This window comes from Mesoplodon mirus, assembly GCF_964341445.2.
Source record: "Mesoplodon mirus genome assembly, chromosome: 14".
In the NCBI taxonomy this organism is placed as follows: domain Eukaryota; kingdom Metazoa; phylum Chordata; class Mammalia; order Artiodactyla; family Ziphiidae; genus Mesoplodon; species Mesoplodon mirus.
Window position 1 is genome coordinate 43,000,185 of NC_138990.1, and position 116,574 is coordinate 43,116,758.

General features: G+C 46.2%; 5 protein-coding genes and 4 pseudogenes across 9 annotated transcripts; 3 read left to right on the forward strand and 6 right to left on the reverse strand.

Moving 5' to 3' along the window:
* Nucleotides 1-1,556: 1,556 nt before the first annotated feature.
* LOC309815228 (serine/threonine-protein phosphatase 1 regulatory subunit 10-like) lies at nucleotides 1,557-6,553 on the reverse strand (annotated as a pseudogene). The gene has a single exon. The product of its transcript is annotated as a serine/threonine-protein phosphatase 1 regulatory subunit 10-like (transcript).
* A 1,158-nt stretch (nucleotides 6,554-7,711) lies between these two features.
* Nucleotides 7,712-15,738, forward strand: LOC309815349 (UBX domain-containing protein 2A-like; the record flags this gene model as incomplete). The annotated part of the gene is made up of 3 exons (XM_082642098.1): nucleotides 7,712-8,212; nucleotides 10,570-10,708; nucleotides 15,628-15,738. Exons 1-3 carry the CDS (start codon nucleotides 8,172-8,174, stop codon nucleotides 15,736-15,738), a joined length of 291 nt encoding a protein of 96 aa, XP_082498224.1. The 5' UTR covers nucleotides 7,712-8,171.
* Nucleotides 15,554-25,093, reverse strand: LOC309815500 (sphingosine-1-phosphate transporter MFSD2B-like; the record flags this gene model as incomplete). The annotated part of the gene is made up of 11 exons (XM_082642378.1): nucleotides 15,554-17,209; nucleotides 18,025-18,195; nucleotides 18,584-18,727; nucleotides 19,088-19,197; nucleotides 19,407-19,487; nucleotides 19,798-19,881; nucleotides 20,311-20,432; nucleotides 20,781-20,871; nucleotides 22,725-22,855; nucleotides 22,945-23,023; nucleotides 25,079-25,093. The coding sequence occupies 11 exons, from the start codon at nucleotides 25,091-25,093 to the stop codon at nucleotides 17,185-17,187; spliced, it is 1,053 nt and encodes a 350-aa protein (XP_082498504.1). The 3' UTR covers nucleotides 15,554-17,184.
* A 3,146-nt stretch (nucleotides 25,094-28,239) lies between these two features.
* On the reverse strand, nucleotides 28,240-31,711 carry LOC309815341 (serine/threonine-protein phosphatase 1 regulatory subunit 10-like; annotated as a pseudogene). Its single transcript has one exon. The product of its transcript is annotated as a serine/threonine-protein phosphatase 1 regulatory subunit 10-like (transcript).
* A 9,011-nt stretch (nucleotides 31,712-40,722) lies between these two features.
* LOC309815501 (sphingosine-1-phosphate transporter MFSD2B-like) lies at nucleotides 40,723-50,259 on the reverse strand (the record flags this gene model as incomplete). Its single annotated transcript, XM_082642379.1, has 11 exons — nucleotides 40,723-42,378; nucleotides 43,191-43,361; nucleotides 43,750-43,893; nucleotides 44,254-44,363; nucleotides 44,573-44,653; nucleotides 44,964-45,047; nucleotides 45,477-45,598; nucleotides 45,947-46,037; nucleotides 47,891-48,021; nucleotides 48,111-48,189; nucleotides 50,245-50,259. 11 exons carry the CDS (start codon nucleotides 50,257-50,259, stop codon nucleotides 42,354-42,356), a joined length of 1,053 nt encoding a protein of 350 aa, XP_082498505.1. The 3' UTR covers nucleotides 40,723-42,353.
* Nucleotides 50,260-52,689: 2,430 nt separating this feature from the next.
* On the reverse strand, nucleotides 52,690-56,714 carry LOC309815590 (serine/threonine-protein phosphatase 1 regulatory subunit 10-like; annotated as a pseudogene). The gene has a single exon. The product of its transcript is annotated as a serine/threonine-protein phosphatase 1 regulatory subunit 10-like (transcript).
* A 1,790-nt stretch (nucleotides 56,715-58,504) lies between these two features.
* On the forward strand, nucleotides 58,505-76,645 carry LOC309815348 (UBX domain-containing protein 2A-like). Its single transcript, XM_082642097.1, has 6 exons — nucleotides 58,505-58,550; nucleotides 60,905-61,043; nucleotides 66,625-66,731; nucleotides 69,877-70,014; nucleotides 71,191-71,349; nucleotides 75,485-76,645. The coding sequence occupies exons 1-6, from the start codon at nucleotides 58,510-58,512 to the stop codon at nucleotides 75,675-75,677; spliced, it is 777 nt and encodes a 258-aa protein (XP_082498223.1). The 5' UTR covers nucleotides 58,505-58,509; the 3' UTR covers nucleotides 75,678-76,645.
* Nucleotides 76,646-81,311: 4,666 nt separating this feature from the next.
* On the forward strand, nucleotides 81,312-96,343 carry LOC309815350 (sphingosine-1-phosphate transporter MFSD2B-like). The gene is made up of 14 exons (XM_082642099.1): nucleotides 81,312-82,479; nucleotides 86,491-86,616; nucleotides 87,784-87,908; nucleotides 88,446-88,569; nucleotides 88,885-88,963; nucleotides 89,053-89,183; nucleotides 91,038-91,128; nucleotides 91,476-91,597; nucleotides 92,027-92,110; nucleotides 92,421-92,501; nucleotides 92,711-92,820; nucleotides 93,181-93,324; nucleotides 93,713-93,883; nucleotides 94,696-96,343. The coding sequence occupies exons 1-14, from the start codon at nucleotides 82,192-82,194 to the stop codon at nucleotides 94,718-94,720; spliced, it is 1,701 nt and encodes a 566-aa protein (XP_082498225.1). The 5' UTR covers nucleotides 81,312-82,191; the 3' UTR covers nucleotides 94,721-96,343.
* Nucleotides 96,344-105,551: 9,208 nt separating this feature from the next.
* On the reverse strand, nucleotides 105,552-111,813 carry LOC309815340 (serine/threonine-protein phosphatase 1 regulatory subunit 10-like; annotated as a pseudogene). The gene has a single exon. The product of its transcript is annotated as a serine/threonine-protein phosphatase 1 regulatory subunit 10-like (transcript).
* Nucleotides 111,814-116,574: the final 4,761 nt, after the last annotated feature.

The window sequence follows — 116,574 nt, forward strand, 5'->3', positions numbered from 1 at the left end:
TTTGCCAGTCTGATCGGTGAGAAATGGTATCATGATATAGTTTCAATTGCATTTATTTCATTATAAGTGAGACTGACATCTTTTCACATATTTTAGGGCCATTTGCTTCTCTCTTTCTGAGACGCCTCTGTTCATGTTTGTTGCCTTTTGATTGTTGGCCTTTTTCTTCTCTGTATCAGTTCTTTATATATTAACCTTTTAGTTGTAATGCCAGTTCCCTTTGTTTATTTGTTTGTTTTTGTTTGTCATCTGTGTTTTTACTTTGTAGAAATTTAAAAAAATTTTTTTTATTCTTACATAGTTAAATGTATCAGTCTTTTCCCTTATTGCTTCTGGATTTGAGTTATAGGAAAGTTGTCTTCTCTTCCAGGTTATAAGGGAACTTTACCATGTTTTCTTTAATAATTAAAACGTTTGCCTTTTTTAAGGTTTTTTTTATTGTGGTAAAATACCTACATATATAACATAAAATTTGCCATCTTAACCAATTTTAAGTGTACAATTCAGCAGCATTAATAATATTCACAGTGGTGTGTAACCATTACCACTGTCCATTTCCAAGACTTCTTCATGGTCCCTAACAGAAACTCTGTGCCCGTTATGCAGTAATTCTGCATTCCTCTCTTCTCCCAGTCCCTTAATGTATCAAAACTTCATTCCTTTCTTTTCTTTTTTTTTTTTTTTTTTGTGGTACGCGGGCCTCTCACTGTTGTGGCTTCTCCCGGACCGGGGCACGACCCCGTGTCCCCTGCATTGGCAGGCGGACTCTCAACCACTGTGCCACCAGGGAAGCCCTCATTCCTTTTTACGGCTAATTAATATTCCGTTGTACGTATATACCACATTTTGTTCAGACATTCATCTGTTGATGGACATCTGGATTATTTCCACCTCTTGGCTATTGTGAGTAATGCCTCAACCACCAAATCCTTTTCTACAGCAGCTGTACTGTTTTACATTTCCACCAGCAATATTCTGGTGTTCTAATTTCTCCACATCCCTGTCAACACTTATTATCTTTGTTTTTTTAAATAATAGGTATTCTGATGTGTATAAAGTGGTATCTCATTGGGACTAGTGATGTTGAGCATCTTTTTCATGTGCTTATTGTCTACTCATATTTCTTCTTTGGAGAAATGTCTGTTCACATCCTTTGCCCAGTTTTGAATTGGTTTGTTTTCCCTGCTGTTTTTGAGTTGTATTTTTCTTGATTCATCATTTGCTTGATAGCTGTAAACCTTTGACTACTTTCCAGAGTTCTAACTTGGTTCTAATGGTTTCTGCTTCTTCTTCAATGTTTCTGTGGGGACAGGAGCTTGGAGCTGCCTATTCTTTCATTTTGCTGACATCACCCTCAGGTTCAATTTTTAAATTTTAGATCTTGGATATATCTGGAATTTATCTTGGTAATGGTGATTCCATATGACTGTTGAATTTATTTAAAAGTCCATCTTTTCCTGATTTTTTAAGATCTAATAGTATGGACTCCTCATGGGTTTTTGTTGTATTCAATGAGCTATAATCCATTAGTATCATTATTTACTTTGATGTTCCATTTCCCAGACTTGTCCAGTGGGAACCCCTTCAGGTGGCTTCAGTGTCCTTTTGATATGTCTTCATCATTCACTGAACACCATCTTACTTTCTGGTGCAAGATATTTCGGGCTCATTTGTTCTTTCTCTGTCCAACCCTGGAATCAGTCTTTTCTCTAAGGAGCCATAATTCCTTTTCTTGGAAAATTTTAGTTAGAAGCCAAGATGTAGGCTTTTGGTATGCTTATTGCTTCTAGTCTGTCATTGCTTCCAGGACCTCTCAAAGGGCAGATGGGGGCTTCCCTGGTGGCGCAGTGGTTGAGAGTCCACGTGCCGATGCAGGGGACACGGGTTCACACCCAGGTCCGGGAAGATCCCACATGCCGTGGAGCGGCTGGGCCCATGAGCCATGGCCGCTGAGCCTGCGCGTCCGGAGCCTGTGCTCCGCAACGGAAGAGGCCACAACAGTGAGAGGCCCATGTACCCCAAAAAAAAAAAAAAAAAGGGCAGATGGCTTGGGCTCTTTTAAACATCGATTTGTTTCCTTATTTCTTATATTATTTTTGTTGTAAGGGCAAAAGAGTATTGCAGAAAGTTTGGGAAAGAGAGAAAATAATCCACAATTTTTTATCCCCCCCCCCGAACAATAACTATTTTCACTCTGGCTTCTCTCCATTTTTTAAAAAATTGATTAATTAATTTATTTTTGGCTGCGTTGGGTCTTTGTTGCTGTGCGTGGGCTTTTTCTAGTTGCAGCGAGTGAGGACTACTCTTAGTTGTGGTGCGTGGGCTTCTCATTGAGGTGGCTCCTCTTGTTTTTTTTAAATACTTCTCTTTCCACTGTTTCTTATTAATGTACAAAATATACAAAACCAAAAGAAAAAAGAAAATACTCATCCTCAAATCCATTGTGGCTCTAACCCAAGACCCTGCACAAAACCCAACCAATCCACTGTTTTCATAGAAAACAACCGATGCTGAGACAGGTGAAGGAGAGGGCTGGGAGAGCGCAGGTCATCTTATCGAATCCACCCAGGAAGGCACCTGGTGGGGATTCAGAGGTGGCTGACAGGTCAAGGGAGCTGGAGGCCTCACACCCACAAGGTTCCAGATGGGGGCCAGGAGCGCGCTAACTCCCAGAGGCAGTGCATGTAGTGTGACTGGCATGCCCAGCACACCGGGCTTCAGTTGAAAAGCTGGTCTCACTGAAGTGTTTTAATTTCCAGAATGAGCTGCAGGCAAGGGTGGACCACCACCAGTGGCCTCACCTATGCCAGCTAAAACTTTTCACCGGATGCCGATGTGAATTTGCCATCATTGAACCTAGCATACCCATGATGCAAACCTGGGTGTTCACGGAAGATTGCAACGTCTTACTTGAGAAAGGACTCAATGTAAAGCCTGTGTCAGGGGAGGAGTGGGGATGATGTATTCCAGAACTCAAATCCAGCCTGATTGAGTCCTGTCAGTGCAGTGGGATACACAATACCCCTTTTACCATCTCCCCACCCCATGAGGAAGCATGAATTTGGCGGGGATGATTTCATAAGTGCAGCTGATCCCGTGTCAGAGTTCTGTGTGCATGTGGAGGACCCACAAGAGGAGAGTAGAGGTGTTCTCCAGGATAACCAGCTTCATTTAGGTTCTCAGGCATAAAGGGTAATACCGGAGAGGCGCTTGGCATAAAGGGCAAATCTCCTCAAAAAGTGAAGCCAACCGGGTCTCCTCTTCAGCAGTCCAGGGTACAGAATGTGTCCAGTCTCTCTCCTCCCCATACTGGAGGAAAATATGTACATCAATGCACACCAGTGATCAGAAAACCTCCAGGAACCCAGGCAGGTGGGCACTGAGGGGGCCGGCTCCTCATCAGCTGGGGAAAGGGGAAAATGGGCCTCACAGAAGCCATAAAAGGGTGGAAGGAGCAAGGCTGCAGTTCACAGGAGTGTGGGCAGGGCGGGCAGGTGGTCCCTAGGGCAGGGGGGGCCCATGGACACCCGGGTGGTAGAAGGCACAGTTGTTCTCATAGCGGCAGTTACCCTCTTCATGAAATGTCGACAAACAGGGCGATTTGACATGTCTCCTCCATGGCTGTGGCCTCCATCATGCCCTCGGTGGCCCCCTCCGCCATGCCCAGCGCCATCATGGCCACGGTGCTCATGAGGGGGTGGCCCTCGGTGGTCGTGGCCTCGGTGACCAGGGCCATCATGAGGCCAGTGGCCATGGGGCCCCCCATGTCCAGGGCCTTCATGGGGCCAATGTCCACCACCAGCACCCATTCCTCCACCAGGGCCTTCATGAGGACGATGGCCACTGCCACCACCCATGCCACCGCCACCAGGGCCTTCGTGGGGGCGATGCCCACCGCCCATGCCACTGCCAGGGCCTTCATGGGGACGATGTCCGCTGCCACTGCTCATGCCGCCACCAGGGCCTTCATGGGGACGATGCCCGCCACCTCCGACCATGCCCCCACCAGGGCCCCCTCGTCCATTTGGAGGTCCTCCTCCAGAGCGACCTCCTCTGGCCCCTCGGAATGGAGGAGGAGGTGGTCCACTCCCGCCTCGGCCACCACGGCCTCTATGGTATGGCACCGGACCTCGTCCCCCACGCATTGGGCCACCCCACATGGGGTCACCTGGGCCATCCCAGAAGGGATCACCCCCCCAGGGAGGGGGTGGGGGACCCAGGAGATGTGGACCCACTGGCCCACCAGGACCCCCAGGGCCCCCATGGGGACCTGGCATAGGTCCGCCAGGCCCAGGGGGGAAGTGCTGCATGCCCTTGGGGCCCCCAGGGCCTCCCGGTGGGAAACCATTGGCTATGGGACCAGGGCCTAAGAGTCCATGAGGCACCGGCATCTCCTTGATCTTGTCTGAATAGTCTGGTTGCTTCAGCAGTTCCTCTGAGGGATGACTGTTAGGGCTACCCATGATGAAGGTGAGGATCTCCTGCACATTGATGCCTCCTCCTCCAGGACCCTGGGGGCTCTTCCCGGCACCCATGCTTCTCATAAGATTGGCCAGAACAGGAGGCAACTTGGAACCGCCCGCCCCATCGGGTGAGCCGCCGGTTCCCCCAGGCTCCAGGGTCTCAACATATGGGGTCTCATCCATGGAACATTCCTCATCTAGGGGGATGAGTTTGGGGAGGATAGGCTCATAGGGCTCAGGATCAGGCTCGTGAGGACTTTCCTTGCTCAGGAAGAGCTCCTGAAGGATCCCCTTCTCCCGCTCAGCCTGGATGTACCGCTCCTGGCTGTTGCTTCCAGGGGTGACAAGAGGCGAGGGCAGCACCAGGGGCCGGGGGCACACCCAGGGCACCTTCTCCTCCATGTTGTCGTGGCTCAGACGCCGGGCCGTCTCAAACTCGCGTCGGTCTGACAGTATCTCTCGCTTAGCTGCCTCGCCAAAGTCCTTGATCTTATTCACATTCACTCGTTCAGTTGCATCCAGTTCAAAATAGAAATGCTCGCCCAGTTTGCCCTCCTCAGGCCAGGTCACAGCTTTCCTCTTCCTGCCTTTCCGGGTCAGCTGGCTAGGATATCCGGGACTCTCCACTGGCTTTGCATCCAGAGCTCCTGGCTCCAAAGAGGCAGTATCCATGAGCTCTGGGACTTCAACAGGGGGAACTGGGGTCCCTGGACGTTCTGTGTCCATAGCCTCAGAAGGAGGTGCTGGCTCTGGGGAAGAAGGTTTGGCTGTGCTCGGTTCTGTGCTCGTTTTCCCTTCAAATGGGCTTGGCTTGGCAGCTGTGGCTGACAGCACCTCCTTCTTCTTCTTAATTTTGATGCCTGGAACAGGGGCTGAATTGAGCGCATACAGAAAGCCCAGGCCCTCCACAGGCTGTGGCGGGATGATCTTCACTTTGATCTCTTTGGTGGCATTGGGTGTTGTGTTGAGTGGCTTGTATTTCTTCTCTGCACGGGGCACAGCAACTCCTGCGGCAGCTGTGGAACTCTGACGCTTGAGGGGGATGGGTTTAAGGTTGTACTTGTCAGAAACCACCACTGCACTGGCATTCTTCTTCACAGGCCCCAAAGACGGGGTCTCCAGCTCTAGTCCGGTAGAGCGGAACTTGGCGTGACTGGGCGCCGTGGTTCGGAGGGACTTGGGCTTCTCCCTCTTCTTCTCCGGGGCCTCCTCGGCCCGAGTCTCAGCCTTCACCTCAGTCAACGGTCGCTCACGAGGGGTGGTTCGACTCTTTCCCTCTTCTTTCCGTTTCTTCTTAGCTTTCTCAGCAGGCCGGGTACTGCTCTGGGAGCGGATCACTGCCATCCAGTCGCTGACAAGGACTGAGGCCAGTTTCCGGAGCTCTTCATTCTCACTTGACTTGCTCAGCTGCTTCACCAGTTTGGCTGTGTTGTTCTGCTTGAGATGGTCAACAGTGAGTGGTAGGTGCTGCAGGGTCAGGAGAATTTGCTGCAGGAGGGGAATGTTGTTGGTTGTCTTTGAATATGTCAGCCAATTGTTAAGAAGCTTGTAACCACCACCATCAATAAACTTGACCAATATTTCTGGTGAACGGGTCTGCAGGAGAATGTTCAAGTAAGTGCATCGGCTCACCATCTTTCGTGCTGCCTTCATCAGACTGAAGATCTTCGAAATCCCATCCACACTCTTGACTTCCCCATCTCGGTTAAGGAAGCTATCCAGGCCCTTGAGAAGCTCTTTGGGGTCTATGGGACCCGAACCCATGATCGAGGTTTTTACCCACCTCGGGCTCACGGGGAGAGGGGGTTAAAATTTTGGAGAAAAAAAATAAAACAACCAACGAGGACCCAAAACTCAATTATTTGGGGGGCCTCATTGGATCAAAAAGTCTCCTTAAAAAAAATAAAGGCCAACTCAGTATTCATTCCCCCCCCCACCCAACTCCATGTAGGGAGGGGGGGGGTCTTAGAAAAAAAGTTCTGAGTGGATTAAAAAAAGGAAACGCTGGATGAGTGAATTTGGGTGGGTTTGGGAAGGGAGGGTGGTTGATTATTCTTGAAGTTATGTGGTGACGGTCCTTCGGCCACAGATTTCAAGTCCCAGGCAGCGTGGGCTGGTGGGGGTGGGCAAGAGAGGTGGGAAGGGCCGGAAGACACAAGTGGTTGCGCTGGTGGCTGCTGTTTTCCCTTCCCCCCTCTCTCGGGATGCTTTCAAGGGCTTAGATGTTGCTGCGGCTTGTTTCTTTTCTCCTCGTGGCCGGCCCGTCTTTCTCCGAGAAAATTCAAACCCTTCGCTCAGCCTCTTCCCCCGGGCACCCTCTTCCGCCTCCTTCCTGGCCTCCGAACGCGTGCGCTTGACCTAGCGGCCTAGCACCTCCCTTTCCTCTGCTTCCACCACTTCCGCCGTCGAGATCATTTCTCACCAACGGTTGGTAGAATCGGACCGGTGCCTGCGCAGTGAGAGAGGATCGCGGTCAAACTCGACTTCAAAACTGCTTCAAGTACAAACTGTAAGAGTGGGATCTAAGAGTCGTAGTGGCTGGTTCAGCAAACACGCAATTGTGTGGCCGAATTCGATTGTGACGGAGTTGAAACTGGCCCCTCCCTACGGCTCCCCTTTCAGGCTTCCGTCCTGACGCAGATGCGCTGCCGCCTTGTGCACTGCGGGGTCGTCCTTGGCCGAGGTGGCTCCTCTTGTTGTGAAGGAGCTCTATTTTATTCCCGTCTTGCCCCTAGGTTCTTCTGACCATTTTTTGGTCTTTTTTTCTTTCTGTTTTATTTTTAGATTCCATATATGTGTGTTAGCATACGGTATTTGTATTTCTCTTTCTGACTGACTTCACTCTGCAGACCTACTAGAGAATGGACTTGAGGATATGGGGAGGGGGAAGGGTAAGCTGGGACAAAGTGAGAGAGTGGCATGGACATATATACACTACCAAATGTAAAATAGATAGCTAGTGGGAAGCAGCCGCATAGCAGAGGGAGATCAGCTCTGTGCTTTGTGACCACCTAGAGAGGTGGGGTAGGGAGGGTGGGAGGGAGGGAGATGCAAGAGGGAAGAGATATGGGGACATATGTATATGTGTAACTGATTCACTTTGTTATAAAGCAGAAACTAACACACCATTGTAAAGCAATTATACTCTAATAAAGATGTTTAAAAAAAGAATATTGACAATAAAAATCATCTACATTGGAAAAAAAGGAATGAGTTTATATTGATTTGATATTTTGTTACTATTGGAGATTGAGTGAAATGTTTACATTCACTTTTGTTTGTTATTAGACCAAAGCATACATTATTTTTCATCATAAATTTTTTTTTTTTTTTTTTTTTTTTGGCCGCGAGCACTTGCAGGATCTTCGTTTCCCAACCAGTGGTTGAACGTGGGCCCTTGGTAGTAAAAGCACAGAGTCCTAACCACTAGACCGCCAGGGAATTCCCCTCATCATGACTTTTATGAAATCTTTCTTTTGTCAGATTATCCAAATCCAAAATTTACTTTTTATTGCTTTACTTTAAGTGAAAGTGACAGCTTTGAGTTAGGTCAATTGTTCTTGAGACCCCTTTAGTGCTACTTTAGGAGTACATAATAACTTAATGGTAAAGAATCTTAATGCATATGTTGGAATGAATTTATTTAAAATACTGTATTAAGAACTTTACCTTATTTTTCTTTTTACTTTTACAGTAAGGCAAAAGAGAATGAAAGAAGTAGATAATCTTGAAAGTATAAAGGAAGAATGGTGAGTTAATTTATGCATTTTCTTTGTTATTAATGCCTTTGTTACTGTCTTTCTCTCTTTTTACGTTTCACTGACTTAGTTAAGTTTTCATGATGATTATCTGTTAAATACCAAATAGTAATGTACTTTAAAGTTTTTTTTTCCATAGCTGCATTCAATGGATTTTAGTCAAGTTTTAAATCTTTTTGTGATTAATTTTTTTAAGTGTTAAATTTCTCTCTGCCCACATATTATTTCTGTTATTTAAGAGGGAAGTTAAAGTAACTATTTATTACTTCATTAGCCTCTTGTGTTATACCATCTTGAAGTCATAGTGGAAATATAATGGCTTTGGAATCAGGTAAACCTAGGTTTGAATCCCATCTCTGTCTTAACACTACTGCTCTGGCATTTGAGCAACTTAGGTAGATTCTTTGAGCTTCAATATCTCATCTAAAAAGGAGGAGGTGTACATAGTTACCTGAAAGGTTTTTGTAAGAATTAGATAACCAATTTAAAGCACCGAGCATCGTATTAGCATATAGCAGGCACCCAATAAATGGTAGATGCAAAGTCTGTCGTTCTTATTAATACAAAATTCTTTATTCTCACTTCTCTGAAGTGGAATATTTATTTTTGTATTATGTTCTGTGTTTTAAATACTTGAAAAGGTAAATATCTTTCATTCATAGTCCATTTAAGGAGACAGGTGTTTACAAGTACTTTGTGAACACTTTCTATACCGAACAAATACTATTTATTATTTTTTCACTAGAGTACTTACTGTTTTATATAAATATCTGATACTAAGTATATAATTGTGAGGTTATGTCAGGAGCCCCTAAGACTGCCTCCAGATGTGATGATTTGCTTAGAGGATTCACAGGATTCAGCCTATAGTCATACTAATGACTAAGCTTTATTGCAATGAAAAGATACTTTGCAAGGGGGTGAAGTCCAGGGGAAACCAGGCATAAGCTTCTAAGAGTCCTTGCCCAGTGCAGCCACCAGGACACACACTTAATTCCTCCAGTAGTAAGTTATATAGCACGTGTGAGATGTTGTCTACCAGGGAAGTTCATTGGAAATGAGCCTAGGGTTTATACTGGGGACTAGGCACATTTTAAAATTCCATACTCATGAGAAAAGTAAAAAGGATAGCAACAGTTAGGCCTGCTACGTTAACTCTTTTCTACACAGAAATAAGTTGAATGGCTTGCTTATTTATTTATTTATTTATTTACTTACTTACTTACTTGCTTGCTTATTTATTTTTGCCACACCTTGTGGCTTGCAGAACTTCCCCAACCAGGGATCCAACCCGTGCCCCCTGCAGTGGAAGCACGGAGTCTTAACCACTGGACCACCACAGAAGCCCCAGTTGAATGACTAATTTGTTTTTTTAATTTTCATTTATTAATTTTTGGCTGTGTTGCGTCTTCATTGCTGCGCGTGGGCTTTCTCTAGTTGCGGTGAGCAGGGGCTACTCATTGTGTGTGCGGTGCGCAGGCTTCTCATTGTGGTGGCTTCTCTTGTTGCGGAGCACGGGCTCTACATGTGTGGGCTTCAGTAGTTGTGGCTCACAGGCTCTAGAGTGCAGGCTCAGTAGTTGTGGCGCCCGGGCTTAGTTGCTCCACAGCATATGGGGTCTTCGCAGACCAGGGCTCGAACCCGTGTCTTCTGCATTGGCAGGCAGATTCTTAACCACTGCTCCACCAGGGAAGCCCTGAATGACTGAGTTTAAAGAGTAAAATTAACTTAGGACTTCTAACAGTTTTGTGGAGACGTAATTCGCATACCATATAACTCATCCATTTAACTATGATTATGACTGTTCCTCACACCTTACCACCTTTAGTTTCAAGAGTGCTTTGTGTTACCAAAAAGTACATAGTAACCCCCTTTAAAGCCATTTTGAGAGCTTTACAAAGAACACGGTTTTTTACTCTGGACCAGTGGTTTTCACCCTGGTGCAGTTTTGCCCATCCCACCCCCAGAGGCCATCTGGCATTGTCTAAAGATGTGTTTTATTATTATAACACTGGGGGGTTGGGGGTTGTCCATGCTACTGGCGTCTAGTGGTTAACGGCCACAGATGCTGCTAAACTTCCCACAGTGTACAGGACAGCCTGCCCAACAAAGAATTAACCTTCCCCAAATATCAATGGACTGAAGTTGAGAAAACCCTGCTCTGGACCACAAGTGTTAACGACTTCCCGAGGCCACATATCTCCTGTGTTAATTCAGAAGAGAGTCTCAACTGCAGGCGTGGAGGTAGCATGTCAGTTCTAGATCCTTTAACGAAAACAATTTGTGTAAATTTTTAAGAGAATTAATGGTTAATAGTGCTTATTTTTCTTTTTTGTGTGTGTGTATAGGGTTCGTGAAACAGGATCTGACCACCAACCTCTTAGTGATAATCAACAAACAAATAGTGAATATTTTGTTGACAGCCTTTTTGAGGAAGCTCAGAAGGTTGGTGCCAAATGTTTGTCTCCCACTGAACAAAAGAAACAGGTAAGTGTCCATAAATTTTTTCTTTCCCAGTGCTTCTCAACATATGGCCCTTTAGAGGTCAAAACTGTTTTCATAATAATAGTAAGATACTATTTACTGTTTTCACTGTGTTGAGTTTGCACCGATACTGCAAAAGCAGTGGTCGGCAAAACTGGCACCTTAGGAGGAATTGAGGTAGTGACACTACTCTGTACCAGTAACTACTGTATTCTTTCCTTGAACTTGCAGGGGGAAAAACACTCGTTTCAATTAAAAATTTCCTTGATGAAGCAGTAAAATTGACACATTTCATTAATTCCCAGCTCTTTAATACACATCTTACAATATTCTATGTGATAAAATATGAAGTGTATGTAAAACATTTCTAGAATATACAGAAGTATCTTAAGGAAAAGTACCATTGCTTGAGATACAAGCTGAACACTCTGCTTTTTCATGGTGTACTGTTTTTACATGAAAGTGATTTACAGACAACTAGTTATTCAGTCTTGGATATTCTGCAGACATTTTCTCAAAATGTATGAAGTAAATCTGACACTTCAAGGGAAACAACTTACAGTATTTATTGCAAATGATAAGATACGATTTTATCAACTTTTTTAAGTGAAAGTAAGAATTTTGATAACCTGCCATCATGCACTTGACAGCTTCCCAAAACTTAAAAGATATTTCTGATAGGATTATTGTCATATTAATAAATATACCTTTAAGTTTAAGATTCCATGTTCAGATTCTCAACTAACTATTTTTTTAATAAATTTATTTTTTATTTATTTATTTTTGGCTGCGTTGGGTCTTCATTTTTGCACGTGAGCTTTCTCTAGTTGCGGCGAGCGGGGGCTTCTCTTCGTTGCAGTGTGCATGCTTCTCACTGCGATGGCTTCTCTTGTTGAGGAGCACAGGCTCTAGGCGCGCAGGCTTCAGTAGTTGTGGCACGTGGGCTCAGTAGCTGTGGCTTGCAGGCTCTAGAGCGTAGGCTCCGTAGTTGTGGCACACGGGCTTAGTTGCTCCACGGCATGTGGGATCTTCCCAGAGCAGGGGTTGAACCTGTGTCGCCTACATTGGCAGGCGGATTCTTAGCCACTGTGCCACCAGGGAGGTCCCTCGACTTTTTTTTTTTTTTTTTTAATTGAAGTACAGTTGATTTAAAATGTTGTGTTAAGAAATTCCCTGGCCGTCCAGTGGTTAGGACTCTGAGCTTTCCCTGCTGAGGGCACAGGTTCAGTCCCTCGCTGGGGAGCTAAGATTCCACAAGCCACGCGGCATGGCCAAAAGAAGAAAAAAGTTGTGTTAGTTTCAGATGTACAGCAAAGTGATTCAGTTTTTTTATATATATATAATATATATAATATATATAATGTATATAAAAATATATGATATATATAATATACATAAAATATATGTGTTATATATATTTTTCAAATTCTTTTTCATTATAGGTTATTACAAGATAGTGAATATAGGTTCCCCGTGCTATGCAGGAGTCCCTTGTTGTTTATCTATTTTATATGTAGTAGTGTTTATCTGTTAATCCCAAACTCCTAATTTATCCCTCACCCCACCTTTCCCCTTCAGTAGCCATAAGTTTGTTTTCTATATCTATGAGTCTGTTTCTGTTTTGTAAATATATTCACTTGTATCATTTTTTTAGATTCTACTTAAGGGTTATCATGTGATATTTTCAACTAACTTTTTTTTTTGCGGTACGCAGGCCTCTCACTGTTGTGGCCTCTCCCGTTGCGGAGCACAGGCTCTGGACGCACAGGCCCAGCAGCCATGGCTCACGGGCCTAGCCGCTCCGCGGCATGTGGGATCTTCCCAGACTGGGGCACGAACCTGTGTCCCCTGCATCAGCAGGCGGACTCTCAACCACTGCACCACCAGGGAAGCCCTCAACTAACTTTTGAGATACTACCACTTACTACATTTTGAGGTAGTATCTTGGAAAAGCTATTAAAATGCTTTTTGCAACTACATATCTGTTTGAGGCTTGATTTTTGTTTTTTTTAATGTACTTCAATCAAAATGCCATATCACAGCAGACTGAAGGCAGCAGCAATTATGAGAATCTCGCTGGCTTTTCGAAGTCAGACATGAAAGAGATCCCTTTACTCTAATTTGCCTTAAAATTTTTTCTAAATATATTTTTTATTTATTTTATTTGGTTGCACTGTGTCTTAGTTGCGGCAGGCGGGCTCCTTAGCTGTGGCATGCAAACTCTTAGTTGCGACACGCATGTGAGGTCTAGTTCCCTGACCAGGGATCGAATCTGGACCCCCTGCATTGAGAGCTCGAAGAGAGTTCTTTAGTTCTTCAGACTGAAGTCTGAAGGGCTTAGGTTGAAAAATAGCAGCCCAGTTCCTCCATGGCCATGATATCTAATTCCCAGAGGTAATCACTACCCAGAGGTAGTCTTAACTATTTCTTCTTGTATAAAGACTGTATTTCTAAGAATATACTAAAAATGATAGTTCTTGATTTTTTAGTTTTTTCAAATTATGTATTGACTTTTTTAAAATAGAAAATGAGAATTTAGCTCTTATTCTTCCTTCCCCTCATCCCCAAACCACCTCCTCTCATTTGACTAACATAATTATATCATAATTTGGGATTAAATCAATTATCATTGTTTATATCTTTATGACTTTGTAAATACTGTCCAGCATCACTGAGTCATGTAGTGTGTGATGACATTTCTTCTCCTGACTGCCTTTAAAATTTTCACTAGAATTAGTAGTTTTTTCCCTTCCAGTTTGCCTTTATTTTCTTTGTGGCTGTCATTAATTTATCCCTGAACTCTGATAGAAGGCCGTATCTATACCTTGGTATAGATTCTTTTTCATTCATTCAATACAGAAACTTGTATTTTACTCTTCTAGGACATTTTCTCATGTTGCTTCTCGATATTTTGCTCCCCTCTGTTTCCTGTCTCTCTAGAATATTTTTACTTAGATAACGGATCTCTGGGACTGAGTCTCATTATTTCTCCTGTTTTCCACCTCTTTGTTGTTTTGTTCTATTTTAATTGTAATATTTCTTCAACCTTATATTCAATCCTTTTGTTTAATTTCCATTTTAAGTTTCTAAGAGCTCTTTTGCTCCCTGAATATTCCCTCCTACTCCCTTTCAAACATCCTCTCTTATATAAGTGTATTAATTATCGTTTTTGCGTTTTTGTTTTTAAGTTTCTTCTGTTTTCCTCAGTGTCTTTTTTTTTTTTGGCCCATGCAGCTTGTGGGATAGTTCCTTGACCAGGGATTGAACCCCGGGCCCTCAGCAGTGAAAGTACCGGTCCTAACCACTGGACTGCTAGGGAATTCCCCTCCTCAGTATCTTTATGTACTCTTTTCCTATTTGTTTTGTTCTCATTCTTTTCTTTTTTTTTAATTAATTTTTATTGGAGTATAGTTGATTTACAATGTTGTATTAGTTTCTGCTGTACAGCGAAGTGAGTCAGTTACACATATACATATATCCACTCTTTTTTAGATTCTTTTCCTGTATAGGTTATTACAGAGTATTGAGTAGAATTCCCTGTGCTATACTGCAGGTCCTTATTAGTTGTCTGTTTTATATATGTGTTAATTCCAATCTCCCAATTTATCCCTCCCTGCCACTTTCCCCCTTGGTAACCATAAGTTTGTTTCCTACATCTGTGACTCTATTTCTTTTGTGTAAGTAAGTTCATTTGTACAATTTTTTTAGTTCTCTTTCTTTTCTGTGAGTACCATGAGAGCAGAGTCTTGGCAGTTTGGTTATAGGTAAAAAAAAAAAGAGGTAATATAATATAGTGGTTAAGAGTATGGATTCCAACCCCAGCTCCACCCTTACTGACCATGTGATATTGGGCAATTTAATTAATCTTTTGTGTTTCTAATTTCCCATCTATAAAAAGGATAATAATACCCACCTTGTGTGGATTTTAGGAGGATTAAATAAATACATGTAGGGAAAGTACTTTAAACAGTGTTTGGTACATGTAAGTGTACACACAAGTGCTCTCCCAGATAAGTACATAGACAGACAGACAGATAGATAGGCAGGCAGGCTAATAATATATGCTATCATTATTGTGATTGTTTTCCCTAACATCTTAGTGGAGTGTCTGTTACATATTAGGCACTCAATAAACATATGCTGAATGAATAAATGCTAGAGACAAGGGAAGGCCTCTAATAGTCTATTTTCTTAAATGGTTTTTTATAAGTCCTTCTGTGTTCAGCCTGAAGCATCCCTGCATCCTACTGTATTTCTGAACCTTTCTGTATTTCTACAGTGACTTCTTTGATTCAATGAGTGAATAAATAATGTTCTTAGGAGATGATCAACAAGATGTTGAGAGATGAAATATTGATAACAGTAACACTGATAGTTTATATTTGAAGGAATAGCCATTAATTACTCATAGTTTTTTTTCCCCCTTTATTCTTCTTAATATTCAAGTCATTTCAGAGTCATTCTCTAAACTGTTGAGAAGTCTGTTCTGGCCAGAAAGCTTTAGTGTCCTCTTAGACAGGGCACAGAATATTTTTGCAAATGACCTCTCTTAAAGAAGCTTATTAATGAATTATTTGAAAATATTATTCATTATGAACCATATTTTATGTATACATTATAATTTTTGATATTTTACATTTGAAGCTTGCTGTTAAGAATGGTATATTTAAAAAATTTGTAGCTGTGTGCGGTGGTGGATGTTAAGTACACTTCTGTAATCATCTTGCAATAGATATATATATCAAACGATTATGTTGTATACCTAAGACTAATACAAGGTTATATGTCAGTTATATCTCTATTTTAAAGAAAAGATTGATACAGAAAATATACACTGATAGAAGAAAGTTTCAAGGGGCTTTTAGTTTATTAGTACACTTCATTTATTAACATGATGCATCTTGTTTCTTACTGCTTTGCAGGCAGATGTAAGTATAAAATTATGGAAAAATGGATTCACAGTCAATGATGATTTCAGAGGTTATTCTGATGGTGCAAGTCAGCAGTTTCTGAACTCCGTCAAAAAAGGGTAAGCAGTCTTTGTAAATAGAGGGATATTTATTTATTTATTTTAAATTAATTTATTTTTGGCTGTGTTGGGTCATCATTGCTGCCCGCGGGCTTTCTCTAGTTGAGGAGAGTGGGGGCTACTCGTTGTTGCGGTGCGTGGGCTTCTCACTGCGGTAGCTTCTCTTGTTGCGGAGCATGGGCTCAAGGCGCGTGGCCTTCAGTAGTTGTGGCACGCGGGCTCAGTAGTTGTGGCTCGAGGCCTCCAGAGCGCAGGCTGAGTAGTCGTGGCGCAAGGGCTTAGTTGCTCCACGGCATGTGGGATCTTCCCGGACCAGGGCTCGAACCCGTGTCCCCTGCATTGGCAGGCGGATTCTTAACCGCCTTAACTGTGGCTGATGGGCCACAGCCAGTTTCAGTGACATCAGGCACCCTCCCCTTCCCTCCTCGGGACAGGGCTTTCCCAGGAGGTGGGATGAGAAGGCTGGCCACAGGCAAATTTTACAGACTCAATAGAAGATAAACCCTTTAATTTGTTTCTGAAAAAATAAATCTCAGTGGATCTTTCTTCCCCAAAGACATGGCCTCTAGAAAACGGTGGTTCCTGTGCTTTTATAAGATAAACTTTCAGGGGACTTCCCTGGCCGCCCAGTGGTTAAGACTCCGCACTTCCACTGCAGGGGGCACGGGTTCCATCCCCGGTCGGGGAACTAAGATCCCGCATGTGGTGAGGCACAGCCAGAAAAACAAAAAGATAAACTTTCAGAAAAATATTTCCACAAAAGTAACTTTTGTTCATAAAAATGCTGGATCTTCGGTGGCTCAATATCAGTCAGTGTCCGCTTCTAGAAACAGTGTCATCCACTTAGCTGTACAAAGGGAAAGAAACACCTCATGCCCTGCTCAGTGTATCCCCACCACTGGCCCCATTCGCTCCCTCTGGGGTCTTCTGGCCTCGCTGCATCTGTCTCTCTCCTAATTGGACAGCCCAGCATGTCCGTCTGTCCCCACTCTGCCCACTCACGTGCTGTCAGCCTCTCTCAGACATCCAGTGGAACATCAGGGGAAACGAGTTCTGTGTGTCTGTCCTGTCAGGTAGCTTTGCCATCCAAGCAGGTTGGTGGGCCTGGTGCTCCCACAGGAAGTCTGCAGACCAGGCTGGTAGGGGCTTCCTTTTTCCAGGAATAGTTGCTACTGGTATGCTTTCCAGGTCACAGGTTGCCTGGAGCTGGGTAGTCAGGGGCACAGGCCTATCTGAGATGTCCTGCAGTCAACAGGCAAGACATGACAGGTGGGGGTCCTGGAGCCCAGGCCACTCCCTTCAGGAGAGTCACCGAAGACGCCATATCCCAGGGGAAAAGACAGGTCGTGTGTAAACTGGGAAGCAGGGGTGCCGAAGGGCTGAGAAGAAAGGGGGACTTGGAGTCCAGAAGACGCTGCTCCTGCCGCTCCAGCTCACACGAGTCTCAAGTTCAAGCGAGGCTGTAGCTGGTCCTCCTGTCGGAAAGGGAAGAAGCCAAAGGGAAGGAGGACGTGGGTGGGGCCCCGTGGAAGTGTCAGTGGCTGCTCCTTGTCTCTCTAGCAGCTCCTCCCCTTCTCAACCCCGTGAATGAAGCTAAAACCCTGTTCTCCCGAGTCCCACCAAGCAGTTCCCCATCCACCTGTTATTCCCCGAGTGTAGCGCATGAGCTCAGTAAGATGGGCTGGAGTCCCAGGCCGTCCACAGCAAGCAGTGAGGGACCCATGACAAAGCCACTTCCTGCCTATCGTGCGTGGTCCTCTGTATCTACATGGACTCGTGTTTGTAAACGCATGAGCGTCGGCAAAAACGTGGACAAGGCTCGTGAACGTCTGCTGGACCAGACGTGTTGATACTGCAGCGCCTGCTTGGCCTCAGGCTCTGGGCTGAGCTCTTGGGACGCAAACATGAAGAAAACAGACCCAGCTTTCAAGGTCCCCCCAGTCCACTGCGAAAGCCAGACAGTGAGCAGATCACCCTCGGGCAGTGGGATGGGGGGGGGGGGTGGTTCGCAGGGGGAAGAACAAGGTCAGAGAGAGCTGCTCGGTGCAGCCTGCGGCGGGGAGAGCGGGAGACGGCTCCCAGGCTGGAGGGTGGTGCCATCCACCGGGCCCGAGGCACAGCAGGAGCAGCGATTGGGGAAGAAGATAAATTCGGTTTGGGGCCCATTTAGACTGACTGCCATGCTTGTGGGACATCAGGTGGAGGTGACCAAATGAGAGCCGTGCACATCTGCATGCCTCCCGGGCGTTGGCAGCCCTCCTGTGTATACCCGTGTGCGAGAGGTGCCTACCTCCCAAGGGAGCGGGAGCTGTTCCGACGTGGCACCTTTGGAGTGGGGCCGACCAGGAAGATGCACAGACCGATGAGGATCATGCAGGTGGGCATGGCACCGATGAGGACTTCGAGGGTCACCACTACCTGTTCCGCCTGCTTGCAGGCTCCTGGCTCATACCCCGCAAAGCTGGGGAAACACCACCCCATGCATCCAGCTCAGAGCCTGGCTTCCTGACGGAGGGGTCCCAAATGCCCAACCACCACGCTATCCTGAAACTTGGATAGTTTCCTGGCCACATCAGCCCAACTATGGGGGACGGAGTGTGAGGGAACAAACAGACCAGGGAGGAGTTCAGAGAAAGCTGAGAATGTGGGAAGCAGAGGCTTCAGAGGGGGTACAGCCACCAAGAAGGGCCCCTCCCAGTCATGTGCACAGAGAAAGCTAGGGTGGAGGTTCCCACACACCCTCCGGACCCACGGGTGACCCCTGGCTGGCTAAGGTGGGGGACTCTGCCCTCTGCTTCCCACGCCGCTAGTCTTTTGCGCCTCTGGTACAGCCCAGCTCTGTGACTCACTCCAGGCTGAGAGTGGAGATGCCCAGGGCGCCTGCACCTGAAAGCTTGGTGAAGAAGACATAGGATGAATAGAAGATGGTCTCCAGCCCTGGGCCGTGCTGGTGCTGCAGCTGGAATTCATCCACCACATCTGGAAGCATGGACCTGGGGGAGGGGGCTGCAGAATTATCCCTTTTATCCTCCCCACAGCCACCAGCCCAGGAGCTCTCTGGGGACAGAGAGTGAGTCAGATTCACCCCTGGGTCCCCGCTGCCCAGGACCGGCCCACAGAGTCAGGCAATATTTCCCCAACACACAGCTGTCCACCATTCCTGCCGCCTGGCGCTCTTTCGGGAGGGCTCCACAGATGGCGCTGGCAGCCTCCATCTCCCGCAAGGCGGGGAGGGCCCCTCCCCAGCGCAGCCTGTGCACAAGGCCTGGGACAGCAGGTTGATGTGAAGGAGGAGGGATACCCAGTAGGAAGGACGTGAGGCTCCCACTCCCATTTCCCTTCACCCAGCCTACCAGGGTAGCAGCAAGGACACGGCAATGCTCACGCCAGATACAAAGGTCACGACGTATGCCACGGGTGCTGTGGGCACAGCAGCCAGCAGGATTGCAAATGGCACCATCCCCTAGGGAGACAGACACACTAGCTGCTCCCTCCACCTGCATCACCCCCCCTCAACGGCTCTTTGATGCACCCACTCACCGCTCTACTGATGACCCCCTGCGCCTGGTCCCCTGCTAGGCACTGAGCACTGCCGGTCCCCAGGAGGCTCAGGCTCCCAGGTCACTGCCCCCCCCCCATATCCCTCCAGGCCTTGCTTCCTGCCTCACTCACAAAGATCCCGAAGGCCGACATCCTCTTCCCAAATCGCTGCAGAACCCACTCCCACATCGGGGTGCTCAGCACTGCCGAGACCTGTGAGCGGACAGAATCATCACAGCCCAGGACACGCCCCCTGCGCCTGTGCCTGTGCCAGGCCCTCAAAGCCCTGACATTTAGGAGGGACGCTCGACGTTGACCTTGCACCCTGGCTGGAAACAGTGGCTGTGAACTTTATGACCCTGGCCCCAATTCCACCCTCGGCTGAAATGCAGGTGACCAAGACCACAGCAGAGTCCAGAACACTGACCACCGGAAGTCCGGCCACGTGTGTCACGGCAAGGGTCACACATCCCCAACTCAGGCCCCCGAGCGCCCTTGCCTCTACCGCCCCAGGTCCCCTCACCAGGATGGTTATCACCAGGCTCTGCACATGGTCATGTAGCCGGGAGGCGTGTGCACAGAACAGGACCAGGTAGCCCTGCTCCACCTGAGGAGGTCGCCAGGAAGTGGGCGTGTATGGGAAATGGCAGAAACGTGGAAGTCAAGGGCAAGGCTAGGGTCTCAAGTCTGGCCTCCCCTTTGGGACCTCAAGCGTCCGGTTCCTACCACCATCACGCAGTCCCCTCCCCAACGAAGGACGCTTATCCCTGACACAGGTATAAATGCCATTCCTAGTCCCCCTCCCCGGCACAGCTGAGAACCACCCGAGACAGCGTCAGCTTCCTGGTGTCTGGGCCCTGACCCTCCCCAGCCCCACAAGCTCTAGGCAGGTTTCTCTCCTCCCAGCACCAGCCTCGCCAGGCGCTTGCCAGCCACTGGTTTCTCTCTGGTGCCGTGGGGACGAGAGACACCTGAACCTACGCAGGGCCAGTATGGCCAGAGCCAAGCCAGTGGGGATCAGCCTGGCCAGAGGTACCTGAACGGCTGCCGAGATGAACAGGAAGGAGATGACCAGCTTCAGGTAGGGCGGGTGCCGGACTGTGAGCCGCAGCCCAGCCAGGAAGCTCAGGCCCTGGCCGGAGGCTCGGGCAGAGGCATCTGCAACACAGGAAGGGGACATCTTGGCTTGGTGGAGTTCAAAACCCAAACCCACGGGCTTCCCTGGTGGCGCAGTGGTTGAGAGTCCGCCTGCCGATGCAGGGGACACGGGTTCGTGCCCCGATCCGGGAGGATCCCACATGCCGCGGAGCGGCTGGGCCCGTGAGCCATGGCCGCTGAGCCTGCGCGTCCGGAGCCTGTGCTCCGCAACGGGAGAGGCCACAGCAGTGAGAGGCCCGCGTACCGGAAAAAAAAAAAAAACAAAAAAACAAAAAACCCAAACCCACGCCCAAGAGGAGCCCGGCCGCAGCTTCCTCTTCCCACACCCTGCCTGCACCCCGCACCTACCCGGTCGCTCCTTCACCCCCAGGCAGAGCAAACTACTGCACACGGGGTACGTCACAGCAACCACAGTGGCTGCAATGGAGTAGAGACGAGTCTGTGGGACAGGACAGGACCTCAGTGGGGGTGATGTCTCCAACCCACGGAGGTGGGGATACCCAGGGGCCGGGCAGGAGTACCTCCCAGTGGGAGCAGAGGGACCCTCAGCCCAAGCCCAAGGATGCGGGGTGCCCCTCCTCCCAACCAGCCCAGCAGGAGAGGGAGATCTAAGGGCCCAGAGTGGTCCTTCTGCTGACCCTCTGCCTCCTGCAGGCATCCATGCCACTGTGGGTCTAAGCCCCCTTCGCCTCTCTCTCTCTCTTTTTTTAAGCAAACGTTCATTGGGGCTGACTTCTGCGTGCTAGACCCTGTGGTTACGGTGATGAATAAGTGATCCTGTGCATCCACAACAAGGGGCTTGGAGTGGGTGGGGAGACAGATCCAGGAGCAGACAGTGTGATGCATGATGACGCAGATAAATGTCAAAACCAGAACGGTGCTACCTAGCATGCAGAGGAAGACACATATGTAATAAAATACATTCAAGGCATGCATGGGAGTAACAGCCACCCAATTCAGGACAGGGGTTGCCTTTGGTGGGTGAGGAAAGAGGGAGATGGGCAGGGCTTCACCAGTGTGGAACCAGCACAGTTGCACAGGGTCCCACATTCAGAAGGCACTGCACTTGGGAGTTAATGCTCTGCTGTCTTGAAATTCGTGATGATTTTATCTATGAATTTGTGTTTCGTAAGTGAAGTCGATGGAACAACAGAGCTGGAACTACCAAGAGGCACCTGAATGCTTCTCGCCTTGGCTCACACGAGGCTCCGCCTCCCGGGAGGGGTTCTCAGCCTCCTGCTCCCTACTTCTTGGCATCCCAGGCCCTGCCCAGCTCCTGCTCTCCAACCCAAGGCCACTGCCACCCTCTGTTCCACCCTCACCCAGACAGTGACCCAGTAGCTTTGGGGAGGGCACTTGTAGAGGCCTCAGTGGGGCCTAGGCATGGAAGAGGGGAGGGTGAATCTGCAGGTCGCAATCCCTCTGATCCCAGGCTCATAGCACCATGATGGGGTTTGAGGGCAGCTGGGCAGAGTCTCTCCCCGACCCTGACTCAGGCAATCCCTAGACTGGGGCCGTGGGCCACGGGAAGGGGAGACTGACTTCCCCGCTCTCTCTGGGGCTCTACAGCTCCACTTTGCACTGTGCTCAGGCACATTCTGTAGCTGGGCTACAGGTGGGTCTGGGGATGGGGGGTACACAAGGACTTCATTGTAATGTTTTCTTACGGGTGGTGAACCATGGGTGTTGGTGGTATTATTCTCATACCATTAATTCCCAAATGTCGGTGGAGGTGAGTGATGTCATTTGCTTAAGGAGAAAGGGCTGGGGGGTGGATAGAAGATGAACTTGATGGATAAATAGAGGCACGTCCCCTAACTGCTGAAAAGGGACCTGCTTTGAGGAGACACGAAGGGGTACTAGCCCTTTCACACCGGGGGTGGGGTTGGCGTTGGCAGTCACCCGTTCAGGGATGGGTAGGACTGGTCATAGGTCAGGTTTTGCCCAGGGCTCTGCCAGGACACCAAACCGTTCTGCTGTCTCTCTCCCCTGTCCCTGCCTGTGGCCCTTCCCCACCGCATCCCTTCTCTGGGGTCCGCCTCCTCCCCTCCAGATGGCCTGCTGATCTGTTGTCTGACTCCATGTTTAGAAGGCACCCAGCAGAAGCAGAGTTAGCAGGGAGGACGGAGGGCCTGGGCTCAGCTACAGGAGCAGGGAAGGAACGAGAGGGCATAGTGTGCAGAGCTGAGCCCCCAAACCACCATGAAGAGACCTGGGGGAGAAACGGCCCTGGAAGAAACAAGTGACCCCGAAGCGGGGGTCCCAGTGGGTCTGGGTAGCCTGGGCACTCACCGCGTTGGGGGAGATGGACACTTGTCCTGGGAGCGCAGTCTGCTTGCACCTGTGGGACCCGTGGGCACCAGACACGATGAGTCCATGGACAGTGGCTCCCATCAGCGTCCCTGCCATCTCCAAGGTCATCCCTGGGACACAGCGTGGAGCAAGGTGACAGCTCGTGGGGCCAGGGGCAGAGCCATCCCACCCCACGCACCCCACGCCTGCCTGCACTCACGGTACACGGTGGCCGAGTCCCGCTCCCTGGGGCTGGGGGTCAAGAGCATGGTCAGTGCCGTGTAGGGCACCTGGAAGAACTGAGGCACCGGGCAGAGCTTAGGATGGCGCCTGCCACCAGACTGCCAACCCAGGCCAGCAGCTTATTGCTTATTGCTTATTGCTTTTTGGCCTTTTCAGTGGACAGAGCCACTATGTATTTTCTTAAGAGAAATGATAACGTTCGTAATGATGTTTCCGATTTAAAATATAGGATGACAGGATTTTTGCTTGGCTTCTTTGATTTTTATATTTCTATCTCTGTACTCTTACTCTGAAAAAAAATCTTGGTTTTCAGGGACAGATCATAATTACTTCTTTGCTTTATCTCCGGGTCTCTCAACTTCAACACTATTAACATTTTGGGCAATACTTTCTTGTGGGGGCTGCCTTGTGCATTGTAGGATTTTCAGCAGCATCCCTAACCTCATCTACTAGATACCAGTAGCACCCTCCACCCCCGTTGTTGTGACAGCCCAAAAATGCCTCCGGCCATTGCCACATATCTTCTTAGGGGCACTGTTGCCTCCTGGTTGAGACCCACTGCTTTATCTTTATACCATACTTTTCATATAAACAATACTAATATATTATTGCTAATAATATGACTACTAGAAACTTCATTTCTCCTCTTTGGGTTCATCCCACTAGGATATATGGTAAAATTACCATGTTTTAAATTTACTTGAAATAATTCCTCTCTGTCAGTTCAGTTAATTCGTTTCAGTTTTACTTTCAGTTTTTAGGGACTGCTTTTTTAAAATTTACCTTTGTTTTATATGTGCATAAAATATTTACATGGGTCCAAAGTTGATCTAAAAATCAAGATACATTCAGAGAAATCCAGCTTCTGCCCTTACTCCCTTCACCCAGTGCACTCTCTCCCACTTTATAAGTAACCTTATTATTTATTTTTTGGTTTACTTTTTCATTTTTCCCTAATGTAAACAAATATACGTATATTCATGTTCACCTCTTTCTTAGATAAACAGTACCATATCATACATATTTTTCTCCATTTTGCTTTTTTCACTTAACAGTACATCCCACTGTGTGGATTTACCATAGTTTATTCAAGAAGTCCCTATTAATGGACAAGTTGAGGTTTTTTACAGGCTTTGCTGTTACAATCAATGCTGTAAATAATACTACAGCGAATAGTCTAGTGTATTCACCTTTTTATATTTTTGGTAAAGTATCACTGGGATGGATTTTTAGATAATGGGATTTCTAGATATACGTGTCAAAGAAAAAACAGAGCTGGACAGTAGTCAAAGCAGAAACTATTGTGATAGGGGAAAAGAGACCTCAGTGTGGAACTGGACTCGATTCTGAATATAACACGGACAGGGGCTTCCCTGGTGGTGCAGTGGTTAAGAATCCGCCTGTCAGTGCAGAGGACACGGGTTCGAGCCCGGGTCCGGGAAGATCCCACATGCCACGGAGCAGCTAAGCCCGTGCGCCACAACTACTGAGCCTGCGTTCTAGAGCCTGCAATCCACAACTACTGAAGCCCACGTGCCACAACTACTGAAGCCTGTGCGCCTAGAGCCTGTGCTCCACAAGAAGAGAAACCACCACAATGAGAAGCCCGCGCACCGCAACGAAGAGTAGCCCCCGCTCGCCGCAACTAGAGAAAGCCCACGCACAGCAATGAAGACCCAATGCAGCCAAAAAATAAATAAATAAATAAAATAATTTTTTTAAAAGATGGACAACTGGGGATTTATAGTCAAAGAGCAAGGTATGGGTCAGTGGATGGAAAATTACTGAGAGATACCTCAAAGGTAAGGTGGGATTCTTGCTAAACTGAACTACAAGATTCTTGCTGAAGGCAGGCCAGGGTGATCAGTATCGTGGCGGGGTTGTGGGGGGAGTGCAGAGTGAGGAATTTGATCAGGTATCAAGGGTGGAGGGATTCTGGGTAAAGCTGCTTAACAGGATTCTTGCTAAAATTGGGCTCTACAGGAACAGAAATGGAAGCCCAAGGTCATGCCTCCTTGAGAAGGTGCCTCAGAGGAGCCTAACTACAGTTTGGTCAAGGAGAGATTCTTTGTCATATGCATAGGTGACTAGATAATGCCACATCCCCTTACCCGGATATGTGCCATTTTGCATTCCCACCAAAAATGGTTGAGGCTGTTTCCCCACACTCTCAGCAACAAAATGTGTTGCAAGACTTGTAAGTTTTTGCCAGTCTGATCGGTGAGAAATGGTATCATGATATAGTTTCAATTGCATTTATTTCATTATAAGTGAGACTGACATCTTTTCACATATTTTAGGGCCATTTGCTTCTCTCTTTCTGAGACGCCTCTGTTCATGTTTGTTGCCTTTTGATTGTTGGCCTTTTTCTTCTCTGTATCAGTTCTTTATATATTAACCTTTTAGTTGTAATGCCAGTTCCCTTTGTTTATTTGTTTGTTTTTGTTTGTCATCTGTGTTTTTACTTTGTAGAAATTAAAAAAAAATTTTTTTATTCTTACATAGTTAAATGTATCAGTCTTTTCCCTTATTGCTTCTGGATTTGAGTTATAGGAAAGTTGTCTTCTCTTCCAGGTTATAAGGGAACTTTACCATGTTCTCTTTAATAATTAAAACGTTTGCCTTTTTTAAGGTTTTTTTTATTGTGGTAAAATACCTACATATATAACATAAAATTTGCCATCTTAACCAATTTTAAGTGTACAATTCAGCAGCATTAATAATATTCACAGTGGTGTGTAACCATTAACCACTGTCCATTTCCAAGACTTCTTCATGGTCCCTAACAGAAACTCTGTGCCCGTTATGCAGTAATTCTACATTCCTCTCTTCTCCCAGTCCCTTAATGTATCAAAACTTCATTCCTTTCTTTCTTTTTTTTTTTTTTTTGTGGTACGCGGGCCTCTCACTGTTGTGGCTTCTCCCGGACCGGGGCACGACCCCGTGTCCCCTGCATTGGCAGGCGGACTCTCAACCACTGTGCCACCAGGGAAGCCCTCATTCCTTTTTACGGCTAATTAATATTCCGTTGTACGTATATACCACATTTTGTTCAGACATTCATCTGTTGATGGACATCTGGATTATTTCCACCTCTTGGCTATTGTGAGTAATGCCTCAACCACCAAATCCTTTTCTACAGCAGCTGTACTGTTTTACATTTCCACCAGCAATATTCTGGTGTTCTAATTTCTCCACATCCCTGTCAACACTTATTATTTTTGTTTTTTTTAAATAATAGCTATTCTGATGTGTATAAAGTGGTATCTCATTGGGACTAGTGATGTTGAGCATCTTTTTCATGTGCTTATTGTCTACTCATATTTCTTCTTTGGAGAAATGTCTGTTCACATCCTTTGCCCAGTTTTGAATTGGTTTGTTTTCCCTGCTGTTTTTGAGTTGTATTTTTCTTGATTCATCATTTGCTTGATAGTTGTAAACCTTTGACTACTTTCCAGAGTTCTAACTTGGTTCTAATAGTTTCTGCTTGTTTTTCAATGTTTCTGTGGGGACAGGAGCTTGGAGCTGCCTATTCTTTCATTTTGCTGACATCACCCTCAGGTTCAATTTTTAAATTTTAGATCTTGGATATATCTGGAATTTATCTTGGTAGTGGTGATTCCATATGACTGTTGAATTTATTTAAAAGTCCATCTTTTCCTGATTTTTTAAGATCTAATAGTATGGACTCCTCATGGGTTTTTGTTGTATTCAATGAGCTATAATCCATTAGTATCATTATTTACTTTGATGTTCCATTTCCCAGACTTGTCCAGTGGGAACCCCTTCAGGTGGCTTCAGTGTCCTTTTGATATGTCTTCATCATTCACTGAACACCATCTTACCTTCTGGTGCAAGATATTTCGGGCTCATTTGTTCTTTCTCTGTCCAACCCTGGAATCAGTCTTTTCTCTAAGGAGCCATGATTCCTTTTCTTGGAAAATTTTAGTTAGAAGCCAAGATGTAGGCTTTTGGTATGCTTATTGCTTCTAGTCTGTCATTGCTTCCAGGACCTCTCAAAGGGCAGATGGGGGCTTCCCTGGTGGCGCAGTGGTTGAGAGTCCACGTGCCGATGCAGGGGACACGGGTTCGCGCCCAGGTCCGGGAAGATCCCACATGCCGTGGAGCGGCTGGGCCCATGAGCCATGGCCGCTGAGCCTGCGCGTCCGGAGCCTGTGCTCCGTAACGGGAGAGGCCACAACAGTGAGAGGCCCACGTACCGCAAAAAAAAAAAAAAAAAAAAGGGCAGATGGCTTGGGCTCTTTTAAACATCGATTTGTTTCCTTATTTCTTGTATTATTTTTGTTGTAAGGGCAAAAGAGTATTGCAGAAAGTTTGGGAAAGAGAGAAAATAATCCACAATTTTTTATCCCCCCCCCCGAACAATAACTATGTTCACTCTTGCTTCTCTCCATTTTTTAAAAAACTGATTAATTTATTTTTGGCTGCGTTGGGTCTTTGTTGCTGTGCGTGGGCTTTTTCTAGTTGCAGCGAGTGAGGACTACTGTTAGTTGTGGTACGTGGGCTTCTCATTGAGGTGGCTCCTCTTGTTTTTTTTAAATACTTCTCTTTCCACTGTTTCTTATTAATGTACAAAATATACAAAACCAAAAGAAAAAAGAAAATACTCATCCTCAAATCCATTGTGGCTCTAACCCAAGACCCTGCACAAAACCCAACCAATCCACTGTTTTCATAGAAAACAACCGATGCTGAGACAGGTGAAGGAGAGGGCTGGGAGAGCGCAGGTCATCTTATCGAATCCACCCAGGAAGGCACCTGGTGGGGATTCAGAGGTGGCTGACAGGTCAAGGGAGCTGGAGGCCTCACACCCACAAGGTTCCAGATGGGGGCCAGGAGCGCGCTAACTCCCAGAGGCAGTGCATGTAGTGTGACTGGCATGCCCAGCACACCGGGCTTCAGTTGAAAAGCTGGTCTCACTGAAGTGTTTTAATTTCCAGAATGAGCTGCAGGCAAGGGTGGACCACCACCAGTGGCCTCACCTATGCCAGCTAAAACTTTTCACCGGATGCCGATGTGAATTTGCCATCATTGAACCTAGCATACCCATGATGCAAACCTGGGTGTTCACGGAAGATTGCAACGTCTTACTTGAGAAAGGACTCAATGTAAAGCCTGTGTCAGGGGAGGAGTGGGGATGATGTATTCCAGAACTCAAATCCAGCCTGATTGAGTCCTGTCAGTGCAGTGGGATACACAATACCCCTTTTACCATCTCCCCACCCCATGAGGAAGCAAGAATTTGGCGGGGATGATTTCATAAGTGCAGCTGATCCCGTGTCAGAGTTCTGTGTGCATGTGGAGGACCCACAAGAGGAGAGTAGAGGTGTTCTCCAGGATAACCAGCTTCATTTAGGTTCTCAGGCATAAAGGGTAATACCGGAGAGGCGCTTGGCATAAAGGGCAAATCTCCTCAAAAAGTGAAGCCAACCGGGTCTCCTCTTCAGCAGTCCAGGGTACAGAATGTGTCCAGTCTCTCTCCTCCCCATACTGGAGGAAAATATGTACATCAATGCACACCAGTGATCAGAAAACCTCCAGGAACCCAGGCAGGTGGGCACTGAGGGGGCCGGCTCCTCATCAGCTGGGGAAAGGGGAAAATGGGCCTCACAGAAGCCATAAAAGGGTGGAAGGAGCAAGGCTGCAGTTCACAGGAGTGTGGGCAGGGCGGGCAGGTGGTCCCTAGGGCAGGGGGGGCCCATGGACACCCGGGTGGTAGAAGGCACAGTTGTTCTCATAGCGGCAGTTACCCTCTTCATGAAATGTCGACAAACAGGGCGATTTGACATGTCTCCTCCATGGCTGTGGCCTCCATCATGCCCTCGGTGGCCCCCTCCGCCATGCCCAGCGCCATCATGGCCACGGTGCTCATGAGGGGGTGGCCCTCGGTGGTCGTGGCCTCGGTGACCAGGGCCATCATGAGGCCAGTGGCCATGGGGCCCCCCATGTCCAGGGCCTTCATGGGGCCAATGTCCACCACCAGCACCCATTCCTCCACCAGGGCCTTCATGAGGACGATGGCCACTGCCACCACCCATGCCACCGCCACCAGGGCCTTCGTGGGGGCGATGCCCACCGCCCATGCCACTGCCAGGGCCTTCATGGGGACGATGTCTGCTGCCACTGCTCATGCCGCCACCAGGGCCTTCATGGGGACGATGCCCGCCACCTCCGACCATGCCCCCACCAGGGCCCCCTCGTCCATTTGGAGGTCCTCCTCCAGAGCGACCTCCTCTGGCCCCTCGGAATGGAGGAGGAGGTGGTCCACTCCCGCCTCGGCCACCACGGCCTCTATGGTATGGCACCGGACCTCGTCCCCCACGCATTGGGCCACCCCACATGGGGTCACCTGGGCCATCCCAGAAGGGATCACCCCCCCAGGGAGGGGGTGGGGGACCCAGGAGATGTGGACCCACTGGCCCACCAGGACCCCCAGGGCCCCCATGGGGACCTGGCATAGGTCCGCCAGGCCCAGGGGGGAAGTGCTGCATGCCCTTGGGGCCCCCAGGGCCTCCCGGTGGGAAACCATTGGCTATGGGACCAGGGCCTAAGAGTCCATGAGGCACCGGCATCTCCTTGATCTTGTCTGAATAGTCTGGTTGCTTCAGCAGTTCCTCTGAGGGATGACTGTTAGGGCTACCCATGATGAAGGTGAGGATCTCCTGCACATTGATGCCTCCTCCTCCAGGACCCTGGGGGCTCTTCCCGGCACCCATGCTTCTCATAAGATTGGCCAGAACAGGAGGCAACTTGGGACCGCCCGCCCCATCGGGTGAGCCGCCGGTTCCCCCAGGCTCCAGGGTCTCAACATATGGGGTCTCATCCATGGAACATTCCTCATCTAGGGGGATGAGTTTGGGGGGCATAGGCTCATAGGGCTCAGGATCAGGCTCGTGAGGACTTTCCTTGCTCAGGAAGAGCTCCTGAAGGATCCCCTTCTCCCGCTCAGCCTGGATGTACCGCTCCTGGCTGTTGCTTCCAGGGGTGACAAGAGGCGAGGGCAGCACCAGGGGCCGGGGGCACACCCAGGGCACCTTCTCCTCCATGTTGTCGTGGCTCAGACGCCGGGCCGTCTCAAACTCGCGTCGGTCTGACAGTATCTCTCGCTTAGCTGCCTCGCCAAAGTCCTTGATCTTATTCACATTCACTCGTTCAGTTGCATCCAGTTCAAAATAGAAATGCTCGCCCAGTTTGCCCTCCTCAGGCCAGGTCACAGCTTTCCTCTTCCTGCCTTTCCGGGTCAGCTGGCTAGGATATCCGGGACTCTCCACTGGCTTTGCATCCAGAGCTCCTGGCTCCAAAGAGGCAGTATCCATGAGCTCTGGGACTTCAACAGGGGGAACTGGGGTCCCTGGACGTTCTGTGTCCATAGCCTCAGAAGGAGGTGCTGGCTCTGGGGAAGAAGGTTTGGCTGTGCTCGGTTCTGTGCTCGTTTTCCCTTCAAATGGGCTTGGCTTGGCAGCTGAGGCTGACAGCACCTCCTTCTTCTTCTTAATTTTGATGCCTGGAACAGGGGCTGAACTGAGCGCATACAGAAAGCCCAGGCCCTCCACAGGCTGTGGCGGGATGATCTTCACTTTGATCTCTTTGGTGGCATTGGGTGTTGTGTTGAGTGGCTTGTATTTCTTCTCTGCACGGGGCACAGCAACTCCTGCAGCAGCTGTGGAACTCTGACGCTTGAGGGGGATGGGTTTAAGGTTGTACTTGTCAGAAACCACCACTGCACTGGCATTCTTCTTCACAGGCCCCAAAGACGGGGTCTCCAGCTCTAGTCCGGTAGAGCGGAACTTGGCGTGACTGGGCGCCGTGGTTCGGAGGGACTTGGGCTTCTCCCTCTTCTTCTCCGGGGCCTCCTCGGCCCGAGTCTCAGCCTTCACCTCAGTCAACGGTCGCTCACGAGGGGTGGTTCGACTCTTTCCCTCTTCTTTCCGTTTCTTCTTAGCTTTCTCAGCAGGCCGGGTACTGCTCTGGGAGCGGATCACTGCCATCCAGTCGCTGACAAGGACTGAGGCCAGTTTCCGGAGCTCTTCATTCTCACTTGACTTGCTCAGCTGCTTCACCAGTTTGGCTGTGTTGTTCTGCTTGAGATGGTCAACAGTGAGTGGTAGGTGCTGCAGGGTCAGGAGAATTTGCTGCAGGAGGGGAATGTTGTTGGTTGTCTTTGAATATGTCAGCCAATTGTTAAGAAGCTTGTAACCACCACCATCAATAAACTTGACCAATATTTCTGGTGAACGGGTCTGCAGGAGAATGTTCAAGTAAGTGCATCGGCTCACCATCTTTCGTGCTGCCTTCATCAGACTGAAGATCTTCGAAATCCCATCCACACTCTTGACTTCCCCATCTCGGTTAAGGAAGCTATCCAGGCCCTTGAGAAGCTCTTTGGGGTCTATGGGACCCGAACCCATGATCGAGGTTTTTACCCACCTCGGGCTCACGGGGAGAGGGGGTTAAAATTTTGGAGAAAAAAAATAAAACAACCAACGAGGACCCAAAACTCAATTATTTGGGGGGCCTCATTGGATCAAAAAGTCTCCTTAAAAAAAATAAAGGCCAACTCAGTATTCATTCCCCCCCCCACCCAACTCCATGTAGGGAGGGGGGGGGTCTTAGAAAAAAAGTTCTGAGTGGATTAAAAAAAGGAAACGCTGGATGAGTGAATTTGGGTGGGTTTGGGAAGGGAGGGTGGTTGATTATTCTTGAAGTTATGTGGTGACGGTCCTTCGGCCACAGATTTCAAGTCCCAGGCAGCGTGGGCTGGTGGGGGTGGGCAAGAGAGGTGGGAAGGGCCGGAAGACACAAGTGGTTGCGCTGGTGGCTGCTGTTTTCCCTTCCCCCCTCTCTCGGGATGCTTTCAAGGGCTTAGATGTTGCTGCGGCTTGTTTCTTTTCTCCTCGTGGCCGGCCCGTCTTTCTCCGAGAAAATTCAAACCCTTCGCTCAGCCTCTTCCCCCGGGCACCCTCTTCCGCCTCCTTCCTGGCCTCCGAACGCGTGCGCTTGACCTAGCGGCCTAGCACCTCCCTTTCCTCTGCTTCCACCACTTCCGCCGTCGAGATCATTTCTCACCAACGGTTGGTAGAATCGGACCGGTGCCTGCGCAGTGAGAGAGGATCGCGGTCAAACTCGACTTCAAAACTGCTTCAAGTACAAACTGTAAGAGTGGGATCTAAGAGTCGTAGTGGCTGGTTCAGCAAACACGCAATTGTGTGGCCGAATTCGATTGTGACGGAGTTGAAACTGGCCCCTCCCTACGGCTCCCCTTTCAGGCTTCCGTCCTGACGCAGATGCGCTGCCGCCTTGTGCACTGCGGGGTCGTCCTTGGCCGAGGTGGCTCCTCTTGTTGTGAAGGAGCTCTATTTTATTCCCGTCTTGCCCCTAGGTTCTTCTGACCATTTTTTGGTCTTTTTTTCTTTCTGTTTTATTTTTAGATTCCATATATGTGTGTTAGCATACGGTATTTGTATTTCTCTTTCTGACTGACTTCACTCTGCAGACCTACTAGAGAATGGACTTGAGGATATGGGGAGGGGAAAGGGTAAGCTGGGACAAAGTGAGAGAGTGGCATGGACATATATACACTACCAAATGTAAAATAGATAGCTAGTGGGAAGCAGCCGCATAGCAGAGGGAGATCAGCTCTGTGCTTTGTGACCACCTAGAGAGGTGGGGTAGGGAGGGTGGGAGGGAGGGAGATGCAAGAGGGAAGAGATATGGGGACATATGTATATGTGTAACTGATTCACTTTGTTATAAAGCAGAAACTAACACACCATTGTAAAGCAATTATACTCTAATAAAGATGTTTAAAAAAAGAATATTGACAATAAAAATCATCTACATTGGAAAAAAAAGAATGAGTTTATATTGATTTGATATTTTGTTACTATTGGAGATTGAGTGAAATGTTTACATTCACTTTTGTTTGTTATTAGACCAAAGCATACATTATTTTTCATCATAAATTTTTTTTTTTTTTTTTTTTTTTTGGCCGCGAGCACTTGCAGGATCTTCGTTTCCCAACCAGTGGTTGAACGTGGGCCCTTGGTAGTAAAAGCACAGAGTCCTAACCACTAGACCGCCAGGGAATTCCCCTCATCATGACTTTTATGAAATCTTTCTTTTGTCAGATTATCCAAATCCAAAATTTACTTTTTATTGCTTTACTTTAAGTGAAAGTGACAGCTTTGAGTTAGGTCAATTGTTCTTGAGACCCCTTTAGTGCTACTTTAGGAGTACATAATAACTTAATGGTAAAGAATCTTAATGCATATGTTGGAATGAATTTATTTAAAATACTGTATTAAGAACTTTACCTTATTTTTCTTTTTACTTTTACAGTAAGGCAAAAGAGAATGAAAGAAGTAGATAATCTTGAAAGTATAAAGGAAGAATGGTGAGTTAATTTATGCATTTTCTTTGTTATTAATGCCTTTGTTACTGTCTTTCTCTCTTTTTACGTTTCACTGACTTAGTTAAGTTTTCATGATGATTATCTGTTAAATACCAAATAGTAATGTACTTTAAAGTTTTTTTTTCCATAGCTGCATTCAATGGATTTTAGTCAAGTTTTAAATCTTTTTGTGATTAATTTTTTTAAGTGTTAAATTTCTCTCTGCCCACATATTATTTCTGTTATTTAAGAGGGAAGTTAAAGTAACTATTTATTACTTCATTAGCCTCTTGTGTTATACCATCTTGAAGTCATAGTGGAAATATAATGGCTTTGGAATCAGGTAAACCTAGGTTTGAATCCCATCTCTGTCTTAACACTACTGCTCTGGCATTTGAGCAACTTAGGTAGATTCTTTGAGCTTCAATATCTCATCTAAAAAGGAGGAGGTGTACATAGTTACCTGAAAGGTTTTTGTAAGAATTAGATAACCAATTTAAAGCACCGAGCATCGTATTAGCATATAGCAGGCACCCAATAAATGGTAGATGCAAAGTCTGTCGTTCTTATTAATACAAAATTCTTTATTCTCACTTCTCTGAAGTGGAATATTTATTTTTGTATTATGTTCTGTGTTTTAAATACTTGAAAAGGTAAATATCTTTCATTCATAGTCCATTTAAGGAGACAGGTGTTTACAAGTACTTTGTGAACACTTTCTATACCGAACAAATACTATTTATTATTTTTTCACTAGAGTACTTACTGTTTTATATAAATATCTGATACTAAGTATATAATTGTGAGGTTATGTCAGGAGCCCCTAAGACTGCCTCCAGATGTGATGATTTGCTTAGAGGATTCACAGGATTCAGCCTATAGTCATACTAATGACTAAGCTTTATTGCAATGAAAAGATACTTTGCAAGGGGGTGAAGTCCAGGGGAAACCAGGCATAAGCTTCTAAGAGTCCTTGCCCAGTGCAGCCACCAGGACACACACTTAATTCCTCCAGTAGTAAGTTATATAGCACGTGTGAGATGTTGTCTACCAGGGAAGTTCATTGGAAATGAGCCTAGGGTTTATACTGGGGACTAGGCACATTTTAAAATTCCATACTCATGAGAAAAGTAAAAAGGATAGCAACAGTTAGGCCTGCTACGTTAACTCTTTTCTACACAGAAATAAGTTGAATGGCTTGCTTATTTATTTATTTACTTACTTACTTACTTACTTACTTGCTTGCTTATTTATTTTTGCCACACCTTGTGGCTTGCAGAACTTCCCCAACCAGGGATCCAACCCGTGCCCCCTGCAGTGGAAGCACGGAGTCTTAACCACTGGACCACCACAGAAGCCCCAGTTGAATGACTAATTTGTTTTTTTAATTTTCATTTATTAATTTTTGGCTGTGTTGCGTCTTCATTGCTGCGCGTGGGCTTTCTCTAGTTGCGGTGAGCAGGGGCTACTCATTGTGTGTGCGGTGCGCAGGCTTCTCATTGTGGTGGCTTCTCTTGTTGCGGAGCACGGGCTCTACATGTGTGGGCTTCAGTAGTTGTGGCTCACAGGCTCTAGAGTGCAGGCTCAGTAGTTGTGGCGCCCGGGCTTAGTTGCTCCACAGCATATGGGGTCTTCGCAGACCAGGGCTCGAACCCGTGTCTTCTGCATTGGCAGGCAGATTCTTAACCACTGCGCCACCAGGGAAGCCCTGAATGACTGAGTTTAAAGAGTAAAATTAACTTAGGACTTCTAACAGTTTTGTGGAGACGTAATTCGCATACCATATAACTCATCCATTTAACTATGATTATGACTGTTCCTCACACCTTACCACCTTTAGTTTCAAGAGTGCTTTGTGTTACCAAAAAGTACATAGTAACCCCCTTTAAAGCCATTTTGAGAGCTTTACAAAGAACACGGTTTTTTACTCTGGACCAGTGGTTTTCACCCTGGTGCAGTTTTGCCCATCCCACCCCCAGAGGCCATCTGGCATTGTCTAAAGATGTGTTTTATTATTATAACACTGGGGGGTTGGGGGTTGTCCATGCTACTGGCGTCTAGTGGTTAACGGCCACAGATGCTGCTAAACTTCCCACAGTGTACAGGACAGCCTGCCCAACAAAGAATTAACCTTCCCCAAATATCAATGGACTGAAGTTGAGAAAACCCTGCTCTGGACCACAAGTGTTAACGACTTCCCGAGGCCACATATCTCCTGTGTTAATTCAGAAGAGAGTCTCAACTGCAGGCGTGGAGGTAGCATGTCAGTTCTAGATCCTTTAACGAAAACAATTTGTGTAAATTTTTAAGAGAATTAATGGTTAATAGTGCTTATTTTTCTTTTTTGTGTGTGTGTATAGGGTTTGTGAAACAGGATCTGACCACCAACCTCTTAGTGATAATCAACAAACAAATAGTGAATATTTTGTTGACAGCCTTTTTGAGGAAGCTCAGAAGGTTGGTGCCAAATGTTTGTCTCCCACTGAACAAAAGAAACAGGTAAGTGTCCATAAATTTTTTCTTTCCCAGTGCTTCTCAACATATGGCCCTTTAGAGGTCAAAACTGTTTTCATAATAATAGTAAGATACTATTTACTGTTTTCACTGTGTTGAGTTTGCACCGATACTGCAAAAGCAGTGGTCGGCAAAACTGGCACCTTAGGAGGAATTGAGGTAGTGACACTACTCTGTACCAGTAACTACTGTATTCTTTCCTTGAACTTGCAGGGGGGAAAAACACTCGTTTCAATTAAAAATTTCCTTGATGAAGCAGTAAAATTGACACATTTCATTAATTCCCAGCTCTTTAATACACATCTTACAATATTCTATGTGATAAAATATGAAGTGTATGTAAAACATTTCTAGAATATACAGAAGTATCTTAAGGAAAAGTACCATTGCTTGAGATACAAGCTGAACACTCTGCTTTTTCATGGTGTACTGTTTTTACATGAAAGTGATTTACAGACAACTAGTTATTCAGTCTTGGATATTCTGCAGACATTTTCTCAAAATGTATGAAGTAAATCTGACACTTCAAGGGAAACAACTTACAGTATTTATTGCAAATGATAAGATACGATTTTATCAACTTTTTTAAGTGAAAGTAAGAATTTTGATAACCTGCCATCATGCACTTGACAGCTTCCCAAAACTTAAAAGATATTTCTGATAGGATTATTGTCATATTAATAAATATACCTTTAAGTTTAAGATTCCATGTTCAGATTCTCAACTAACTATTTTTTTAATAAATTTATTTTTTATTTATTTATTTTTGGCTGCGTTGGGTCTTCATTTTTGCACGTGAGCTTTCTCTAGTTGCGGCGAGCGGGGGCTTCTCTTCGTTGCAGTGTGCATGCTTCTCACTGCGATGGCTTCTCTTGTTGAGGAGCACAGGCTCTAGGCGCGCAGGCTTCAGTAGTTGTGGCACGTGGGCTCAGTAGCTGTGGCTTGCAGGCTCTAGAGCGTAGGCTCCGTAGTTGTGGCACACGGGCTTAGTTGCTCCACGGCATGTGGGATCTTCCCAGAGCAGGGATTGAACCTGTGTCGCCTACATTGGCAGGCGGATTCTTAGCCACTGTGCCACCAGGGAGGTCCCTCGACTTTTTTTTTTTTTTTTTAATTGAAGTACAGTTGATTTAAAATGTTGTGTTAAGAAATTCCCTGGCCGTCCAGTGGTTAGGACTCTGAGCTTTCCCTGCTGAGGGCACAGGTTCAGTCCCTCGCTGGGGAGCTAAGATTCCACAAGCCACGCGGCATGGCCAAAAGAAGAAAAAAGTTGTGTTAGTTTCAGATGTACAGCAAAGTGATTCAGTTTTTTTATATATATATAATATATATAATATATATAATGTATATAAAAATATATGATATATATAATATACATAAAATATATGTGTTATATATATTTTTCAAATTCTTTTTCATTATAGGTTATTACAAGATAGTGAATATAGGTTCCCCGTGCTATGCAGGAGTCCCTTGTTGTTTATCTATTTTATATGTAGTAGTGTTTATCTGTTAATCCCAAACTCCTAATTTATCCCTCACCCCACCTTTCCCCTTCAGTAGCCATAAGTTTGTTTTCTATATCTATGAGTCTGTTTCTGTTTTGTAAATATATTCACTTGTATCATTTTTTTAGATTCTACTTAAGGGTTATCATGTGATATTTTCAACTAACTTTTTTTTTTGCGGTACGCAGGCCTCTCACTGCTGTGGCCTCTCCCGTTGCGGAGCACAGGCTCTGGACGCACAGGCCCAGCAGCCATGGCTCACGGGCCTAGCCGCTCCGCGGCATGTGGGATCTTCCCAGACTGGGGCACGAACCTGTGTCCCCTGCATCAGCAGGCGGACTCTCAACCACTGCACCACCAGGGAAGCCCTCAACTAACTTTTGAGATACTACCACTTACTACATTTTGAGGTAGTATCTTGGAAAAGCTATTAAAATGCTTTTTGCAACTACATATCTGTTTGAGGCTTGATTTTTGTTTTTTTTAATGTACTTCAATCAAAATGCCATATCACAGCAGACTGAAGGCAGCAGCAATTATGAGAATCTCGCTGGCTTTTCGAAGTCAGACATGAAAGAGATCCCTTTACTCTAATTTGCCTTAAAATTTTTTCTAAATATATTTTTTATTTATTTTATTTGGTTGCACTGTGTCTTAGTTGCGGCAGGCGGGCTCCTTAGCTGTGGCATGCAAACTCTTAGTTGCGACACGCATGTGAGGTCTAGTTCCCTGACCAGGGATCGAATCTGGACCCCCTGCATTGAGAGCTCGAAGAGAGTTCTTTAGTTCTTCAGACTGAAGTCTGAAGGGCTTAGGTTGAAAAATAGCAGCCCAGTTCCTCCATGGCCATGATATCTAATTCCCAGAGGTAATCACTACCCAGAGGTAGTCTTAACTATTTCTTCTTGTATAAAGACTGTATTTCTAAGAATATACTAAAAATGATAGTTCTTGATTTTTTAGTTTTTTCAAATTATGTATTGACTTTTTTAAAATAGAAAATGAGAATTTAGCTCTTATTCTTCCTTCCCCTCATCCCCAAACCACCTCCTCTCATTTGACTAACATAATTATATCATAATTTGGGATTAAATCAATTATCATTGTTTATATCTTTATGACTTTGTAAATACTGTCCAGCATCACTGAGTCATGTAGTGTGTGATGACATTTCTTTTCCTGACTGCCTTTAAAATTTTCACTAGAATTAGTAGTTTTTTCCCTTCCAGTTTGCCTTTATTTTCTTTGTGGCTGTCATTAATTTATCCCTGAACTCTGATAGAAGGCCGTATCTATACCTTGGTATAGATTCTTTTTCATTCATTCAATACAGAAACTTGTATTTTACTCTTCTAGGACATTTTCTCATGTTGCTTCTCGATATTTTGCTCCCCTCTGTTTCCTGTCTCTCTAGAATATTTTTACTTAGATAATGGATCTCTGGGACTGAGTCTCATTATTTCTCCTGTTTTCCACCTCTTTGTTGTTTTGTTCTATTTTAATTGTAATATTTCTTCAACCTTATATTCAATCCTTTTGTTTAATTTCCATTTTAAGTTTCTAAGAGCTCTTTTGCTCCCTGAATATTCCCTCCTACTCCCTTTCAAACATCCTCTCTTATATAAGTGTATTAATTATCATTTTTGCGTTTTTGTTTTTAAGTTTCTTCTGTTTTCCTCAGTGTCTTTTTTTTTTTTGGCCCATGCAGCTTGTGGGATAGTTCCTTGACCAGGGATTGAACCCCGGGCCCTCAGCAGTGAAAGTACCGGTCCTAACCACTGGACTGCTAGGGAATTCCCCTCCTCAGTATCTTTATGTACTCTTTTCCTATTTGTTTTGTTCTCATTCTTTTCTTTTTTTTTAATTAATTTTTATTGGAGTATAGTTGATTTACAATGTTGTATTAGTTTCTGCTGTACAGCGAAGTGAGTCAGTTACACATATACATATATCCACTCTTTTTTAGATTCTTTTCCTGTATAGGTTATTACAGAGTATTGAGTAGAATTCCCTGTGCTATACTGCAGGTCCTTATTAGTTGTCTGTTTTATATATGTGTTAATTCCAATCTCCCAATTTATCCCTCCCTGCCACTTTCCCCCTTGGTAACCATAAGTTTGTTTCCTACATCTGTGACTCTATTTCTTTTGTGTAAGTAAGTTCATTTGTACAATTTTTTTAGTTCTCTTTCTTTTCTGTGAGTACCATGAGAGCAGAGTCTTGGCAGTTTGGTTATAGGTAAAAAAAAAAAGAGGTAATATAATATAGTGGTTAAGAGTATGGATTCCAACCCCAGCTCCACCCTTACTGACCATGTGATATTGGGCAATTTAATTAATCTTTTGTGTTTCTAATTTCCCATCTATAAAAAGGATAATAATACCCACCTTGTGTGGATTTTAGGAGGATTAAATAAATACATGTAGGGAAAGTACTTTAAACAGTGTTTGGTACATGTAAGTGTACACACAAGTGCTCTCCCAGATAAGTACATAGACAGACAGACAGATAGATAGGCAGGCAGGCTAATAATATATGCTATCATTATTGTGATTGTTTTCCCTAACATCTTAGTGGAGTGTCTGTTACATATTAGGCACTCAATAAACATATGCTGAATGAATAAATGCTAGAGACAAGGGAAGGCCTCTAATAGTCTATTTTCTTAAATGGTTTTTTATAAGTCCTTCTGTGTTCAGCCTGAAGCATCCCTGCATCCTACTGTATTTCTGAACCTTTCTGTATTTCTACAGTGACTTCTTTGATTCAATGAGTGAATAAATAATGTTCTTAGGAGATGATCAACAAGATGTTGAGAGATGAAATATTGATAACAGTAACACTGATAGTTTATATTTGAAGGAATAGCCATTAATTACTCATAGTTTTTTTTCCCCCTTTATTCTTCTTAATATTCAAGTCATTTCAGAGTCATTCTCTAAACTGTTGAGAAGTCTGTTCTGGCCAGAAAGCTTTAGTGTCCTCTTAGACAGGGCACAGAATATTTTTGCAAATGACCTCTCTTAAAGAAGCTTATTAATGAATTATTTTAAAATATTATTCATTATGAACCATATTTTATGTATACATTATAATTTTTGATATTTTACATTTGAAGCTTGCTGTTAAGAATGGTATATTTAAAAAATTTGTAGCTGTGTGCGGTGGTGGATGTTAAGTACACTTCTGTAATCATCTTGCAATAGATATATATATCAAACGATTATGTTGTATACCTAAGACTAATACAAGGTTATATGTCAGTTATATCTCTATTTTAAAGAAAAGATTGATACAGAAAATATACACTGATAGAAGAAAGTTTCAAGGGGCTTTTAGTTTATTAGTACACTTCATTTATTAACATGATGCATCTTGTTTCTTACTGCTTTGCAGGCAGATGTAAGTATAAAATTATGGAAAAATGGATTCACAGTCAATGATGATTTCAGAGGTTATTCTGATGGTGCAAGTCAGCAGTTTCTGAACTCCGTCAAAAAAGGGTAAGCAGTCTTTGTAAATAGAGGGATATTTATTTATTTATTTTAAATTAATTTATTTTTGGCTGTGTTGGGTCATCATTGCTGCCCGCGGGCTTTCTCTAGTTGAGGAGAGTGGGGGCTACTCGTTGTTGCGGTGCGTGGGCTTCTCACTGCGGTAGCTTCTCTTGTTGCGGAGCATGGGCTCAAGGCGCGTGGCCTTCAGTAGTTGTGGCACGCGGGCTCAGTAGTTGTGGCTCGAGGCCTCCAGAGCGCAGGCTGAGTAGTCGTGGCGCAAGGGCTTAGTTGCTCCACGGCATGTGGGATCTTCCCGGACCAGGGCTCGAACCCGTGTCCCCTGCATTGGCAGGCGGATTCTTAACCGCCTTAACTGTGGCTGATGGGCCACAGCCAGTTTCAGTGACATCAGGCACCCTCCCCTTCCCTCCTCGGGACAGGGCTTTCCCAGGAGGTGGGATGAGAAGGCTGGCCACAGGCAAATTTTACAGACTCAATAGAAGATAAACCCTTTAATTTGTTTCTGAAAAAATAAATCTCAGTGGATCTTTCTTCCCCAAAGACATGGCCTCTAGAAAACGGTGGTTCCTGTGCTTTTATAAGATAAACTTTCAGGGGACTTCCCTGGCCGCCCAGTGGTTAAGACTCCGCACTTCCACTGCAGGGGGCACGGGTTCCATCCCCGGTCGGGGAACTAAGATCCCGCATGTGGTGAGGCACAGCCAGAAAAACAAAAAGATAAACTTTCAGAAAAATATTTCCACAAAAGTAACTTTTGTTCATAAAAATGCTGGATCTTCGGTGGCTCAATATCAGTCAGTGTCCGCTTCTAGAAACAGTGTCATCCACTTAGCTGTACAAAGGGAAAGAAACACCTCATGCCCTGCTCAGTGTATCCCCACCACTGGCCCCATTCGCTCCCTCTGGGGTCTTCTGGCCTCGCTGCATCTGTCTCTCTCCTAATTGGACAGCCCAGCATGTCCGTCTGTCCCCACTCTGCCCACTCACGTGCTGTCAGCCTCTCTCAGACATCCAGTGGAACATCAGGGGAAACGAGTTCTGTGTGTCTGTCCTGTCAGGTAGCTTTGCCATCCAAGCAGGTTGGTGGGCCTGGTGCTCCCACAGGAAGTCTGCAGACCAGGCTGGTAGGGGCTTCCTTTTTCCAGGAATAGTTGCTACTGGTATGCTTTCCAGGTCACAGGTTGCCTGGAGCTGGGTAGTCAGGGGCACAGGCCTATCTGAGATGTCCTGCAGTCAACAGGCAAGACATGACAGGTGGGGGTCCTGGAGCCCAGGCCACTCCCTTCAGGAGAGTCACCGAAGACGCCATATCCCAGGGGAAAAGACAGGTCGTGTGTAAACTGGGAAGCAGGGGTGCCGAAGGGCTGAGAAGAAAGGGGGACTTGGAGTCCAGAAGACGCTGCTCCTGCCGCTCCAGCTCACACGAGTCTCAAGTTCAAGCGAGGCTGTAGCTGGTCCTCCTGTCGGAAAGGGAAGAAGCCAAAGGGAAGGAGGACGTGGGTGGGGCCCCGTGGAAGTGTCAGTGGCTGCTCCTTGTCTCTCTAGCAGCTCCTCCCCTTCTCAACCCCGTGAATGAAGCTAAAACCCTGTTCTCCCGAGTCCCACCAAGCAGTTCCCCATCCACCTGTTATTCCCCGAGTGTAGCGCATGAGCTCAGTAAGATGGGCTGGAGTCCCAGGCCGTCCACAGCAAGCAGTGAGGGACCCATGACAAAGCCACTTCCTGCCTATCGTGCGTGGTCCTCTGTATCTACATGGACTCGTGTTTGTAAACGCATGAGCGTCGGCAAAAACGTGGACAAGGCTCGTGAACGTCTGCTGGACCAGACGTGTTGATACTGCAGCGCCTGCTTGGCCTCAGGCTCTGGGCTGAGCTCTTGGGACGCAAACATGAAGAAAACAGACCCAGCTTTCAAGGTCCCCCCAGTCCACTGCGAAAGCCAGACAGTGAGCAGATCACCCTCGGGCAGTGGGATGGGGGGTGGTGGTTCGCAGGGGGAAGAACAAGGTCAGAGAGAGCTGCTCGGTGCAGCCTGCGGCGGGGAGAGCGGGAGACGGCTCCCAGGCTGGAGGGTGGTGCCATCCACCGGGCCCGAGGCACAGCAGGAGCAGCGATTGGGGAAGAAGATAAATTCGGTTTGGGGCCCATTTAGACTGACTGCCATGCTTGTGGGACATCAGGTGGAGGTGACCAAATGAGAGCCGTGCACATCTGCATGCCTCCCGGGCGTTGGCAGCCCTCCTGTGTATACCCGTGTGCGAGAGGTGCCTACCTCCCAAGGGAGCGGGAGCTGTTCCGACGTGGCACCTTTGGAGTGGGGCCGACCAGGAAGATGCACAGACCGATGAGGATCATGCAGGTGGGCATGGCACCGATGAGGACTTCGAGGGTCACCACTACCTGTTCCGCCTGCTTGCAGGCTCCTGGCTCATACCCCGCAAAGCTGGGGAAACACCATCCCATGCATCCAGCTCAGAGCCTGGCTTCCTGACGGAGGGGTCCCAAATGCCCAACCACCACGCTATCCTGAAACTTGGATAGTTTCCTGGCCACATCAGCCCAACTATGGGGGACGGAGTGTGAGGGAACAAACAGACCAGGGAGGAGTTCAGAGAAAGCTGAGAATGTGGGAAGCAGAGGCTTCAGAGGGGGTACAGCCACCAAGAAGGGCCCCTCCCAGTCATGTGCACAGAGAAAGCTAGGGTGGAGGTTCCCACACACCCTCCGGACCCACGGGTGACCCCTGGCTGGCTAAGGTGGGGGACTCTGCCCTCTGCTTCCCACGCCGCTAGTCTTTTGTGCCTCTGGTACAGCCCAGCTCTGTGACTCACTCCAGGCTGAGAGTGGAGATGCCCAGGGCGCCTGCACCTGAAAGCTTGGTGAAGAAGACATAGGATGAATAGAAGATGGTCTCCAGCCCTGGGCCGTGCTGGTGCTGCAGCTGGAATTCATCCACCACATCTGGAAGCATGGACCTGGGGGAGGGGGCTGCAGAATTATCCCTTTTATCCTCCCCACAGCCACCAGCCCAGGAGCTCTCTGGGGACAGAGAGTGAGTCAGATTCACCCCTGGGTCCCCGCTGCCCAGGACCGGCCCACAGAGTCAGGCAATATTTCCCCAACACACAGCTGTCCACCATTCCTGCCGCCTGGCGCTCTTTCGGGAGGGCTCCACAGATGGCGCTGGCAGCCTCCATCTCCCGCAAGGCGGGGAGGGCCCCTCCCCAGCGCAGCCTGTGCACAAGGCCTGGGACAGCAGGTTGATGTGAAGGAGGAGGGATACCCAGTAGGAAGGACGTGAGGCTCCCACTCCCATTTCCCTTCACCCAGCCTACCAGGGTAGCAGCAAGGACACGGCAATGCTCACGCCAGATACAAAGGTCACGACGTATGCCACGGGTGCTGTGGGCACAGCAGCCAGCAGGATTGCAAATGGCACCATCCCCTAGGGAGACAGACACACTAGCTGCTCCCTCCACCTGCATCACCCCCCCTCAACGGCTCTTTGATGCACCCACTCACCGCTCTACTGATGACCCCCTGCGCCTGGTCCCCTGCTAGGCACTGAGCACTGCCGGTCCCCAGGAGGCTCAGGCTCCCAGGTCACTGCCCCCCCCCCATATCCCTCCAGGCCTTGCTTCCTGCCTCACTCACAAAGATCCCGAAGGCCGACATCCTCTTCCCAAATCGCTGCAGAACCCACTCCCACATCGGGGTGCTCAGCACTGCCGAGACCTGTGAGCGGACAGAATCATCACAGCCCAGGACACGCCCCCTGCGCCTGTGCCTGTGCCAGGCCCTCAAAGCCCTGACATTTAGGAGGGACGCTCGACGTTGACCTTGCACCCTGGCTGGAAACAGTGGCTGTGAACTTTATGACCCTGGCCCCAATTCCACCCTCGGCTGAAATGCAGGTGACCAAGACCACAGCAGAGTCCAGAACACTGACCACCGGAAGTCCGGCCACGTGTGTCACGGCAAGGGTCACACATCCCCAACTCAGGCCCCCGAGCGCCCTTGCCTCTACCGCCCCAGGTCCCCTCACCAGGATGGTTATCACCAGGCTCTGCACATGGTCATGTAGCCGGGAGGCGTGTGCACAGAACAGGACCAGGTAGCCCTGCTCCACCTGAGGAGGTCGCCAGGAAGTGGGCGTGTATGGGAAATGGCAGAAACGTGGAAGTCAAGGGCAAGGCTAGGGTCTCAAGTCTGGCCTCCCCTTTGGGACCTCAAGCGTCCGGTTCCTACCGCCATCACGCAGTCCCCTCCCCAACGAAGGACGCTTATCCCTGACACAGGTATAAATGCCATTCCTAGTCCCCCTCCCCGGCACAGCTGAGAACCACCCGAGACAGCGTCAGCTTCCTGGTGTCTGGGCCCTGACCCTCCCCAGCCCCACAAGCTCTAGGCAGGTTTCTCTTCTCCCAGCACCAGCCTCGCCAGGCGCTTGCCAGCCACTGGTTTCTCTCTGGTGCCGTGGGGACGAGAGACACCTGAACCTACGCAGGGCCAGTATGGCCAGAGCCAAGCCAGTGGGGATCAGCCTGGCCAGAGGTACCTGAACGGCTGCCGAGATGAACAGGAAGGAGATGACCAGCTTCAGGTAGGGCGGGTGCCGGACTGTGAGCCGCAGCCCAGCCAGGAAGCTCAGGCCCTGGCCGGAGGCTCGGGCAGAGGCATCTGCAACACAGGAAGGGGACATCTTGGCTTGGTGGAGTTCAAAACCCAAACCCACGGGCTTCCCTGGTGGCGCAGTGGTTGAGAGTCCGCCTGCCGATGCAGGGGACACGGGTTCGTGCCCCGATCCGGGAGGATCCCACATGCCGCGGAGCGGCTGGGCCCGTGAGCCATGGCCGCTGAGCCTGCGCGTCCGGAGCCTGTGCTCCGCAACGGGAGAGGCCACAGCAGTGAGAGGCCCGCGTACCGGAAAAAAAAAAAAAACAAAAAAACAAAAAACCCAAACCCACGCCCAAGAGGAGCCCGGCCGCAGCTTCCTCTTCCCACACCCTGCCTGCACCCCGCACCTACCCGGTCGCTCCTTCACCCCCAGGCAGAGCAAACTACTGCACACGGGGTACGTCACAGCAACCACAGTGGCTGCAATGGAGTAGAGACGAGTCTGTGGGACAGGACAGGACCTCAGTGGGGGTGATGTCTCCAACCCACGGAGGTGGGGATACCCAGGGGCCGGGCAGGAGTACCTCCCAGTGGGAGCAGAGGGACCCTCAGCCCAAGCCCAAGGATGCGGGGTGCCCCTCCTCCCAACCAGCCCAGCAGGAGAGGGAGATCTAAGGGCCCAGAGTGGTCCTTCTGCTGACCCTCTGCCTCCTGCAGGCATCCATGCCACTGTGGGTCTAAGCCCCCTTCGCCTCTCTCTCTCTCTTTTTTTAAGCAAACGTTCATTGGGGCTGACTTCTGCGTGCTAGACCCTGTGGTTACGGTGATGAATAAGTGATCCTGTGCATCCACAATAAGGGGCTTGGAGTGGGTGGGGAGACAGATCCAGGAGCAGACAGTGTGATGCATGATGACGCAGATAAATGTCAAAACCAGAACGGTGCTACCTAGCATGCAGAGGAAGACACATATGTAATAAAATACATTCAAGGCATGCATGGGAGTAACAGCCACCCAATTCAGGACAGGGGTTGCCTTTGGTGGGTGAGGAAAGAGGGAGATGGGCAGGGCTTCACCAGTGTGGAACCAGCACAGTTGCACAGGGTCCCACATTCAGAAGGCACTGCACTTGGGAGTTAATGCTCTGCTGTCTTGAAATTCGTGATGATTTTATCTATGAATTTGTGTTTCGTAAGTGAAGTCGATGGAACAACAGAGCTGGAACTACCAAGAGGCACCTGAATGCTTCTCGCCTTGGCTCACACGAGGCTCCGCCTCCCGGGAGGGGTTCTCAGCCTCCTGCTCCCTACTTCTTGGCATCCCAGGCCCTGCCCAGCTCCTGCTCTCCAACCCAAGGCCACTGCCACCCTCTGTTCCACCCTCACCCAGACAGTGACCCAGTAGCTTTGGGGAGGGCACTTGTAGAGGCCTCAGTGGGGCCTAGGCATGGAAGAGGGGAGGGTGAATCTGCAGGTCGCAATCCCTCTGATCCCAGGCTCATAGCACCATGATGGGGTTTGAGGGCAGCTGGGCAGAGTCTCTCCCCGACCCTGACTCAGGCAATCCCTAGACTGGGGCCGTGGGCCACGGGAAGGGGAGACTGACTTCCCCGCTCTCTCTGGGGCTCTACAGCTCCACTTTGCACTGTGCTCAGGCACATTCTGTAGCTGGGCTACAGGTGGGTCTGGGGATGGGGGGTACACAAGGACTTCATTGTAATGTTTTCTTACGGGTGGTGAACCATGGGTGTTGGTGGTATTATTCTCATACCATTAATTCCCAAATGTCGGTGGAGGTGAGTGATGTCATTTGCTTAAGGAGAAAGGGCTGGGGGGTGGATAGAAGATGAACTTGATGGATAAATAGAGGCACGTCCCCTAACTGCTGAAAAGGGACCTGCTTTGAGGAGACACGAAGGGGTACTAGCCCTTTCACACCGGGGGTGGGGTTGGCGTTGGCAGTCACCCGTTCAGGGATGGGTAGGACTGGTCATAGGTCAGGTTTTGCCCAGGGCTCTGCCAGGACACCAAACCGTTCTGCTGTCTCTCTCCCCTGTCCCTGCCTGTGGCCCTTCCCCACCGCATCCCTTCTCTGGGGTCCGCCTCCTCCCCTCCAGATGGCCTGCTGATCTGTTGTCTGACTCCATGTTTAGAAGGCACCCAGCAGAAGCAGAGTTAGCAGGGAGGACGGAGGGCCTGGGCTCAGCTACAGGAGCAGGGAAGGAACGAGAGGGCATAGTGTGCAGAGCTGAGCCCCCAAACCACCATGAAGAGACCTGGGGGAGAAACGGCCCTGGAAGAAACAAGTGACCCCGAAGCGGGGGTCCCAGTGGGTCTGGGTAGCCTGGGCACTCACCGCGTTGGGGGAGATGGACACTTGTCCTGGGAGCGCAGTCTGCTTGCACCTGTGGGACCCGTGGGCACCAGACACGATGAGTCCATGGACAGTGGCTCCCATCAGCGTCCCTGCCATCTCCAAGGTCATCCCTGGGACACAGCGTGGAGCAAGGTGACAGCTCGTGGGGCCAGGGGCAGAGCCATCCCACCCCACGCACCCCACGCCTGCCTGCACTCACGGTACACGGTGGCCGAGTCCCGCTCCCTGGGGCTGGGGGTCAAGAGCATGGTCAGTGCCGTGTAGGGCACCTGGAAGAACTGAGGCACCGGGCAGAGCTTAGGATGGCGCCTGCCACCAGACTGCCAACCCAGGCCAGCAGCTTATTGCTTATTGCTTATTGCTTTTTGGCCTTTTCAGTGGACAGAGCCACTATGTATTTTCTTAAGAGAAACGATAACGTTCGTAATGATGTTTCCGATTTAAAATATAGGATGACAGGATTTTTGCTTGGCTTCTTTGATTTTTATATTTCTATCTCTGTACTCTTACTCTGAAAAAAAATCTTGGTTTTCAGGGACAGATCATAATTACTTCTTTGCTTTATCTCCGGGTCTCTCAACTTCAACACTATTAACATTTTGGGCAATACTTTCTTGTGGGGGCTGCCTTGTGCATTGTAGGATTTTCAGCAGCATCCCTAACCTCATCTACTAGATACCAGTAGCACCCTCCACCCCCGTTGTTGTGACAGCCCAAAAATGCCTCCGGCCATTGCCACATATCTTCTTAGGGGCACTGTTGCCTCCTGGTTGAGACCCACTGCTTTATCTTTATACCATACTTTTCATATAAACAATACTAATATATTATTGCTAATAATATGACTACTAGAAACTTCATTTCTCCTCTTTGGGTTCATCCCACTAGGATATATGGTAAAATTACCATGTTTTAAATTTACTTGAAATAATTCCTCTCTGTCAGTTCAGTTAATTCGTTTCAGTTTTACTTTCAGTTTTTAGGGACTGCTTTTTTAAAATTTACCTTTGTTTTATATGTGCATAAAATATTTACATGGGTCCAAAGTTGATCTAAAAATCAAGATACATTCAGAGAAATCCAGCTTCTGCCCTTACTCCCTTCACCCAGTGCACTCTCTCCCACTTTATAAGTAACCTTATTATTTATTTTTTGGTTTACTTTTTCATTTTTCCCTAATGTAAACAAATATACGTATATTCATGTTCACCTCTTTCTTAGATAAACAGTACCATATCATACATATTTTTCTCCATTTTGCTTTTTTCACTTAACAGTACATCCCACTGTGTGGATTTACCATAGTTTATTCAAGAAGTCCCTATTAATGGACAAGTTGAGGTTTTTTACAGGCTTTGCTGTTACAATCAATGCTGTAAATAATACTACAGCGAATAGTCTAGTGTATTCACCTTTTTATATTTTTGGTAAAGTATCACTGGGATGGATTTTTAGATAATGGGATTTCTAGATATACGTGTCAAAGAAAAAACAGAGCTGGACAGTAGTCAAAGCAGAAACTATTGTGATAGGGGAAAAGAGACCTCAGTGTGGAACTGGACTCGATTCTGAATATAACACGGACAGGGGCTTCCCTGGTGGTGCAGTGGTTAAGAATCCGCCTGTCAGTGCAGAGGACACGGGTTCGAGCCCGGGTCCGGGAAGATCCCACATGCCACGGAGCAGCTAAGCCCGTGCGCCACAACTACTGAGCCTGCGTTCTAGAGCCTGCAATCCACAACTACTGAAGCCCACGTGCCACAACTACTGAAGCCTGTGCGCCTAGAGCCTGTGCTCCACAAGAAGAGAAACCACCACAATGAGAAGCCCGCGCACCGCAACGAAGAGTAGCCCCCGCTCGCCGCAACTAGAGAAAGCCCACGCACAGCAATGAAGACCCAATGCAGCCAAAAAATAAATAAATAAATAAAATAATTTTTTTAAAAGATGGACAACTGGGGATTTATAGTCAAAGAGCAAGGTATGGGTCAGTGGATGGAAAATTACTGAGAGATACCTCAAAGGTAAGGTGGGATTCTTGCTAAACTGAACTACAAGATTCTTGCTGAAGGCAGGCCAGGGTGATCAGTATCGTGGCGGGGTTGTGGGGGGAGTGCAGAGTGAGGAATTTGATCAGGTATCAAGGGTGGAGGGATTCTGGGTAAAGCTGCTTAACAGGATTCTTGCTAAAATTGGGCTCTACAGGAACAGAAATGGAAGCCCAAGGTCATGCCTCCTTGAGAAGGTGCCTCAGAGGAGCCTAACTACAGTTTGGTCAAGGAGAGATTCTTTGTCATATGCATAGGTGACTAGATAATGCCACATCCCCTTACCCGGATATGTGCCATTTTGCATTCCCACCAAAAATGGTTGAGGCTGTTTCCCCACACTCTCAGCAACAAAATGTGTTGCAAGACTTGTAAGTTTTTGCCAGTCTGATCGGTGAGAAATGGTATCATGATATAGTTTCAATTGCATTTATTTCATTATAAGTGAGACTGACATCTTTTCACATATTTTAGGGCCATTTGCTTCTCTCTTTCTGAGACGCCTCTGTTCATGTTTGTTGCCTTTTGATTGTTGGCCTTTTTCTTCTCTGTATCAGTTCTTTATATATTAACCTTTTAGTTGTAATGCCAGTTCCCTTTGTTTATTTGTTTGTTTTTGTTTGTCATCTGTGTTTTTACTTTGTAGAAATTAAAAAAAAATTTTTTTATTCTTACATAGTTAAATGTATCAGTCTTTTCCCTTATTGCTTCTGGATTTGAGTTATAGGAAAGTTGTCTTCTCTTCCAGGTTATAAGGGAACTTTACCATGTTCTCTTTAATAATTAAAACGTTTGCCTTTTTTAAGGTTTTTTTTATTGTGGTAAAATACCTACATATATAACATAAAATTTTCCATCTTAACCAATTTTAAGTGTACAATTCAGCAGCATTAATAATATTCACAGTGGTGTGTAACCATTAACCACTGTCCATTTCCAAGACTTCTTCATGGTCCCTAACAGAAACTCTGTGCCCGTTATGCAGTAATTCTACATTCCTCTCTTCTCCCAGTCCCTTAATGTATCAAAACTTCATTCCTTTCTTTCTTTTTTTTTTTTTTTTTGTGGTACGCGGGCCTCTCACTGTTGTGGCTTCTCCCGGACCGGGGCACGACCCCGTGTCCCCTGCATTGGCAGGCGGACTCTCAACCACTGTGCCACCAGGGAAGCCCTCATTCCTTTTTACGGCTAATTAATATTCCGTTGTACGTATATACCACATTTTGTTCAGACATTCATCTGTTGATGGACATCTGGATTATTTCCACCTCTTGGCTATTGTGAGTAATGCCTCAACCACCAAATCCTTTTCTACAGCAGCTGTACTGTTTTACATTTCCACCAGCAATATTCTGGTGTTCTAATTTCTCCACATCCCTGTCAACACTTATTATTTTTGTTTTTTTTTAAATAATAGCTATTCTGATGTGTATAAAGTGGTATCTCATTGGGACTAGTGATGTTGAGCATCTTTTTCATGTGCTTATTGTCTACTCATATTTCTTCTTTGGAGAAATGTCTGTTCACATCCTTTGCCCAGTTTTGAATTGGTTTGTTTTCCCTGCTGTTTTTGAGTTGTATTTTTCTTGATTCATCATTTGCTTGATAGTTGTAAACCTTTGACTACTTTCCAGAGTTCTAACTTGGTTCTAATAGTTTCTGCTTGTTTTTCAATGTTTCTGTGGGGACAGGAGCTTGGAGCTGCCTATTCTTTCATTTTGCTGACATCACCCTCAGGTTCAATTTTTAAATTTTAGATCTTGGATATATCTGGAATTTATCTTGGTAGTGGTGATTCCATATGACTGTTGAATTTATTTAAAAGTCCATCTTTTCCTGATTTTTTAAGATCTAATAGTATGGACTCCTCATGGGTTTTTGTTGTATTCAATGAGCTATAATCCATTAGTATCATTATTTACTTTGATGTTCCATTTCCCAGACTTGTCCAGTGGGAACCCCTTCAGGTGGCTTCAGTGTCCTTTTGATATGTCTTCATCATTCACTGAACACCATCTTACCTTCTGGTGCAAGATATTTCGGGCTCATTTGTTCTTTCTCTGTCCAACCCTGGAATCAGTCTTTTCTCTAAGGAGCCATGATTCCTTTTCTTGGAAAATTTTAGTTAGAAGCCAAGATGTAGGCTTTTGGTATGCTTATTGCTTCTAGTCTGTCATTGCTTCCAGGACCTCTCAAAGGGCAGATGGGGGCTTCCCTGGTGGCGCAGTGGTTGAGAGTCCACGTGCCGATGCAGGGGACACGGGTTCGCGCCCAGGTCCGGGAAGATCCCACATGCCGTGGAGCGGCTGGGCCCATGAGCCATGGCCGCTGAGCCTGCGCGTCCGGAGCCTGTGCTCCGTAACGGGAGAGGCCACAACAGTGAGAGGCCCACGTACCGCAAAAAAAAAAAAAAAAAAAAGGGCAGATGGCTTGGGCTCTTTTAAACATCGATTTGTTTCCTTATTTCTTGTATTATTTTTGTTGTAAGGGCAAAAGAGTATTGCAGAAAGTTTGGGAAAGAGAGAAAATAATCCACAATTTTTTATCCCCCCCCCCCGAACAATAACTATTTTCACTCTGGCTTCTCTCCATTTTTTAAAAAACTGATTAATTTATTTTTGGCTGCGTTGGGTCTTTGTTGCTGTGCGTGGGCTTTTTCTAGTTGCAGCGAGTGAGGACTACTGTTAGTTGTGGTACGTGGGCTTCTCATTGAGGTGGCTCCTCTTGTTTTTTTTAAATACTTCTCTTTCCACTGTTTCTTATTAATGTACAAAATATACAAAACCAAAAGAAAAAAGAAAATACTCATCCTCAAATCCATTGTGGCTCTAACCCAAGACCCTGCACAAAACCCAACCAATCCACTGTTTTCATAGAAAACAACCGATGCTGAGACAGGTGAAGGAGAGGGCTGGGAGAGCGCAGGTCATCTTATCGAATCCACCCAGGAAGGCACCTGGTGGGGATTCAGAGGTGGCTGACAGGTCAAGGGAGCTGGAGGCCTCACACCCACAAGGTTCCAGATGGGGGCCAGGAGCGCGCTAACTCCCAGAGGCAGTGCATGTAGTGTGACTGGCATGCCCAGCACACCGGGCTTCAGTTGAAAAGCTGGTCTCACTGAAGTGTTTTAATTTCCAGAATGAGCTGCAGGCAAGGGTGGACCACCACCAGTGGCCTCACCTATGCCAGCTAAAACTTTTCACCGGATGCCGATGTGAATTTGCCATCATTGAACCTAGCATACCCATGATGCAAACCTGGGTGTTCACGGAAGATTGCAACGTCTTACTTGAGAAAGGACTCAATGTAAAGCCTGTGTCAGGGGAGGAGTGGGGATGATGTATTCCAGAACTCAAATCCAGCCTGATTGAGTCCTGTCAGTGCAGTGGGATACACAATACCCCTTTTACCATCTCCCCACCCCATGAGGAAGCATGAATTTGGCGGGGATGATTTCATAAGTGCAGCTGATCCCGTGTCAGAGTTCTGTGTGCATGTGGAGGACCCACAAGAGGAGAGTAGAGGTGTTCTCCAGGATAACCAGCTTCATTTAGGTTCTCAGGCATAAAGGGTAATACCGGAGAGGCGCTTGGCATAAAGGGCAAATCTCCTCAAAAAGTGAAGCCAACCGGGTCTCCTCTTCAGCAGTCCAGGGTACAGAATGTGTCCAGTCTCTCTCCTCCCCATACTGGAGGAAAATATGTACATCAATGCACACCAGTGATCAGAAAACCTCCAGGAACCCAGGCAGGTGGGCACTGAGGGGGCCGGCTCCTCATCAGCTGGGGAAAGGGGAAAATGGGCCTCACAGAAGCCATAAAAGGGTGGAAGGAGCAAGGCTGCAGTTCACAGGAGTGTGGGCAGGGCGGGCAGGTGGTCCCTAGGGCAGGGGGGGCCCATGGACACCCGGGTGGTAGAAGGCACAGTTGTTCTCATAGCGGCAGTTACCCTCTTCATGAAATGTCGACAAACAGGGCGATTTGACATGTCTCCTCCATGGCTGTGGCCTCCATCATGCCCTCGGTGGCCCCCTCCGCCATGCCCAGCGCCATCATGGCCACGGTGCTCATGAGGGGGTGGCCCTCGGTGGTCGTGGCCTCGGTGACCAGGGCCATCATGAGGCCAGTGGCCATGGGGCCCCCCATGTCCAGGGCCTTCATGGGGCCAATGTCCACCACCAGCACCCATTCCTCCACCAGGGCCTTCATGAGGACGATGGCCACTGCCACCACCCATGCCACCGCCACCAGGGCCTTCGTGGGGGCGATGCCCACCGCCCATGCCACTGCCAGGGCCTTCATGGGGACGATGTCCGCTGCCGCTGCTCATGCCGCCACCAGGGCCTTCATGGGGACGATGCCCGCCACCTCCGACCATGCCCCCACCAGGGCCCCCTCGTCCATTTGGAGGTCCTCCTCCAGAGCGACCTCCTCTGGCCCCTCGGAATGGAGGAGGAGGTGGTCCACTCCCGCCTCGGCCACCACGGCCTCTATGGTATGGCACCGGACCTCGTCCCCCACGCATTGGGCCACCCCACATGGGGTCACCTGGGCCATCCCAGAAGGGATCACCCCCCCAGGGAGGGGGTGGGGGACCCAGGAGATGTGGACCCACTGGCCCACCAGGACCCCCAGGGCCCCCATGGGGACCTGGCATAGGTCCGCCAGGCCCAGGGGGGAAGTGCTGCATGCCCTTGGGGCCCCCAGGGCCTCCCGGTGGGAAACCATTGGCTATGGGACCAGGGCCTAAGAGTCCATGAGGCACCGGCATCTCCTTGATCTTGTCTGAATAGTCTGGTTGCTTCAGCAGTTCCTCTGAGGGATGACTGTTAGGGCTACCCATGATGAAGGTGAGGATCTCCTGCACATTGATGCCTCCTCCTCCAGGACCCTGGGGGCTCTTCCCGGCACCCATGCTTCTCATAAGATTGGCCAGAACAGGAGGCAACTTGGGACCGCCCGCCCCATCGGGTGAGCCGCCGGTTCCCCCAGGCTCCAGGGTCTCAACATATGGGGTCTCATCCATGGAACATTCCTCATCTAGGGGGATGAGTTTGGGGGGCATAGGCTCATAGGGCTCAGGATCAGGCTCGTGAGGACTTTCCTTGCTCAGGAAGAGCTCCTGAAGGATCCCCTTCTCCCGCTCAGCCTGGATGTACCGCTCCTGGCTGTTGCTTCCAGGGGTGACAAGAGGCGAGGGCAGCACCAGGGGCCGGGGGCACACCCAGGGCACCTTCTCCTCCATGTTGTCGTGGCTCAGACGCCGGGCCGTCTCAAACTCGCGTCGGTCTGACAGTATCTCTCGCTTAGCTGCCTCGCCAAAGTCCTTGATCTTATTCACATTCACTCGTTCAGTTGCATCCAGTTCAAAATAGAAATGCTCGCCCAGTTTGCCCTCCTCAGGCCAGGTCACAGCTTTCCTCTTCCTGCCTTTCCGGGTCAGCTGGCTAGGATATCCGGGACTCTCCACTGGCTTTGCATCCAGAGCTCCTGGCTCCAAAGAGGCAGTATCCATGAGCTCTGGGACTTCAACAGGGGGAACTGGGGTCCCTGGACGTTCTGTGTCCATAGCCTCAGAAGGAGGTGCTGGCTCTGGGGAAGAAGGTTTGGCTGTGCTCGGTTCTGTGCTCGTTTTCCCTTCAAATGGGCTTGGCTTGGCAGCTGTGGCTGACAGCACCTCCTTCTTCTTCTTAATTTTGATGCCTGGAACAGGGGCTGAATTGAGCGCATACAGAAAGCCCAGGCCCTCCACAGGCTGTGGCGGGATGATCTTCACTTTGATCTCTTTGGTGGCATTGGGTGTTGTGTTGAGTGGCTTGTATTTCTTCTCTGCACGGGGCACAGCAACTCCTGCGGCAGCTGTGGAACTCTGACGCTTGAGGGGGATGGGTTTAAGGTTGTACTTGTCAGAAACCACCACTGCACTGGCATTCTTCTTCACAGGCCCCAAAGACGGGGTCTCCAGCTCTAGTCCGGTAGAGCGGAACTTGGCGTGACTGGGCGCCGTGGTTCGGAGGGACTTGGGCTTCTCCCTCTTCTTCTCCGGGGCCTCCTCGGCCCGAGTCTCAGCCTTCACCTCAGTCAACGGTCGCTCACGAGGGGTGGTTCGACTCTTTCCCTCTTCTTTCCGTTTCTTCTTAGCTTTCTCAGCAGGCCGGGTACTGCTCTGGGAGCGGATCACTGCCATCCAGTCGCTGACAAGGACTGAGGCCAGTTTCCGGAGCTCTTCATTCTCACTTGACTTGCTCAGCTGCTTCACCAGTTTGGCTGTGTTGTTCTGCTTGAGATGGTCAACAGTGAGTGGTAGGTGCTGCAGGGTCAGGAGAATTTGCTGCAGGAGGGGAATGTTGTTGGTTGTCTTTGAATATGTCAGCCAATTGTTAAGAAGCTTGTAACCACCACCATCAATAAACTTGACCAATATTTCTGGTGAACGGGTCTGCAGGAGAATGTTCAAGTAAGTGCATCGGCTCACCATCTTTCGTGCTGCCTTCATCAGACTGAAGATCTTCGAAATCCCATCCACACTCTTGACTTCCCCATCTCGGTTAAGGAAGCTATCCAGGCCCTTGAGAAGCTCTTTGGGGTCTATGGGACCCGAACCCATGATCGAGGTTTTTATCCACCTCGGGCTCACGGGGAGAGGGGGTTAAAATTTTGGAGAAAAAAAATAAAACAACCAACGAGGACCCAAAACTCAATTATTTGGGGGGCCTCATTGGATCAAAAATTCTCCTTAAAAAAAATAAAGGCCAACTCAGTATTCATTTCCCCCCCCCCACCCAACTCCATGTAGGGGGTGGGGGTCTTAGAAAAAAAGTTCTGAGTGGATTAAAAAAAGGAAACGCTGGATGAGTGAATTTGGGTGGGTTTGGGAAGGGAGGGTGGTTGATTATTCTTAAAGTTATGTGGTGACGGTCCTTCGGCCACAGATTTCAAGTCCCAGGCAGCGTGGGCTGGTGGGGGTGGGCAAGAGAGGTGGGAAGGGCCGGAAGACACAAGTGGTTGCGCTGGTGGCTGCTGTTTTCCCTTCCCCCCTCTCTCGGGATGCTTTCAAGGGCTTAGATGTTGCTGCGGCTTGTTTCTTTTCTCCTCGTGGCCGGCCCGTCTTTCTCCGAGAAAATTCAAACCCTTCGCTCAGCCTCTTCCCCCGGGCACCCTCTTCCGCCTCCTTCCTGGCCTCCGAACGCGTGCGCTTGACCTAGCGGCCTAGCACCTCCCTTTCCTCTGCTTCCACCACTTCCGCCGTCGAGATCATTTCTCACCAACGGTTGGTAGAATCGGACCGGTGCCTGCGCAGTGAGAGAGGATCGCGGTCAAACTCGACTTCAAAACTGCTTCAAGTACAAACTGTAAGAGTGGGATCTAAGAGTCGTAGTGGCTGGTTCAGCAAACACGCAATTGTGTGGCCGAATTCGATTGTGACGGAGTTGAAACTGGCCCCTCCCTACGGCTCCCCTTTCAGGCTTCCGTCCTGACGCAGATGCGCTGCCGCCTTGTGCACTGCGGGGTCGTCCTTGGCCGAGGTGGCTCCTCTTGTTGTGAAGGAGCTCTATTTTATTCCCGTCTTGCCCCTAGGTTCTTCTGACCATTTTTTGGTCTTTTTTTCTTTCTGTTTTATTTTTAGATTCCATATATGTGTGTTAGCATACGGTATTTGTATTTCTCTTTCTGACTGACTTCACTCTGCAGACCTACTAGAGAATGGACTTGAGGATATGGGGAGGGGGAAGGGTAAGCTGGGACAAAGTGAGAGAGTGGCATGGACATATATACACTACCAGATGTAAAATAGATAGCTAGTGGGAAGCAGCCGCATAGCAGAGGGAGATCAGCTCTGTGCTTTGTGACCACCTAGAGAGGTGGGGTAGGGAGGGTGGGAGGGAGGGAGATGCAAGAGGGAAGAGATATGGGGACATATGTATATGTGTAACTGATTCACTTTGTTATAAAGCAGAAACTAACACACCATTGTAAAGCAATTATACTCTAATAAAGATGTTTAAAAAAAGAATATTGACAATAAAAATCATCTACATTGGAAAAAAAAGAATGAGTTTATATTGATTTGATATTTTGTTACTATTGGAGATTGAGTGAAATGTTTACATTCACTTTTGTTTGTTATTAGACCAAAGCATACATTATTTTTCATCATAAATTTTTTTTTTTTTTTTTTTTTTTTGGCCGTGAGCACTTGCAGGATCTTCGTTTCCCAACCAGTGGTTGAACGTGGGCCCTTGGTAGTAAAAGCACAGAGTCCTAACCACTAGACCGCCAGGGAATTCCCCTCATCATAACTTTTATGAAATCTTTCTTTTGTCAGATTATCCAAATCCAAAATTTACTTTTTATTGCTTTACTTTAAGTGAAAGTGACAGCTTTGAGTTAGGTCAATTGTTCTTGAGACCCCTTTAGTGCTACTTTAGGAGTACATAATAACTTAATGGTAAAGAATCTTAATGCATATGTTGGAATGAATTTATTTAAAATACTGTATTAAGAACTTTACCTTATTTTTCTTTTTACTTTTACAGTAAGGCAAAAGAGAATGAAAGAAGTAGATAATCTTGAAAGTATAAAGGAAGAATGGTGAGTTAATTTATGCATTTTCTTTGTTATTAATGCCTTTGTTACTGTCTTTCTCTCTTTTTACGTTTCACTGACTTAGTTAAGTTTTCATGATGATTATCTGTTAAATACCAAATAGTAATGTACTTTAAAGTTTTTTTTTTCATAGCTGCATTCAATGGATTTTAGTCAAGTTTTAAATCTTTTTGTGATTAATTTTTTAAGTGTTAAATTTCTCTCTGCCCACATATTATTTCTGTTATTTAAGAGGGAAGTTAAAGTAACTATTTATTACTTCATTAGCCTCTTGTGTTATACCATCTTGAAGTCATAGTGGAAATATAATGGCTTTGGAATCAGATAAACCTAGGTTTGAATCCCATCTCTGTCTCAACACTTCTTCTCTGGCATTTGAGCAACTTAGGTAGATTCTTTGAGCTTCAATATCTCATCTAAAAAGGAGGAGGTGTACATAGTTACCTGAAAGGTTTTTGTAAGAATTAGATAACCAATTTAAAACACCGAGCATCGTATTAGCATATAGCAGGCACCCAATAAATGGTAGATGCAAAGTCTGTCGTTCTTATTAATACAAAATTCTTTATTCTCACTTCTCTGAAGTGGAATATTTATTTTTGTATTATGTTCTGTGTTTTAAATACTTGAAAAGGTAAATATCTTTCATTCATAGTCCATTTAAGGAGACAGGTGTTTACAAGTACTTTGTGAACACTTTCTATACCGAACAAATACTATTTATTATTTTTTCACTAGAGTACTTACTGTTTTATATAAATATCTGATACTAAGTATATAACTGTGAGGTTATGTCAGGAGCCCCTAAGACTGCCTCCAGATGTGATGATTTGCTTAGAGGATTCACAGGATTCAGCCTATAGTCATACTAATGACTAAGCTTTATTGCAATGAAAAGATACTTTGCAAGGGGGTGAAGTCCAGGGGAAACCAGGCATAAGCTTCTAAGAGTCCTTGCCCAGTGCAGCCACCAGGACACACACTTAATTCCTCCAGTAATAAGTTATATAGCACGTGTGAGATGTTGTCTACCAGGGAAGTTCATTGGAAATGAGCCTAGGGTTTATACTGGGGACTAGGCACATTTTAAAATTCCATACTCATGAGAAAAGTAAAAAGGATAGCAACAGTTAGGCCTGCTACGTTAACTCTTTTCTACACAGAAATAAGTTGAATGGCTTGCTTATTTATTTATTTATTTACTTACTTACTTACTTACTTGCTTGCTTATTTATTTTTTCCACACCTTGTGGCTTGCAGAACTTCCCCAACCAGGGATCCAACCCGTGCCCCCTGCAGTGGAAGCACGGAGTCTTAACCACTGGACCACCACAGAAGCCCCAGTTGAATGACTAATTTGTTTTTTTAATTTTCATTTATTAATTTTTGGCTGTGTTGCGTCTTCATTGCTGCGCGTGGGCTTTCTCTAGTTGCGGTGAGCAGGGGCTACTCATTGTGTGTGCGGTGCGCAGGCTTCTCATTGTGGTGGCTTCTCTTGTTGCGGAGCACGGGCTCTACATGTGTGGGCTTCAGTAGTTGTGGCTCACAGGCTCTAGAGTACAGGCTCAGTAGTTGTGGCGCCCGGGCTTAGTTGCTCCAGCATATGGGATCTTCCCAGACCAGGGCTCGAACCCGTGTCTTCTGCATTGGCAGGCAGATTCTTAACCACTGCGCCACCAGGGAAGCCCTGAATGACTGAGTTTAAAGAGTAAAATTAACTTAGGACTTCTAACAGTTTTGTGGAGACGTAATTCGCATACCATATAACTCATCCATTTAACTATGATTATGACTGTTCCTCACACCTTACCACCTTTAGTTTCAAGAGTGCTTTGTGTTACCAAAAAGTACATAGTAACCCCCTTTAAAGCCATTTTGAGAGCTTTACAAAGAACACGGTTTTTTACTCTGGACCAGTGGTTTTCACCCTGGTGCAGTTTTGCCCATCCCACCCCCAGAGGCCATCTGGCATTGTCTAAAGATGTGTTTTATTATTATAACACTGGGGGGTTGGGGGTTGTCCATGCTACTGGCGTCTAGTGGTTAACGGCCACAGATGCTGCTAAACTTCCCACAGTGTACAGGACAGCCTGCCCAACAAAGAATTAACCTTCCCCAAATATCAATGGACTGAAGTTGAGAAAACCCTGCTCTGGACCACAAGTGTTAACGACTTCCCGAGGCCACATATCTCCTGTGTTAATTCAGAAGAGAGTCTCAACTGCAGGCGTGGAGGTAGCATGTCAGTTCTAGATCCTTTAACGAAAACAATTTGTGTAAATTTTTAAGAGAATTAATGGTTAATAGTGCTTATTTTTCTTTTTTGTGTGTGTGTATAGGGTTCGTGAAACAGGATCTGACCACCAACCTCTTAGTGATAATCAACAAACAAATAGTGAATATTTTGTTGACAGCCTTTTTGAGGAAGCTCAGAAGGTTGGTGCCAAATGTTTGTCTCCCACTGAACAAAAGAAACAGGTAAGTGTCCATAAATTTTTTCTTTCCCAGTGCTTCTCAACATATGGCCCTTTAGAGGTCAAAACTGTTTTCATAATAATAGTAAGATACTATTTACTGTTTTCACTGTGTTGAGTTTGCACCGATACTGCAAAAGCAGTGGTCGGCAAAACTGGCACCTTAGGAGGAATTGAGGTAGTGACACTACTCTGTACCAGTAACTACTGTATTCTTTCCTTGAACTTGCAGGGGGAAAAACACTCGTTTCAATTAAAAATTTCCTTGATGAAGCAGTAAAATTGACACATTTCATTAATCCCCAGCTCTTTAATACACATCTTACAATATTCTATGTGATAAAATATGAAGTGTATGTAAAACATTTCTAGAATATACAGAAGTATCTTAAGGAAAAGTACCATTGCTTGAGATACAAGCTGAACACTCTGCTTTTTCATGGTGTACTGTTTTTACATGAAAGTGATTTACAGACAACTAGTTATTCAGTCTTGGATATTCTGCAGACATTTTCTCAAAATGTATGAAGTAAATCTGACACTTCAAGGGAAACAACTTACAGTATTTATTGCAAATGATAAGATACGATTTTATCAACTTTTTTAAGTGAAAGTAAGAATTTTGATAACCTGCCATCATGCACTTGACAGCTTCCCAAAACTTAAAAGATATTTCTGATAGGATTATTGTCATATTAATAAATATACCTTTAAGTTTAAGATTCCATGTTCAGATTCTCAACTAACTATTTTTTTAATAAATTTATTTTTTATTTATTTATTTTTGGCTGCGTTGGGTCTTCATTTTTGCACGTGGGCTTTCTCTAGTTGCGGCGAGCGGGGGCTTCTCTTCGTTGCAGTGTGCATGCTTCTCACTGCGATGGCTTCTCTTGTTGAGGAGCACAGGCTCTAGGCGCGCAGGCTTCAGTAGTTGTGGCACGTGGGCTCAGTAGCTGTGGCTTGCAGGCTCTAGAGTGTAGGCTCCGTAGTTGTGGCACACGGGCTTAGTTGCTCCACGGCACGTGGGATCTTCCCAGACCAGAGATCGAACCTGTGTCGCCTGCATTGGCAGGCAGATTCTTAGCCACTGTGCCACCAGGGAGGTCCCTCGACTTTTTTTTTTTTTTTAGTTGAAGTACAGTTGATTTAAAATGTTGTGTTAAGAAATTCCCTGGCCGTCCAGTGGTTAGGACTCTGAGCTTTCCCTGCTGAGGACACAGGTTCAGTCCCTCGCTGGGGAGCTAAGATCCCACAAGCCACGTGGCATGGCCAAAAAAAGAAAAAAGTTGTGTTAGTTTCAGATGTACAGCAAAGTGATTCTGTTTTTTTATATATATATAACATATATATAATATATATAATGTATATAAAAATATATATGATATATATAATATATATAAAATATATGTGTTATATATATTTTTCAAATTCTTTTTCATTATAGGTTATTACAAGATAGTGAATATAAGTTCTGTGTGCTATGCAGGAGGCCCTTGTTGTTTATCTATTTTATATGTAGTAGTGTTTATCTGTTAATCCCAAACTCCTAATTTATCCCTCACCCCACCTTTCCCCTTCAGTAGCCATAAGTTTGTTTTCTATATCTATGAGTCTGTTTCTGTTTTGTAAATATATTCACTTGTATCATTTTTTTAGATTCTACATAAGGGTTATCATGTGATATTTTCAACTAACTTTTTTTTTTGCGGTACGCAGGCCTCTCACTGTTGTGGCCTCTCCCGTTGCGGAGCACAGGCTCCGGACGCACAGGCCCAGCAGCCATGGCTCACGGGCCTAGCCGCTCCGCGGCATGTGGGATCTTCCCAGACTGGGGCACGAACCTGTGTCCCCTGCATCAGCAGGCGGACTCTCAACCACTGCACCACCAGGGAAGCCCTCAACTAACTTTTGAGATACTACCACTTACTACATTTTGAGGTAGTATCTTGGAAAAGCTATTAAAATGCTTTTTGCAACTACATATCTGTTTGAGGCTTGATTTTTGTTTTTTTTAATGTACTTCAATCAAAATGCCATATCACAGCAGACTGAAGGCAGCAGCAATTATGAGAATCTAGCTGGCTTTTCGAAGTCAGACATGAAAGAGATCCCTTTACTCTAATTTGCCTTAAAATTTTTTTAAATATATTTTTTATTTATTTTATTTGGTTGCACTGTGTCTCAGTTGCGGCAGGCAGGCTCCTTAGCTGTGGCATGCAAACTCTTAGTTGCGACACGCATGTGAGGTCTAGTTCCCTGACCAGGGATCGAATCTGGACCCCCTGCATTGAGAGCTCGAAGAGAGTTCTTTAGTTCTTCAGACTGAAGTCTGAAGGGCTTAGGTTGAAAAATAGCAGCCCGGTTCCTCCATGGCCATGATATCTAATTCCCAGAGGTAATCACTACCCAGAGGTAGTCTTAACTATTTCTTCTTGTATAAAGACTGTATTTCTAAGAATATACTAAAAATGATAGTTCTTGATTTTTTAGGTTTTTTCAAATTATGTATTGACATTTTTAAAATAGAAAATGAGAATTTAGCTCTTATTCTTCCTTCCCCTCATCCCCAAACCACCTCCTCTCATTTGACTAACATAATTATATCATAATTTGGGATTAAATCAATTATCATTGTTTATATCTTTATGACTTTGTAAATACTGTCCAGCATCACTGAGTCATATAGTGTGTGATGATATTTCTTTTCCTGACTGCCTTTTAAATTTTCACTAGAATTAGTAGTTTTTTCCCTTCCATATTGCCTTTATTTTCTTTGTGGCTGTCATTAATTTATCCCTGAACTCTGATAGAAGGCTGTATCTTTTTCCAGTATGTTTGAACATATTAGATAATTTTACCAGTTTACTTTTTTCTGAAGGACAACTGTGGTGAAGCCCTTCTTTCTCCGATGTCCTCTAGGGGAGTTACACTGCTGCTGCCCTGGAATCTATGATCCTGAGCACTTTATTTATCTCTCCTCTCACTTCTGGTGCACTGAATTCTGTGCCTCTCCCAACCCCTACCCTGTATGTTTCTAATTTTATGAAGCCAGTCTTGAGGTGTTTTATGCAGAAAGTGCGTGTAAAAAGAGTGCGTGGGAAATGGATGGCTTAAAACCTTGCGCACCTGAATTTGCCTTTATTCTGCCTTCACACATGATTGATAGATTGCTGTTTTGGCATCTGAGCCTGTGTGTGTGGCATGTTTTTGCTCCCCGCAACCTATTAGAATCTTTTCTTTAATCTCCTCATGTTCTGATGGGCCTTGGTATAGATTCTTTTTCATTCATTCAATACAGAAACTTGTATTTTACTCTTCTAGGACATTTTCTCATGTTGCTTCTCGATATTTTGCTCCCCTCTGTTTCCTGTCTCTCTAGAGTATTTTTACTTAGATAATGGATCTCTGGGACTGAGTCTCTTATTATTTCTCCTGTTTTCCACCTCTTTGTTGTTTTGTTCTATTTTAATTGTAATATTTCTTCAACCTTATATTCAATCCTTTTGTTTAATTTCCATTTTAAGTTTCTAAGAGCTCTTTTGCTCCCTGAATATTCCCTCCTACTCCCTCTCAAACATCCTCTCTTATATAAGTGTATTAATTATCGTTTTTGCATTTTTGTTTTTAAGTTTCTTCTGTTTTCCTCAGTGTCTTTTTTTTTTTGGCCCATGCAGCTTGTGGGATAGTTCCTTGACCAGGGATTGAACCCCGGGCCCTCAGCAGTGAAAGTACCGGTCCTAACCACTGGACTGCTAGGGAATTCCCCTCCTCAGTATCTTTATGTACTCTTTTCCTATTTGTTTTGTTCTCATTCTTTTCTTTTTTTTAATTAATTTTTATTGGAGTATAGTTGATTTACAATGTTGTATTAGTTTCTGCTGTACAGCGAAGTGAGTCAGTTACACATATACATATATCCACTCTTTTTTAGATTCTTTTCCTGTATAGGTTATTACAGAGTATTGAGTAGAATTCCCTGTGCTATACTGCAGGTCCTTATTAGTTGTCTGTTTTATATATGTGTCAATTCCAATCTCCCAATTTATCCCTCCCTGCCACTTTCCCCCTTGGTAACCATAAGTTTGTTTCCTACATCTGTGACTCTATTTCTTTTGTGTAAGTAAGTTCATTTGTACAATTTTTTTAGTTCTCTTTCTTTTCTGTGAGTACCATGAGAGCAGAGTCTTGGCAGTTTGGTTATAGGTAAAAAAAAAAAAGAGGTAATATAATATAGTGGTTAAGAGTATGGATTCCAACCCCAGCTCCACCCTTACTGACCATGTGATATTGGGCAATTTAATTAATCTTTTGTGTTTCTAATTTCCCATCTATAAAAAGGATAATAATACCCACCTTGTGTGGATTTTAGGAGGATTAAATAAATACATGTAGGGAAAGTACTTTAAACAGTGTTTGGTACATGTAAGTGTACACACAAGTGCTCTCCCAGATAAGTACATAGACAGACAGACAGATAGATAGGCAGGCAGGCTAATAATATATGCTATCATTATTGTGATTGTTTTCCCTAACATCTTAGTGGAGTGCCTGTTACATATTAGGCACTCAATAAACATATGCTGAATGAATAAATGCTAGAGACAAGGGAAGGCCTCTAATAGTCTATTTTCTTAAATGGTTTTTTATAAGTCCTTCTGTGTTCAGCCTGAAGCATCCCTGCATCCTACTGTATTTCTGAACCTTTCTGTATTTCTACAGTGACTTCTTTGATTCAATGAGTGAATAAATAATGTTCTTAGGAGATGATCAACAAGATGTTGAGAGATGAAATATTGATAACAGTAACACTGATAGTTTATATTTGAAGGAATAGCCATTAATTACTCATAGTTTCTTTTCCCCCTTTATTCTTCTTAATATTCAAGTCATTTCAGAGTCATTCTCTAAACTGTTGAGAAGTCTGTTCTGGCCAGAAAGCTTTAGTGTCCTCTTAGACAGGGCACAGAATATTTTTGCAAATGACCTCTCTTAAAGAAGCTTATTAATGAATTATTTGAAAATATTATTCATTATGAACCATATTTTTTTTTTTCTTTTTGTGGTATGCGGGCCTCTCACTGTTGTGGCCTCTCCCGTTGCGGAGCACAGGCTTCGGACGCGCAGGCCCAGCGGCCATGGCTCACGGGCCCATCCGCTCCGCGGCACATGGGATCCTCCCAGACCGGGGCACGAACCCGTATCCCCTGCATCGGCAGGCGGACTCTCAACCACTGCGCCACCAGGGAGGCCCAATGAACCATATTTTATGTATACATTATAATTTTTGATATTTTACATTTGAAGCTTGCTGTTAAGAATGGTATATTTAAAAAATTTGTAGCTGTGTGCGGTGGTGGATGTTAAGTACACTTATTCTGTAATCATCTTGCAATAGATATATATATCAAACTATTATGTTGTATACCTAAGACTAATACAAGGTTATATGTCAGTTATATCTCTATTTTAAAGAAAAGATTGATACAGAAAATATACACTGATAGAAGAAAGTTTCAAGGGGCTTTTAGTTTATTAGTACACTTCATTTATTAACATGATGCATCTTGTTTCTTACTGCTTTGCAGGCAGATGTAAGTATAAAATTATGGAAAAATGGATTCACAGTCAATGATGATTTCAGAAGTTATTCTGATGGTGCAAGTCAGCAGTTTCTGAACTCCATCAAAAAAGGGTAAGCAGTCTTTGTAAATAGAGGGATATTTTATTTATTTATTTATTTATTTAAAATTAATTAATTTATTTTTGGCTGTGTTGGGTCATCATTGCTGCCCGCGGGCTTTCTCTAGTTGAGGAGAGTGGGGGCTACTCTTTGTTGCGGTGCGTGGGCTTCTCACTGCGGTAGCTTCTCTTGTTGCGGAGCACGGGCTCTAGGTGCGTGGCCTTCAGTAGTTGTGGCACACGGGCTCGGTAGTTGTGGCTCGAGGCCTCTAGAGCGCAGGCTGAGTAGTCGTGGCGCAAGGGCTTAGTTGCTCCACGGCATGTGGGATCTTCCCAGACCAGGGCTCGAACCCGTGTCCCCTGCATTGGCAGGCGGATTCTTAACCACTGCACCACCAGGGAAGTCCAAGAAGAATATTTTAGATATATTTCATTTAGAAGATTCCTTTTAATGTTGTTCACATGTTCCTGTGCATTCAAAGACACTTTTTCTTTTATAAATTCAGATTTTTTCATAAGATGAGTTTTCTTAAAAGAACCACAGCTGTAATTTTGAAGGGTCAGGAATTTGAATTCTGACCAACCAAAAGCTGACTTAAATTAATTCACTTTTTTGTTTGTTTGTTTGTTTTTGTGGTACGCGGGCCTCTCACTGTGGTGGCCTCTCCCGTTGCGGAGCACAGGCTCTGGACACACAGGCTCAGTGGCCATGGCTCACGGGCCTATCCGCTCCGCAGCATGTGGGATCTTCCCAGACTGGGGCACGAGCCCGTGTCCCCTGCATCAGCAGGCGGACTCTCAACCACTGCGCCACCAGGGAAGCCCTACGTGTCTTTTTTTTTTTTTTTTTTTTTTTTTTTTAGCTGCATTGGGTCTTCCTTCCTGTGCTCAGCTTTCTCTAGTTGCGGTGACTGGGAGCTACTCTTCATTGCAGTGCGTGGGCTTCTCATTGTGGTGGCTTCTCTTGTTGCGGAGCACAAGCTCTAGGCACGTGGGCTTCAGTAGTTATGGCACGCGGGCTCAGTAGTTGTGGCTCACGGGTTCTAGAGCTCAGGCTCAGTAGTTGTGGCATGTGGGCTCAGTAGTTGTGGCACACAGGCCACAGGGCCTTGAAGATATTGCTCCTATGTTTTCCTTTTCTTTTCTTTGTTTTTTAAATATTTATTTATTTTATTTATTTGGCTGCGCCAGGTCTTAGTTGCAGCATGTGGGATCTTTAGTGGCAGCACGTGCAATCTTTAGTTGATACATGCTGGATCTTTAGTTGCAGCATGTGGGATCTTTTAGTTTTGGCATGTGGGATCTAATTCCCTGACCAGGGATGGAACCTGGGCCCCCTGCATTGGGAGCGTAGAGTCTTAACCGCTGGACCACCAGGGAAGTCCCTTACTCCTATGTTTTCTTATAATTAAAGTTCTAACAGAACCTCCGATTACTCTTTCATGTTAGATTGATAGAAAGAAAATTAATGAATAAAAAGCATGAACATTCTTTCTGCAATTGATGCTCATATTCATGCTCTTGCTTTCCTAAAAAGATACACAAAATTAAATATCTGTCCTATGGCACTGTCCTTAGCACATGATTTTATGTGTAACATCAATTTAATGGTGTAATGTACTTATTTTGGTCAGTTTTTATTTCAGAAGGGTTGATAGTATTCTACATCTAACCAATTTTCAATATATACATACACATATAGGTCTGTATGTATGTATATGTACAACGTATATACAGATTTTAAATGGCTCTATATTATATAATATAATTAATTTGGAATCTTTTTCAAACTAATACAAAAGTTGCAAGTGTGGTACAAAGAACTTCTGTAAAAGCATTTGAGAGTAAGTTGCTAAAGTGATGCCCCATCATCCTGAATACTTTAGTTTGTATTTTTATTAAAAAGGAAATATATTTTCCTATGTAACCACAATACAACCATCTATTGATGTATAATATTATTACCAATTATTCCTCAGAATGTATTCAAGTTTCACTTTTTATCTTAATATTATCCTTTATAGCAAAAGCATCCAATTCAGAATTACACATTGCTTGTAAATGTCATGTCTCTTTAGTCTCCTTCAGGAGGGAACAGTTTCTCAGTTTTTGTTTTTGTCTGTTTTTAATGACCTTGACACTTGAAGATTATGGGCCCAAATTATATAGAATGTCTCTCAATTCAGATTTATCTGATTTCGTCCTCATGATAAGATTAAATTACACATTATTTGTAGTAATATCACAGAAGTAACGCTATCCTAACTTCAGTAGTAAGTTGGTCTTTGCTTTTCTTTATGGTTTTTTGCTTTTCTTTATAATTTTTTCATTTTATCTGTTTTTTTGAACTATGTAAATGCAATGTGTTTATTTTTTGTGTCTACTCAACTTATTTCTCTGGGATATTCATCCATGTTGTTGCATATAGCTATAGTTGGCATGAATCCCAGAAGCAATATAAGAAAGATAAATTTGATTATGTAAAATGCCAAACTGGGAATACTTGTTTCATATATATCCTGTAAATGGAATATATACATATTTCTTACAAATCAGTAAGAAAAAGATGAAAAGAGTATTTTATATGTTTGTACCATTTGATCTACTTTATAACAGAATAACAATGTGCATGTGGTAAAAATGAATGACATATATCCATATACTAACATGAGAAGATTTCTGTGGTATATTGCTTTTTTTTTTTTTAAAGCAGTTTGCAAAATACAGAATAGTGTGCATAGAATGATACCATCTTTGGAAAAAATATAATTATTATGTGGAATTTTACTATATAGAGAGAGAAAATTTAGGAGATACACCGCAAAGTTTTTTATTAGAGTGAGAGTGGAATTATAAGGACTGTCACTTTGGGGGTAGGGGGCTGTCATTTTCTTTCTTAAGTCTACATGTGTTTACATTTTTTTATGTCTTGTTTTTCTAGAACCAGCCTGTAGCTATATTTTCATTTTAAAGAATGAAATAAGAGCTTGATTTTTCTCTAACTGTATTATTTTAAATACATTTAGTTTTTATTGTATAGAATATATATGCCTCTTATTTCTGTATATTTTTCTATTCTTTTTACATGCACAGTATGTTTTTCAGAGAAAGAAAAAACATATTAGGGGCCTTATCACTTTCTTTCTTTACTTTCCAAGGGAATTACCTTTAGAATTACAGGGAGTTTTTGATAAAGAGGAGGTCGATGTTAAAGTTGAAGATAAGAAAAATGAAGTATGTATGTCAACGAAGCCTGTGTTCCAGCCCTTCTCAGGACAGGGTCACAGACTGGGAAGGTGAGTAGGCTCATGATCTGTAATTTCCATAAGCAGAGGTTTGACTAATATTCAGCTTGTCATTATTTTACTATGTAGACCACACATATAGAGTTATCATTTCTCCCATTGGAAATGAGATTTTTCATGTTAACTTTTATGAGAACTTCTAAGTCATATTCACCTTAGTGTAAATTAACATATGCTGGCACTATACTAAAAAGTCATGGTGGCTTTTTTGGTTTTGTCCGATCAAAAGTGCCTGGCTTAGTGAGGACGTTGGGCAAAATTGGGTGGATAAATCATTTTTTCTCCCTTGCACCCACCACTTGAGCTTTGCCATTAATGTCACAGAGTACATAGGCTAGCTTTTGGATATAAGGTTCTGTATTATAGTTACCAATGCCTTCAGCATTGTGTCCTCTGATCAGCATCTGAATTTTGAGGTAATAAAAGTGAAATAATGCCTGATAAAGTTAGTATCAGTATCAGAGCCTTTAATTATTGGGTTGGCCAAGAAGTTCGTTCGGGTTTTTCATACGCTCTTCCAAAAAACCCGAACGAACTTTTTGACCAGCCCAATATTTTCAAACTTTGCAGTATTCATCTTATCTAATTATGCCTATGGAAGAATATGCAAAGAGGTTAAATATAGGATTGCTTTCATTTTTATGAATTCTCATATATTAATTATGAAGATTGGTAAGGTATATAAATGCATATTCATCCACACATGGAAAAATATCCCAATGTGACTTTCAGAGTGATGAGGGAATACTTTGTTTCCTTTCATTTCCTTTATAACCCAAGGACTGTTCTCTACAGAGAACTTACAATTTCTTTTAGAAATTTTAACCTGGGGAGTAGGTAAAGGTAAAGTCCACGGATCTGTCAGCACTATAAAATTGTTCTGTAAGGCACGATTCAAATACATAAGTACACTCTTCAGGTATACTTACATAACAGTCCACAAGCTTACAAATTACTTAGATGTGCATAATTTTATTAGATTCCTATGATCATCATGTATGATGGATATAACTGATACTAATATCTTTTTCTGTTAGGGAACAGCTGTGACTAGCCAAAATCTTCCGAAAAGCTATACTCACTGTAAAGTTTTTATAGTAATTGTTTAATGATAAAGTTCTGCTTAATGAAAAACATGCATCTGACTTGTTGTCTGGATTTTCTTAGTGCTACACCAAAAATTGTTTCTAAAGCGAGGACTATTGAAGTTGAGAATAAAAATAAGTTGTCTACTGTCCCACTAAACAGTCTGGAACCCATCACTAATATACAGATCTGGTTAGCCAATGGGAAAAGGATTGTCCAGAAATTTAACATTTCTCATAGGTGAGTCTTCCATTTCATTATTTGTCTGATTTGTTCCCTAAGTTTTAATTGTATTTCTTCTTTTCGGGTCAGTCAACAGCTATTTTTAAGAACTAAGGATCTTAATAAATAGTTCTCTAAGCATAATGTTTCATGACAATGGAAATTCTTGGACATTAATGAAGTATTTTCAGTCTGTTTTATGGATTATCATTTCATTAGTTTTCCTGTTTACCTAGATACATAATTTTGAAAGAATTATTTTTAGTATGTTTTTAAGTTGATCATTAGCATTATGTGTGTATTTTTCTGTTAATTGTAGAAAAGGAATGATAATGCAGGAAAGTACTGAAAGAAATTGAAATCAAGTTAAATTCCGTCACCCAGAGATAATCACTACTACTAGTTTGATGGATTTTTCCAGTCTTTTATCTCGTCTTAAAATGTTTTTTCATTTTAATTAAAGTAGGAACATATTGTATATAGGTTTCCAAGTCCCTGGGACCTCCTTTAAACTTTTTACATCTTCCCATCATTCTCTGAGCATTTTCTTGTTTATTGGCACAAAATATTTTTTCAGGTTCATTCTGTACGTTTTCTAAGAAGCCCTGGTTCTTTTTAGTGGCCAAGGGTATTGAGGATCTGGTTACTAGGTATACTTATTGCCACCATTCCAGGCCCTCTGCGTGGAAAGAGCTACAGGTGTCTCTACATACATACACATATGCATATATATACACAAACTAACACACATTGACAAATGTATTTCTATATCTTTGCGTAGCGAAAACCATGAGTTCACATAGATAGCTCTAATTTCAATCCACCACCACAGGGTTTATTCTAGTTTTCCCCTTTCCATATTTGTAATTAACTTCTTCACTTTCTTCAGTTTAACTTCCTTCAGTGAGAAACCTGGCTCCAGTTATTCTCAATATATTTATTATTATTTTTTAAAATGTTTATTTATTTATTGGTTGCGCTGGATCTTAGTTGCAGCAGGTGGGCTCCTTAGTTGCGGCTTGAGGGCTCCTTAGTTGTGGCATGTGAACTCTTAGTTGTGGTATGCATGTGTGACCTAGTTCCCTGACCAGGAATTGAACCTGGGCCCCCTTCGTTGGGAGCACAGAGTCTTAACCTCTGCGCCACCAGGAAAGCCCCCAATATATTTATTTATTGATCAGTTCTCCTACATGTAACCAGTCTCCTTCTTCTACTGCTGCCTCCTCCCCAGCCTGGAAGCCTCCCTCTTCCTGCTGGGTCTCTTGACACATCACATCATGCCAATGCCCTGTTTGCCTTCCTGGGCTCTGGCAGTCAGTGCTGCCTATCTTCCCCCATGAGTGGTCACTTTCCACCTCTTTCTGGTTCTGACACACTGCAGTTGGCCCCTCCTCTGTATGAATGCTCTTTTTATTCTGCTTGAGACAGCCTGCTGTGTACCACCTCTCCTATATTCCTAACCCATCTTGGCTTCTGACACTCTGCACTGAACACCTCTTCTGTGTGGACACACTCCTAACCCTGCTCATACTGCAACCGTCCCCACCTGCCTTCCTCTACATGGGCGCCCTCCTCCTGCTGGTCAGACTCTGTCTGACACCAGGAAGATGGGCCGCTTTCCTGTACAGATGTCCTCTTCACCCAACCTGGACTCGGATTCCCTGATCTGGGCCACCACAACTCCCTCTCATATCTGGCCTGTATGCCAGTAGGTTCTCATTATTATCTATTTTATACATAGTAGTGTATATATGTCAATCCCACTCTCCCAGTTCGTCTCACCCTACCCTTCCCCCATTGGTAACCACAAGTTTGTTCTCTACAACTCAGGTTTGTTTCTTTTTAGGGAAATAAAATATTTTAATCCCAACTTCTTTGTCTAGAAAAATACTTCTGGCATTTTCAATAACAATTAGTTACCTACCATTTTTTTTCCCTGAATGACTTGAAGCATTTAAAAACCTTTGACTGGCCAACGGTATTTATTAAGTGATAATTAAGCAAGCTTTGTATTTTAATTGGACTGTTTAGTCCAGTTTTTGTAATGTTGTATAATATCCTGAACTAGTTAGGTTTAAGGCTACCATCTTGCTTTTTGTTTTCTCTTTACCCCATGTCTTTTTATTCTTCACTCCTCCTTTCTTGCCTCTTTTTGAGCTTAATGAGTATTATTTTTTATCCTCTCATAGCTTTTTAGATTGGCATTTCTTTATTCTTGTAGTAGTATTGTAGAGATCACAGTACACATTTTTAATTTTTACTGCACAGTTCCTTTAATCTTTATTGGGTTTTTTAAATTTATATTCTTTGCCATAAGCTTCAGCCTTTCGTTATCCAATTGTTGGTACCCCAATAAATACAAGTGACCATTTTCTTGATTTTTTTGGTAACCTGCACAGATTAACAGGGTGGCAACTGGTGAATTTGATTGAATGGGAAAATTCTGTCTTTGATGATGTCATATTTCATTAATTCTTGTTTGCACATTTTTTCACATTTTAGCATCTCTGAAATGGGGATGCATCCTTATAATTTCTTGTTGGCCATATGGCAGTCATGACACAATTGACTTTGCCTTGGCATCTGCCTCAAAGCATGCAGAACAAGCGTCAGCTCGATGAAAGATCATCCCAGAGACAGTAGTGGAGAACTTTTCAAAGTACTGCTGTATCATCAACACACCCGATGATACAGAAAGGAGTATTATATGGAAAAACATGTACATCAATGACTGAATCAGAAGTGATTTGAAGGATCTGAGTCTGAATAACGTTCAACTGTTAGGAATGACTTCACCATTTTATTCTAATCTTATTACGGAGGAAAGTGATTTGATGAATGTTTGTGTGAAAATTAGTTAAAAGTGCTCTTTCAATAAATATAAAAATTCTTAGTGTTTAAGAAACTATTTTGTCATAATCTGGATTTTTTACAATTTTAGTAGTATATAAAATGACAAGTCTTAGAATCAGTGGCATCTCAGGGGGGTTTTTTTGGCCGTGCCGCCTGGCTTGCAGGATCGCAGCTCCCCGACCAGGGATTGAACCCAGGCCATGGCAGTGAAAGCCCGGAATCCTAACCACTAGGCCACCAGGGAACTCCCAGTGGCCTCTTAATTTCGATGAACTGTATACGTACTTTCCCTTTCTAAATACACACGCATATACTTACATGAACATAACTTTGAGCTACCTTCAAGATTGCAGTGATTGGGAGGACTTCCCTGGTGGCGCCGTGGTTAAGAATCCGCCTGCCAATGCAGGGGACACGGGTTCGAGACCTGGTCTGGGAAGATCCCACATGCCGCAGAGCAACGAAGCCCGTGCACCACAACTACTGAGCCTGCACTCTAGAGCCTGCGAGCCACAACTACTGAGCCCATGTGCCACAACTACTGAAGCCCACACACCTAGAGCCCATGCTCTGTAACAAAGACAAGCCACCGCAATGAGAAGCACGTGCAATGCAACGAAGAGTAGCCCCCGCTTGCCGCAGCTAAAGAAAGCCCGCGTGCAGCGACGAAGATCAAATGCAGCCAAAAATAAATAAATAAATATTTTAAAATCACTGTTATTAAAAAAAAAAAGACTGCAGTGATTATATTACACTATAGTGTTCATTATACTAACTGAAAGTCTACGGGCACTGGGTTAAGAATTTTCTTAACTAGATTTGAAGCACAGCCTGACGTGTTATTGAAGAGATACAGCCTGTGTCTGTGTAGGATTACTGGTTGGACCATTTCTGATCCATTCAGAGCAAGATATATAGATTTTTCTGTTATAGAAACTTGCAGGCATATGCAAAAGCAAAGAGAGGATATAATGATCCATCATCACTCAGTTCCCACTGAACTATGTTAAGCAAATCCCAGACTTCATATAGTTTCATAGGTAGATATTTCAGAGTGTGTTTCTAAAAAATAGAGACTCAAAATGTAACTATAATACCCTTGTCACATCTAAGATAAGGAATAGTAATTCCTGACTATTATCAGGGGTGAACCTTTAAAAGGTAGCCCAAGTGAGTACTTACATCATCATAATTTGATTATTCTGTATTAACATAGCCAGGTATCATCACAAGTTATTACCTTAAATTAACTAATTCGGGTCTTCATAAAATTATATTAATAGTTTGTGCTATTTTGCAGGGTAAGCCACATCAAAGACTTCATCGAAAAATACCAAGGATCTCAAAGAAGTCCTCCCTTTTCCCTGGCAACAGCTCTTCCTTTCCTCAAATTACTAGATGAAACACTCACACTGGAAGAAGCCAATTTACAGAATGCTGTAATCATTCAAAGACTCAAAAAAACCGCTGAACCTTTTAAAGAACTTTCATAACATTGATTTTTGATACACTGAGTGGAAAGTTTCCAGAAAAATGATGGTCATAAGTGGACATGCACACCAAAATGAGGGGGAAGTCAGATTTGCTGGGCTTTGCACTATTTAACTCCCTCCTGATGAGAAGATTTTAAAATAAGTACAAGTTAGGAAAATAAACTATGACTGGAAACTATATTCAGTGAACTTTTCCCAGAAGGCTACTCAGAAAGAAAAATAGACTTATTTTCAAATACCAGTTATTTAACGTAAGATATATTAAATAACTATATCATTTAAAATCTTAATACGGCATAAATTAGCAAATACGTTCATAGCATCTTTCATTCAAACATCATTCCCAAACAGCAGTGATTTGTTTAAATGTTAGCTGTCTCAGACTTTTTTAAATAGCAATACATTAAAAAATTATACATGGCAGGTTAAAAACATCAATGCAATTTTTTTATATCTGAGATACAATCAAAAGGCTGGAAGGAACTGCTTTCACCACAGCTATGCCTCAACCTCAGAAGTGTTCCCAATTAGCATTATCTCATGGTAAGATACACTCAAATATTAACTTGGCAACAGTATCTGGGATGTATTTTCATTTAAGAATAAAACTGTGTAGCTTAGTATAAGCCAGTATCAATCTGCTGACATACATTTCAACATTTTCGAGACGTATAAATTTAAAAGAATTCTTTTTTCTCTAGGAACCGCAGTTTATCCCCTACTTTATTTTCTTTCAAAAATTAGGGATTTGGGGGCTTCCGTGGTGGCGCAGTGGTTGAGAGTCCGCCTGCCGATGCAGGGGACACGGGTTCGTGCCCCGGTCCGGGAAGATCCCACATGCCGCGGAGCGGCTGGGCCCGTGAGCCATGGCCGCTGAGTCTGCGCATCCGGAGCCTGTGCTCCGCAACGGGAGAGGCCACAACAGTGAGAGGCCCGCGTACCGCAAAAAAAAAAAAAAAAAAAAAAAATGAGGGGTTTGTTCTTCGTTAACGTGCGGAGTGGACCGTTTGTTTGCCTCACGTAGAACCTAATGCTAGTGTTGTCATGTTACTAATTAACATTTTTAAATGCGCCGTGTAAAGTATGGTTTTCTACTTCATACACCACACAGCTCATTTATATATTACAGGAGTAGTTATTACATTCTGATGTCACTAAGGAAAACATGCTAGTTTTTTTTTTTTTTTTTGCGGTACGCGGGCCTCTCACTGCTGTGCCCTCTCCCTCCGCGGAGCACAGGCTCCGGACGTGCTGGCTCAGCGGCCATGGCTCACGGGCCCAGCCGCTCTGCGGCATGTGGGATCTTCCCGGACCGGGGCACGAACCTGTGTCCCCTGCATCGGCAGGCGGACTCTCAACCACTGCGCCACCAGGGAAGCCCAAACATGCTAGATTTTTAACTAAAACTGGCTACACTCAGTATTTCCCTGTCAGATTAAATCCCCTTGCCTGACAATAAGTTTAAGAAGCTTTTTGCAGACGATCTATTGAATCATATTTAAAGTGAAATATACATTGAATGTGCCAAGGCACTAAGTGGCCATGCCTAACAGCAGTAATGTTCATAGGGTGCTGGATGTCTGCTGGAAAGAGCAGTTCTCAAACTTTTTGGTCTCAAGACCTGTTGCTTATGTGGGTTATAAATACTAATATTATATTTAAAATAAAAACTTATAAAATATTCATTAAAAATAACATGTTACTATAAAGAACATTTTTATGAACAGTGTCTCTTTTCCAAAATTTAAAAAGATTTAGTGAGAAACGTGGCATTGTATTTCATTTTTTGGAAATATCTTTACTGTCTGATTTAAAGAAGACAGATGGAATCTCATCTGCTTCTGTATGTCTGTTGCAGTATCACACATCATGTAGCCTATAGTAAATGCTACTGTACATTCATGAGAAAGTGAAAAAAAGCAAATAACATCTTAGTATAATTATGAAAATAGTTTTGACCTTGCAGGACCCTTGCAAGAGCTAATCTTATAAAAGCAGTGATTTGCAGTGATTCTCAGGCCTTAATGTGTAAGAATCACTTGGGAAGCTTTTCAGAATGTCTATTACCTGCCACCTACCACACACATTTTAACGGTTCATTGTATTTGGGATGGGTTCCAGATGTCTACATTTTTAATCCCAAGTAATTCTTAGGTATGTAGTAGGAGAACCAGTCTTCAGGAAATCCTGCACTAAGCTTCCACCCTAATAAAATAAAACCTGTGTGCTGCATCATGGACAGTGCAAGACTCAACTGAAATCGGACTGTTAGACCTTTAAATTTTATTGTAATCCACCAGTTTGTTCTTAGACTGTCCTCCCACCCTTTAATTCTGAACTAATCATGAGATAAACCTGTGCTTTATCTTCTGTAAGCACAGCTGAGACAAGGCTGCAACATTTTTTTTTTTTTTTTGGCGGTCTGCGGGCCTCTCACTGTTGTGGCCTCTCCCGTTGCGGAGCACAGGCTCCGGATGCGCAGGCTCAGCGGCCATGGCTTACGGGCCCAGCCGCTCCGCGGCATATGGGATCCTCCCGGACCGGGGCACGAACCCGTATCCCCTGCATTGGCAGGCGGACTCTCAACCACTGCGCCACCAGGGAGGCCCAAGGCTGCAACATTTAAATGAGTTTTTTATTAAAGGCTCAGGGACAACAAAAGGGAAATAAACACATAACTAGATGACCTGATTTATAAGGTATACCTTATGTTTGAAGTTCATTTTAAGAATGCTTCCTTTTCTAGCTCGCAGCCTTCTAGGTGGTAGAGGTCTTTTTATCAAGAAGAGAGGGAGAACAAAGGAGAGCCTTTTCCTTTTGTCATATACCCTCAGAAATGAACAGATATATAATAGAAAATATTTATTGTCTGTAACGTTTACGGCTGTGGTAGAGTCGTCTCTTTAGTAAAACAAAAATAATGGCATTCTTAAAAAAATGAGAGGATGGTAAAATCAGATATAACGTAAGTCATTGTTAATATATTTTCAAGAATCTAAGAAAATGTTTCATATAGGCCTATCATGAAGCATTTTATAATTTTCATTTGCATAAATATAAGTCAATTTTTGATTCTCCATATATTTCTATAAAGGGGCTTCTTGTTGGAAATATTTTTCTTGTACATATAAAAAGACCTCCTTTGTGGATTTTCCAGTTTATAGTAATAACCAAAAGACACATTAGAGATTTTCTTGTGTGTACATGCAGAATACACCCCAGTGAGAAGTTCTGTAGAGAAAGACCTGCCATCAGCAAGAACCCTCATTTTTGTAACTGTGAAAACTCTGATTAATGTGGATGATATACTTAAAGGTTTTCTAAAGTGAGAACCATCTGATAAAGCTTTTTACATTAAAGTTTAAAATTCTAAAGTTGTTAGTTAAATATGTAGAATACCCAAAACATGTTGACTTTAGAAAACAAACCGAATTTAGCAAGGGAAGGCAAACTTGAAAATAAAGCCAGCATCTTAGATGTGGAATACAGTTTGACCTAAGTAGTTTCAAAAGTGGCATCAATCAGTGTAAAACCATTGTTGGGGGTGATATGCAGAAGTACATATCTAATTTTACAGATTCTAATTTATTGGTTAAATTACTATGCATTATCCAGGTTATAAAGATGATCTTATTTATTTTATATACTTCTGTCATTCAGAATACTTTTCATTATACTTAATTGTGTTGAAATTATGTATGCATCTATTTCAGTGCCTTGAAGTATTTTGAAAGCAATCTTGCTAATGGTTAAAGAACTGTTGTCTTAAAGATGAAATACTTACTGTTCATTAAAAGGATCAGTGAGACAATTTACATTTGTTTGTTATGAAATAGTTACATAGGGATGCATTTGTCATTTTTATTTGGCAAAGTCATTCAGTTTGAGAATCAACAAACATTTATTAGGTGCTTTCTGTTTGCCAGGTACTTTAACCAATGTTACTTTCATTTAGTACTCAGAAGTGTTAAAATGTGATATTTTTAATACTAACTCAATGGTTGTGTTTACTTCTTACACCATCCTTTGTGTCCTTAGTTGAACTAGCATGAAGACTCCTTAGTAAGATTTACCCCTTTGCTCTTAGTACAAACCATTTAATTTAAACATTGCTCATCACACTGAATCTTCAAATAGAAGTGGCTTATTCAGTAGACTAATATTTGGCTCTTTGTCACTTGATTTAAATGTATGTTTTTTGCACAGATAATTCATATTCATTGGAGAAAATTATACAGTTATGCTAAAATGATCTTTAGCTCACCTGTTATTCCACCCTTCAGAGATAACCACTAATAACGTATTGGTGTGCATCCTTTCAGATGTTTTTAAGTGTATCAGTCTTTAGTTTTGTTTCCAAAGGCAGGCTTCTTGATTATTGTCGGCCTGTTTTATTTATTGAAGTCTATTTGTCTTTAAAAATTGCATTAGGAATATACTATCACTTTAAGCAGAACAGTAACTGTTAGGGGAAAAACTGCCTTTTAGTTACATTTCTGTGCAAAAAAGAGAGGGAGGTGTTTTTTGTTTTTTTTCTGTTGCCCACTTCCCTTCAAAAGTAAAATTGTGGTAGTACATGCAACACAGTATAAGTATTGTAAGTGAAGTGTTTCCAAACCTGCAGAAATTGCATATAAAGTGTTGTGCTCAAACATAAATTATCCAAAGAAACTCACCTTGAGTTTGTTTAGTTTCCAAGAAATTAAATATTTAACACATGCATTACCTAGTTATCTTTGCACTGTTTGCTAGGGCTGCAATCAAGGAAACTGAAGGTACCCGTTTTCTAGATTAAGGAATTGAGGCATAGAAAATGGGATGACTTGCTTTATACCGGGTAGTGTATACTTTCGGGTTAGATTTAGCTGTAATAGGAAATCCAAAATAATGGCTTACAGAATACATTTTATTTTATTTCCCATGCAGAAGTCCGGAGGGAAGCAGTTCAGAGCTGCTAGATCAAAAGTCATGACTCCAGTATTGTTAATCTGCGGATCTCAGCACCAGTTAACTTAAGGTCTTCAGATAGCCTGTTGGCACCAGCCATCACATTTGCATTTCATCATTTCATCCAGTAGAAGCATATCCATTCCCTTTTTTAAAAAAGCTATTGAGATGTAATTCACATACCTTACAATTCACCCATTTAAAGTGTACAACTCAGTGTTTTTTTAGTATATTCACAGGATTGTGCAGCCATCACAATCTGATTTTAGAACATTTTTATCTCTAAAAGAAACCCCATTAATAGTCTTTCTCCACCCTCAGTTCTAGACAGCCACAAGTCTACATTCTTCCTATAGGTTTATTTATTTGGACATTTTCATGTAAATGGAATCAACAATATGTGGTCTTTTGTGACTGGCTTTTTTCACAACATAATGTTTTTAAGGTTCATCCATGTCGTTTTTATTGCTGAATAATAGTCCATTGTATGAATATTCCTAACCTAAATAGCCATTAGCTGATGGACATTTGGGTTGTTTCCACTTTTTAGCTATTAAAAATAGTGCTGCTATGAACATTTGTGTTCAGGTTGTTGCGTGATCATGTTTTCATCTCTGTTGCCTCCTCAGGAGTGGAATAAATGCTGGGTCGTATAATTTCATACTTAACTTTTGAAGAACTGCCAAACTTCTCCAAAGCACCGGCACAGTTTACATGCCCACTAGCAATGTATGATTTTCCACATTCTCCCCAGCGCTTGTTACTGTCTTTTTATATAATTATAGCCCTCCTAGTGGAGTGGTATCTTGTAGTTTTGCATTTCCCTAATGACATGAGTATCTTTTCCTGTGCTTATTGCCCATTTGTCTATCTTGGAGAAATATCTATTCGGATCCTTCACCGAATTTTTAATTGGGCTATCTTCTTACTGTTTAGTTTTGAGTTCTTTATATATTCCGGAACAAATCCTTACGATTTGCAAACATTCCTCGCATTCTGTGGGTTGTCTTTTCACTGGTTGCATAGGTTACAACACAAAGGTTTTCATTTAGATGTAGTCCAACTTATGCTTGTGGCGTCCTGTCTAAGAAACATTTGTCTAACCCAAGATTATGAAGATATGCTCCTGCTTTCTGCTAAGAGTTCTATAGTCTTAGCCTTTACACGTAGGTCTGTGATGGGTTTTCAGTTAATTTTGTATGTGATGTGACCCCTTCCCTTTCTTTTAAGGACCTTTCTGGGAAATTGCCTACACCACTCAGCTTTTATTCACTGGCCGGGACTTAGTTACATGGCCATACCCATTGTCTGTATGAGGTTGGAGAATGTGTATTTCGGGCATCCTGTATCAATTTTTTAAAGAGTGTTGTAAGCCTCCTCAGCCACAATCTTAGTCTGAGCAGGTCAATTCTATTGCTTCGTTTTTCTAATGAATTTGTTTGTCGGCTTTCACGAGGATTTAGCAGGCGAGTTTAGCGCGAACGGCCGCTGGCTCTCACTCCCTCCCTCGGAGACCTACCCCAAGGAAAACGGTCCCGAGTGACTTGGCCAGCCTTTCCCCCGGCAAATGTGGGCTCTGGCGTTTTTCACTTTGGGAAACCGAACCCGCGCACTTCGCGGCTTCCCCGTTTTCCCGCGCGTTGCCCCCGGCCCGGGGCGCGCCCGCCGCCCCGCCCCTCTTCGCGCCGCGCCCTCTCGGCCCGGGAGCCGCCCTCCCCGCGGGGGCGGCCGGCCGGGCGATAACACCGAGAGCGTGCAGCCGTGCGCCATGGCAGTGTCCCCCGAAGGGATCCCGGCCCCGCCAGTCGACACGCCGCCACCCCCGCCGGAAGCGCACACCTTGGAGCCCGGTTCGGTGAGCGCAAAGCGAGGGGCGCGAGGGGCTTGGAGGCTGAGCCGGGCGCAGAGCGGGCGCTGGGCCGGACGGGCCCCGGGACCTTCCGGGCGTCTGGGCGTAGGCCTTCAGCCAGCCCCGGCAAGCCTCCAGGTTGTTGAACTGCCCCTGGTAGGGTTTGACAGTTGAGAGCCGAGAGGCTTGAGGGTGTTCGGGAGCCCCAAAGGGAACAGGATGGGAAACCGAGTCCTAGGCAAGCGAAGTAAGCTGCTGATTCCTCCACCTAGTGAGGCCAGGGCCAGTCTAGGGCTCTTGTCCACCGCACTCCAGGTCTTCCCCAGGCCCCCTGCACCCTGGGCAGGCAGGACGCTGAGTGGTGCGTGAGGAGGCTGCCTCCCTTCCCCAGTCTCCGGGCAGGTGCTGCGGGCAGCCACAGCGACCCTCTCAAACCCGGCTTCCTCCAGGCGCCGGGCTCTCCTTGAGGAGACTGCCTCTAGAGATGTCCTTCCTGGCAACCGGGCTCCCAAGTGAGGGTGGCGGGCAGGCGGGAACCTAGGGGCGCCCTCAGCCCCTCGCATCCCCCCTCCCCCCATCCCCTGGATGGGGCTGGGGTGCATGTCATTCAGGGTGGCTGTGTTGGAGAGGAGTTAGGACGTCTCAACTTTCCCGCCGAGTGCAAAAATCCACTGCCCGCCCTGTGCTCAACGCGTTCATTCTGTCTGTGGCTTCAATTCCCTATGCTGACTCAGTGCTTCCTCTCCCGGCACCTCGGAGCAAAAGATTGTGGCCTCCAAGAAAGCAAGCAAGATTAAGAGGCCCTCTGGGGACTCTCACTTCCCAGGGAAATTTAGAAATTCAGGGTGAGATGAATGGCTAGAGGGGAAACATGGTCCATGAAATGCTAGCATTTCATTCTCATACCAACTCTATGAGGTGTATTATCCCCATTTCAAATGTGAGGAAATGAAGCTCGGCACACTGAGTACCTTGTCCTGGTCACACAGCTAGAAATGGCAGACAGAGTTTGCATTCAAATGTGTCGAATTTGTCTAAATCTCAAACTTGATCTCAGTTGACTGTGAAGGGCTTATGATTTAAGTAGGTAAAACTGTCTTCCTCAAGATTCCAAGATTGTATCATATACCTAGTTTCAGCTGGAATGTCTGTTTCAAGTGCCTTCTATGTATCAGAAACTTGATAGGTATGTTTAGTGGGAAACCAGGGTCCCATTATGGAGGGGGCAGGGTGGGGGGAGAGTTATCATGTTGGATTCTGCCTGTTGTTAAGCTTTCTGGAAGTTGAAATAGTGTTCACAAAAATATCAGAAAAGAAGCCCACATCCTGCCTCATGTGTGGGTAGGCAGAGTGCAGAGGACTGGATAAACCCTTATCTGGGAAGACCTTCCTTTCCTTTGGGGTGTCTGGCAAGATACAAAAATGGGTGAAACCACGGGCCTCGCCACTTCCCCTCCCATCCCCGGGCAAAAGATGAAAGAGAAGGATTCCCAGCGTCTTTGGAAGAAATAGCACTTGCCACAGTGTCTTCATGGCATTTATTCTTTTAACAAATATATATATTGTCTATATGCCCAGCATTGTTCTAGGTACTGGGGACATGGTGGTGAATCAAAGTTATATAGCTCATGCTCTCAGAGAGTGTATATGCTGGTGGGGAGAGGCAGAAAATGAATAAGAATATATCCTGTAGTTAGTACAACTGAGAGAGAGATTTGGGTGGTCAGGGAAGGCCTCTCTAAAGAGACGACATTTAGGCTTCAGCCTGAATGGCAAGGAGTCAGCTCTTGCAAAGACCTGGAGGAAGAGCCTTCCAGACAGAAGGGACAGGAAGTGCAAAGGCCCTGAGGCAGCAACAGAAAAGGTCATTTTGAGTAACAAGAAGGAGGAGGCTACCATGGTAGAGGAGAGCTATCTGAAGTGAGGTGGGAAAGGGAGTGGGGGCTGATTGGGTGGCCTCCTGTAGGCAATATGGGAAGGACTTGGAGTTTTATTCAGACTGTAATGGCAAGCTGTTAGAGGGTTTTAAGCAGAGATGAGACACAATCTGATTTATGTTATGAAAAGATCAGTTGGGCTGCTGGATGGAGAGTGGATAGTAGGGAACGAGAGTAGAAGCAGAGAAGCCACTTAGGAGGCTGTCACTGATAGATTAGGGGAATTGGGAAAGAGGAATCAGGGATGACTTCTAGGTTTGTGGTCTGAGCTGCTGAGTGGACACTGGGGCTATTTAATGCCATGGGGACGGGACGACAGGGTTAAGAGGTTAAGACAATGGGATGGAAATCAGGAGCTGTGGTTTTTTTTTTTTTTTTTTTGGCGGTACGCGGGCCTCTCACTGCTGTGGCCTCTCCCGTTGCAGAGCACAGGCTCCGGACGCGCAGGCTCAGCGGCCACGGCTCACGGGCCCAGCCGCTCCGCGGCATATGGGATCCTCCTGGACCGGGGCACGAACCCGTATCCCCTGCATCGGCAGGCGGACTCTCAACCACTGCACCACCAGGGAGGCCCAGGAGCTGTGTTTTGACCATGCTAAGCTGAAATGCCTGTTTGGCAACCATGTGGGGCTGTGAGTAGACAGTTTAGTTTGAGTCTGGAGTTCACTGGGTAGCTTAGGGATATATATATAGGGATACACACACATATTATTTGGGGTCATAAGCGTTACTTCATTTTAGTGGTGGGTTGGTAAACAGTCTCTCCAGAAAAGAAACTCTGATTTTTGCTGTTTACTGATTTCTGTGGTGTAAATACTCTCACCATGGCCAATTTCAGGCTGCCAGTAATCACTGGCTTGCAAAAGTCCCGAATATTTAACAATCAGCTCCCGGAGCCATTGCCTCATTTGCTCATCAAAACATCCGGCACATATATACAATGGAATATTACTCAGCCATAAAAAGAAACGAAATTGAGTTACTTGTAGTGAGGTGGATGGACCTAGAGTCTGTCATACAGAGTGAAGTAAGTCAGAAAGAGAAAGACAAATACCATATGCTAACACATATATATGGAATCTAAGGGAAAAAAATGTCATGAAGGGCTTCCCTGGTGGCGCAGTGGTTGAGAGTCCGCCTGCCGATGCAGGGGACACAGGTTCGTGCCCCGGTCTGGGAAGATCCCACATGCCGTGGAGCGGCTGGGCCCGTGAGCCATGGCCGCTGAGCCTGCGCGTCCGGAGCCTGTGCTCCGCAACGGGAGAGGCCACAGCAGTGAGAGGCCCGCGTAACGCAAAAAAAAAAAAATGTCATGAAGAACCTAGGGGTAAGAAAGGAATAAAGACGCAGACCTACTAGAGAATGGACTTGAGGATATGGGGGGGGGGGCGGGAAGGGTAAGCTGTGACAAAGTGAGAGAGTGGCATGGATATATACACTACCAAACGTAAAGTAGATAGCTAGTGGGAAGCAGCCACATAGCACAGGGAGATCAGCTCGGTGCTTTGTGACCACCTAGAGGGGTGGGATAGGGAGGGTGGGAGGGAGGGAGACGCAAGAGGGAAGAGATATGGGGATATATGTATATGTATAGCTGATTCACTTTGTTATAAAGCAGAAACTAACACACCATTGTAAAGCAATTATACTCCAATAAAGATGTAAAAAAAAAATCCCTTGAAGTTGGCAGGAATATCCATTTGACAGATGAGGCTTAGAGAGATAAAGTGATTTATTCAAAGTCCACACAGGAAGCTGGTGGCAAAGTTAGGGGCCTCCCGACCCCCAGTTCACTCTGGCTTGCTGACTTGGAGAATAAAACAGACTGCAGCAGGAAGCACTGTGGGGAAATATAAGGAAGAACTTCCCCCTGGAAATGCTTAGAGGTCATGGTTTAGGATTTTTTTTTTTTTTCCTTTTTCTGTCTCACTTCCTTTTAAGATGATTTGGGACAAATTAGGACTGAGAGGTTGCTGGAAAAGCCTTCAAGACATAGGGACCTCAGGATGCTTTTGGAAGTCAGGGGGCTGGAGGGAGCTGTTGGGTGTCTGTGGGGGCTTAGCTCCTGTGTCTCCCCCAGGACAGCGGAGCTGGTCGCCTCTCATTCTGTACGAAGGTGTGCTACGGCATTGGAGGGGTCCCCAACCAGGTGGCCTCCAGCGCCATAGCCTTTTACCTGCAACTTTTCCTGCTCGATGTGGCACAGGTGAGTGTGGGCAGCAGCCTCGGGGCCCCCTGCTTCCGTCTGCCTTGGTGTCTGGTCCTTTCACCCCACCTTTACTTCCACCCCCATCATGCTTGGTAGATGGTACTTCTGACCCGAGCCTGAGAAAAAAACAAATGCTATTGAGGGCAACCTCCTCAAGGATGTTTACTGCAGGCTGTTTGTAGTGGAAAAGTGGGAAGCAACATGAATGCCCCAAAATATAGAAGTAGTTGGAAAATAAGTTGGGCTTTATCCACATAATGGGCTACTGTGTAGTCACTCAAAAGAATGAGTTAGATCTATACCAGTTGACTCAGAAGGATTTCCATGATGCACTGTCAAGTGAGAAAAGTTAGTTTTAGAGAAGGGTATATAAAATGATCCTATTTTAGCAAAACAAAAACATGCCCCATATATGTGGGTGCATGGGTATATGGATGTATATATGTCTGTACATGATTAAAGGATGAGCATGGGGAAAGTAAATTCCGGAAGGATATCCGCCAGAGTGTTAATGTTGGCTATAGGAGGGAATGGTGGAGGATAGAGGGTAAACAAAAAAGGACTTATTAATAAGGTATCCATGATTTATTTATCTTTCTGTGATTTTTTAAAATGACGCTGATACGATCCCATTTGTGTAAAATTATAAATTGCAGATGCACATAAGGAAACGCAGGACAGGATGATCAAAACACTCCTGGCAGTTGTCTCAGCATGGTGGGATTTCAGATGAGCTTTGCTCAGTATTTTTCTGTACTGTTTGAATGTGTTTATAATGAGTGTATCATTTATGTAATCAGAAAAATCAGTAAAATGTTTTCACTGTGAAACACAAGGTCTGCCTTTGACTGTCAGCTTCAGTGCACGCTTCTTGCACTGAGCCCTTCAGGGGAGGATCTCTCAAGTCTTCTCTGAAAGTGACCAGGCATAAGTATAACAGGAATGTGCTAGGGAACAGCTATCACTCCCTCCCCCTTCTCTACTGGTACACATATGCCCTCGGAGCTCTCTGGATTCCCGTCTTGGGGAAGAGACCAAAAAACCTTTGCACTGTGGCTCTGGCCCCTGTCAGTTTCCCAGATCTTCCTCCTGATGGGCGGGCAGGCCTAGACACCCTCTCTGACTCTGCCGGGCCTTGGCTATCCCCTCCCTTGTCCCTTTCAGATCCCTGCTGCCCAGGTGTCACTTGTCCTGTTTGGAGGGAAGGTGTCTGGGGCAGCTGCCGACCCTTTGGCTGGGTTCTTCATCAACAGAAGCAGGAGGACAGGGTCTGGACGACTCATGCCCTGGTGAGCAGCCCCATGGTCCTCAGGATCCTGGCACCCACCCCTGGCTTGAGGTCACTGTGTTTGTCACATCTGCTGCTTAGTGGATGGTTAGAGGACAAGTCTGAACAGTAGGTGACAGGAGTGGATTGGGTCTGACTGAGTCATGCAGGTGTTCATAGACCTCTCCCTCACCTGGTGGCACGGAGCTGGACAAACCCTCCAAGAGTCGCAGGCCTGGCCCTGGGGGTCTAGGAGTGCAGCCAGGCTGAGCTGGGTGTCTTGGAAGGTCTCACAGAGAAGATGTGACTTGCCTGTGGCCCCGGGAACAGGGAATGGCACCACCCAGCCACTAAGTGCCCCAGCCCCTACTCCTGGCTACCTCCTCACCCTCGGCCACCTCGCGCCCTCCATGGCTCCCACCTACCCTGAGAGCCCCAGCCCAGGGCTTCTCCAGGGGCCGAGAGCTTGAACCCAGAGGGGTGAGGTTGCTCCAGGCCCACCCTTTGCATCCTCTGTCCTGACGCCACGGGGCGCTCCACCTGGGCTGTGCTTCCACAGGGTGCTGGGCTGCACGCCGTTCATTGCCTTGGCCTCCTTCTTCCTGTGGTTCCTGCCCCCCTTCACCAGCCTGCGCGGCCTCTGGTACACAGCCCTCTACTGCCTGTTCCAGGCCCTGGCCACGGTAAGCAGGTGGCCCCCTTCCTCGGCCTGGACTCCTGGAACCCCAGTGCTGGCTGGAGGCCCCTCTGAAGTGTGTGTGTGCTGGGGATAGGGGTCCAGGTCCCTGCTGCCCACCCGCTTACCAGTTGGCCAAAGACCATTAGCTTTTCTCGTGGGCTCCAGGCTGGGTGCCCCTCCTGTCCCTCAGCCCCTAACTCCTGGTTGAGGGGATCAGTAGGGACGTGCCAGCCTGGCGCAGGCCTGGCCTCAGGAAGCTGCTGGCCTGGGTTGGCAGTCTGGTGGCAGGCGCCATCCTAAACTCTGCCCGGTGCCTCAGTTCTTCCAGGTGCCCTACACGGCACTGACCATGCTCTTGACCCCCAGCCCCAGGGAGCGGGACTCGGCCACCGTGTACCGTGAGTGCAGGCAGGCGTGGGGTGCGTGGGGTGGGATGGCTCTGCCCCTGGCCCCACGAGCTGTCACCTTGCTCCACGCTGTGTCCCAGGGATGACCTTGGAGATGGTAGGGACGCTGATGGGAGCCACTGTCCATGGACTCATCGTGTCTGGTGCCCACGGGTCCCACAGGTGCAAGCAGACTGCGCTCCCAGGACAAATGTCCATCTCCCCCAACGCGGTGAGTGCCCAGGCTACCCAGACCCACTGGGACCCCCGCTTCGGGGTCACTTGTTTCTTCCAGGGCCGTTTCTCCCCCAGGTCTCTTCATGGTGGTTTGGGGGCTCAGCTCTGCACACTATGCCCTCTCGTTCCTTCCCTGCTCCTGTAGCTGAGCCCAGGCCCTCCGTCCTCCCTGCTAACTCTGCTTCTGCTGGGTGCCTTCTAAACATGGAGTCAGACAACAGATCAGCAGGCCATCTGGAGGGGAGGAGGCGGACCCCAGAGAAGGGATGCGGTGGGGAAGGGCCACAGGCAGGGACAGGGGAGAGAGACAGCAGAACGGTTTGGTTTCCTGGCAGAGCCCTGGGCAAAACCTGACCTATGACCAGTCCTACCCATCCCTGAACGGGTGACTGCCAACGCCAACCCCACCCCCGGTGTGAAAGGGCTAGTACCTCTTCGTGTCTCCTCAAAGCAGGTCCCTTTTCAGCAATTAGGGGACATGCCTCTATTTATCCATCAAGTTCATCTTCTATCCACCCCCCAGCCCTTTCTCCTTAAGCAAATGACATCACTCACCTCCACCGACATTTGGGAATTAATGGTATGAGAATAATACCACCAACACCCATGGTTCACCACCCGTAAGAAAACATTACAATGAAGTCCTTGTGTACCCCCCATCCCCAGACCCACCTGTAGCCCAGCTACAGAATGTGCCTGAGCACAGTGCAAAGTGGAGCTGTAGAGCCCCAGAGAGAGCGGGGAAGTCAGTCTCCCCTTCCCGTGGCCCACGGCCCCAGTCTAGGGATTGCCTGAGTCAGGGTCGGGGAGAGACTCTGCCCAGCTGCCCTCAAACCCCATCATGGTGCTATGAGCCTGGGATCAGAGGGATTGCGACCTGCAGATTCACCCTCCCCTCTTCCATGCCTAGGCCCCACTGAGGCCTCTACAAGTGCCCTCCCCAAAGCTACTGGGTCACTGTCTGGGTGAGGGTGGAACAGAGGGTGGCAGTGGCCTTGGGTTGGAGAGCAGGAGCTGGGCAGGGCCTGGGATGCCAAGAAGTAGGGAGCAGGAGGCTGAGAACCCCTCCCGGGAGGCGGAGCCTCGTGTGAGCCAAGGCGAGAAGCATTCAGGTGCCTCTTGGTAGTTCCAGCTCTGTTGTTCCATCGACTTCACTTACGAAACACAAATTCATAGATAAAATCATCACGAATTTCAAGACAGCAGAGCATTAACTCCCAAGTGCAGTGCCTTCTGAATGTGGGACCCTGTGCAACTGTGCTGGTTCCACACTGGTGAAGCCCTGCCCATCTCCCTCTTTCCTCCCCCACCAAAGGCAACCCCTGTGCTGAATTGGGTGGCTGTTACTCCCATGCATGCCTTGAATGTATTTTATTACATATGTGTCTTCCTCTGCATGCTAGGTAGCACCGTTCTGGTTTTGACATTTATCTGCGTCATCATGCATCACACTGTCTGCTCCTGGATCTGTCTCCCCACCCACTCCAAGCCCCTTACTGTGGATGCACAGGATCACTTATTCATCACCGTAACCACAGGGTCTAGCACGCAGAAATCAGCCCCAATGAACGTTTGCTTAAAAAAAAGAGAGAGAGAGAGGCGAAGGGGGCTTAGACCCACGGTGGCATGGATGCCTGCAGGAGGCAGAGGGTCAGCAGAAGGACCACTCTGGGCCCTTAGATCTCCCTCTCCTGCTGGGCTGGTTGGGAGGAGGGGCACCCCGCATCCTTGGGCTTGGGCTGAGGGTCCCTCTGCTCCCACTGGGAGGTACTCCTGCCCGGCCCCTGGGTATCCCCACCTCCGTGGGTTGGAGACATCACCCCCACTGAGGTCCTGTCCTGTCCCACAGACTCGTCTCTACTCCATTGCAGCCACTGTGGTTGCTGTGACGTACCCCGTGTGCAGTAGTTTGCTCTGCCTGGGGGTGAAGGAGCGACCGGGTAGGTGCGGGGTGCAGGCAGGGTGTGGGAAGAGGAAGCTGCGGCCGGGCTCCTCTTGGGCGTGGGTTTGGGTTTTTTGTTTTTGTTTTTGTTTTTTTTTCCGGTACGCGGGCCTCTCACTGCTGTGGCCTCTCCCGTTGCGGAGCACAGGCTCCGGACGCGCAGGCTCAGCAGCCATGGCTCACGGGCCCAGCCGCTCCGCGGCATGTGGGATCCTCCCGGATCGGGGCACGAACCCGTGTCCCCTGCATCGGCAGGCGGACTCTCAACCACTGCGCCACCAGGGAAGCCCGTGGGTTTGGGTTTTGAACTCCACCAAGCCAAGATGTCCCCTTCCTGTGTTGCAGATGCCTCTGCCCGAGCCTCCGGCCAGGGCCTGAGCTTCCTGGCTGGGCTGCGGCTCACAGTCCGGCACCCGCCCTACCTGAAGCTGGTCATCTCCTTCCTGTTCATCTCGGCAGCCGTTCAGGTACCTCTGGCCAGGCTGATCCCCACTGGCTTGGCTCTGGCCATACTGGCCCTGCGTAGGTTCAGGTGTCTCTCGTCCCCACGGCACCAGAGAGAAACCAGTGGCTGGCAAGCGCCTGGCGAGGCTGGTGCTGGGAGAAGAGAAACCTGCCTAGAGCTTGTGGGGCTGGGGAGGGTCAGGGCCCAGACACCAGGAAGCTGACGCTGTCTCGGGTGGTTCTCAGCTGTGCCGGGGAGGGGGACTAGGAATGGCATTTATACCTGTGTCAGGGATAAGCGTCCTTCGTTGGGGAGGGGACTGCGTGATGGCGGTAGGAACCGGACGCTTGAGGTCCCAAAGGGGAGGCCAGACTTGAGACCCTAGCCTTGCCCTTGACTTCCACGTTTCTGCCATTTCCCATACACGCCCACTTCCTGGCGACCTCCTCAGGTGGAGCAGGGCTACCTGGTCCTGTTCTGTGCACACGCCTCCCGGCTACATGACCATGTGCAGAGCCTGGTGATAACCATCCTGGTGAGGGGACCTGGGGCGGTAGAGGCAAGGGCGCTCGGGGGCCTGAGTTGGGGATGTGTGACCCTTGCCGTGACACACGTGGCCGGACTTCCGGTGGTCAGTGTTCTGGACTCTGCTGTGGTCTTGGTCACCTGCATTTCAGCCGAGGGTGGAATTGGGGCCAGGGTCATAAAGTTCACAGCCACTGTTTCCAGCCAGGGTGCAAGGTCAACGTCGAGCGTCCCTCCTAAATGTCAGGGCTTTGAGGGCCTGGCACAGGCACAGGCGCAGGGGGCGTGTCCTGGGCTGTGATGATTCTGTCCGCTCACAGGTCTCGGCAGTGCTGAGCACCCCGATGTGGGAGTGGGTTCTGCAGCGATTTGGGAAGAGGATGTCGGCCTTCGGGATCTTTGTGAGTGAGGCAGGAAGCAAGGCCTGGAGGGATATGGGGGGGGGGCAGTGACCTGGGAGCCTGAGCCTCCTGGGGACCGGCAGTGCTCAGTGCCTAGCAGGGGACCAGGCGCAGGGGGTCATCAGTAGAGCGGTGAGTGGGTGCATCAAAGAGCCGTTGAGGGGGGGTGATGCAGGTGGAGGGAGCAGCTAGTGTGTCTGTCTCCCTAGGGGATGGTGCCATTTGCAATCCTGCTGGCTGCTGTGCCCACAGCACCCGTGGCATACGTCGTGACCTTTGTATCTGGCGTGAGCATTGCCGTGTCCTTGCTGCTACCCTGGTAGGCTGGGTGAAGGGAAATGGGAGTGGGAGCCTCACGTCCTTCCTACTGGGTATCCCTCCTCCTTCACATCAACCTGCTGTCCCAGGCCTTGTGCACAGGCTGCGCTGGGGAGGGGCCCTCCCCGCCTTGCGGGAGATGGAGGCTGCCAGCGCCATCTGTGGAGCCCTCCCGAAAGAGCGCCAGGCGGCAGGAATGGTGGACAGCTGTGTGTTGGGGAAATATTGCCTGACTCTGTGGGCCGGTCCTGGGCAGCGGGGACCCAGGGGTGAATCTGACTCACTCTCTGTCCCCAGAGAGCTCCTGGGCTGGTGGCTGTGGGGAGGATAAAAGGGATAATTCTGCAGCCCCCTCCCCCAGGTCCATGCTTCCAGATGTGGTGGATGAATTCCAGCTGCAGCACCAGCACGGCCCAGGGCTGGAGACCATCTTCTATTCATCCTATGTCTTCTTCACCAAGCTTTCAGGTGCAGGCGCCCTGGGCATCTCCACTCTCAGCCTGGAGTGAGTCACAGAGCTGGGCTGTACCAGAGGCACAAAAGACTAGCGGCGTGGGAAGCAGAGGGCAGAGTCCCCCACCTTAGCCAGCCAGGGGTCACCCGTGGGTCCGGAGGGTGTGTGGGAACCTCCACCCTAGCTTTCTCTGTGCACATGACTGGGAGGGGCCCTTCTTGGTGGCTGTACCCCTTCTGAAGCCTCTGCTTCCCACATTCTCAGCTTTCTCTGAACTCCTCCCTGGTCTGTTTGTTCCCTCACACTCCGTCCCCCATAGTTGGGCTGATGTGGCCAGGAAACTATCCAAGTTTCAGGATAGCGTGGTGGTTGGGCATTTGGGACCCCTCCGTCAGGAAGCCAGGCTCTGAGCTGGATGCATGGGATGGTGTTTCCCCAGCTTTGCGGGGTATGAGCCAGGAGCCTGCAAGCAGGCGGAACAGGTAGTGGTGACCCTCGAAGTCCTCATCGGTGCCATGCCCACCTGCATGATCCTCATCGGTCTGTGCATCTTCCTGGTCGGCCCCACTCCAAAGGTGCCACGTCGGAACAGCTCCCGCTCCCTTGGGAGGTAGGCACCTCTCGCACACGGGTATACACAGGAGGGCTGCCAACGCCCGGGAGGCATGCAGATGTGCACGGCTCTCATTTGGTCACCTCCACCTGATGTCCCACAAGCATGGCAGTCAGTCTAAATGGGCCCCAAACCGAATTTATCTTCTTCCCCAATCGCTGCTCCTGCTGTGCCTCGGGCCCGGTGGATGGCACCACCCTCCAGCCTGGGAGCCGTCTCCCGCTCTCCCCGCCGCAGGCTGCACCGAGCAGCTCTCTCTGACCTTGTTCTTCCCCCTGCGAACCACCACCCCCCATCCCACTGCCCGAGGGTGATCTGCTCACTGTCTGGCTTTCGCAGTGGACTGGGGGGACCTTGAAAGCTGGGTCTGTTTTCTTCATGTTTGCGTCCCAAGAGCTCAGCCCAGAGCCTGAGGCCAAGCAGGCGCTGCAGTATCAACACGTCTGGTCCAGCAGACGTTCACGAGCCTTGTCCACGTTTTTGCCGACGCTCATGCGTTTACAAACACGAGTCCATGTAGATACAGAGGACCACGCACGATAGGCAGGAAGTGGCTTTGTCATGGGTCCCTCACTGCTTGCTGTGGACGGCCTGGGACTCCAGCCCATCTTACTGAGCTCATGCGCTACACTCGGGGAATAACAGGTGGATGGGGAACTGCTTGGTGGGACTCGGGAGAACAGGGTTTTAGCTTCATTCACGGGGTTGAGAAGGGGAGGAGCTGCTAGAGAGACAAGGAGCAGCCACTGACACTTCCACGGGGCCCCACCCACGTCCTCCTTCCCTTTGGCTTCTTCCCTTTCCGACAGGAGGACCAGCTACAGCCTCGCTTGAACTTGAGACTCGTGTGAGCTGGAGCGGCAGGAGCAGCGTCTTCTGGACTCCAAGTCCCCCTTTCTTCTCAGCCCTTCGGCACCCCTGCTTCCCAGTTTACACACGACCTGTCTTTTCCCCTGGGATATGGCGTCTTCGGTGACTCTCCTGAAGGGAGTGGCCTGGGCTCCAGGACCCCCACCTGTCATGTCTTGCCTGTTGACTGCAGGACATCTCAGATAGGCCTGTGCCCCTGACTACCCAGCTCCAGGCAACCTGTGACCTGGAAAGCATACCAGTAGCAACTATTCCTGGAAAAAGGAAGCCCCTACCAGCCTGGTCTGCAGACTTCCTGTGGGAGCACCAGGCCCACCAACCTGCTTGGATGGCAAAGCTACCTGACAGGACAGACACACAGAACTCGTTTCCCCTGATGTTCCACTGGATGTCTGAGAGAGGCTGACAGCACGTGAGTGGGCAGAGTGGGGACAGACGGACATGCTGGGCTGTCCAATTAGGAGAGAGACAGATGCAGCGAGGCCAGAAGACCCCAGAGGGAGCGAATGGGGCCAGTGGTGGGGATACACTGAGCAGGGCATGAGGTGTTTCTTTCCCTTTGTACAGCTAAGTGGATGACACTGTTTCTAGAAGCGGACACTGACTGATAATTGAGCCACCGAAGATCCAGCATTTTTATGAACAAAAGTTACTTTTGTGGAAATATTTTTCTGAAAGTTTATCTTTTTGTTTTTCTGGCTGTGCCTCACCACATGCGGGATCTTAGTTCCCCGACCGGGGATGGAACCCGTGCCCCCTGCAGTGGAAGTGCGGAGTCTTAACCACTGGGCGGCCAGGGAAGTCCCCTGAAAGTTTATCTTATAAAAGCACAGGAACCACCGTTTTCTAGAGGCCATGTCTTTGGGGAAGAAAGATCCACTGAGATTTATTTTTTCAGAAACAAATTAAAGGGTTTATCTTCTATTGAGTCTGTAAAATTTGCCTGTGGCCAGCCTTCTCATCCCACCTCCTGGGAAAGCCCTGTCCCGAGGAGGGAAGGGGAGGGTGCCTGATGTCACTGAAACTGGCTGTGGCCCATCAGCCACATGTCCCAGAGTCTGCATTTCCTCACACCAGAGATGCCATGTGGGAGGTGGGTTCCTTCCTTCCTTTGGAAGAGAAAAAAAGTTGAGACTCGATAGTGGCCAGGTGGCTCATGTGGGTTTGGGGCCTGGGGAAGAGTTGAGCAACGTGTGGGGACCCTGATGCCCCAGCAACTCCTAGAGAAGCCCAGATACCTCAAGGGAGACCAGGAGGTATAGACCTGCCCCCAACATTTCTCCCAGGCCACAGCTCAGTCCCCTCCTGAGCCCACTGCCCAGGGCTAGGCCCCCTTCCTCTTTAGACCTCTGGCTGCCTCTTAGGTGTGAGATTAGGTGCGAGGTCTAAGACGGCCAGAGCTCAGACACACTCAGGCAGGATGTGCCCCTCAGAGCTTAAAGTGTTCAGCTTCCTGTACAAATGCTATAGCACAAGAAGGAAGCTGACCTCAGAGAGAGAGTGCAGAGTGTGACCCAGTCTGTCTGATACCTGAAATTTCTGGCCCCGTGACACTGACATGGGCATCTGATCCTTGAGGTCACAGGGCCCCAGAGAAAGAGCTGGGCTTGGACTCTCTTCCTTGTCCATCTGACCGGTTCAGGAAGGGGCTGACAGGAAGCTCTGCTCACTGCCCCCCCCCCCCGTGAACAGGCGCACACACCACACACATACCTCACACACTGCACACTCACATGCACACATACAAAACAGTTTCTTAACACTGGAAAATCACTGGCCCTGTGGAGACAGTACCTGGTACGACCGAAGACCAGGTAGTTTCTACCATGTTATGTTATGCTGTGTGCTCTGGAAACCTGGGCAACGCAGGTGGGATCAGAAGCTTGTGCCACATTTTATGTTACCTATTCTATTTCCCGGGAATGCAGTCTCAAGGATCAGAGCTTCACTGTACAAAGACAGCTGCAGGGGGCCACCTCTGGGGGTTGGGGGTTAGGGGTTAGATCTCAGAGACAGGAGGTAATCATGGGCTGTCCAAAAGGTATTACTGCATTTCTTTTTCATAGCAGCCGTATGAAACAGGTACTAAGATTCTCATTTTCAGATGAGGAAACAGGCTTAGAGAGATTCAGCAACTTGCCTAAGATCAGTTGGTGGTAGAAACGGTCTTGTACCCAAGTTGGCCTGATTCCAAAGCTTGTGGAGCTAGCCAGGGCTTAAAATAGTTTTTGGAGGTATGGCTGACCCAGGACTTCGGTATCACAGGACCACTCCTCCTCTGAAACCAAACGCCAGCATCCCTGCCTCTGACGCTATGCTTCGATTCCACTGTAATTCCATTATTCCTACTCTTCGACCTTCGGCTCACATTTGCCTGCTGAGCTCCCCCCATATCCATGTCCCTCTCCTGACACCCACCCTCCTCAGAGCCCGTCCTCCTGCTTCACAGGAAGAAGATCTCTCCTTACCACCACGGCCAGCCCAGGGCCTATCGCCAGCAAAGGCAGACATCTCCCCTTGCCCCTTCCCTCTCCACGACCTTTTCCATCCCCACTTAAATCCAGGAGAGCATGCCATCCACTTGCTCAAGGCCCTCTCAGCCCCACCCCTGCATCCCATCAACAGTCTCCCTCAAGGTCTCACAAGATCAGGTCTCTCCTGAAGTATCACTTCCTCAGGGAGGCCTTTCCTGCTTCCCCACAATCGCCTGCTCCACCCCCAGCTCTCTACGCTCCACCCACTTTGCTTGTGCTCAGTAGAACCCACCTCCACATACAACTATATAGTTATCAACGGCTTTCTTGTTTACTGCTTGATACGCCTGTTAAAACAGAAATGTCACGAGGGCTACATCCTCAGTGCCCAGAGGTGAACGTTCAACATGGATAAATGTCTGCTAACTGAACAAGTGAATGTCCATGGTGCCCTCGTCCTCGAACAAACAAAAAGAGCCTTTCCTGTTCCCTTCACTCTCTCCTCCGCCACCCCGCTCCACAACGTTGTCTCCTGTCTCCTGACCCTCACCTGCCATTCCCTCCTTTTTTTGAGTGTGATTTGTTTTGGCTGTGTTGGGTCTTCATTGCTGTGAAGCTTTCTCTGGTTGCCGTGCGCGGGCTTCTCATTGCAGTGGCTTCTCTTGTTGCGGAGCACGGGCTGTAGGTGTGCGGGCTCAGTAGTTGTGGCTCACGGGCTTAGTTGCTCCGCGGCATGTGGGATCTTCCCGGACCAGGGCTTGAACCTGTGTCCCCTGCAATGGCAGGCGGGTTCTTAACCACTGCGCCACCAGGGAAGCCCCTACCATTCCCTCCTTAACCCACTGAACTTGGCCTCTGCCTGCCCACTGAGGAGACAGTGCAGCCTGGCAGGCGCACTCCAGCATCAGAGAAAAGGAGAAGGGAGTTTGTATGTTGCTTTCCTCTCTTAGTGGTTTTAGTCAACTTTTTAAAACAAATCTGAGCCTCCATTTTTAAAAAAATATTTATTTGGCTGCGCCAGGTCTTAGTTGCAGCAGGTGGGATCTTTATTTTTTTATTTATTTATTTTTTGCGGTACGTGGGCCTCTCACTGTTGTAGCCTCTCCCGTTGCGGAGCACAGGCTCCGGACGCGCAGGCTCAGCGGCCATGGCTCACGGGCGTCAGGTGGGATCTTTAGTTGAGGCATGTGAACTCTTAGTTGTAGCATGAGGGATCTAGTTCCCTGACCAGGGATCGAACCCGGGCCCCCTGCGTTGGGAGCACGGAGTCTTAACCGCTGGACCACCAGGGAAGTCCCTCCATTTATTTCTTGAAAGAAATGTGTTCACTGTTACCTACGTGTTGGGACATGTCTAATGATTAGGTGGGGTAACACTGACCAAGGAAACCTCAATCACAGGTAGCCATAATGCTGACCATGCTTCTTCAAAAACCTGTCCTCCTTGGCTCCCTTACCTCCCTCCCGGTTCTCCTCCACCATCTCTGACCATACATTTTCTGACTTTTCCGTTGCTTCATCTTCCTTTGATGCTCTGTGGTCATCTTGGGCTTCCCAGGGCCATGTGATTTCATTCACTACCACCACCTCTACCCCACTCTATTTATGTGGGATTTTAGTTCCCTGACCAGAGATCGAACCTGCTCCCCCTGCATTGGAAGCGTGGAGTCATAACCACTGGACTGCCAGCGAAGTCCAAAATTGTTTTTCTTTAGTTTTAAATCTGGAGAGTAGACTCTGGGACCTTGATTATCATAAACAGTCTATCGTGACCTAATAGTAACATTCTCTTAACTGTTTGTTTTAAGCACATGTAAAAAGTAATTGTAATCTTGTTTGGGGGACTTTTAATTAAAAGTCTGGTTACAAATTATAACTATGTAGGTTTACTAAAGCATTGTACTTTTCTCTCCATCATCAGTTTGGTTGTGTTTTCCTTTAATAATCAGGCATTCCAGGTTCCATAGAACAGATCTGATTTTTCCTACCTTGAATGTTGACAAGTGATAACTTTAATTGTGCAATAGGCAGTTTATAACTATTGTCTGTGTTTGACTTCACACTGCACATCCGTGTGCTGCTAAAATTTCTCCCTGTGCCCACATTGCCTTTAAGCCGTGAGTCAACCAAATGTCTTATGAAGCTCTTTGGTTGTCTTTTTTTTTTTTCCTTTGGTTGTCTTAAAACAGATGTATCTTTATCCTAAACATGATCAATCTATTTCTCATGTTCAGCACTTTACATATGAGTTCATAGTACTTTTCCCCACTTCACATTTCTAATTTGGGGAGTAAGATTCACATACATTATTTCTCACTGAGGATGCAGATCTTTGGAACTACTGCCATTCTTGGATTATTGAGTAACTTACTGATAGAGCAAAAGTACTGCCTTTTAAGAAGCTAATGAAACGACATTGTACAACTCTACATGTATATATTTTTAAGATAGTTCTTTTATCCCAATTTTTATTATGAAAATTTCAAACATATATAAAAAGGTGGAGAATAGTAAACTCCCATGTATACTCATTACCCAGCTTCACTAATTATCAAGTCATAGCCATTTTGGTTTCAATTATACTCCCTCCACTCCTCACCCCACTTGATTATTTGGCAGCAAATTCTCGTAATTGGATTTCATCTAGATATTTCAGTATGTAGCTAAAACAAATACTTTATTTATTTTTGACCTCACCACACGGCATTCAGGATCTTAGTTCCCTGACCAGGGATTGAACCCATGCCTCCTGCAGTGGAAGCACAGAGTCTTAACCACTTGAACGCCAGGGAAGTCCCTAAAACAAGTACTTGAAAAAGCTACAGGAGGGCTTCCCTGGTGGCGCAGTGGTTCAGAGTCTGCCTGCCAATGCAGGGGACACGGGTTCAAGCCCTGGTCTGGGAGGACCCCACATGCCGCGGAGCGGCTGAGCCCGTGCGCCACAACTACTGAGCCTGCGCTCTAGAGCCCGCGAACCACAACTACTGAAGCCTGTGCACCTAGAACCTATAGTCCACAACAAGAGAAGCCACCGCAATGAGAAGCCCATGCACCACAATGAAGAGTAGCCTCCACTAGCCGCAACCAGAGAAAAGCCTGTGCGCAGCAACGAAGACCCAATGCAGCCAGAAACAATAAATAAATTAAATTAAATAATAAATAAATTTTTTAAAAAAAGAAAAAAGCTACAGGGGACTTGCCTGGTGGCTCAGTGGTTAAGAATTCACCTGCCAATGCAGGGAACATGGGTTCAAGCCCTGGTCCAGGAAGAACCCACATGTCGCGGAGCAACTAAGCCCGTGTGCCACAACCACTGAGCCTGTGCTCTAGAGCCTGCGAGCCACAACTACTGAGCCCACGTACCACAACTACTGAAGCCCGCGTGTGCCTAGAGCTCGTGCTCCACAACAAGAGAAGCCACCGCAATGAGAAGCCCGCACACCGCAACGAAGAGGAGCCCCTGCTCACCGCAACCAGAGAAAGCTCGTACGCAGCAACAAAGACCCAACGCAGGCAAAAATAAAAATATAAATAAATAAATAAATTTATTAAAAAGCTACAATCCCATTGTCACACCTTTAAAATTAACAGTTACTCCACATATCATCAAATATCCATCCAGTGTTCAAATGTTCCTGATTCATAGCTTTTTTCCATTTAGTTTCTTTAAATAATAACATAAATATGGTCCATATGTTGTAATTAATTGATATATCTCTTAAATATTTAAAAAGATTATTTCTACTTCTTTTTTCTCCCTGGTAATATATATATTGAAGAAAATGGATCATTTCTCCTGCAGAATTTCCCGAGTTCTGGATTTTGTTGATTGCGCCCCTGTGATGTCACCTGATCATGTTCCTCTGTGCCCTATATTTCCTGTAATCTGATGTTTAGACCTAGAGGCTTGAATGGATTCAGTTTCATTTTTAGAAAGAAGGCTTCACACGTGGTGGTTTGAGCTTTCACACTGAGGCATATATTTATGTCTGTTTCCTTTGTGTGATGTTAGCAGCCATTGATATCATTGCCTAGGTCTGTTTGCATTAGGGGTTGCAAATTGGAGATACTCTAACTCTATAAACCTTCATTTAGCTGAATTCATTTATAAAGGAAACTTCTTTTATTAACTCTTCGATTACTCTGAGTTAGCTCATACAGGAAAGGCAGGATGAATACTTGATTCTTTCCCTTACTTGCCAGTTTTCAAAATAAATTGGTACCCTACTGTTCTGGAAATGAGTTTCTGTGTTTCTGTGAATGAGTTTCTGTGTTTTAATGAGTATCAGTATGAACTTGTATTTGATGTGTTTCAATTCATGTAGCTGTTTTTCAGTCCCATCTTTCACCAATGGTAGCCTTTTCAAACTGACTTCTGAATCCTTTTTTTCGTTTTGTTTTGTTTTATTTTTGGCTGTGCCTCATGGCCTAGGGGATCCTAGTTCCCTGGCCAGGGATCGAACCCAGGCCCCCGCAGTGAAAGCATCGAGTCCTAACCTCTGGACCGCCAGGGAATTCCCAACTTCTGATTCCTTTTGACATTAATCCAAGGTGTCAATACAAGGCATAAAGTGCATATTTCTTGCCCCAGACCTGGAGACAGCCATTTCTCTAAGAAACTGATTCCTTTTGGTGGGAAATAGTATTTGGAGACCACAAACCTGGGCGGTAGGTGTGCTGTGCTCATTGTTGTCTGATTGCTTATTGCTTTTTGGCCTTTTCAGTGGACAGAGCCACTATGTATTTTCTTAAGAGAAATGATGTTCATAATGATGTTTCCGATTTGAAATATAGGATGACAGGACTTTTGCTTGGCTTCTTTGATTTTTATATTTCTATCTCTGTACTCTTACTCTGAAAAAAAATCTTGGTTTTAAGGGACAGATCATAATTACTTCTTTGCTTTATCTCCGGGTCTCTCAACTTCAACACTATTAACATTTTGGGCAATACTTTCTTGTGGGGGCTGCCTTGTGCATTGTAGGATTTTCAGCAGCATCCCTAACCTCATCTACTAGATACCAGTAGCACCCTCCACCCCAGTTGTTGTGACAGCCCAAAAATGCCTCCGGCCATTGCCACATATCTTCTTAGGGGCACTATTGCCTCCTGGTTGAGACCCACTGCTGTATCTTTATACCATACTTTTCATATAAACAATACTAATATATTATTGCTAATAATATGACTACTAGAAACTTCATTTCTCCTCTTTGGGTTCATCCCACTAGGATATATGGTAAAATTACCACGTTTTAAATTTACTTGAAATAATTCCTCTCTGTCAGTTCAGTTAATTCGTTTCAGTTTTACTTTCAGTTTTTAGGGATTGCTTTTTTAAAATTTACCTTTGTTTTATATGTGCATAAAATATTTACATGGGTCCAAAGTTGATCTAAAAATCAAGATACATTCAGAGAAATCCAGCTTCTGCCCTTACTCCCTTCACCCAGTGCACTCTCTCCCACTTTATAAGTAACCTTATTATTTATTTTTTGGTTTACTTTTTCATTTTTCCCTAATGTAAACAAATATACGTATATTCATGTTCACCTCTTTCTTAGATAAACAGTACCATATCATACATATTTTTCTCCATTTTGCTTTTTTCACTTAACAGTACATCCCACTGTGTGGATTTACCATAGTTTATTCAAGAAGTCCCTATTAATGGACAAGTTGAGGTTTTTTACAGGCTTTGCTGTTACAATCAATGCTGTAAATAATACTACAGCGAATAGTCTAGTGTATTCACCTTTTTATATTTTTGGTAAAGTATCACTGGGATGGATTTTTAGATAATGGGATTTCTAGATATACGTGTCAAAGAAAAAACAGAGCTGGACAGTAGTCAAAGCAGAAACTATTGTGATAGGGGAAAAGAGACCTCAGTGTGGACTGGACTCGATTCTGAATATAACATGGACAGGGGCTTCCCTGGTGGTGCAGTGGTTAAGAATCCGCCTGTCAGTGCAGAGGACACGGGTTCGAGCTGGGTCCGGGAAGATCCCACATACCACGGAGCAGCTAAGCCCGTGCGCCACAACTACTGAGCCTGCGTTCTAGAGCCTGCTATCCACAACTACTGAAGCCCACGTGCCACAACTACTGAAGCCTGTGCGCCTAGAGCCTGTGCTCCACAAGAAGAGAAACCACCACAATGAGAAGCCCGCGCACCGCAACGAAGAGTAGCCCCCGCTCGCCGCAACTAGAGAAAGCCCACGCACAGCAATGAAGACCCAATGCAGCCAAAAAATAAATAAATAAATAAAATAATTTTTTTAAAAGATGGACAACTGGGGATTTATAGTCAAAGAGCAAGGTATGGGTCAGTGGATGGAAAATTACTGAGAGATACCTCAAAGGTAAGGTGGGATTCTTGCTAAACTGAACTACAAGATTCTTGCTGAAGGCAGGCCAGGGTGATCAGTATCGTGGCGGGGTTGTGGGGGGAGTGCAGAGTGAGGAATTTGATCAGGTATCAAGGGTGGAGGGATTCTGGGTAAAGCTGCTTAACAGGATTCTTGCTAAAATTGGGCTCTACAGGAACAGAAATGGAAGCCCAAGGTCATGCCTCCTTGAGAAGGTGCCTCAGAGGAGCCTAACTACAGTTTGGTCAAGGAGAGATTCTTTGTCATATGCATAGGTGACTAGGTAATGCCACATCCCCTTACCCGGATATGTGCCATTTTGCATTCCCACCAAAAATGGTTGAGGCTGTTTCCCCACACTCTCAGCAACAAAATGTGTTGCAAGACTTGTAAGTTTTTGCCAGTCTGATCGGTGAGAAATGGTATCATGATATAGTTTCAATTGCATTTATTTCATTATAAGTGAGACTGACATCTTTTCACATATTTTAGGGCCATTTGCTTCTCTCTTTCTGAGACGCCTCTGTTCATGTTTGTTGCCTTTTGATTGTTGGCCTTTTTCTTCTCTGTATCAGTTCTTTATATATTAACCTTTTAGTTGTAATGCCAGTTCCCTTTGTTTATTTGTTTGTTTTTGTTTGTCATCTGTGTTTTTACTTTGTAGAAATTAAAAAAAATTTTTTTTATTCTTACATAGTTAAATGTATCAGTCTTTTCCCTTATTGCTTCTGGATTTGAGTTATAGGAAAGTTGTCTTCTCTTCCAGGTTATAAGGGAACTTTACCATGTTTTCTTTAATAATTAAAACGTTTGCCTTTTTTAAGGTTTTTTTTATTGTGGTAAAATACCTACATATATAACATAAAATTTGCCATCTTAACCAATTTTAAGTGTACAATTCAGCAGCATTAATAATATTCACAGTGGTGTGTAACCATTACCACTGTCCATTTCCAAGACTTCTTCATGGTCCCTAACAGAAACTCTGTGCCCGTTATGCAGTAATTCTGCATTCCTCTCTTCTCCCAGTCCCTTAATGTATCAAAACTTCATTCCTTTCTTTTCTTTTTTTTTTTTTTTTTGTGGTACGCGGGCCTCTCACTGTTGTGGCTTCTCCCGGACCGGGGCACGACCCCGTGTCCCCTGCATTGGCAGGCGGACTCTCAACCACTGTGCCACCAGGGAAGCCCTCATTCCTTTTTACGGCTAATTAATATTCCGTTGTACGTATATACCACATTTTGTTCAGACATTCATCTGTTGATGGACATCTGGATTATTTCCACCTCTTGGCTATTGTGAGTAATGCCTCAACCACCAAATCCTTTTCTACAGCAGCTGTACTGTTTTACATTTCCACCAGCAATATTCTGGTGTTCTAATTTCTCCACATCCCTGTCAACACTTATTATCTTTGTTTTTTTAAATAATAGCTATTCTGATGTGTATAAAGTGGTATCTCATTGGGACTAGTGATGTTGAGCATCTTTTTCATGTGCTTATTGTCTACTCATATTTCTTCTTTGGAGAAATGTCTGTTCACATCCTTTGCCCAGTTTTGAATTGGTTTGTTTTCCCTGCTGTTTTTGAGTTGTATTTTTCTTGATTCATCATTTGCTTGATAGCTGTAAACCTTTGACTACTTTCCAGAGTTCTAACTTGGTTCTAATGGTTTCTGCTTCTTCTTCAATGTTTCTGTGGGGACAGGAGCTTGGAGCTGCCTATTCTTTCATTTTGCTGACATCACCCTCAGGTTCAATTTTTAAATTTTAGATCTTGGATATATCTGGAATTTATCTTGGTAATGGTGATTCCATATGACTGTTGAATTTATTTAAAAGTCCATCTTTTCCTGATTTTTTAAGATCTAATAGTATGGACTCCTCATGGGTTTTTGTTGTATTCAATGAGCTATAATCCATTAGTATCATTATTTACTTTGATGTTCCATTTCCCAGACTTGTCCAGTGGGAACCCCTTCAGGTGGCTTCAGTGTCCTTTTGATATGTCTTCATCATTCACTGAACACCATCTTACTTTCTGGTGCAAGATATTTCGGGCTCATTTGTTCTTTCTCTGTCCAACCCTGGAATCAGTCTTTTCTCTAAGGAGCCATAATTCCTTTTCTTGGAAAATTTTAGTTAGAAGCCAAGATGTAGGCTTTTGGTATGCTTATTGCTTCTAGTCTGTCATTGCTTCCAGGACCTCTCAAAGGGCAGATGGGGGCTTCCCTGGTGGCGCAGTGGTTGAGAGTCCACGTGCCGATGCAGGGGACACGGGTTCACACCCAGGTCCGGGAAGATCCCACATGCCGTGGAGCGGCTGGGCCCATGAGCCATGGCCGCTGAGCCTGCGCGTCCGGAGCCTGTGCTCCGCAACGGAAGAGGCCACAACAGTGAGAGGCCCATGTACCCCCCCCAAAAAAAAAAAAAGGGCAGATGGCTTGGGCTCTTTTAAACATCGATTTGTTTCCTTATTTCTTGTATTATTTTTGTTGTAAGGGCAAAAGAGTATTGCAGAAAGTTTGGGAAAGAGAGAAAATAATCCACAATTTTTTACACCGCCCCCCCGAACAATAACTATTTTCACTCTGGCTTCTCTCCATTTTTTAAAAAATTGATTAATTAATTTATTTTTGGCTGCGTTGGGTCTTTGTTGCTGTGCGTGGGCTTTTTCTAGTTGCAGCGAGTGAGGACTACTCTTAGTTGTGGTGCGTGGGCTTCTCATTGAGGTGGCTCCTCTTGTTTTTTTTAAATACTTCTCTTTCCACTGTTTCTTATTAATGTACAAAATATACAAAACCAAAAGAAAAAAGAAAATACTCATCCTCAAATCCATTGTGGCTCTAACCCAAGACCCTGCACAAAACCCAACCAATCCACTGTTTTCATAGAAAACAACCGATGCTGAGACAGGTGAAGGAGAGGGCTGGGAGAGCGCAGGTCATCTTATCGAATCCACCCAGGAAGGCACCTGGTGGGGATTCAGAGGTGGCTGACAGGTCAAGGGAGCTGGAGGCCTCACACCCACAAGGTTCCAGATGGGGGCCAGGAGCGCGCTAACTCCCAGAGGCAGTGCATGTAGTGTGACTGGCATGCCCAGCACACCGGGCTTCAGTTGAAAAGCTGGTCTCACTGAAGTGTTTTAATTTCCAGAATGAGCTGCAGGCAAGGGTGGACCACCACCAGTGGCCTCACCTATGCCAGCTAAAACTTTTCACCGGATGCCGATGTGAATTTGCCATCATTGAACCTAGCATACCCATGATGCAAACCTGGGTGTTCACGGAAGATTGCAACGTCTTACTTGAGAAAGGACTCAATGTAAAGCCTGTGTCAGGGGAGGAGTGGGGATGATGTATTCCAGAACTCAAATCCAGCCTGATTGAGTCCTGTCAGTGCAGTGGGATACACAATACCCCTTTTACCATCTCCCCACCCCATGAGGAAGCATGAATTTGGCGGGGATGATTTCATAAGTGCAGCTGATCCCGTGTCAGAGTTCTGTGTGCATGTGGAGGACCCACAAGAGGAGAGTAGAGGTGTTCTCCAGGATAACCAGCTTCATTTAGGTTCTCAGGCATAAAGGGTAATACCGGAGAGGCGCTTGGCATAAAGGGCAAATCTCCTCAAAAAGTGAAGCCAACCGGGTCTCCTCTTCAGCAGTCCAGGGTACAGAATGTGTCCAGTCTCTCTCCTCCCCATACTGGAGGAAAATATGTACATCAATGCACACCAGTGATCAGAAAACCTCCAGGAACCCAGGCAGGTGGGCACTGAGGGGGCCGGCTCCTCATCAGCTGGGGAAAGGGGAAAATGGGCCTCACAGAAGCCATAAAAGGGTGGAAGGAGCAAGGCTGCAGTTCACAGGAGTGTGGGCAGGGCGGGCAGGTGGTCCCTAGGGCAGGGGGGGCCCATGGACACCCGGGTGGTAGAAGGCACAGTTGTTCTCATAGCGGCAGTTACCCTCTTCATGAAATGTCGACAAACAGGGCGATTTGACATGTCTCCTCCATGGCTGTGGCCTCCATCATGCCCTCGGTGGCCCCCTCCGCCATGCCCAGCGCCATCATGGCCACGGTGCTCATGAGGGGGTGGCCCTCGGTGGTCGTGGCCTCGGTGACCAGGGCCATCATGAGGCCAGTGGCCATGGGGCCCCCCATGTCCAGGGCCTTCATGGGGCCAATGTCCACCACCAGCACCCATTCCTCCACCAGGGCCTTCATGAGGACGATGGCCACTGCCACCACCCATGCCACCGCCACCAGGGCCTTCGTGGGGGCGATGCCCACCGCCCATGCCACTGCCAGGGCCTTCATGGGGACGATGTCCGCTGCCACTGCTCATGCCGCCACCAGGGCCTTCATGGGGACGATGCCCGCCACCTCCGACCATGCCCCCACCAGGGCCCCCTCGTCCATTTGGAGGTCCTCCTCCAGAGCGACCTCCTCTGGCCCCTCGGAATGGAGGAGGAGGTGGTCCACTCCCGCCTCGGCCACCACGGCCTCTATGGTATGGCACCGGACCTCGTCCCCCACGCATTGGGCCACCCCACATGGGGTCACCTGGGCCATCCCAGAAGGGATCACCCCCCCAGGGAGGGGGTGGGGGACCCAGGAGATGTGGACCCACTGGCCCACCAGGACCCCCAGGGCCCCCATGGGGACCTGGCATAGGTCCGCCAGGCCCAGGGGGGAAGTGCTGCATGCCCTTGGGGCCCCCAGGGCCTCCCGGTGGGAAACCATTGGCTATGGGACCAGGGCCTAAGAGTCCATGAGGCACCGGCATCTCCTTGATCTTGTCTGAATAGTCTGGTTGCTTCAGCAGTTCCTCTGAGGGATGACTGTTAGGGCTACCCATGATGAAGGTGAGGATCTCCTGCACATTGATGCCTCCTCCTCCAGGACCCTGGGGGCTCTTCCCGGCACCCATGCTTCTCATAAGATTGGCCAGAACAGGAGGCAACTTGGAACCGCCCGCCCCATCGGGTGAGCCGCCGGTTCCCCCAGGCTCCAGGGTCTCAACATATGGGGTCTCATCCATGGAACATTCCTCATCTAGGGGGATGAGTTTGGGGAGGATAGGCTCATAGGGCTCAGGATCAGGCTCGTGAGGACTTTCCTTGCTCAGGAAGAGCTCCTGAAGGATCCCCTTCTCCCGCTCAGCCTGGATGTACCGCTCCTGGCTGTTGCTTCCAGGGGTGACAAGAGGCGAGGGCAGCACCAGGGGCCGGGGGCACACCCAGGGCACCTTCTCCTCCATGTTGTCGTGGCTCAGACGCCGGGCCGTCTCAAACTCGCGTCGGTCTGACAGTATCTCTCGCTTAGCTGCCTCGCCAAAGTCCTTGATCTTATTCACATTCACTCGTTCAGTTGCATCCAGTTCAAAATAGAAATGCTCGCCCAGTTTGCCCTCCTCAGGCCAGGTCACAGCTTTCCTCTTCCTGCCTTTCCGGGTCAGCTGGCTAGGATATCCGGGACTCTCCACTGGCTTTGCATCCAGAGCTCCTGGCTCCAAAGAGGCAGTATCCATGAGCTCTGGGACTTCAACAGGGGGAACTGGGGTCCCTGGACGTTCTGTGTCCATAGCCTCAGAAGGAGGTGCTGGCTCTGGGGAAGAAGGTTTGGCTGTGCTCGGTTCTGTGCTCGTTTTCCCTTCAAATGGGCTTGGCTTGGCAGCTGAGGCTGACAGCACCTCCTTCTTCTTCTTAATTTTGATGCCTGGAACAGGGGCTGAACTGAGCGCATACAGAAAGCCCAGGCCCTCCACAGGCTGTGGCGGGATGATCTTCACTTTGATCTCTTTGGTGGCATTGGGTGTTGTGTTGAGTGGCTTGTATTTCTTCTCTGCACGGGGCACAGCAACTCCTGCGGCAGCTGTGGAACTCTGACGCTTGAGGGGGATGGGTTTAAGGTTGTACTTGTCAGAAACCACCACTGCACTGGCATTCTTCTTCACAGGCCCCAAAGACGGGGTCTCCAGCTCTAGTCCGGTAGAGCGGAACTTGGCGTGACTGGGCGCCGTGGTTCGGAGGGACTTGGGCTTCTCCCTCTTCTTCTCCGGGGCCTCCTCGGCCCGAGTCTCAGCCTTCACCTCAGTCAACGGTCGCTCACGAGGGGTGGTTCGACTCTTTCCCTCTTCTTTCCGTTTCTTCTTAGCTTTCTCAGCAGGCCGGGTACTGCTCTGGGAGCGGATCACTGCCATCCAGTCGCTGACAAGGACTGAGGCCAGTTTCCGGAGCTCTTCATTCTCACTTGACTTGCTCAGCTGCTTCACCAGTTTGGCTGTGTTGTTCTGCTTGAGATGGTCAACAGTGAGTGGTAGGTGCTGCAGGGTCAGGAGAATTTGCTGCAGGAGGGGAATGTTGTTGGTTGTCTTTGAATATGTCAGCCAATTGTTAAGAAGCTTGTAACCACCACCATCAATAAACTTGACCAATATTTCTGGTGAACGGGTCTGCAGGAGAATGTTCAAGTAAGTGCATCGGCTCACCATCTTTCGTGCTGCCTTCATCAGACTGAAGATCTTCGAAATCCCATCCACACTCTTGACTTCCCCATCTCGGTTAAGGAAGCTATCCAGGCCCTTGAGAAGCTCTTTGGGGTCTATGGGACCCGAACCCATGATCGAGGTTTTTACCCACCTCGGGCTCACGGGGGGAGGGGGTTAAAATTTTGGAGAAAAAAAATAAAACAACCAACGAGGACCCAAAACTCAATTATTTGGGGGGCCTCATTGGATCAAAAAGTCTCCTTAAAAAAAATAAAGGCCAACTCAGTATTCATTTCCCCCCCCCACCCAACTCCATGTAGGGGGGGGGGTCTTAGAAAAAAAGTTCTGAGTGGATTAAAAAAAGGAAACGCTGGATGAGTGAATTTGGGTGGGTTTGGGAAGGGAGGGTGGTTGATTATTCTTAAAGTTATGTGGTGACGGTCCTTCGGCCACAGATTTCAAGTCCCAGGCAGCGTGGGCTGGTGGGGGTGGGCAAGAGAGGTGGGAAGGGCCGGAAGACACAAGTGGTTGCGCTGGTGGCTGCTGTTTTCCCTTCCCCCCTCTCTCGGGATGCTTTCAAGGGCTTAGATGTTGCTGCGGCTTGTTTCTTTTCTCCTCGTGGCCGGCCCGTCTTTCTCCGAGAAAATTCAAACCCTTCGCTCAGCCTCTTCCCCCGGGCACCCTCTTCCGCCTCCTTCCTGGCCTCCGAACGCGTGCGCTTGACCTAGCGGCCTAGCACCTCCCTTTCCTCTGCTTCCACCACTTCCGCCGTCGAGATCATTTCTCACCAACGGTTGGTAGAATCGGACCGGTGCCTGCGCAGTGAGAGAGGATCGCGGTCAAACTCGACTTCAAAACTGCTTCAAGTACAAACTGTAAGAGTGGGATCTAAGAGTCGTAGTGGCTGGTTCAGCAAACACGCAATTGTGTGGCCGAATTCGATTGTGACGGAGTTGAAACTGGCCCCTCCCTACGGCTCCCCTTTCAGGCTTCCGTCCTGACGCAGATGCGCTGCCGCCTTGTGCACTGCGGGGTCGTCCTTGGCCGAGGTGGCTCCTCTTGTTGTGAAGGAGCTCTATTTTATTCCCGTCTTGCCCCTAGGTTCTTCTGACCATTTTTTGGTCTTTTTTTCTTTCTGTTTTATTTTTAGATTCCATATATGTGTGTTAGCATACGGTATTTGTATTTCTCTTTCTGACTGACTTCACTCTGCAGACCTACTAGAGAATGGACTTGAGGATATGGGGAGGGGGAAGGGTAAGCTGGGACAAAGTGAGAGAGTGGCATGGACATATATACACTACCAAATGTAAAATAGATAGCTAGTGGGAAGCAGCCGCATAGCAGAGGGAGATCAGCTCTGTGCTTTGTGACCACCTAGAGAGGTGGGGTAGGGAGGGTGGGAGGGAGGGAGATGCAAGAGGGAAGAGATATGGGGACATATGTATATGTGTAACTGATTCACTTTGTTATAAAGCAGAAACTAACACACCATTGTAAAGCAATTATACTCTAATAAAGATGTTTAAAAAAAGAATATTGACAATAAAAATCATCTACATTGGAAAAAAAAGAATGAGTTTATATTGATTTGATATTTTGTTACTATTGGAGATTGAGTGAAATGTTTACATTCACTTTTGTTTGTTATTAGACCAAAGCATACATTATTTTTCATCATAAATTTTTTTTTTTTTTTTTTTTTTGGCCGTGAGCACTTGCAGGATCTTCGTTTCCCAACCAGTGGTTGAACGTGGGCCCTTGGTAGTAAAAGCACAGAGTCCTAACCACTAGACTGCCAGGGAATTCCCCTCATCATGACTTTTATGAAATCTTTCTTTTGTCAGATTATCCAAATCCAAAATTTACTTTTTATTGCTTTACTTTAAGTGAAAGTGACAGCTTTGAGTTAGGTCAATTGTTCTTGAGACCCCTTTAGTGCTACTTTAGGAGTACATAATAACTTAATGGTAAAGAATCTTAATGCATATGTTGGAATGAATTTATTTAAAATACTGTATTAAGAACTTTACCTTATTTTTCTTTTTACTTTTACAGTAAGGCAAAAGAGAATGAAAGAAGTAGATAATCTTGAAAGTATAAAGGAAGAATGGTGAGTTAATTTATGCATTTTCTTTGTTATTAATGCCTTTGTTACTGTCTTTCTCTCTTTTTACGTTTCACTGACTTAGTTAAGTTTTCATGATGATTATCTGTTAAATACCAAATAGTAATGTACTTTAAAGTTTTTTTTTCCATAGCTGCATTCAGTGGATTTTAGTCAAGTTTTAAATCTTTTTGTGATTAATTTTTTTAAGTGTTAAATTTCTCTCTGCCCACATATTATTTCTGTTATTTAAGAGGGAAGTTAAAGTAACTATTTATTACTTCATTAGCCTCTTGTGTTATACCATCTTGAAGTCATAGTGGAAATATAATGGCTTTGGAATCAGGTAAACCTAGGTTTGAATCCCATCTCTGTCTTAACACTACTGCTCTGGCATTTGAGCAACTTAGGTAGATTCTTTGAGCTTCAATATCTCATCTAAAAAGGAGGAGGTGTACATAGTTACCTGAAAGGTTTTTGTAAGAATTAGATAACCAATTTAAAGCACCGAGCATCGTATTAGCATATAGCAGGCACCCAATAAATGGTAGATGCAAAGTCTGTCGTTCTTATTAATACAAAATTCTTTATTCTCACTTCTCTGAAGTGGAATATTTATTTTTGTATTATGTTCTGTGTTTTAAATACTTGAAAAGGTAAATATCTTTCATTCATAGTCCATTTAAGGAGACAGGTGTTTACAAGTACTTTGTGAACACTTTCTATACCGAACAAATACTATTTATTATTTTTTCACTAGAGTACTTACTGTTTTATATAAATATCTGATACTAAGTATATAATTGTGAGGTTATGTCAGGAGCCCCTAAGACTGCCTCCAGATGTGATGATTTGCTTAGAGGATTCACAGGATTCAGCCTATAGTCATACTAATGACTAAGCTTTATTGCAATGAAAAGATACTTTGCAAGGGGGTGAAGTCCAGGGGAAACCAGGCATAAGCTTCTAAGAGTCCTTGCCCAGTGCAGCCACCAGGACACACACTTAATTCCTCCAGTAGTAAGTTATATAGCACGTGTGAGATGTTGTCTACCAGGGAAGTTCATTGGAAATGAGCCTAGGGTTTATACTGGGGACTAGGCACATTTTAAAATTCCATACTCATGAGAAAAGTAAAAAGGATAGCAACAGTTAGGCCTGCTACGTTAACTCTTTTCTACACAGAAATAAGTTGAATGGCTTGCTTATTTATTTATTTATTTACTTACTTACTTACTTACTTGCTTGCTTATTTATTTTTGCCACACCTTGTGGCTTGCAGAACTTCCCCAACCAGGGATCCAACCCGTGCCCCCTGCAGTGGAAGCACGGAGTCTTAACCACTGGACCACCACAGAAGCCCCAGTTGAATGACTAATTTGTTTTTTTAATTTTCATTTATTAATTTTTGGCTGTGTTGCGTCTTCATTGCTGCGCGTGGGCTTTCTCTAGTTGCGGTGAGCAGGGGCTACTCATTGTGTGTGCGGTGCGCAGGCTTCTCATTGTGGTGGCTTCTCTTGTTGCGGAGCACGGGCTCTACATGTGTGGGCTTCAGTAGTTGTGGCTCACAGGCTCTAGAGTGCAGGCTCAGTAGTTGTGGCGCCCGGGCTTAGTTGCTCCACAGCATATGGGGTCTTCGCAGACCAGGGCTCGAACCCGTGTCTTCTGCATTGGCAGGCAGATTCTTAACCACTGCTCCACCAGGGAAGCCCTGAATGACTGAGTTTAAAGAGTAAAATTAACTTAGGACTTCTAACAGTTTTGTGGAGACGTAATTCGCATACCATATAACTCATCCATTTAACTATGATTATGACTGTTCCTCACACCTTACCACCTTTAGTTTCAAGAGTGCTTTGTGTTACCAAAAAGTACATAGTAACCCCCTTTAAAGCCATTTTGAGAGCTTTACAAAGAACACGGTTTTTAACTCTGGACCAGTGGTTTTCACCCTGGTGCAGTTTTGCCCATCCCACCCCCAGAGGCCATCTGGCATTGTCTAAAGATGTGTTTTATTATTATAACACTGGGGGGTTGGGGGTTGTCCATGCTACTGGCGTCTAGTGGTTAACGGCCACAGATGCTGCTAAACTTCCCACAGTGTACAGGACAGCCTGCCCAACAAAGAATTAACCTTTCCCAAATATCAATGGACTGAAGTTGAGAAAACCCTGCTCTGGACCACAAGTGTTAACGACTTCCCGAGGCCACATATCTCCTGTGTTAATTCAGAAGAGAGTCTCAACTGCAGGCGTGGAGGTAGCATGTCAGTTCTAGATCCTTTAACGAAAACAATTTGTGTAAATTTTTAAGAGAATTAATGGTTAATAGTGCTTATTTTTCTTTTTTGTGTGTGTGTATAGGGTTTGTGAAACAGGATCTGACCACCAACCTCTTAGTGATAATCAACAAACAAATAGTGAATATTTTGTTGACAGCCTTTTTGAGGAAGCTCAGAAGGTTGGTGCCAAATGTTTGTCTCCCACTGAACAAAAGAAACAGGTAAGTGTCCATAAATTTTTTCTTTCCCAGTGCTTCTCAACATATGGCCCTTTAGAGGTCAAAACTGTTTTCATAATAATAGTAAGATACTATTTACTGTTTTCACTGTGTTGAGTTTGCACCGATACTGCAAAAGCAGTGGTCGGCAAAACTGGCACCTTAGGAGGAATTGAGGTAGTGACACTACTCTGTACCAGTAACTACTGTATTCTTTCCTTGAACTTGCAGGGGGGAAAAACACTCGTTTCAATTAAAAATTTCCTTGATGAAGCAGTAAAATTGACACATTTCATTAATCCCCAGCTCTTTAATACACATCTTACAATATTCTATGTGATAAAATATGAAGTGTATGTAAAACATTTCTACAATATACAGAAGTATCTTAAGGAAAAGTACCATTGCTTGAGATACAAGCTGAACACTCTGCTTTTTCATGGTGTACTGTTTTTACATGAAAGTGATTTACAGACAACTAGTTATTCAGTCTTGGATATTCTGCAGACATTTTCTCAAAATGTATGAAGTAAATCTGACACTTCAAGGGAAACAACTTACAGTATTTATTGCAAATGATAAGATACGATTTTATCAACTTTTTTAAGTGAAAGTAAGAATTTTGATAACCTGCCATCATGCACTTGACAGCTTCCCAAAACTTAAAAGATATTTCTGATAGGATTATTGTCATATTAATAAATATACCTTTAAGTTTAAGATTCCATGTTCAGATTCTCAACTATTTTTTTAATAAATTTATTTTTTATTTATTTATTTTTGGCTGCGTTGGGTCTTCATTTTTGCACGTGGGCTTTCTCTAGTTGCGGCGAGCGGGGGCTTCTCTTCGTTGCAGTGTGCATGCTTCTCACTGCGATGGCTTCTCTTGTTGAGGAGCACAGGCTCTAGGCGCGCAGGCTTCAGTAGTTGTGGCACGTGGGCTCAGTAGCTGTGGCTTGCAGGCTCTAGAGCGTAGGCTCCGTAGTTGTGGCACACGGGCTTAGTTGCTCCACGGCATGTGGGATCTTCCCAGAGCAGGGATTGAACCTGTGTCGCCTACATTGGCAGGCGGATTCTTAGCCACTGTGCCACCAGGGAGGTCCCTCGACTTTTTTTTTTTTTTTTTTAATTGAAGTACAGTTGATTTAAAATGTTGTGTTAAGAAATTCCCTGGCCGTCCAGTGGTTAGGACTCTGAGCTTTCCCTGCTGAGGGCACAGGTTCAGTCCCTCGCTGGGGAGCTAAGATTCCACAAGCCACGCGGCATGGCCAAAAAAAGAAAAAAGTTGTGTTAGTTTCAGATGTACAGCAAAGTGATTCAGTTTTTTTATATATATATAATATATATAATATATATAATGTATATAAAAATATATGATATATATAATATACATAAAATATATGTGTTATATATATTTTTCAAATTCTTTTTCATTATAGGTTATTACAAGATAGTGAATATAGGTTCCCCGTGCTATGCAGGAGTCCCTTGTTGTTTATCTATTTTATATGTAGTAGTGTTTATCTGTTAATCCCAAACTCCTAATTTATCCCTCACCCCACCTTTCCCCTTCAGTAGCCATAAGTTTGTTTTCTATATCTATGAGTCTGTTTCTGTTTTGTAAATATATTCACTTGTATCATTTTTTTAGATTCTACATAAGGGTTATCATGTGATATTTTCAACTAACTTTTTTTTTTGCGGTACGCAGCCCTCTCACTGTTGTGGCCTCTCCCGTTGCGGAGCACAGGCTCCGGACGCACAGGCCCAGCAGCCATGGCTCACGGGCCTAGCCGCTCCGCGGCATGTGGGATCTTCCCAGACTGGGGCACGAACCTGTGTCCCCTGCATCAGCAGGCGGACTCTCAACCACTGCA

What these genes read in the sequence shown, in the direction of transcription:
- LOC309815348 (XM_082642097.1), top strand. Translation starts at nt 58,510, where the DNA reads ATGAAAGAAGTAGATAATCTTGAAAGTATAAAGGAAGAATG. An exon ending in CTGAACTCCATCAAAAAAGG is followed by an intron (nt 66,732 to 69,876) that starts GTAAGCAGTCTT and finishes TTACTTTCCAAG; the next exon opens with GGAATTACCTTTAGAATTAC. An exon ending in CAGGGTCACAGACTGGGAAG is followed by an intron (nt 70,015 to 71,190) that starts GTGAGTAGGCTC and finishes GGATTTTCTTAG; the next exon opens with TGCTACACCAAAAATTGTTT.
- LOC309815350 (XM_082642099.1), top strand. Translation starts at nt 82,192, where the DNA reads ATGTGGGCTCTGGCGTTTTTCACTTTGGGAAACCGAACCCGCGCACTT. An exon ending in TCCTGCTCGATGTGGCACAG is followed by an intron (nt 86,617 to 87,783) that starts GTGAGTGTGGGC and finishes TGTCCCTTTCAG; the next exon opens with ATCCCTGCTGCCCAGGTGTC. An exon ending in GCCTGGTGATAACCATCCTG is followed by an intron (nt 92,111 to 92,420) that starts GTGAGGGGACCT and finishes GTCCGCTCACAG; the next exon opens with GTCTCGGCAGTGCTGAGCAC.